This window comes from Moschus berezovskii, chromosome 9 (assembly GCF_049115385.1).
Source record: "Moschus berezovskii isolate FMDL1 chromosome 9, NW_MosBer_1.0, whole genome shotgun sequence".
Classification (NCBI taxonomy): domain Eukaryota; kingdom Metazoa; phylum Chordata; class Mammalia; order Artiodactyla; family Moschidae; genus Moschus; species Moschus berezovskii.
Window position 1 is genome coordinate 38,097,438 of NC_142468.1, and position 144,179 is coordinate 38,241,616.

General features: G+C 39.0%; 1 protein-coding gene and 1 pseudogene across 4 annotated transcripts; one reads left to right on the forward strand and one right to left on the reverse strand.

The window, feature by feature from the left end:
* Positions 1-35,016: 35,016 nt before the first annotated feature.
* Positions 35,017-117,566, forward strand: DDHD1 (DDHD domain containing 1). Of its 4 annotated transcripts, XM_055436944.2 has the most exons (14): positions 35,017-36,052; positions 57,848-58,021; positions 66,117-66,218; positions 68,097-68,225; positions 69,268-69,415; positions 84,884-84,990; positions 86,901-87,007; positions 95,555-95,817; positions 97,430-97,505; positions 102,060-102,209; positions 105,337-105,589; positions 106,601-106,792; positions 109,363-109,446; positions 114,934-117,566. In XM_055436944.2, the coding sequence occupies exons 1-14, from the start codon at positions 35,203-35,205 to the stop codon at positions 115,113-115,115; spliced, it is 2,817 nt and encodes a 938-aa protein (XP_055292919.2). In that variant the 5' UTR covers positions 35,017-35,202; the 3' UTR covers positions 115,116-117,566. The 4 variants fall into 4 exon arrangements, with proteins under 4 accessions (XP_055292919.2, XP_055292920.2, XP_055292921.2 ...); XM_055436945.2 differs by lacking the exon at positions 109,363-109,446; XM_055436946.2 differs by lacking the exon at positions 66,117-66,218.
* On the reverse strand, positions 56,105-56,670 carry LOC129563197 (COMM domain-containing protein 8 pseudogene; annotated as a pseudogene).
* Positions 117,567-144,179: the final 26,613 nt, after the last annotated feature.

Consider the following 144,179-nt stretch of genomic DNA (forward strand, 5'->3'; position numbering starts at 1 on the left):
AAAAGAGACTGTGATAAATACTGTTAGTTCTTTTTTTTTTTCCCCAGCCATGCCTGCAGCTGGTGGGATCTTTGTTCCTAGATTAGGGTTTGAACCCAGGTCCCAGAAGTGGAAGCGCCAAGTCCTAACGACTGGACTGTCAGAGAATTCTCTATTTTATTTTTTAAACCAAGTGAGTGATCTTTCAGTTTCCTTTTATTTCTAAATCCTGAGAGACTGCACCAATGTACCCCTAACCTTTTATCTAAATGACTTTTTGAGGCATTTATGATCTTACCTCCTAACGGCTGCTGTTGATTAGGCATACTGTTCCATTCGGAGCTTCCCTTTTACAAGATCTAAGAAAAAATATTTTGAAATTATTTATAGAGCTGTGTCACTGGATTTGAGGCTATAGTAACATTAGCTAAAATATGGAAATCTGTGTGATATAATAGAAAGCACAATAGTAAGTTCTGGCATTAACTAGCTGTAAGACTTTGAATAGCTAGCTTACTTCAGATCTCTGGGTCTTAGTCTCTTCATCTATGAAATAGAGTGACTGGACTTGATAAGTAGCTCTGAACTAGAATCACCTGGGAGCTTCTCAAAAGCATCCATGCCCAACCTCCACGCCTAAGCTCTTATACTCCAGACCACCCCAGCCAAACCCCAGCAGGAATGTTCTAAAAAAGCTTTCAAGGTCATTCGGGATGGTCTTCTGTATCCTCCCTCTTCTAAAATTCTCCAAGGCTATGAAATATATCTTTATTTTTATCACTTTATCTCTAAGTAAAGTCAAATAAGAGAAACACTTAAAGCCCCTCAATAAAACTTTGGATATTTATTAATATTTTTACAAGATGACTTCTTGTCTTATTTTTGATTGAAACCTTAGAATTTCAAAATCCCAGAAGCCAGTATAAATAGCCATTTGTAGCTACCCCAACGGAGAAGGCAATGGCAGCCCACTCCAGTATTCTTGCCTGGAAAATCCCATGGATGGAGGAGCCAGGTAGGCTGCAGTCCATGGGGTTGTGAAGAGTCGGACACAACTGAGTGACTTTCACTTTTCGCTTTCATGCATTGGAGAAGGAAATGGCAACCTACTCCAGTGTTCTTGCCTGGAGAATCCCAGGAACGGCGGAGCCTGGTGGCTGTCGTCTATGGGGTCACACAGAGTTGGACAGGACTGAAGCGACTCAGTAGCAGCAGCAGCAGCAGCTACCCCAAAGCTTTAAAAATGAGACTGGATTCTATATTGTTTTAAAACTGCCCAAACTTTATTGCTGATTGCAGCCATGAAATTAAAAGATGCTTACTCCTTGGAAGGAAAGTTATGACCAATCTAGACAGCACATTAAAAAGCAGAGACATTACTTTGCCAACCAAGGTCCATCTAGTCAAGGCTATGGTTTTTCCAGTGGTCATGTATAGATGTGAGAGTTGGACTGTGAAGAAAGCTGATCGCCGAAGAATTGATGCTTTTGAACTGTGGTGCTGGAGAAGACTCTTTGAGAGTCCCTTGGACTGCAAGGAGATCCAACCAGTCCATTCTAAAGGAGATCAGTCCTGGGTGTTCATTGGAAGGACTGATGCTAAAGCTGAAACTCCACTACTTCGGCCACCTCATGTGAATAGTTAACTCACTGGAAAAGACTCTGATGCTGGGAGGGATTGGGGGCAGGAGGACAAGGGGACGACAGAGAATGAGATGGCTGGATGGCATCACCTACTCAATGGACATGAGTTTGAGTGAACTCCGGAAGTTGGTGATGGACAGGGAGGCCTGACGTGCTGTGATTCATGGGGTCGCAAAGAGTTGGACATGACTGAGCGACTGAACTGAACTGAACTGAAACTTTATTAACCTCAACATTTGGCTTATTTTCATACTGGAATGTCCACTCTCTCTCTTTTTTTTCTTAACTTTGTTAGGAAAAAGGGGGAAAAAAGTATCCTTTCTAACTTAGAGTCATTTAATTATAATCAAAACATTTGTTAAGTACCTTTTGTGTCTGATACAATGCTGCTGCTGCTGCTAAGTCGCTTCAGTAGTGTCCGACTCTGTGCGACCCCAAAGACGGCAGCCCACCAGGCTCCGCCGTCCATGGGATTCTCCAGGCAAGAACACTGGAGTGGGTTGCCATTTCCTTCTCCAATGCATGAAAGTGAAAAGTGAAAGTGAAGTCACTCAGTCGTTTCCGACTCTTAGCGACCCCATGGACTGCTAGAAGATCCATAAAGCAAGTTAAAAAGAAATCATTGCTGCTCTCTGAAAATACATTCCAAAATCAGTAGCATTAAAAGCAAACTGTTAAGGTTTATGGTTTCAATACCCAAGATATAGAATATTTTCTTGATCCATCATATACTCCTTATTTTCTAAAACACTTGTGTCTTTTTTCCCACATACTCAGAATGCATTTTCATTCTGATTCAATAAATAAACTAAAAAAAACAGACTGGATCCCTTATCTACTGAAGCACCTTGAGTTCAGGAAATGTGGATAATCATTGTAGCTTCAATGCCTAGCACCCTGCCAAGCACAAAGTAGGTGCCCAATAAATGCTGGACTACATGAATAAATGGATGTGTAACCTCCTTCCTCTGGCCAATTCTCCAAGGCAAAAGTAGAAAAAGCAACTGAGGTGGCAGGTTGCCTCAACTACTCTGAATCTTCACACAGGGCACAGGGAGAGTGAGCAGCCATCTTTCCTGGATCTAAGTTTCTCATTTCTGAAGATTCCTTGCTAGGAGTGATGCGGTGAGAAGACCCTGTGAGACACTGTGGCTACACAACCACATGATTGATTATTTTCGTTGACTTTGTCTTTTAATTCTTTAATTAATTGCCTCCTGATTTCTGAGGCTGCCTCAGCCTTGCTTGTTTTTTTAAATATTGATGTTTATTTATCATTATGGGAATTTTTTTTAAATTTATTTTATTGGAAGCAAATTACCTTACATTAATATATTGGTTGGTTTTGCCATACATTGACATGAATCCACCCCGGGTGTACATGTGTTCTCTTTCTTGAACCCCCCTCCCACCTCCCTCTTCCCCATATCCTCCCTCCATGTCATCCCCGTGCACCAGCCCCAAGCATCCTGTATCATGCGTCGAACCTGGACTGGTCACTTATGATAATATACATGCTACAATGCTGTTCTCCCCAATCATCCCACCTTCACCCTCTCCCACAGAGTCCCAAAGACTGTTCTATATGCCTATATCTCTTTTGCAGTCTCATATACAGGGTTCAGGTTACCATCTTTCTAAATTCCATATATATGCGTTAGTATACTGTATTGATGTTTTTCTTTCTGGCTTACTTCACTCTGTATAATTGGCTCCAATTTCATCCACCTCATTAAAACTGATTCAAATGCATTCTTTTTGATGGCCGAAAAATACTCTATTGTGTATATGTACCAAAGCTTTCTTATCCATTCGTCTGCAGATGGACATCTAGGTTGCTTCCCATGTCCTGGCTATTATAAACAGTGCTGCAATGAACATTGGAGTACATGTGTCTCTTTCATTTCTGGTTTCCTCGGTGTGTATGCCCAGGAGTGCGATTGCTGGATCATATGGCAGTTCTATTTCCAGTTTTTTGAGGAATCTCCACACTGTTCTCCATAGTGGCTGTACTAGTTTGCATTCCCACCAACAGTGTAAGAGGGTTCCCTTCTCTCCACATCCTCTCCAGCATTTATTGCATGTAGACTTTTGGATAGCAGCCATTCTGACTGGTGTGAAATGGTACCTCATTGTGGTTTTGATTTCCATTTCTCTGATTATGAGGGATGTTGAGCATTTTTTCATATGTTTGTTAGCCATCTTTATGTCTTCTTTGGAGAAATGTCTGTTTAGTTCTTTGGCCCATTTTTTGATTGGGTCACTTAGTTTTCTGGAATTGAGCTGCAGGAGCTGCTTGTATATTTTAGAGATTAATCCTTTATCCGTTGCTTCATTTGCTATTATTTTTTCCCATTCTGCAGGCTGTCTTTTCACCTTGCTTATAGTTTCCTTTGCTGTGCAGAAGCTTTTGATTTTAATTAGGTCCCATTTGTTTATTTTTGCTTTTATTTCCAATATTCTGGGATGTGGGTCTTGGAGGATCCTGCTGTGATTTATGTCGGAGAGTGTTTTGCCTACGTTCTCCTCTAGGAGTTTTATAGTATCTGGTCTTACATTTAGCTCTCTAATCCATTTTGAGTTTATTTTGGTGTATGGTGTTAGGAAGTGTTCTAGTTTCATTCTTTTACAAGTGGCTGGCCAGTTTTCCCAGCACCACTTGTTAAAGAGACTGTCTTTTCTCCATTGTATATTCTTGCCTCCTTTGTCAAAGATAAGGTGTCCATAGGTGCGTGGATTTATCTCTGGGCTTTCTATTTTGTTCCATTGATCTATATTTCTGTCTTTATGCCAGTGCCATACTGTCTTGATGACTGTGGCTTTGTAGTAGAGCCTGAAGTCTGGCAGGTTAATTCCTCCAGTTCCATTTTTCTTCTTCAAGATTGCTTTGGCTATTTGAGGTTTTTTGTATTTCCATACAAATTGTGAGATTATTTGTTCTAGTTCTGTGAAAAATATCATTGGTAGCTTGATAGGGATTGCATTGAATGTATAAATTACTTTGGGTAGTATACTCATTTTTACAATATTTATTCTTCCAATCTACGAACATGGTATATTTCTCCATCTATTAGTGTCCTCTTTGATTACTTTCACTAGTGTTTTATAGTTTTCTATGTACAAGTCTTTTGTTTCCTTAGGTAGATATATTCCTAAGTATTTAATTCTTTTCGTTGCAACAGTGAATGGAATAGTTTCCTTAATTTCTCTTTCTATTTTCTCATTATTAGTGTATAGGAATGCAAGGGATTTCTGTGTGTTGATTTTATATCCTGCAACTTTACTGTATTCATTGATTAGCTCTAGTAGTTTTCTGGTAGAGTCTTTAGGGTTTTCTGTGTAGAGGATCATGTCATCAGCGAACAGTGAAAGTTTTACTTCTTCTTTTCCAATTTGTATTCCTTTTATGTCTTCTTCTGCTCTGATTGCTGTAGCCAAAACTTCCAGAACTATGTTGAATAGTAGTGGTGAGAGTGGGCACCCTTGTCTTGTTCCTGACTTTAGGGGAAATGCTTTCAGTTTTTCACCATTGAGGATAATGTTTGCTGTGGGTTTGTCGTATATAGCTTTTATTATGTTGAGATATGTCCCTTCTATTCCCACTTTCTGGAGAGTTTTTATCATAAATGGATGTTGTATTTTGTCAAAGGCTTTCTCTGCATCTATTGAGATAATCATATGATTTTTATTTTTCAGTTTATTAATGTGGTGTATTACGTTGATTGATTTGAGGATATTGAAGAATCCTTGCATTCCTGGGATAAAGCCCACTTGGTCATGATGTATGATCTTCTTAATGTGTTGTTGGATTCTGATTGCTAGAATTTTGTTAAGGATTTTTGCATCTATGTTCATCAGTGATATTGGCCTGTAGTTTTCTTTTTTGTGGGATCTTTACCAGGTTTTGGGATTAGGGTGATAGTGGCCTCATAGAATGAGTTTGGAAGTTTTCCTTCCTCAGCAATTTTCTGAAAGAGTTTGAGTAGAATAGGTGTTAGCTCTTCACTAAATTTTTGGTAGAATTCAGCTGTGAAGCCGTCTGGACCTGGGCTTTTGTTTGCTGGAAGCTTTCCGATTACTTCCTCTATTTCCGTGCTTGTGATGGGTCTGTTCAGATTTCTATTTCTTCCTGGTTCAGTTTTGGCAAGGTGTACTTTTCTAGGAATTTGTCCATTTCTTCCAAGTTATTCATTTTATTGTCATATAATTGCTGATAGTATTCTCTAATAATCCTTTGTATTTCTGTGTTGTCAGTTGTGATCTCTCCATTTTCATTTCTAATTTTATTGATTTGGTTCTTCTCCCTTTCTTTCTTGATGAGTCTGGACAGTGGTTTGTCAATTTTATTTACCTTCTCAAAGAACCAGCTTTTGGCTTTGTTGATTTTTGCTATGGTCTCTTTTGTTTCTTTTGCATTTATCTCTGCCTTAATTTTTATGATTTCTTTCCTTCTGCTAACCCTGGGGTTCTTCATTTCTTCCTTTTCTAGTTTCTTTAGATGTAGAGTTAGGTTATTTAGTTGGCTTTTTTCTTGTTTCTTGAGGTGTGCCTGTATTGCTATGAACTTCCCCCTTAGCACTGCTTTTACAGTGTCCCAGAGGTTTTGGGTTGTTGTGTTTTCATTTTCATTCATTTCTATGCATATTTTAATTTCTCTTTTGATTTCTTCTATGATTTGTTCATTATTCAGCAGTGTGTTGTTCAGCCTCCATATGTTGGCATTTTTAATAGTTTTTCTCCCGTAATTGAAATCTAATCTTACTGCATTGTGGTCAGAAAAGATGCTTGGAATGATTTCAATTTTTTTGAATTTACCAAGGCTAGATTTATGGCCCCGGAGAAGGCAATGGCAAGCCACTCCAGTACTCTTGCCTAGAAAATCCCATGGATGGAGGAGCCTGGTAGGCTGCAATCCGTGGGGTTGCTAAGGGTCGGACTCGACTGAGAGACTTCACTTTCACTTTTCACACATTGGAGAAGGAAATGGCAACCCACTCCAGTGTTCTTGCCTGGAGAATCCCAGGGACGGGGGAGCCTGGTGGGCTTCCGTCTGTGGGGTCACACAGAGTCGGACACGACTGAAGTGACTTAGCAGCAGCAGCAGCAGCAGCAAATTTATGGCCCAGGATGTGATCTATCCTGGAAAAGGTTCCGTGTGCGCTTGAGAAAAAGGTGAAATTCATTGTTTTGGGGTGAAATGTCCTATAGATATCTATTAGGTCTAACTGGTCTATTGTATCATTTAAAATTTGTGTTTCCTTGTTAATTTTCTGTTTAGTTGATCTATCCATAGATGTAAGTGGGGTATTAAAGTCTCCCACTATTATTGTGTTATTGTTAATTTCCCCTTTCATAATTGTTAGTAATTGTCTCACATATTGCGGTGCTCCTATGTTGGGTGCATAAATATTTATAATTATTATATCTTCTTCTTGGATTGATCCTTTGATCATTATGTAGTTTCCTTCTTTGTCTCTTTTCACAGCCTTTGTTTTAAAATCTATTTTATCTGATATGAGTATTGCTACTCCTGCTTTCTTTTGGTCTCTATTTGCATGGAATATCTTTTTCCAGCCCTTCACTTTCAGTCTGTATGTGTCCCTCGATTTGAGGTGGGTCTCTTGTAGACAACATATATGGGGGTCTTGTTTTTGTATCCATTCAGCCGGCCTTTGTCTTTTGGTTGGGGCATTCAACCCATTTACATTTAAGGTGATTATTGATAAGTATGATCCTGTTGCCATTTTCTTTATTGTTTTGGGTTTGAGTTTATATACCCTTTCTGTGTTTCCAGTCTAGAGAAGATCGTTTAGTATTTGTTGGAGAGCTGATTTGGTGATGCTGAATTCTCTCAGCTTTTGCTTGTCTGTAAAGCTTTTGATTTCTCCTTCATATTTGAATGAGATCCTTGCTGGGTACAGTAATCTGGGCTGTAGGTTATTTTCTTTCATCACTTTAAGTATGTCTTGCCATTCCCTCCTGGCCTGTAGAGTTTCTGCTGAAAGATCAGCTGTTATCCTTATGGGGATCCCCTTGTGTGTTATTTGTTGTTTTTCCCTTGCTGCTTTTAATATTTTTTCTTTGTGTTTGATCTTTGTTAATTTGATTAATATGTGCCTTGGGGTATTTCGCCTTGGGTTTATCCTATTAGGGACTCTCTGTGTTTCTTGGACTTGAGTGATTATTTCCTTCCCCATTTTAGGGATATTTTCAACTATTATCTCCTCAAGTATTCTCTCATGGTCTTTCTTTTTGTCTTCTTCTTCTGGGACTCCTATGATTCAAATGTTGGGGCGTTTAATATTGTCCCATATGTCTCTAATATTGTCCTCATTTTTTTTATTCTTTTTTCTTTTTCTGTCTCTGTTTCATTTATTTCTACAATTCTATCTTCTAGCTCGCTTATCCTGTCTTCTGCCTCCATTATTCTACTGTTTGTGCCCTCGAGAGTGTTTCTGATCTCATCTATTGCATTATTCATTGTATATTGACTCTTTTTTATTTCCTCTAATTCCTTATTGAACATTTCTTCCATCTTCTCAATCCTTTTCTCCAGTTTATTTATCTGTAACTCCATTTTGCTTTCCAGATTTTGAATCATTTTCACAATTAAAATTCGAAATTCTTTATCAGGTAGGTTCCCTATATCTTTCTCTTTTGTTTGTGTTGGTGGGCATTTATCCTGTTCCTTTACTTGTTGGGTATTTCTCTGCCTCTTCATCTTGCTTATATTGCTGTGTTCAGGGTGGCCTTTCCGTCTTCTGACAGTTTGTGGAGTTCTCTTTATTATGTAGTTACCTCGTTGTGTATGGGGTTGGATGGGTGACTTGTCAAGGTTCCCTGTAGGGAAGCTTGAGTAGATGTTCTGGTGGGTGGAGCTGGATTTCTTCTCTCCGGAGTGCAATGAATTGTCAAGTAATGAGTTTGAGATGTCAGTGGGTTTGGGGTGGCTTTGGGCAGCCTGTATATTGAAGCTCAGTGCTATTCTCCTGTGTTGCTGGATAGCTTGCGTAGTATGTCTTTCACTGAAACTTGTTGACCCTTGGGTGGTGCCTGGTTTCAGTGTATGTATGGAGGCATTTGATGAGTACCTATCAATTAATGTTCTCTGGAACCGGAGATCTCTGGTGTTCTTAGGATTTGGCCTTAAGCCTCTGCCTCTGGTTTTCAGTCTTATTCTTGCAGTAGGCTCAAGGCTTCTCCCTCTCTTACTTCCAAGGCAGTTCCTTCTGTTGAAAAAGCTCTTCTGTTTTCTGGTCTCCTCAGTGTCTAATTCCCGTCCTGACACCAGGATGCGGTGGTGGACACTTTTTTTTCCCCCGGCTCTCCTATTCAGTCCTGCTATGGGGAGGGAGGAACAGTTAACAAATATCCCTGGCATCTGTGGGGAGTGCTCGCAGTGTCTCGGCTACACTGGGAATGCTCCCGCTCGAGGCGTGTCTGCTTTCCCTGTTTATGCTGCTTAGGCTTTAGTTTGCTCTGCTGTGAGCTGTCCGCGGCTGGCACTGGGTTGCATGCACTTCCCAGGTCTGAGCGGCTCAGGTTCAGGTCCTCGGGTACTCGACAAAGGCGCAGACTTGGCTGGGCCTGCGTTTTGTGCCTTCCCCGGTCCTAGAAGCTCAGGTGACCAGGCGTTTGGCGAGCGCGGTCACTGCGACTTATCGCCTTCCCGGTCCCTGCCACTCAGTTTTCTGGGAGTACAACCGGTGCACTTTCTCAGGCGGATATCGACCGGCCCGAACCCAAGCAAGAAGTCCTGGCCAGCAAGGAAGCCTGCCTGCAGCTTGGCACGGGAAGCCTCTCTGGGGCGGCGGCTGCCCCCGCCCCAGCGCTGGCTCCCCTCCCCGCCCGCGTCGGCTGGGGCTGGGGGATGGGCCGCCCGCTGACTGCTCGCTCCACTCAGTGCCCAGTTCTGTGGGCGGGGCTGGCTTGGGGCTTTTCGCAGGCTTTTTCCAGCCCTCTCGCCCTTCAGCTGCAGCCTCTGCTCTGGTATCTTAAATTCGAGCCCTCAATTTGCCCTGGGGCGTTCAAGCCCGGTTCTCCCTCTAAGTGCCGCCGCCAGTTCTCCCTCTAAGCGCACAGCCGTTCTCCCTCTAACGCCGCCACCGATTCTCCCTCTAAGTGCCGCTGCCGGTACCTCCCTGCCCAGCCCCCGCCTGCTAGTGAGGGGCACGGGCGTCTGCGCTGCTTCTCCCGCTGAGAGTCTCCTCTGGGCACTTAGTCTGTGAGTTTTAATTATTTATGTCTTTTGTCTCCCAGTTATGCGGCCCTCTGAGGTTCCACTCACCAGTGTTTCCAGGTGTTTGGAAACTTCTCTTTTTTTTTTTTTTTAAGCCTCCCTTCCCGGGACGGAGCTCCGTCCCTCCCTCTTTTGTCTCTCTTTTTATCTTTTTATCTATTTCCTACCTCCTTTCGTTGACTATGGGCTGCTTTTCTGAGTGCCTGATGTCCTCTGCTAGTATTCAGAAGTTTTTTTGTGGGATTTACTCAGCGTTCAAATGTTCTTTTGTTGATTTTGTGGGGGAGAAAGTGGCCGCCCCGTCCTATTCTTCCGCCATCTTCCCGTGCTCCTATTTATCATTATGGGAATTTTTAAAAAATAATTCTTGGGGTTACTTTACAATGTTGTGTTAGTTTCTGCTTTGCTGCTCCTGCTAAGTCACTTCAGTCGTGTCCGACTCTGTGTGACCCCATAGACGGAAGCCCACCAGGCTCCCCTGTCCCTGGGATTCTCCAGGCAAGAACACTGGAGTGGGTTGCCATTGCCTTCTCCGAGTTTCTGCTATACTCAGCCATAAAAAGAATGAACACTCCATCATTTGTAGAGACATGGATGGACCTAGAATCTGTCATACAGAATGAAGTAAGTCAGAAAAACAATTAATCATATATTAACGCCTATGTGCTATATATACAAAATCTAGAAAAATGGTGTTGATGAACCAATTTGCAAGGCAGGAATAGAAACATGGACGTAGAGACCAGAGTGTGGACACAGGGGCGGGGAAAGGGGAATGAATGGGGAGATTGGGATTGACATATATACACTACCATGGTAAGATAGCTAGCTAGTGGGAACCTGCTATATAGCACAGGGACCTCAGCCTGGTGCTTTGTGGTAAACGTGCTTAGTTTTACAGCAACTGCAGTGGTGACAGCTTCCAAAGAGTTCACCGCTGCTAACTGCTGTTCACACTTACTCAGCTTTGTATACCTGGCATCTCACAGAGCACCTGGGATTGAGGATCAGTAGCATTCATTGCAGAGGCTGCTATATCTAAAAAATACACATGCTTGGGTCCCAACTAATTCAGGTTCTGATTTAATTGGTCTTGAGAGCCACCTTACATCAGAATGTCTAAAATTTTGACAGTTGAGCAGAAGGTGCAGCCAAGCACCTATGGGACAGACTTCACACACTTATTCACTGCCCCTTATTAAGAGGGAGGTGAGTTGTTCATCAGAAGCCATGAGGTGGCTAGAGTTTTTCCTAGCCTCCTACTAGGATCTTTCCCTTTGATGGAGTCAGAATTCAAAGTGTAGAAATAGGGGTTGATACAGAAAGAAATGGGCTTTTCTTGTGGCCCAGATGGTGAAGAATCTGCCGGCAATGCGGGAAACCTGGGTTCAAACCTTGGGTCAGGAAGATCCCCTGGAGAAGGGAATGGCAACCCACTCCAATATTCTTGCCTGGAGAATTTCATGGACAGAGGAGCCTGGCGGGCTACAGTCCATGGGGTCGCAAAGCGTCAGACATGACTGAGTGACTAACACAAAGAGAAATCGGCACCGTTGTCACCCCTTTATGCACATCTCTCAATGGCTCACGTTGATCCTGAAGTAAGATTCAAAATTCTTATACTGTCTTGCAGATCCCCTACCAGGAGCCCGCCCTGGCTTTCCCACCTCATCTGATGCTCCCTCACCTTCTCTAGAGCAGCCTTCTTTCGGCTCTCACTGCCATGCCTCTCCTCACTTCAGACCGTCCCAGCTGTTGTACCCTCTTCCTGGAATACTGCCCACTCCTCATCCTGACTCCCAGCCAACCCATTCACTCATCCATTTGCCTCAATAACTCATAGGCAGTGTTGAGGCTCACAATTAAATGTTCCTTGGTCAGGGGAGAATGTTTTCTTTGACCTTTAGACTAGGGGTTATGTTCTCAGCACATAGGATTACACTCTTAAGGCTATCATCAATTATTTATTTGTTAATTGTTCAATTTCTGTCTTCTCTCTGCAGGGCTGGGATGGAATCTGGCTGGCTCACCCTTCAGGGGGGCTCTGTGGTCAAATCATTCTGTAACCCTTGGCATATTATTTAACCTCGCCAAGCTTCAAGTTTCTAATTAGTGAAGTGTTCATGTCAATAGTGCCCATGTCATAGGACTGTGTAGGAATTAAATGAGGTCATTCATGCAGAGGCTAGTGATCTGATGCCAATCACATAATAAATGATAAGAAAAATGTTAAGTATGTTTATTTTGTGGGGAAGATGTGGGGCTTCCCTGGTGGCTCAGATGGTATAGAATCTTCCTGCAATGAGGGAGACCCAGGTTTGATCCCTGGGTCGGGAAGCTCCCCTGGAAAGGGAATGGCTACCCACTTCAGTATTCTTGCCTGGAGAATTCCATGGAGAGAGGAGCCTGGCAGTCTACAGTCCATGGGGTCGCAAAGAGTCAGACACAACTGAGCAACTTTCACATTTTTTAGCTTAGATATGGTTCCACATGACCTCTTAGGGTTCCTTCCAAATCTCCTCTTACAATTGTGTGATACCATACAGTTTTGGAGTTTGTGCTGTGCTGTGCTAAGTTGATTCAGTCATGTCCAACTCTGTGCGACTCTTTAGACTGTAGCCCGCCAGGCTCCTCTATCTATGAGATTCTCCAGGTAAAAATACTGGAGTAGGTTTCCATTCCCTACTCCAGGGGATCTTCCTGACCCAGGAATAGAACCCATGTCTCTTATGTCTCCTGCATTGGTAGGCGGGTTCTTTACCACTAGCACCACCTGGGAAGCCCCGTTGGCATTTAGGGACTAAACAAACAAGAGCTCTTTTCCTCCTTTCCAAAACCTGCAACCAAATAAGAAAGAAAACATGAGATAGAAAAATAAACATCTGTTAACTTTACAACAGGCAAAGCAGGTGGGACAAGGTGATTTTAGCTGTGAAGCCAAAGGGGTTTATAAGACCCGTCCCAAAATCCATTCATGCCAACTCTGAAATAGCAGACCTCATCTTAGGTACAGAGCTGCCTCAGTGAACAGACCACAGAGAAGAGCAGAAGATATGGGCGTCTCAGAGACAGACTGGCCCAGAAAGATAAAACCCCAAAGGGCCAGAGCCAAGCCCAGTCACCAATCAGGTTAAGTTATCCCATCTCCCTGGGAGAGGGGAGGATGGGGGGGACAAAGATAAAAGGAGTCCTGACGTGCCTATTCCTCCTGACAAGGAAATGGACCAACCATCCCCGCGTGGAAACATGAGGAATAGGAAATAAGTACTGTCTCTTTCACAACATAGAATTTTTTAAAGCTCATTTTTAAAAATAAATATTTATTTTTATTTGCTATTTATTTGGCTTTTCTAGGTCTTAGCTGTGGTGTGCAGAATCTTTTTTTTTTTTTTTTTGGTAACTTTAAATGTTTTATTTTGTATTGGGTTATAGCCAATCAAAAATGTTGTGGTAGTTTTAGGTGAGCAGTGAAGGGACTCAGTCATACATGTACATGTATCCATTCCCCCAAACCCCCTCCCAAGGAATTTTTTTTTTCACTTGTGGTGTGAAAACTCTTAGTTGCAGCATGAAGGCTATAGTTCCTTGACCAAGGATCGAACCTAGGCCTCCTGCATTAGCAGCACAAAGTCTTAAACCACTGACCCACCAGGGAGGTCCTTAGTGCTAGTCGAATGACATTTTCCACAAAATAATTGGAAACTTTATTTTGAAAAAAGACAGTTCCTAGTGCACTACAGGAGGCATGTAAAATAAAGTTTGGTGAATAACTGGTTTTGGTTGTCTTTTAACTAAGTGGGTGTTTCTTTGTATCTATAGATATAACAATATTTGAAGACAGCATCAAAAGTCTAAAGTTGAGGCCTTTCATGAAGTTCAGGCCCAAGCAGATGCTGAGCCCTTACTCTTGCCCCTTCTTTGAGAGAGAACATGATTTTCAGATGAATGCAGGTCTGTGACCAGGTTTTCACCTGTTAATATCAAAATAAGAAAAATAAGTTATATAACTATTCTTTCACTAAAATTAAATGCTTGTGAGACCTTATCAAGACTTATCACATAGTTTTGAAAATCATGGACTCTGAAGAAATGAATTCAAACTCTACCCTTACTGTGTTACTTTGGATACATTACCTCATTGTACCTCAATATCCTCATCCATAAAATGGGAATATAATAGTATCTATCTCACAAGGTTGTATGAACAAAATAGTACATTCAAATGGCTTAAAACAGTACCTTGCATATAGTGTGTTTAATAGTTTCATTGACTGTTATTCACTTAGAAAGATTAGTCTTTATTCTGAAATTATATCCACTCTTTTATTTTGGTATTCAAATGTCTTTATTCATGAAATGATAGCAATAGTTTGTAGTCAGTCTCTTTTTCAATTTCCTTACTTGACAAATTTGCAAAAAAGTTGGCAATCTTATATTAGTCCTTCCAATCTTGTTTTCAAATTTAACTGACTCATGAAAAAAAAATCTAGAAATCACTAAACTATAAGACCCTGAGTCCACTTTCCTTTTTTGAAGACCTTTAAGGTAAAAGGATAGAGAAATACATTTTAAAATTAAATAACAGAATATTACCAACTCTCCTGCCCCTTTACATAACTTATCTTGGTTGCAAATTACCACAGACCCATTTGGGTATGACCCAAAGGTCTGTGAAATTGTCTGTGTGTTTAACAGGCTTAACTCATGGACGATTATTTTGCCTACCTGTCTCGCCTGGCAACACGCAGAGGTGAATTTATGATGAATACTACTCAGCGGTGATGACGTCTGTGGAAACAGTGATTCTCAAGTTTTCCGTCACCCAATCTGAGTGGAGGCAATGAATGAACAAGCTGCCGCCGCTGCTGCTACTGCTGCTGAGCCGCTTCAGTCGTGTCCGACTCTGTGCGACCCCACGGACGGCAGCCACCAGGCTCCCCGTCCCCGGGACTCTCCAGGCGAGAACGCTGGAGTGGGCTGCCATTTCCTGCTCCAGTGCATGAAAGTGAAAAGGGAAAGTGAAGTCGCTCAGTCGCGTCCGACTCCTGTGCGACCCCATAGACTGCAGCCCACCAGGCTCCCCCGTCCCTGGGACTCTCCAGGCAAGAACACTGGAGTGGGTTTCACTTCCTTCTCCAGTGCATGAAAGTGAAAAGGGAAAGTGAAGTCGCTCAGCCGTGCCCGACTCTTAGCGACCCCATGGACTGCAGCCCACCAGGCTCCTCCGTCCATGGGATTCTCCAGGCAAGAGTGCTGGAGTGGGGTGCCATCGCCTTCTCCGCATGAACAAACAACTCGTACACAAATTGACTGAAAGGCAGCAGAAGATACCAAGTGAAAACAAACCTCATTTCTCTCCAGGCCTGACTTTATGAAATTGCCATCACCATAATGCTCACTGCTGCTGCTGCTAAGTCACTTCAGTCGTGTCCGACTCTGTGTGACCCCATAGACGGAAGCCCAACAGGCTCCCCCGTCCCTGGGATTCTCCAGGCAAGAACACTGGAGTGGGTTGCCATTTCCTTCTCCAATGTGTGAAAGTGAAGTCGCTCAGTCATGTCCGACCCTTAGCAACCTCCTCCATCCATGGGATTTTCTAGGCAAGAGAACTGGAGTGGCTTGCCATTGCCTTCTCAGATAATGCTCACTAGTGAGAGGTAAACTCTTTTTTTGTTTGTTTTTCCTCCAGTATTATTGAGATATAATTGACATACAACACTGTGTAAGTTTAAGAGGTACAGCATAATGATTTGATTTACATACATCCTGAAGTGATTATCCCAGTAAGGTTAATGAACATCTATGATCTCATACAGGTATAAAATTAAAGAAATAGAAAAAAGGTTTTTTCTCTTGGGATGAGAACTCTTAGGGTTCACACTCTTAACAATGGTCATATGTCACACACAGTTGTGTTTATATTTATCACAGATATTACAGAATTTCTTATTGGGAGTCAGTAAAATTACTGAATCTATAAATTAGTATCTCTCAATAACTGAAATATCTTAGCCATTATCTCTTAAATTTTGCCTCTGATGCATTCTTTTTCTCTTCTAAGGGATTTTTGTTGTTCAGTGACTAAGTTGTGTCTGATTACTTGCAACCCCATAGACTACAGCATGCCAGGCTTCTCTGTCCTTCACTATCTCTTGCAGTTTGCTCAAACTCATGTCCACTGAGTTGGTGATGCCATCCAACCATCTCACCCTCTGTCCCCCTTGTCCTCCTGCCCTCAATCCTTCCCAGCATCAAGGTCTTTTCCAGTGAACTGGCTCTTCACATTAGGTGGCCAAAGTATTAGAGCTTCAGCATCAGTACATTCAATGAGTATTCAGCGTTGATTTCCTTTAGACTTGGCTGGCTTGATCTCCTTGCTGTCCATATGACTCTCAAGAGTCTTCTCCAGCACCACAATTCAAACGCATCAATTCTTTGGGACTCAGTCTTCTTTATGGTCCAACTCTCGCATGATACATGACTACTGGAAAAACCACAGCTTTAGGGAAAACCCCATCAAAAATTTAGATCTTCTCACACAAAAAGACAAATATTGTATGATTCCACAATGTGCGTGCATGCATGCTAAGTTGCTTCAGTTGTGCCCAACTCTTTGCGACCCTATAGACTGTAGCCTGCCAGGCTCATCTGTCCATGGGATTCTCTGGGCAAGAATACTGGAGTGGGTTAACATGCATGTCCTCCTCCAGGGGATCTTTCCAACCCAAGGATCGAACCCGTGTCTCTTACGTCTCCTGCATTGGCAGGTGTGTTCCTTATCACTGCTGCCACCTGGAAGCCCATGATTCCACAATAGAGGCAGTCATAAAGACTAAACTCTTATTTTGAAATAAGTTGGTAATTAAATAAGGGAATGAGAACCTATTTAGTATGGAAGTGAGAATCCATGCCAGCAATAACACCCAGAAGTTCTATAAATTCTCTTGAGATAAATTTCCAAAGTTCAGGACACTTTCCCAAGACCCCCTATTTGCTTACACTGCAGCACTGCAGATTAAAACTGTGATTGATCCTAGCCATAGCCACACTTAAGCGGTAATGTTTATTACAAACATAGAAGCCTTTCCTCAAAACCAATGTGTTAAAGTTTCCATTTGTATGAAAATAATCTGGTTTCCTCCAGCAAACTCTGGGCAGCTGGCACATCTTCACCACTGGGCAGAGGATGATGCCAAAGTAGCAGCCTCTTATCAGAACTCTTGATCTGCCTCCCCAGACAGCCTTCTTGGAGAGGAACAGAGAGATAAGGGAGATGCCTGACTTCTGAGAATGTGACAAGTGACAGTTTCTATGAGTATTTATTGCTACTTGGCAAAATAAGGGAAGTCTAAATGCAGGCTTCTGTGAAACATGCTGGCAATCATAGACCATCCTGAGCTGTGCTGTGCCTTTGAATCAGGAATGTAAGCATTTCATCTCTCACAGCCAGATAACAAGCCTTATGAGCTACTGGAATTTGAACCTTCCTTCCCTGAAATAAGGGCTTCCCTGCTGGCTCAGTCAGTAAAGAATTTGCCTGCAATGTGGGAGACCCAGGTTCAATCCCTGGGTGGGGAAGATCCCCTAGAGAGGGGAAAGGCTACCCACTCCAGTATTCTGGACTGGAGAATCCCATGGACAGAGGAGCCTGGTAGGCTACAGTCCATGGGGTCGCAAAGAGCTGGACATGACTGAGTGACTAACACTTCACTGAAATAAAAGCTATCATTTATTGACCAAAAGATTTATATGCATTGTCTTTAACTGTTACAATTACCTCTCAGATGAGTATTGCTACCCCTGTTTTCTGTCTGAAGGAAACCAAAGCTGAGGAAGATTTGGTCATCTTGCATAAGAGCACACATCTGGTAAACAAAGAGCTCAAAACTTCAACTCAGGGGTGTCTGGCTCCAAGGCTCAGGCTCTGGCCGCTGAGCTAATGGACTGCTTGCTCTCTTAGCAAGCCTGGGTAAAGTAACGTTGCTCTTTGCAAGACTGGACCCGGACCATGTTTGTGAACCTTTCCAATTAACCTCTCTTCTGAAATGTTTCTCAGAACGGACGACACCATTTGGCCAACTTGTTTCTTCCTGTCATTTTCCCAAAATCTAAAGCTTGGAATGATGTGTTTTTATTTCCGTTTCCTCTTTGATCTGAAGTTGATTCATCTTAACTCTCACTAAAGTGAGTGATAGAGTGACTTACTTGGGAGAGACTTCCAAGCAAGTTTTGTCAGTTTTCAGTCAATAATTGTTTTTGCTAATAATTCTTAAGAAGCACCTGATTCTAAATGTGTGTTCTTCTGACAGTCACCTATAAAAATGGAGGTGAAAAAAATTGTTTTATTTCAATGAACTAACCATCGGTGACATTTGTGTGCTCGGTCATGTCCTAATTTTTACGACTCCATGGACTGGAGCCTGCCAGGCTCCTCTGTCCATGAGACTTCCCAGGCAAGAATAATGGAGTGGGTTGCCATTTTCTACTCCAAGGGATCTTCCTGGCCCAGGGATTGAATGTGTGTCTCCTGCATTTCCTGCATTGGCAGGCAGATTCTTTACCACAGCACCACTTGGGAAGCCCAACCATCAGCGATGACAGGACTACAAATAAACTATTAAAAAGAGGTTTTTATAGAATTACAATTAGTACCCCAAATATAGCATCTTTTTCAATAAATAGAGACAAATAGAGGAAATTCAATTAGCTTAAATGTCTTTATTTGGTTTCTACTCTCAATCCTGACCTCCATCACTCTAACAAACTCAATCAAGGTCCTTGTGTCTGGACAACAATATATCAAAGGGAGGTCCTAGGGCTCAGCACATGCATCCAGAATCTGACCGAGGGTAAAGACCTGAGATCAGGAAAGCTAGAGATTGGTGCCAAAGTTCAGAATAATAGACAGCCAATCAGCTGAGGGTTGACTAAGCCAATGCAGAAGCATTGGGACAAGCTAAGTCTCTTAAGGAGACGCTAATCAGGTGTAGGCAGATCAGGCAAGACAGTGGAAGCCTGAGAACATTCTAGGTGTGTAATGAGAACATTCCCTGTGTACTGACCCTGACCCAAGAAACTGGGCCAAAGGTTAAACAGAAGGATCCAACTATGATGGAAGATCTTAGAGGTAAGACTGTGTTCTGGACTGAATGTTTATGTCCCCCTAAAATTCATATGTTGAGATCCTAACCCCTAACATGATCACAGTCCATTCTAAAGGAGATCAGTCCTGGGTGTTCATTGCAGGACTGATGCTAAAGCTGAAACTCCAATACTTTGGCCACCTCATGCGACGAGTCGACTCACTGGAAAAGACTCTGATGCTGGGAGGGATTGGGGGCAGGAGGAGAAGGGGACAACAGAGAATGAGATGGCTGGATGGCATCACTGACTCAATGGACATGAGTTTGAGTGAACTCCGGGAGTTGGTGATGGACAGGGAGGCCTGACGTGCTGTGATTCATGGGGTCGCAAAGAGTCGAACACGACTGAGCAACTGAACTGAACTGAACTGAACTGAACATGATCATATTAGGAGATGGTGGTGACTGATTAGGTCATGAAGGTACAGCCCTCATGAATGGGATTAGTGCCCTTATAAAAGAGGCCCAAGAGGGCATTCCCTGGTGATCCAATGCAATGCACAAAATGCAGGTTCAATCTTTTATCAGGGAACTAAGACTCCACAGGCCTCAGAGCAACTAAGCCCGTGAGCTGCAACTAGAGAGTCTGTGAGCCGCAATGAAAGATCCCACATGATGCAACAGAGTTCCCTTATGTCTCAACTAAGACTTGACACAGCCAAATTAATTAATTACTTTTTAAAAAAGAAACAAGAAAATAGGGCACAGGTTTCAGAAGGATAGAAGCAAAAATTGAGAGTCTCTGCCTTATGACACATAAGTCACATGGGCTTGGATGCCATGTAGAAGAACCGTCTTTCAGGACCCCAGTACCAGGAACTCCTACTGGGGCAGCGCCCCCTACCCTTATCCTCCAGAGGCTTTGCCAGTGTGAACTGATGCATGAAGTTGGCCAGGATTGTATTTCATTTAGCAAGAGCTACAATATGACATTTCTTCAGACTCTTAAATTCTGAAAATTCCTTTTCAAGAACACTAAAGCCTGAATACTGGAAGGAAAGAAAAGAAGCAGAGCAGCTGGAAGGGGAATATAAAACACAGTAAGATAAGAGAAGAATGAAAAAATGAGAGAAGCATAGAGATAATATTTAAGATCGTGTAAGCAGTCACTAAGCCATATCCAATGTCTCCCTAACCCTCAGGACACTCTCACTGTTTCAATAGCTTTAGTTCCCTCTGGCTTAATGTAGCAGATCAGTTTAATTGCTTACATCGTGGTTAGTGCTAACAATGGCATGACAGATGCCTTCCATTTGGCAAAAGAGTAAAAAATCTTACACAGTCACAGATATCAAATTTGGGAGTAGGTAAATTAATCACAGAGGATCATAGCTAGACACAACCTTAGCTCATTTTCTTCCTATTGCAGATGAGAAAAGTCAGACCCTGTGAGGCTGAAAGGGTTGCCAGAGGTCATGGATCTAGTTAGTGGCAGATCTGAGTCTAAAATCCCAGTTTTCTAATTTCTTGTCCCATACTTATTCCACTCTTTCATTCCCACATGCTACTATTCACTCCACATCTTGGAATACACATGCTTTCCCTGATCTCTGTCAGTAGTACCAACTTTTATCCTTCCATTTCTGTGAAGGACCCTGCTAAGGACTGCTGGGATCCACAAGGCCGACTGCACCCACCTACAAAAAGAAAGAGGAAGTTGTTATAGCCCAAATACTACTTTTGCACACCTAGCGCTCTGCCAGAAAAGTTCTGAAAAATACTTCCATGCAGTAGTAATAAACAATAATAATAAAACAGTCAATTAGCTCTCTAGTCATTTGAGTACAGCTGATGGGCCAGATGACAGCACGGTAAAGGGTAAACCATCATTGCATAACCACGTCCATGGTAAGCTGTGGCGAACATGGTTAAAGCATAGGAAGTAAACAGAAGAAATCTGAGCAGGAAAATGGGGCTTTGCTCAATATTATTGCCAATCAAATTGAATTGCTTTTCAGTTATTTCTGTGAAAGAAGGAACAATATTTATGTTCATTTGGGGAAAGTCATCTAAGAGGTTGCAATATCTTTTAAAATATGTATCTGAAAACTCTTTGTTCTTGGAGTAAAGCCAAACTTCAGGAACTCTCATTAAGGTAGGCTATCTTTGCAATGAAGCAGGGCCATTAAAAATGGATGGCATTGACATTTTAAGGAGGCTGAGAAAAATTGTTCCTCATGGGTCATAAACATTGAGAAAAAAAAATGCAAAGCACTTTCTGAAAATGGAAATGCCCTAATTCTTGATGCTGGTGCCTCCTAGCTTTTGTGGAAAGACAACATTTCTTTAGAAGGACACCTCTGCTCAATTTGAGAAATGTGTTCGGGGCTGGTCTTGTGTGATATCCACTTACACAGAGCCTCATAATACATTAGTATCACTTATCAAGCAGCGAGGTCTGCTGAGAGACAGTATAATGGTTGGAAGGAGTCGGTACATAATTCAGTCCTTCCTCATGGGTTTTTCCAAAGTTAGATTTCCAACAACATGCCTGCACAGACCATTTTTGGAACTGTTCCCTCGTCTTCACAATTATTGTAGACAATCTCATCTTCTTTAATCCATCCTTTTCCCCATTGACTAATTAATTTCCCTTTTAAAAAGAGGGAGAGGGCTGAGATGATGTTACTCTTCTGCTGAAAAAAATATTCTATCAGTGTGTTCCTAGTATTACAGAATAAATTCCAGCCGCACGAGGACAGTACTTGAGAGCCTCTATGATCTAGCACAAACAAACTGTTCTTGGCACAAAGTGGAATGTAGTTATCGTTTTACCTTATATTTGGTTTTGTTAATGTGCCAAATGAAACTTTTATCCAATTCTTTTTAACCATTTTTAAACTTTCAGTCCCCCTTCAGCTCATTTTCTGTTCGTAAATTTTGCCCAGTTTTTTTGATGGGGGCTTATGAGCTTTTCCAATCTACAAATAGGAACTCTTTATAAGATTTATAATATCATGTCAGTCATCTTTATGACAACTTTTGCAGTTTGTTGAGCTCTGGGAGTTGGTGATGGACAGGGAGGCCTGGCGTGCTGTGATTCATGGGGTCGCGGAGAGTCGGACACGACTGAGCGACTGATCTGATCTGATCTGATCTGATGATATTAACTTACGGGTGAACTTAGAGAGTCAAAGCATTTACTGCTTAATTGATAGGGCCAGAGTTTGTCTTTCACAAAACTCACATCTAGAATCTCTTTTTGGAATCTTCCTCTCTCACCTTCTGTCCTTCCTGTTTTCTACCAGATTCATATGGAACTACTATGGAGCATTTTCTGGCTCCAGATCTTTCATACGCTGACATTGATTGGTCTGATGAGTTTCAACTATTTGTACCTTTACCAATTTGATAAACTATTATAAATTTATAGAGTTAATGGGGGAAAAGTTATCTTTTTTCCTTCTGGATGGTAGAGCTTCCTCTATGCCCACAATGCCCTAGCTGGGCCTGGGTCCTACTATTTTTCAACCCTGGATTAGTATGATATAGTAGAAAATATGTATTGGTCTCTACCCACTCTCCCCCTTGCCCCCCGCCTCAGTTCCTGGCACTGAGCTCCTGAAACCCTTGTAATCTCCTGGCTGATAGGAGTGCCTTTTGCTTTAATAAAGAGATTCTGATTCAGCTCCTGGGTGTCTTCTGGATAAGGGCTGGCTACCCTAAAAACCAGTCCATTCTAAAGGAGATCAATCCTGGATGTTCATTGGAGGGACTGATGCTAAAGCTGAAACTCCAATACTTTGGCCACCTCATGAGACGAGCTGACTCACTGGAAAAGACTCTGATGCTGGGAAAGGTTGGGGGCGGAAGGAGAAGGGGACGACGGAGAATGAGATGGCTGGATGGCATCACCGACTCTGTGGACATGAGTTTGAGTGTACTCCGGGAGTTGGTGATGGACAGGGAGGCCTGGCGTGCTGTGATTCATGGGGTCGCGGAGAGTCGGACACGACTGAGCGACTGAACTGAACTGAACTGAACCCTAAAAACTGAGCCTTAATTAGAAGCTTAGTGTTTTCAGACCTGCCCCTACTCCTTCATTCTCTTGAGAAGGGAGAAGGACTGAAAATGGAGTTAGTGATTGATCTTGCCTCTGTGATGATGTCTCCATAAAATCCCAAATGTACAGGATTAAGAGAGCTTCCCAGTTGATGAACACATGGAAATTACGGGAGAGGGTGTGGGAGCTCCAGGCCCCTTGCCACATCCCTTGCCCTTTGTATCTCTTCATCTGACTGTTTGCTTATATCCTTTGTCATATCCTGTAATAAACTGGTAAATGTTTCCTTGAGTTCTATGAGCCACTCGAGCAAATCAGTCAAAACCAAGGGGGAACTTCCCTGGTGGTCCAGTAGTTAAGAATTCACCTTGCAGTGCAGAAGACTCAGGTTCATTCCTTGGTCAGGGAACTAAGATCTCACATGTTGCAGAGCAACTAAGCCCACGCACTGTGACTACTGAGTCTGCAAGCTCCAGATCCCATGCCACAACTAGAGAGTCTGTGCACCGCAAGGAAAAATCCTGCATAATGCAAGGAAGATCCCGTGTGCTGCAACAAGACCCAACAAGGCCAAAATAAAATAAATAAATCTTAAAAAAAAAAAAAAACAAGGAGCAATTGTAAGAATTTCAGATTTGAAGCCAAATTAGACAGAAGTGGTGAATGCCCTGGAGACCTGCTTCTTGCAGTCCGCATCTGAAGTGTGAGGGGTGGGACAGCTTGTGGGATGGAGCTCTTAATTTGCAAGATCTGACACCATCTCCAGGTTGAGAGTGTCAGAACTGAGTTAAAGTGTCACCCAACTGGTGTCATGGAGAATTTCTTAGTGTGGGGGAAAACTTCCATACATTCAGGGGCCAGAAGAGCCTGAAGTGAAGTTTCTGTGTGAAGATAAAGGGAACACAGTGGGGAGAAAGGCAGTAGGGAAGAACTGGGTTTTTCCCTACATAAGAGGAAGGGGAAAGCTGAGGGCTTTCCTTTGTGGTGAGAAAATTGTCATTTAAGAGTTGCAGTTTCTTTTGTACCCAGAAGTGAGACTTCTTTCTTTGCCTTATTGTAGGAGACTAGTCCTTTGTTCTTGGGAGAAACCATTAAGGTACTTGACTTTTTAGTATATTAACTTGACCACACATGCTAGATGTTCTGATCACATACTGTTCTATGCTAGTGAATTCCAAGCTTTATCTTCCTCTTTTATGTTGGGAAGGGGAAAGACAGGGAGAAGAGGGGAGCTGACAGTTGTCCTTGGGGACTGGAAATTGAAGGGAGAGGATGAAGGGGAAGCTTTGTGACTCTAGGCAGAGCCTTTAAGTTGCAGGTGGAAGGTGTGGCTCAGAGCCCAGAAGAGGGCTGATATCTCCTCCCCCTAATTCAGCCTGGCACCGTTCTTGGACCTGAATGGTGGAGGCTCTGGAAGAGTCCAAAGACAGTGACTTGGTAAAGCTACCACCAATAATCAGGAAGGGACAGAACATTAGCAAGGGGACAATAAGGTCCCTTCAAGATTCTTGGAGGTCAGTAAGAGCATGTGGGTAGACACAGTGTTACCAGAGCAGTAGAAATGGAACGTGGTGGGTGAGGATGATTATTGCAATGGACAGAACAGACTGTAAGCAGATGTAAGCCATCCTTCTGGGGGTAACAGGAAACACTGGAGAAATAACTGACTAGCAGTTAAGTCAGTAGGAGCTCAAGTTATAATTTTGGCATTAAAAACTTAATATGACCTCATTTATGCTTAGTCAAAAGCCTGACCATACCAGTTGTATACATTTTAAGGATACATATACAAGAATAATACTCCTACCTTTATTATATAACTCAAGAAAGTGCTTCACATTATGGGCATATATCAGACAAGACAGGAAAGGAGAACCAACCATGGCAGCCTATTGAAGAAATATTTTGAATCAGTTTGAGGTTTGCAATGTCCTTCCCATCAAAATTGAACAAAGAGGATAAGCCCCTGATGGGACATTATGAGAAAGGTTTTTAAATTATGCAGGTAACATACAAATGTATGCTTATATAAAGTTCAATTAATATAGAACTTAAGGTCCAACTTCATTTTCTCTCCACCACACAGAAGTAACAATATGGGTAATTTACAGCTTATCCTTTTAAACGTTACCAATTATTTACACATATGTACGTGAATATATGGTTTCCCAGGTGGCCCAGTGGTAAAGAATCTGCCTGCCAATGCAGGAAGCAAGAGTTTGATCCCTGGGTTGGGAAGATCCCCGGGAGGAGGAAATGGCAACCCACTCTGATATTCTTGCCTGGGAAATCCTATGGACAGAGAAGCCTTGTGGGCTACAGTGCATGGGGTCGCAAAAGTGTCGGACACAACTTAGCAATAAAACAACAACAAAGGTGAATATATACAAACATGTATCTATATACACATACATAGAATATGGGTTTATTTGTGTTTTTAATGTAAAAATGCAATCAAACCATAGGTCATTCTTCTGTAACTCATTATTTTCACTTAGTGATATGACTTAGAGATCTTTCTGTGCCAGTACCTTCTTTTTAATTGCTCTTTGCATAATATTCTATAGTTTCACAGGTGTACAATAGATTATTTAACCATTCTTCTACTTTTATTTCAATACCAAAATACTTCCTATTCTGGGTTGCTTTTTTGTTTGTTCTGTGTTGTTTTCAAAACAGAGATAATATACTATGTCTCTGTTTGTAAGGGTTTAGAAAAGATAATCTCTCTCCCATCTCTCCCACCCCACACCCCCCACAAAAGTTCTGTAGAAAACCTGTGACTTCTTTGAGAAATTTCAGAAAAGACTATCCAAGTAAAGTATTACAAAATACATTTATAATCTAAAATTCTAAAGATGAAAATAAGTAATTCCCTTTGCTAAATAATGTTCTATTTCCTTGTTTACCTATAAAGAAACATATCAATAATGGTTTCATTTTACCAAAACGATGGATCATGTAACTAATCTACTGGAAAGTTCAGAGCCAAATTGTGGTCCATCTCTGTTTCAAAAATATATCAGACTTAATCTAGTTTTAGTTCCTGACTTCTTATTTTTCTAAACTCACTTTTCCCCTTTATCCAATTTTTTCACTTATACTCATTGTTTTGAACACATTTTTAGAAATCACTTTAAATTCTTTTTGAATAGGTGAGAGGATGAACAGATAATTGGAAGGGTGGAGAATGGAAAGTTGAATGAGACAAAAGCCACTTTTTTGAGCTACCTCTGCAGATATCATTTTTGTTTTCTAACAAATAACTGCCCTTACTGTAGTAAACATTTTGCAAAGTCTCCTTTGTACCATATGCTTTTCAGTATTTGGAATGTTGAACTCCTGAATCTGTATTTATGATTTTACATTTACCATTTTCATTTACATATACAAGAGTTCTCCAAGTAAAAATTAATCTAGACATTGTTTATATATATATGTTCAACAAAGTTGTTTAAACACTTGATTGCATACTCACTGTCTGTAGTGGGTTGAATAGTGTCTCCCCTAAAATTCTTGTCCACCTGGAACATTAGAATGTGACCTTTTTTTGGAAATAGAGTCTTTGCAGATATAATTATTTGAGATGAGGTCATACTAGATTAGAGTGGGACCTAAATCCAAAGACTAGTGTCCTTATAAGAAGAGGAGATGACACACAGCAACAGAGACACACAAGAGAGAAGCCCACATGAAGATGGAGTGATTGGATTGACGCAGCTTTAAATCCAAAGACTGCCAGCAACCGGTGGGAGCTAGGAGAGGCATGGAACAGATTCTCCCTTAGAGCTTCCAGAAGGACGCTGCCCTGACAAGACCTTAACTTTGAACTTCTAGCATTTAAAACTAGGAGAGAATAAGTTTCTATTGTTTTAAGCCACACAGTTTGTGAAATTAATTACAGCAGCCCTAGGAAATGAATTGGAGATGGGAATGGCAACCCACTCCAGCATTCTTGCCTGGAGAATTCCATTGACGGAGGAGCCTGGCAGGCTACAGTCCATGGGGTTGCAAAGAGTCGGACACGACTAAGCAACTAACACAACACTTTAAGAAATGAATACACAATCCTTCTATACCTTCATTAAAATTATCTCAAGAGCACCTGTTGATTATAGTTTCTAACCTGGAAATACAGTAATATGAGTGCCAAGGTTTATAATTTCCAATTTGAGAAGTGTGGTGACATGAATAACCTGATGAAGAACTCTGTGTTCACCATCACTGCTAATCAAGTATTAGGTTGAATCCAAAGTGGCAAACATAAGAAGTGAAGAAAAAATGACAAGGCCATTGTCACGCATTTCTTTCTTTTTTTTTTATCTTCTGGTTGCACTGTCTTTGTTGCTGTGCATGGGCTTTCTCTAGCTGCCTCAAGCGGGGGCTCCTCTTCCTTGTGGCATGTGGGCTTCTCTTGCTGCGGAGCACAGGCTCTAGGGTGCAGGCTTCTGTAGTTGCAGCACACAGGCTCAGTAGATGTAGTTCCTGGGCTCTAGGACCCACAGGCTTCAGTAACTTCAGCATACAGGCTCTGTAGTCGTGGCTTGCAGGCTCTACAGCACAGGGCTCAGACGCTATGGCACAAGAGCTTAGTTGCTCCACAGCATATGGGATCTTCCTAGACCAGGGATCGAACCCGTGTCCCCTGCATTGGCAAACAGATTCTTATCCACTGCACCATGAGAGAATTCTTATACTCATTTGTTGCATTTAAAATAGAGGTTGTTGAATCTTGAAGTTTATATTTCTGAAGAAATTTGCTTTCCTGCTGCTAAGTCACTTCAGTCGTGTCCGACTCTGCGTGACCCCATAGACGGAAGCCCACCAGGCTCCCCCGTCCCTGGGATTCTCCAGGCAAGAACACTGGAGTGGGTTGCTATTTCCTTCTCCATTGCTTTCCTACCATCCTATTTTATTAATGACCTCACACTAGCAACTGTTTAGCGTGTTTCAAAAAGCCAATAGGAAAGCTGTGAAAGAGCTTTGTAGGATTGTGAGTCTAGAATTATATATTGTTCATACTGAAACCTTATATGTTAAATGCTGATTTGTGATATAAGGATAAATATACTTTCTTAAGCAGCAGTTGCAAAAACAGTGAATTGATTCTGCCATTCAGTCCTTTAAAAACTCAGGAAATCACCCAGAGTTACTCTAATGGAAATCTCCATTGAAACATAGCTTCTTTCTTCTCTCCTTTTTCTCTTGTCCTATGAAAACCAAAATAAACTACACACATACAAGATTCTGCTTTAAGATTAGGCTGATTCTTTCTCAACCTAATATTATGCCTATTAATTATTTTGCATTGAAGACCCATATGAGTTATATACTATATACTTTGTGAATAAATAAATAAGTACTTTCAGTTTAGCCTCAGGGTGAGCTAGGAAGGAATCCTAAAGCACCAAAGTCATCAAATGCATCTATAATGGATACATAATGTGGACCTCACAGCAGCCTATGGTTGTAGTCCAACTCACTTTTACATAATGAAAGATCAGGAAGATAGCCAATCTCCTCTTTCTGACATAAATAAGTTGATGATGATTTTGTGGCTACCACCATTAAGTATGCAATACTGTATTGATTTACCTTTTCTTTCATTTGGATACATACCTTCAATATAAACTTTTTCATTTTAATATGTACCTTCAATACCATTGACCTTTATGTCCAGAAAAAACGTTTTAAAAATTTATGAGGTTTTGATAAGTATAATTTTGCAGGCAGACCTCTTACAAATCTTTAAGTAAATGGATTTAGTAATTCTACATCTTAAGTGTGGCTTCAATTAAACATAAAAACAACAAACCATCAGTAAAATAGCTCTAGATAATAAATATTTGTTGAATGAATAAACAAAAGGATGAATGACTTTATTCATTACGTATTTTTGTTATTTCTGCTTGCCTATCAACTCAGCTTCCTGTATTGATTTGCCTTCAAGGAAATAGTGACTCTTGTGGTCATTCTGGAATTACAGTTATTTTCCTCACAGGAACTAAAGAGTTGGCATTCTGGGTTTATCTAAAGATACCTCTAGATGTTGCAATATGGCTGCAATCTGAATCTGCCTGCAATGTGGGAGACCCAGGTTCAATCCCTGGGTTGGGAAGATCTCCTGGAGAAGGGAATAGCAACCCACTCCAGTATCCTTGCCTGGAGAATCCCATGGACAGAGAAACCTGGCAGGCTGAAGTCCATGGGGTCGTAAAGAGTTGGACATGACTGAGCGACTAACACTTTCTAGATGTTGACTTCTCCACTGTAGGGTCTAGCATAGTGCCTGAAACTCTATAGACATCTTATACAGGTTCAGTGAATATTTCCTGCTTCAGGCTAGTTATGGTTGCATTTAGTCTGTGACCAAAGACACTCTCTGCTATGGTCTGAATGTTTGTGTCTCTCCAAAATTCATGTGTTGAAATCCTAATCCCCAAGGTGATGATGTTAGGACGTGGGATCTTTAAAAGGTGACTAGGTCGTGAAAACCCTTATAAAGAAGCCTCACAGAGCTCCTCAGCCTCTTCCAAAAGTGAAGACCCAGTGAAAAGATAACCATCTATGAACCAGGAAACTCTCACCAGACACAGTATCTGTCAGCATCACGATCTTGAACTTACCAGCCTTCTGATCTATAAGAAATAAATGTTATTTATAAGCCACTAGTTTATTATATTTTGTCTTAGCACCCTGACTGGACCAGGACACTTGCATTTTAAGAAATTAAATAAATTCTAATCCTAAAAATAAAAAATAAAATACAAATTTTAATGTAGCCGATGGCTTATCAAATAGGAAATACAGAAGTAAAAGGGTATGGTTATATGACTTTCTTCACTTCAATTTCAAGTGAAAGTGTGGGTTGTTGACTCAATAAATTATATGTCATAAGTCTAACTCTAATAACTTTACACAGATGAAAATGAACTAAAATGGACAATAGGGACAACCTTTAAGAGAAAATAAAAGGGAATATGGGCACGAAACTGCACCATGTAACTTTCGAGTGGTGGCAAGGGGCAGATGGCTGTTATTGTGAGATAGCCCCTGCCCTGTGCCCAGTGGAGGGAGGATGGCAGGATGTGCAGAGGAGATGCTTCAGTCTCTTATACAACAAACCAGCTGGCTCTTCCTCTTTTTCTTTCCCCTACCAACAAGAACTTTCCAGACTTGGCTCCACATCTGCCTGGTTACTGTGGCACCATGGGTCGACAAATGCCAAAAGTCTAAATCGATCGTACTTATTTGGCTTATGTGAAGAAGCTTTGGTCTTGGGTAATTATTAAAATAAAGTAGAATGCCTTACATACAAGCATGGAAGTTCAGATACTGCTGTGTGAATCGTAAACACTAAGGTAGAATGGTAAGGAGTCACCTGACACCTGTTTCAACAGGTAAGGACTGGAATAGAGGAACATTTCCCCCTCAAGATTATATGATCTGAAAAGATGCTCTAGAAAGCAAAGGTAGAATAGTGGTAGCAGGTAGAATCAGATAAAAGATGACTTCTTAAAGCAGAAAACGTTGAATAGAGCAGCTTTGTGGCTTTGGCCTCAATATGGCTAAGGAATAACAATGAACTAAACACATTCAGTTATGTGAAATTAGATATTACACTTTCAAATATCTTTTACTCACTGTCAGTCTGAAGTTGACTACATGGTTCTTTCCTAGAACCAGCTGATTTCTAGAGGGCAGAGGCAATCTCAGCTCCCACAAATACTGGTTGACGTGTGCCTTCACCAAAGTCTAAATCAAAACAGTGAGGTCAGGAAATAACCTGAAGTTCCCTGTTGCCAACTGGATTGTGGTTTTTTTCATCATCTCTGATGATCAACATCTTTAAGAAATATCATGCAGCCTAAAAGAGTGTGGCCTTATGCAATGATCCCCAACAGGATAGTCTTCTCAATATAACCTAAAAAGCACAACACTGAAATAATAGAAACATTCATTCAATACAGAGGAGGGAACAATTTTCTTTCTTTTTTTCCCCAGAGGATAATACTCACTAGTGGGAACTGTGCTGTCCTCAAGAGTTAGACTTTGATACTCTGATCAGAGAGCTGTACAGGTAGTCTATAAGGAAACTTAAAGATGGGGGTGAGCTTCTGGTGGTTCATTGGTTAAGAATTCACCTGCCAATGCAGGGAACATAGGTTTGATCCCTGCTCTGGGAAGATCCCAATGCTGCATGTCAACTAAACCTGTGTGCCATAGCTACTGAAGCCCAAATGCCTAGAGTCCATGCTCCACAAAAGAATCCAAGAGAAACCTGTGCACAGTAGCTCTCACTCACTGCAACTAGAGAAAGTCCACGCACAGCAACAAAGAACCAGAGCGACCAACATTAAATAAGTAAAAACATAAATAAGTCCTTTATTAAAAAAGAAAAGAAGCCTAAGGGGATAGGCATATTTTAAATGTTGTGATATGCCTTATATTAAACGACCTTTATAGTACTTTGCTCAAACAAACCTTGTCCACACCAGGACTCAGAGATGCCACAGAGACTGAGACAGAATTGTGTTTGAATGTCTCCTGCAAAGGTACAGGTCAGCAGTGGACTGCTTCAGGGGCAGGGGCTCTGGATGCAGTAGACCTAGGTCGGGCATAAGAAGTCATGGAGGAGGTCGCCATTAACCCCATCATAGAACCACCAGAACTTAAACAGGACTGGGGAAACAGACTCTTGGAGGGCACAAACAAAACCTTGTGTGCACCAGGACCCAGGAGAAAGGAGCAGTGACCCCACAAGAGACTGACCCAGATTTGCTTGTGAATGTCCAGGAGTCTCCAGCAGAGGCATGGGTCGGCTGTGGCCTGCTGCAGGGTTGGGGGCACTGAGAACAGAGCCCTGCCCAACAACAGAAAACTGGACTAAAGATTTACTGAGCATGCCCCTGCCCATCAGAACAAGACCCAGTTTCCCCCTCAGTCTCTCTGATCAGGAAGCTTCCCATAAGCCTCTTATCCTTCTCCATCAGAGGGCAGACAGAATGAAAACCACAATCACAGAAAACTAACCAATCTGATCACATGGACCATAGCCTTGTCTAACTCAATAAAACCATTAAAGCCATGAAGCCATGCCATGTAGAGCCACCCAAGACTGACAGGTCATGGTGAAAAGTTCTAACAAAACGTGGTCCACTGGAGAAGGGAATGGCAAACCACTTCAGTATCCTTGCCTTGAGAGCCCCATGAACAGTATGAAAGGCAAAAAGATATGACACTGAAAGATGAACTTCCTAGCCATAAAGAACCCACCTGCCAGAGCAAGAGATGTAACAGACTTGGATTCAATCCCTGAATCAGGAAAATCCCCTGGAGGAGGGCATGGCAATGCACTCCAGTATTCTTGCCTGGAGAATCCCTTGGACAGAGGAACTTGGCAGGCTGCAGTCCACTGGGTGGCAAAAAGTCAGACACAACTGAAGCGACTTAGCACACACACACACACATAGTACTTTGCACCCAATACTATACCATATATGTTTACATGTATGTATCCCCCACCAGGCAGTAAGATCCTTGAAGGAAGTGAGTCTCCCAGTCTCCTTGAATTAGAATCTAGCACATCTAGATTCTGGTGCATAGGTGACATCAAAACACTGTAGAATTAATGCTATCAGTTCAGTTCAGTTCAGTTCAGTCGCTCAGTCATGTCCGACTCTCCGCGACCCCATGAATCACAGCACACCAGGCCTCCCTGTCCATCACCAACTTCCGGAGTTCACTCAAACTCATGTCTACAGAGTCGGTGATGCCATCCAGCCATCTCATTCTCGGTCGACCCCTTCTCCTCCCGCCCCCAGCCCTTCCCAGCATCAGAGTCTTTTCCAGTGAGTCAACTCATCGCATGAGGTGGCCAAAATATTGGAGTTTCAGCTTTAGCATCAGTGCTTCCAATGAACACCCAGGATCGATCTCCCTTAGAATGGACTGGTTGGATCTTCTTGCGGTACAAGGGACTCTCAAGAGTCTTCTCCAACACCACAGTTCAAAAGCATAATGAATAACAAATAGATCAAAGTTCAGACTTTATTTCTGATTCTGAAAATTGTCCATAGAAAAGACTGGGGAAGAAATTGACACACAGGGGTACTCAGAAAGCAACATAAACAAACAAGTGCTCTGATCTTACATGCTCTGAGTCAGGGCTGCAATGTTCAGCTGGTTTTTCATTGTGCAAGATCATCCAGCCAAGGGCACAAAGTGGAGCAGATACCGTACCTATGTTCTACTTACCACGTCATGAACCCCATCAGTACTTTGTATCTGCCCATGGGAAACAATGCCATGTTTAAAGAGAATTTAAATTATCTTTTAAATAATTAAAATGTCCTTTAAATAATGACAGGTTAGATCCCAAGAGCAAGAAAGAAACTGAATATTGGGACTTCCCTGGCAATCCAACGGTTAGGACCTCACCTTCCAATGCAGGGAGTGCAGGTTCAATTCCTGGTTAGGGAACTAAGATCCCACATGCCTCAAGGCCAAAAAAACCAAAACATAAAATAGGAGCCATGAATAACAAATCCAATAAATGGTGCACATCAAAAATCTTAAAACAAAAAGCTGAATATTGTCTGATCTTGAGAATACTAATGTTGGAGATTGTTTTTCTCTGGATTCTCAACATAGGGTGATTGGCTTTATAAACATTTTTTTTTTGGTAGTATCAAAGAATCACATAGAGGAGCTTCAGCATTTGGCCTGTTCCAGAAAACGAGCCACAGAATCAGAGATGCATAGCGAACAGGAAGAAAACTTGAGACTGAGACTTTTGCTATGAGACTTTTTTCAAGAGATCACCTAGTCCAATAATTAATGTTACAGATGAGGAAACCAGAAAGATGGGGGTTAAGTAGCCATAGCTAGTTATCAAAACTAATTCTAGAACCTGGTTTTCGATTTAGTAATCTATCATAACTGGCTAGACTTGACGTCATTAAATCAACATTGACTGTGCATCCACTGTGGGAAAGATTGAGACATACAGACTCGGTCTCAACAGGGGCCTCACAACGAGGTTGAGAAAACAGGAAATAAGTATTGAAAGACAAGCAATAATACCAGATGGCATATGAAAGCAGATCTAGACCTGGGTTTGAGTGGGAGTGGAGACGCCACATTAGGAATCAGTGGGCAAGGGGTGGAGTGTCCTCGCGTGGGCTGACAATTCTGAAGGGACCAGAGCCAGGTGGCTGATAAGGTCCACCCAGGGCTGCAGGCAGGCCTAAGGTCACAGAAGCAGTGTCAGTTCAATTCAGTCCTCAGTCATATCCGACTCTTTGCAATCCCATGAATCACAGCACGCCAGGCCTCCCTGTCCATCACCAACTCCCGGAGTTCACTCAAACTCATGTCCGTCGAGTCAGTGATGCCATCCAGCCATCTCATTCTCTGTCGTCCCTTTGTCCTCCCGCCCCCAATCCCTCCTAGCATCAGACTCTTTTCCAGTGAGTCAACTCAACGCATGAGGTGGCCAAAGTATTGGAGTTTCAGCTTTAGCATCAGTCCTTCCAATGAACACGCAGGATTGATCTCCTCTAGAATGGACTGGTTGGATCTCCTTGCAGTCCAAGGGACTCTCAAGAGTCTTCTCCAACACCAGTTCAAAAGCATCAATTCTTCGGCGATCAGCTTTCTTCACAGTCAGGAGAATCCAATTTCCCGGAGCCCTCGCGAAGGGTAGCTTAAGCCTTTGGGCTCATGACCCAGATTGCAAGGATGAGTCCGGTAAAGCTTCACACCTGGCCTCTGACCCTTAGAAGGGCGGGGGCCGAAGCAGCAGCGCCGCAGGGAAATGGGAGCGGAGGCGAGGGGAATTGAAAATTCCTGAGCAGACCGGGATCCCGCCGCAGGAGAGGCGACGGGCGCCGCGCCAGCGCCGCGCGGGTTGGGTAGGGGTTTCCGGGACGGCGCGCGCGGCCGGCGGGGCGGGGCCCAGGGGCAAGCGCCGCCTACGTCGGGCTGCGTGACAATGGGGCGGGCGGCGGCACGCGGCTGCGGCGGCTGGGGGCCTCGCGGGGGCGGAGCCGCCGCTTCTACCGCCGCAGCCCCTTTCAGGATTTGAAAGATTAAAAACTCCGGGCGGAGAGGGCCCAGGCGTTGAATGTGTGGCGGAAGCGCTGGGGGCCGCGGCTCGGCGCCGAGCTGGGCGGTCGGCGGCGTCTCCACAGCATGAATTACCCGGGCCACGGGTCTCCGCGGAGCTCGGAGCGTAACGGCGGCCGGGGCGGCGACGGCGCCGCCTGGGAGCTGGGCTCGGACGCGGAACCGGCGTTCGGCGGCAGCGTGTGCCGCTTCGACCACCTGCCCGCCGGGGACCCTGGCGATGACGAGGTGCCGCTGGCCCTGCTGCGCGGGGAGCCAGGGCTGCACTTGGCGCCGGGCGCGGAGGACCACAGCCACCACCTGGCGCTGGACCCCTGCCTCAGTGACGATAACTATGACTTCAGCTCGGCCGAGTCGGGCTCCTCGCTGCGCTACTACAGCGAGGGCGAGAGTGGAGGCGGCGGCAGCTCCTCGTCGCTGCACCCGCCTCAGCAGCCGCCGCTGGTCCCGTCGAACTCGGGGGGCGGCGGGGCGGCTGGAGGGGGCCCCGGGGAGAGGAAGCGCACCCGGCCCGGCGGCACCGCCGCCCGGCACAGATACGAGGTGGTGACGGAGCTGGGCCCGGAGGAGGTGCGCTGGTTCTACAAGGAGGACAAGAAGACCTGGAAGCCCTTCATCGGCTACGACTCGCTCCGCATCGAGCTCGCCTTCCGAACGCTGCTGCAGGCCGCGGGGGCCCGAGCCCGGGCCCAAGACCCGGACGGCGACCATGTGTGCGGCCCGGCCTCCCCCGCGGGTCCGGTCTCCAGCTCCGTGGAGGACGAAGACGAGGACCGCGTCTGCGGCTTCTGCCCGCGCATTGCGGGGCACGGGCGCGAGATGGAGGAGCTGGTGAACATCGAGCGGGTGTGTGTGCGGGGCGGCCTCTACGAGGTGGATGTGACCCAAGGAGAATGCTACCCGGTGTACTGGAACCGTGAGTAGCCGGCCGGGGGAGGGAGTGGGACGGGCTGCCTCTGCAGGGGCCGACACGCACCCTGGTGGGTTTGGAACTTAACTGCGGGGAGAGCGAGGCGCCTGAGGCCTGGCGATGGGTTCGAACAGGATGGAGACGGTGCAGGCAACCGCCGGCAGGTGAAGGGTAAAGCGAGCAGATGGCAAAAACCCAGCCGCCTGGGGTCAGGAGGGGAGGATACTGCCGAGGTAGCGCTTCATGGGTAAGCCGGGTGCTGCAGCCATCCCCTGGAGGTGATCCAGGAATGGATGGCCAACCCGAAAGGTTTAATTTCGTGATCCTACCTGTGCTTTGTCCACCCAGGGATCTGATTCGGACTCTTACTTATGATTTAAATACCGGTTTGGCTTCTGGACTGGAAATGTTTGCGAGAATCTGAATAACGGTTCCGTTATGTATTTGGGAAAAGAAAATTAATCCCTGGCGGGAAGGGAAGGGATAGAGGTGGTTCTCACCGGTGCGTTCAGGAGAGGTGGAAAAGCACTGCTCAAATTAGTTGTGACAAGTGGGTCCGCTCACTCTCTATATGGAATACTCATATTTCTCAGGTCTTGTTTACATATTTTCATTTTTACCTCTTAACCTTGAAAAGTTCCAAGGCTTGGGCCTTAGTTTTCTCATCTGTAAAATAGGGATAACTGTATCTATGCCATAGGGTTGTTACGGAAATTAAATGAGGTAATATGCTTAAGGGCCCGGGAACTGTGGCACACATTTGAGTAGTAAGTCCTTATTCCTTAGATAACAATGCAGTTAGGTTTGTAATTAGATTAAGGAGGAAGGCGGTCAGAAATACCCGCCATTGCATGTAACAGATGTTTTATATGTAAAATAAATATTCGATGGTAGGAAAGCTGTTGGCGCCCAGTAATTTGTAATGTATAGCTGTAATTTTTATGGGCCCAGTGCCCTAGCTCAGATGTCTTCCTTTACCGTCACTAGCCTTCGGTCTAACATACACCTTATAACATTCTGCCTTGTATTAATTACATGTATTGATGACTTAGCTTGCTTTCTGTATGTTTAGCATCTAATGGGAAAAAATCCATCATCTTTATCTTCATAGTCTCATTGGACCTAGTGCAGAAAAATTTTTTAAAAGAGGTATTGAATTGCATATGTGATTCTAATAATGTTAAAACATTCACATGAGTCACTAAGACAGCAATTACAACACGTACCAAATTACCAAATAAAAACAAGCATAGCAGGAAATTCAGTTTCTTACTTCCCTTTAAGATGACATTGAAGGGATTTGTTACCACTTTCATAAAGCCAGATTCGTCTACGACCCACCATGTCACTCACTCCTTTTGATTATAAGCTCACGCAGGATATGCTTGTATTCACTCATTCATTCGTCTTTTTCCTTTTTACCAGTATGTGTGCATCACACAGTACTCTTGTGAAGGCAGTAGGAAAGGTGGAAGAAAGGACAGTCCTTACCTTTGAGGAGCTTCCCACTAAGTCTTTTTCCTCAAATGACCTAGACATCATGATACATTTTTATCTTTTGAAGACAAAAGGACAAGAACTTACTGGAGTCAGAAAGTGGGATAAAATGCAGGGCATTCTTGGAGAGGGCTGGAATCCAAGAGATGAATCTTACCCTTTTAGGTCAACTGAAGTATATTTACCAAGAATACTGTGTGCTCTTTTGATTTATGATAAGATTGTTAATGCTTGCATAGTGCTTGACTGTCTACAAAGCAACTTTTCACATTCATTATTTTATAGTGATAGCAAGTGAGTGCTAATGTTCTTTATATGAAGAAGCAGGGTTCAGCGAAGTTAATGAACTTGTCCAAGGTCACCCAGCTGGAAAGTGGTAAAGCAGAAAGGCATTCCAGCCAGATGGGATAACATATGCAATGATACAGAAGCGTAAAACTGCATGGCATTTTGAGGAAACTAGGGCTGTACCTGCAGGGGTCAAAACACAGAGTCTAGCTTTGGAGTTTGACCACCACAGAAATAGAGGTGTTTGATCAGAGACGAGAGATTGTGAAGGAAGCCCCTGCCTTGTGAGCGCTACGTTTAGGAGAGTAGCTAGAAAAGGAGGAGGGCGGGTATGCAGTGCTAGGGAATTTGGACTTTACCCTGTTGAGTTTCAGGGAACCAAACACTTGAAGGCTGTCTATTACTTAAGTGACTAGTGACAACGCAAAGGCTGAATTGGACAGGTAGAGAAGATCATTAGAATGCTAGTGTCATAAATCGAGTAACAGTAAGGGCCTCCAAAAATTAACCTGAAAGGAAAAGTGGTCTTAGTCCTCTCAAATCATCCTTCCTAAATCAGATCACCAGTAGACTGATTATAGCTTATAAATTAATTTTGGTCTGGCGTAACAGCAACACCTGCTTTGACTCCATTTTTGCATTTTCTGGTTAGCTTTCTGCAAGATACAATCCAGTATGTGTCCCAAGGCTTAATATTAGTTACGATGAAAATGCAATAGTGCTTTTTTGTCCATGATTTACTACTTCTCTCAAAATCCCATATAACTTCCTTCTAATTGGTTTTTCAGGTCTCGGTGTATTGTTGTATAAGTTTTCACACTGTCTCAGGAGAGTTCAATCCCAGTATGGTTTCTTCAGCCTTTTCAAATGGAAAAATTTATAAACTTTGCAGCTTTTGACCTTTCTCTTATTTTACTTTTTAAACCTTTCTGGAAATTTTCTGACTACTGATAATGAAAAGTTTTTAAAAAGTCCAGTAAGTTCCTACATACCATGGTAATAGGATTCCAGTGACTTTTATGACCTAATTGAGTCCACTTTATCTGGGTATTGAAGCCAATAAGTTAGCTATGCCTATTCTAAAAGAAAGCTGTTAATTTATTTTTACTCTTCCTTTCTAACAGATAAAATCTGAACCAATTTGGAGTACATGAATTGGAAGGGGAACAGAATTTTTGTCTACCATAGCTTAGAAGTCAATATTATTACATATGAGAAGAAGTATTAATTATAGGAAGCTTATTTTTGTTTTATTGACTGTTTAGATGTTTTTCTGACTGCATGTGGACCTTTTAGATAAAAATTGATCATTGCTGAGTAATGGCTGAGAAAACTCCCTCACTCCCCATGTTTAAACTAAGCTCTTTGTAGCCTCTTTATAGGCTTGTTTTGAGAATTATTAGCATTATAACATGCTTAGAACAATGGTGGCACAAGCACTACATGTTAACTATATCTGTGTGGATCTCAGAAAGCAATATACCTTACTTGTAGAAACTCACGTGAAGGTTAGTAAGACTGGGTATTCAAATTGTTAAGTTTTGTTTTCAATGGTCTTTACCTCATCACAGGTGAAAACATTTTTTAATTTAAAAATCATTTATTGTTAATCAGCTGCCGCAATACAAAATAAAAAGTTTAAAGATTAAAAAAAAGGAAAAAAATCATTTATTGAATGCTAATCTTCAGATTATCTGGAAAAAGAAAGATATAAGTTGCTGTGAACCTGGCATCCCAATTAAATTCTGATTATTTTTAAATTTTTATTGTCATATAATTGCTTTAGCATGTTGTGTTATATTCTACTGCACAACAACGTGAGTCAGCTGTACATATATGTATATGTACATCCTATAAATATCGGGAATAATAGCAAGAAAGTGGCCAAAGCATTTAGTAGTAGTTATGGGAAGGCATTTAGAACATCATAGAGATTTTTAATGAGTGAAGAATAGTTTTAAAGCAGTTCTGGTAGCAGTGATGTGTGCGGCATGCACTACGGAATATATATTAATAATTTCCATTCACTGACTAAATAATTTTAATTGACCAAATGTTTATATGAACGTGTAGTTTTCAGAAGCAGTTATTAATTATAAGCCACAGCTTCCTTTACCCCACACTCCCCACTTTTGGTGTACTTATAAGACCTACATGCATTATTATCCTAAACCATTTGCAGTTTCAAACACTTCAGAAATTAATTGGTCTTTATGATACATTGAAGAGAAAATATTATTATCCCAATCAAAAAGTAGAAAAATTGGGGCTTTTTCTGCAAGTACCCAAATTATATGGTGTTTTTTAATTTGGCACAGCTGTAAGCATCTCTTAGGTCTTTTTTATTTAAGGGTTAATAACCTTGACAATGAGCAACTGAACTGAACCTTGACAGGTAATAATCGTTTATGAAGCACAGGGCATCATGGGAAAGTAATAAGAGTCCAACCTGTTAGAAGGTAATCTTTCTTGATCAGTTTCTGCCTCCAGTAAAGCAGAGCTATAGGGACTAGAGATGCCTGACTCTGAATTGCATTATCTCCCACTCGCTCAGCCTGGAAAGCAGCCTTGGGTGTCATTGGAATTCTGTTTGTTCAGATTTTTAGAACCCTGGCAGAAGTCTTCTGATAGCTCCATTCCAGATTAAGCCTGCTTTAGTCTATTTTTCAGTGACCTACTGAAAGAGCACAAAGATAATGAATGAATAGTGGGTGACTTGTACGGAGGACAGGACTTGGCACTACCCGATGGAGGCATTCAGGACTTTTCTTTCCCTTTGCATTGTGCCATTTGTTTAAAAACTGATATCAGTTATTGATCCACCTTGTTTGTGTACAGTTCAAATGTGATATTGCATGTTGTGCAAGTTACTTTATATAAATGTTCAGAGTGATTAGTATGTTTTCCTTTCTTCATCTGTCATCACTGTCTTCTCTTCTTTCTTCCTTTACTCTTTTGCCTTTAAAAAGACTTTTGTACTCTTCGTTCTCCCAAATTATATCTTCGCTAGTGGCTCAAACAGTGAAGACTCTGCCTGTGATGCAGGAGATGCAGGTTCAATCCCTGGGTCAGGAAGATCCCCTGGAGAGAAGGACATGGCAGCCCTCTCAAGTATTCTTGCCTGGAGAGAATCCCATGGACAGAAGAGCCTGGTGGGCTACAATCCATGGGGTCACAAATCTCTTCCAAATTGTATTTCCTGGGTCTTTTATCCTCACATCACACCCTCTAATTTCTGCTTTGCTAAGGTCTTTGATGTCTGAAACCCTAGGGCTGATTCTTTTCTGTAGGGAACAAGGAAAAGCTGGATATGCTGTGGTGATCGTGAAATCCTCCGAGAGTTACGGTCAGTGGGTGAGAAGGGTAGGGGGATTAAAAAGAGAGAGGGAAATGTAGCATATGTTCACAGGAAGCCTAAGATGAAGATTACTGGCAGAAGAGATGTGGAGGGTAGGCAGTTCTAGAATCCCTGATTGTTGGGGAATCTGATCCAAGACCTTTATCTTTTCATGAGTCTGATGAAATTTTAACTGTGCACGTTATCAAGAACTTCAACACTGATGAAGGGTGTAGATACGGTCTCTTTTTTTTTTTTGGCCACAATATATTCCTAAAAGCTCAGTTAAAAAGTAAAACAAGGAAAAACATTTTTATAGCCACTGTATATAACCTACAATTCTACTTTTTTGAGTTTGCCTTGGTAAAGGGAGATTGTGCTTAAAAAAGATGTTGAATAACTGACAGAAGAGTGGATTAATGGGATGAAAAGCATAATGCAGATACTTTTTGATAGCCCTGATTTAGGGGACAGGTGAAATTCAAAGTTGTGAAAAGTAGAAATTGCTTGTGCCAGAGCATTAAGGGAAATTGGTAGAAATATTGATATAGGCATATAAAATTCTATATTATGTATTGCTTTCTAATTTTGCCAGGTTACCATACATAATAATAAACTATACAATCATTAATATTTGTTCTAAGCTCTTGTTACATTTAGCTATATCTAGGTAATCTTTTCTAAAACCTGCTTGAACATCTGGGAGTTCACGGTTTACATATTGCTGAAGCCTGGCTTGGAGAATTTTGAGCATGACTTTGCTAGCGTGTGAGATGAGGGCAATTGTCCGGTAGTTTGAGCATTCTTTGGCATTGCCTTTCTTTGGAATTGGAATGAAGACTGACCTCTTCCAGTCCTGTGGCCACTGCTGAGTTTTCCAAATCTGCTGGCATATTGAGTGCAGCACTTTCACAGCATCATCTTTCAGACTTGTAATAGCTCAACTGGAATTCCATCACCTCCACTAGCTTTGTTAGTAGTGATGCTTTCTAAGGCCCACCTGACTTCACATTCCAAGATGTCTGGCTCTAGGTCAGTGATCACGTTATCATGACTATCTTGGTCGGGAAGATCTTTTTTGTACAGTTCTTCTGTGTATTCTTGCCACCTCTTCTTAATATCTTCTGCTTCTGTTAGGTCCATACCATTTCTGTCCTTTATCGAGCCCATCTTTGCATGAAATGTTGAGGAACGCTGGGCTGGAAGAAGCACAAGCTGGAATCAAGATTGCTGGGAGAAATATCAATAACCTCAGATATGCAGATGACACTACCCTTATGGCAGAAAGTGAAGAGGAACTCAAAAGCCTCTTGATGAAAGTGAAAGAGGAGAGTGAAAAGGTTGGTTTGAAGCTCAACATTCAGAAAACAAAGATCATGGCATCTGGTCCCATCACTTCATGGGAAATAGATGGAAAAACAGTGGAAACAGTGTCAGACTTTGTTTTTTTGGGCTCCAAAATCACTGCAGATGCTGATTGCAGCCATGAAATTAAAAGACGCTTGCTCCTTGGAAGGAAAGTTATGACCAACCTTGATAGTATATTAAAAAGCAGAGACATTACTTTGCCAACCAAGGTCCGTCTAGTCAAGGCAATGGTTTTTCCCATGGTCATGTATGGATGTGAGAGTTGGACTGTGAAGAAGGCTGATCGCCAAAGAATCGATGCTTTTGAACTGTGGTGTTGGAGAAGACTCTTGAGAGTCCCTTATACTGCAAGGAGATCCAACCAGTCCATTCTAAAGGAGATCAATCCTGGATGTTCATTGGAGGGACTGATGCTAAAGCTGAAACTGCAATACTTTGGCCACCTCATGCGACGAGTTGACTCACTGGAAAAGACTCTGATGCTGGAAAAGGTTGGGGGCAGGAGGAGAAGGGGACGACGGAGAATGAGATGGCTGGATGGCATCACCGACTCTGTGGACATGAGTTTGAGTGTACTCCGGGAGTTGGTGATGGACAGGGAGGCCTGGTGTGCTGTGATTCATGGGGTCGCGGAGAGTCGGACACGACTGAGCGACTGAACTGAACTGAACTGAGGTAATCTTTTGGAGAAGGAAATGGCAACCCACTCCAGTGTTCTTGCCTGGAGAATCCCAGGGACGGTGGAGCCTGGAGAGCTGCCGTCTATGGGGTCGCACAGAGTCGGACACGACTGAAGCAACTTAGCAGCAGCAGCAGGTAATCTTTATATTCATTACACTTGTATAGTCAGATAAACTCTCTTGACTGACTATTAGAGGCAAGGCCAGACTTTGGAAATTAATATTTCTGTACCCCAGGACCTCAGATATCTGGACTCTTTAAGAAATATAAATTCCACATGAATAGATGGCTTTTCCAAATAGCCATCTATTGAGAGTTAAGCCTTTATTTGCAAAAGTATAATTTTAAATGTATGAATGGAAAACTCTAATATTACTTTCCCTCTTTGGCTACTTCTTAGAGAACCGTCATTCTGAACATCGATGCAGATAGTCCTTGGGAAACATGATATAGGACAAAGAACTGGATGAACTGTGCTAAAATATAAGATTCTAAATCACATGTCATAGAAGGAACTACAAAAATAACTTTAGGTGAAGTACAAGGAACAGAGTTGAAATTACTTCTGAGCCTTGATATACATAGATAAATGCAATCCCGCCTTGTATTTTACTACTCAACTACAGATGATCAACTTTCAGTTAATATTTTAGAAACGAGTACATTATTTTCTTCTTATTCTATAGAATTGCTAATAGGCAGGCCCCCCGGATGTATCTCATTTCTACCTGATTCACCTAGGATAGATTGTCAGGAAAGTTTGCATGTTAACAACCAACACATTTTAATATTATGTACCCCCGGTGGCTCAGATGGTAAAGAATCTGCCTACAGTGTGGGAGATCCCTGGTTCGATCCCTATGTTGGGAAGATCCCCTGGAGAAGGGAATGGCAACCCACTCCAGTATTCTTAACTGGAGAATCCCATGGACAGAGGAGCCTGGTGGGCCACAGTCCATAGGGTTGAAAAGAGTTGGACAGGACTGAGCAGCTAACACACACAAACCATTTATTCAACTGAACTCCGGGAGTTGGGATGGACCAGGAGGCCTGGCCTGCTGTGGTCCATGGGGTCGCAGAGTCAGACACGACTGAGCAACTGAACTGAACTATTCAATTCTACAGTTATAAAACCCCTATGACCTTGTTTCTTAAAAGAAGCAAATAGTATTTAAGGTATAATTGTATTGTCCAGAGTTTCTTACCCCTATGAAATGGATTTAAACTCAGTGAGTCATAAATATTAACAGTAGCTTTTGCCTAAATTAAGTTAGTATGTTTAATGTAATTGTTACTTTCAGATGGGATCCCCAATGTGTTTGGAGGTATAGGTATTTCTTTCATAAGGTAGAATTTTTTATGATTGCTAGCAACTAATGAAATTTTGGAGTTATAACATTTGTAACCAAACTAAATGATGATTAGGACGGTGACTGTTTAGTTACCTTTGTCCTACAGTATTCCTCTAGAACATAGTTGCTGCTGCTACTGCTGCTAAGTCACTTCAGTCGTGTCCGACTCTGTGTGACCCCATAGACGGAAGCCCACCAGGCTCCCCCATCCCTGGGATTCTCCAGGCAAGAACACTGGAGTGGGTTGCCATTTCCTTCTCCAATGTGTGAAAGTGAAAAGTGAAAGTGAAGTCGCTTAGTTGTGTCCAACCCTTAGCGACCCCATGGACTGCAGCCTACCAGGCTCCTCCATCCATGGGATTTTCTAGGCAGGAGTACTGGAGTGCAGCCTACCAGGCTCCTCCATCCATGGGATTTTCTAGGCAGGAGTACTGGAGTGATTGCCATTGCCTTCTCCGGAGAACATAGTTACTGTCTAGTTAATGAGCAAGTGTTCAGGTATTAGAATGGAAGGCAGCGTTTTGTTATCTAGTTCTTAATTTACTGCTTTTCATTTTATTTACCAATTAAGCATTATTAGTTTCATATATAATGTTTTAACTCTGTCACCCATGTTTTGAGAAAGTTTGTTAACTTTAATATTGATTTTAATGTGAATTATCTCATATATATACAAAAGTCTAGATTACATAACCAACAATCAATATTCTCCCTTGCTTAGCTTATTAAACATTACAGATATAATCAAAATCTCCTCTGTGACGTCTCCCATTCCCTTTTCTTCAGTCCAAAAATAATCCCTCTCCCAAATTTGTGGCTTATTCTCTATGAAACATCAGAAATAGCAGATGCAGGTAGCAGCCACCATCCCTAGGACTGAGATAGAGCACCCAAGGAAAAGGCCATTACCTCTCGGTGCTGAGATTCTGACCCAGAGAGTGTGGCAGTGGTCTCAGGTGCTGCCCCTGTGGGACTGCTGGAAATCACCAGTGGTTGGGGAAGGCTTCCTTTGGAACTCACCACAGGCTGCCTGTAGGGGTATAGGAGAAGTAGTTCAAGGGGAGGTGCCTGGCAGGTGATATTCCACTGTGAAACTATCTGGAGAGTTGTGGTCCTGGCTGAAGCTGACCATGGGAAGGTGCTACTGCTGTTAGCACCTGGGCACTGCTAAAAAATAAAATTCACACACTGTAAGAATTCAAAAGATGAGCACACTGGAACCAGAGAGAAATCCCTTCCTCTTCTGTTATAAAGGACAGTTTGGTAGCAGTAGTTCATCAGTATATTAGCCACATAATGGTTTTAAGTGTGCCTCTGTGGGGTTGATCTGGGACCCTAACCATCACTGACAGCATTAATTCTATGAAAAATATATTCAGAGTGTATAGTATGGTTACAACAAGCCGTACTAAATGACAATGTATTTTTCTTAATCGTCCACCCCTTCGTTTTCTAGTCTTGTCTCTCATATCCCTTCACTTTTCCTTGTGTCTTCTACTTTTCTTATATCTCTCATCCTTGTTTATCTCTCCTTCCGCTCTGCCATTCCTGTTTTCCCTTACTCTGTGACCTCCTTCCTCTTTAAGTTCTGTGTGGTCAAATTTTCCCTGGAAGTTTCTAGAGTCGTGAATTATAGGCATGCTTTGGACCCTAAGTGGATAAAGCTGTAAGGATATAGCTAAACTGGAGGAAAAATGCCAAGACTTTCTCTCTGTGCATATCGTACATTGCAGAGTACAATACGGGTTGAAATAGTCCTTTAGGAATCTCATAATTGTTCCCTCTGCCTTCTGGTGGAAGTGTAGCTTTTTAATACATAAAATGTTTATTGCCAGAATTCCTCTACCCACACATAAGAGAGCCACTCAGGCTTGCTTAATGAAGGAAGTGTTCATAGTGGAAAATTACCTCGCAGTTGTTTTCTTGACAAGGAAGACCCACATTTTTTTCTTTTGGGTCCAGTAAAGGCCCACCTTTTGTCATGATTTACCTAAGAATTATAATTACCTGGTTGTTTTCTTCCAGGCAAGTGGTCATGATAAGTACTAGTCTTTATAAGTGTTGTTATAAATGAAACATAATAACTTTGTTAATCTAGTTATAGCATATTAATCCATTAGCCCTTTGAAAAATTTGTCTCTGATCCCTGGCTGTGTATCTAGGTCTTTCTGTTCCATTAACTACAAAGTGAAGTGACACTTGAAGTTTGTATCTATGCAAGTCCCTATCAGCATAAGATTCTACTGCTAACGATTTTTAAAAGCCAGAATAACAGTGGCTTTAAACACAAAAGGGTCCGTTTCTCTGAAACAGAGGCTATATCTAAAAGAAGTATAGATATCTAGAGTTTGGAGCTATGTGGCAGCTCCACTGTAATCGGGAATGGAGGTCCCTTCTGCTATTCAGCTTTTCATTCTTTGTGACTTGATCTAAGAGAGCTTCAGGAGCTCAAGACATAGGAAGCAGAAAAGGTAAGAGGGGAAGGTCAAAGAGCTGTACCACCAGTAAACTCTGCTGTATCCTATCACCCAGATTCAATCACATGACCAAACCCAGTTGCCCAAAAAGACTAGAAATGGTCTTTTTACTGAGCATACTACTACCCTGAATAAATTGGTGTTCTGCTATAAGGAAGAGAGAGAATAGATAAAGGATAGGCATCTAGCAGTTTCTTCCAAAATACGTGATCTTTTTTTTTTTTTTTTTTTGCTGACTATATAAGGATTCTCCTGAGAATAACAGAGATTATAAGGAATCAGTTCATGTAATTAGGGAAGTTGGCAAGTCTAGAATCTGCAGAGATGTCCCAATTCAAATCCATAGGCCAACCGGCCACTGTTAAAACCAGGAAGAGCCAGTATCCCTGTTCAAAGATCACCAAAAAGAAGAACTTAATATTCCAGCTTGGTGGCTGTCAGATAGAGTTCCTTCTTATTTGAGGGAGGGTCAGCCTTTTGTTCTAGTCAGACCTTCAACTGACTGGATGAGGCCACCTACCCACATTATGAAGGTCAGTCTCCTTTCCTCAAGTCTATGGATTTAAACGTTAATCTCACCCAAACACATTGTCACATTGACGTGTACACACTGCTGTATTTAAGATAGATAACTAGCAAGGACCTACTGTATAGCACAGGGAAATCTCCTCAATATTCTGTGATAACCTAAATGGGAAAGGAATTTATAAAAGGATAGATGTGTATGTATAACTGATTCACTTTGTTGTGCACCTGAAACTATCACAACATTGCTAGCAAACTGTACTCAAATATGAAATATAAATAAATAAAAACTAAAACACCTTCACGGAAACACCCAGAACATTTGACCAAATATCTGGGTACCTTTTGGCCCAGTCAAGTTGATACATAAGATTAACCACACCAGGACTTCCCTAGTGGTCCAGTGGTTAAGAATTCTCCTGTCAATGCGGAGGACATAGGTTCAGTCCCTTGTCCGGGAAGATTCCACATGCCATGGGGCAACTATGCCCATATGCCACAACTGCTGAACTCAAATTGTAGGGCTTGCATGTTGCAACTACTGAGCCCACGTGCCCTAAAGCCTATGCTCTGCAATAAGAAAAGCCACTGCAATGAGAATCCTGAACACCACAACTAGAGTAGCCCCTGCTTGCTGCAACTAGAGAAAGCCCATACACAACAACAAAGACCCAGCACAGCCAAAAATAAATATAAATAAGTAAATGTTTTAAAAAATTAAAAATTATTAATCACACTGAATATAAAATTGTGCATGCTCAATTGTGTCCAATTCTGCAGCCCCAAGGACTGTAGCCCGCCAGGCTCCTCTGTCCATGGAATTCCCAGGCAAGAATACTGAAGTGGGATTCCTACTCCAGGGGATCTTCCCAACCCAGGGATCAAACCCACATCTTTGCGTCTGCTGCATTGACAAGTATATTCTTTACCAGTAGCACCATCTGGGAAGGCCCGATATAAAACTAAAACCATGTATATTTAGACATGCCAAACAGTATCAGTTCATTTCAGTCTCTCAGTTGTGTCTGACTCTTTGCAGCCCCATGGACTGCAGCACACCAGGCTTCCCTGTCCATCACCAGCTCCTGGAGCTTGCTCGAACTCATGTCTGTCGAGTTGATGAAGCCATCCAGCCATCTCATCCTCTGTTGTCCCCTTCTCCTGTCTTCAATTTTTCCCAGCATCAGGGTCTTTTCCAGTGAATCAGTTCTTCGCATCAGGTAGCCAAAGTGTTGGAGTTTCAGCTTCAGCATCAGTCCTTCCAATGAATATTCAGGACTGATTTCCTTCAGGATGGACTGGTTTGATCTCCTTGCAGTCCAAGGGACTCTCAGGAGTCTTCTCCAACACCACAGTTCAAAAGCATCAATTCTTCGGCACTCAGCTCTCTTTATAGTCCAACTCTCACATCCATTACATGACTACTGGAAAAACCATAGCTTTGACTATACAGACCTTTGTTGGCAAAGTATTGCCGCCTCTTTATAAATGCTGTCTAGGTTGGTCATAGCTTTTCTTCCAAGGAGCAAGCATCTTTTAATTTCATGGCTGCAGTCAACATCTGCAGTGATTTTGGAGCCCAAAAAAATAAAGTCTGTCACTGTTTCCACTGTTTTTCCATCTATTTCCCATGAAGTGATGGGACCAGATGCCATGATCTTCGTTTTTTGAATGTTGAGTTCAAAGCCAGCTTTTTCACTCTCCTCTTTCACTTTCATCAAGAGGCTCTTTAGTTCTTCTTTTGTGTTCTGCCATAAGGGTGGTGTCATCTGCGTATCTGACGCCAAACATTATAGACATTTATAATGTAGAAGGAGAAAGTTCCTTATAGTCCCACCTCCCCAAGATACTTGTTAATAATAGCTTAGGGTATTTTTCTCCACTTATTTTCAGTACATATATCAATGTATACTTTTATAAAACAGGATTATACTATTTATAACTATATGTGCACATGCACAAATATATATACATGTAGTATTATGATTTAATTTTTCATTTTAATTTTAGACATTATTCCATGCCTTCTGAATATTATTTCACTATAGATTATTATCCATTCATATTTTGAAGTATTTAATGAATATCTTTAATACCTACTGTGCCAAGCATCATTTATATATTCAGTCATCTCTTGGTAGAAATTATAGGTCATTTTGTTTGATTTTGTTTTCAATTATAAAATGAGATAAATGCCTTTGTAGTATATCTTTAGGCATTTTTTTAAGAGTTTCTATAAAGTGTATTTCTAGAATTGATCTATAAAAGATACATGTGTTTTTAGGTTTTAAAAAGTTTCTCAATCTCAGCATTATTGACGTTTTGGGCCAGATAGTTCATTGTTGCAGCTTGGGGTGGGGGTAGCTGTTCTGTTTAGCAGCATCCCCTGGCCTAGATACAAGCAGTACCACACCCCAAAACCTGATGAGTAAGGGGTGTATTTGAGGGTGACTTAGAAGATAAATAGTACTCACTGTGTGTCCAGTCATAGTTTTAATATGACACATATAAAGAGGAGACATCTTGGATGATCCCAGATTTCTGTCTTGGGTGACCTGCTAAGTACAGTCAGTACACCACTTGTCATGATACAGAATACAGATGGAATAACAGATTTGTATTCTGTTTTGTTTTTTCCAGGAACTTCGTCTATCCCATGGCTTTTTGTGATTCTGGTAGCTATTAATTGTTCTACTAGGAGTCATTTAACTGGCGTTTGAATGTTTGGGTTTGGAGTTTGAGACAGAGGCCTGAACCAAAAAGATGTAGTACTTGACCACATATTGGGGGAATTTAAAGCTTAGGTGTAAAGCTCCCGAAATATCCATCCAAAAGAATAAATGCTTAGATTTATTAGGCTTAAGAGGAGAAAAGTTTTGGGAGTGTTCAGTTCAGTTCAGTCGCTCAGTTGTATCCGACTCCCTGCGACCCCATGAATCACAGCACGCGAGGCCTCCCTGTCCATCACCAACCCCCGGAGTTCACGCAAACTCATGTCCATCGAGTCGGAGATGCCATCCGGCCATCTCATTCTCTGTCGTCCCCTTCTCCTCCTGCCCCCAGTCCCTCCCAGCATCAGAGTCTTTTCCAGTGAGTCAACTCGTCGCATGAGGTGGCCAAAGAATTGGAGTTTCAGCCTCAGCATCAGTCCTTCCAATGAACACCCAGGACTGATCTCCTTTAGAATGGACTGGTTGGATCTCCTTGCAGTCCAAGGGACTCTCAAGAGTCTTCTCCAGCACCACAGTTCAAAAGCATCAATTCTTCGGCAATCAGCTTTCTTCACAGTCCAACTATCACATCCATACATGACCACTGGAAAAACCATAGCCTTGACTAGACGGACCTTTGTTGGCAAAGTAATGTCTCTGCTTTTTAATATGCTATCTAGGTTGGTCATAACTTTCCTTCCAAAGAGTAAGCGTCTTTTAATTTCATGGCTGCAATCAGCATCTGCAGTGATTTTGGAGCCCAAAAAAATAAAGTCTGACACTGTTTCCACTGTTTCTCCATCTATTTCCCGTGAAGTGATGGGACCAGATGCCATGATCTTTGTTTTCTGAATGTTGAGCTTCAAGCCAACTTTTTCACTCTCTTTTACTTTCATCAAGAGGCTTTTGAGTTCCTCTTCACTTTCTGCCATAAGGGTGGTCTCATCTGCATATCTGAGGTTATTGATATTTCTCCCGGCAATCTTGATTCCAGCTTGTGCTTCTTCCAGCCCAGCATTCCTCATGGAGTACTCTGCATAGAAGTTAAATAAGCAGGGAATGTACATGTGTGCTAAAATTTGTTTTACTTTTTGACTCTGCTTTTTTAACGTCCATGGTTTTCATGGAGAAGCATGCTTGGCTCTGGTTTATAAGTCTCATTGTAGCCTGGCAGTGTAAAATTTCCCAAGTTATTTCTTTTAAAATTACAGCTGAATAGCCTGTATTTCTTAGGGAGAGAGCTAAAAAGGCACTTTTACTGTTTAAGAATATAGGTTGCATTGTGTGGTAGAGAGTTTGAATGAACTTTGGAGTCAAACTTTGGTTGGAATCTTGGTTCTCATAATACTTAACAGTGTGCCTCTAAGCAAATTATTTAGGTTCACTAAGACTCATTTTACTCATTTGTAAAACTGGGGAAGTCATTGCTATCTTTAAGATTAAATGAGATGAGCTTTTGGATCTGGAGGATAATGGAAGCTATCCAAATGTTAATCTCCACACATTTTCTCCAAAATTCACATACATTTAAACCATACATAGGTGACACATCCTACAGGATGGACGATACCATAAATTTTAAGTTAGCTGAAAGTAAAGAAACAGCAAGTTACAACAGCTCTTGTTACTGCTATAAACCTCTGAATCTGGAGAGTGGGGCAAGGAGAGGCTTGGTTCAGTTCAATCTCTCTGTCATGTGCATCTTTTGCGTTTGCTGCATTGGCAAGTAGATTCTTTACCACTAGCGCCATCTGGGAAGCCCCAATATAAAATTAAAATCATGTATATATAGGCATACCAAACATTATCAGTTTAATTCAGTGGCTCAGTTGTGTCTGACTCTTTGTGGCCCCATGGACTGCAGCATGCCAGGCTTCCCTGCCTATCATCAACTCCCGGAGCTTGCTCAAACTTGTGTCCATTGAGTCAGTGATGCCATCCAACCATATCATCCTTTGTAATCCGCTTTTCCTGTCTTCAGTCTTTCCCAGCATCAGGGTCTTTTCCAGTGTGAGTCAGTTCTTTGCATCAGGTAGCCAAAGTGTTGGAGTTTCAGCTTCAGCATCAGTCCTTCCAGTGAATATTCAGAACTGACTTCCTTCAGGATGGATTGGTTGGATCTCCTTGCAATCCAAGGGACTCTCAAGAGTCTTCTCCAATACCACAGTTCAAAAGCATCAATTCTTCAGCATTCAGCTTTCTTTACAGTCCAACTCTCACTTCCATACATGACTACTGGAAAAATCATAGCTTTGACTATACAGACCTTTGTTGGCATAGTCTCTGCTTTTTAAGAGACAGTGAAAGAAGAAAGATCAGAGGTTAAAATGAAGCAGAAAACCACTCACAGAAAGAAAATGTCCCCCACACAACAAGCAAAATATGACCACAGACTTGAGGCTTGGTAATTAATAACACTAACTATAGGGAGGGTGTGTGAAAGTGAGAGGGACAGAAATAGCAGCATCAGAGAAACATTGCTGGTGGGAGAGGAGAAAAGGATACTGCTCTTTGGAGCCATGACAATAAGAGGAAAGAAGTAAGGAGAACATGAAGGGTCCTGGAGAAATGAAAGAAAAACAAGAAACACCAGTCCAGTCTTCACTTAACCACTACCACCCCTACCACCACTATAGGAGGTGCTTTTAATAATATGCAGCAGCAAACACTCTGAAACTAAGAAGTCTGTCCCTAAAATACTCATGAACAGAAATAAATGCCATGCAAAGCTATTGCAAAAGGAATGCAGAAAATGTGAATCAGTACATTTCTACTGATGATAGTTCTTCCCCAAAAAGCAAACACAAAACAAGAGAAACTGTATGTGTAACACTCCAACCAAATATTCTGAAATTTATGGGCATACTAATAGGGACATTCATGAAAGTAACATTGATGTAACAACCAAAAGAATGAAAATGAGATGAAAGAAGTGAAAAGCTTCAGAGAGAAAGTGGTTAAAATATAGTATAGGCAAAGGAAGCCCCAGTGTATTTATAACTGGATTGACTGCAGAAGAAATCAGTGGAACAGAACTAAATGTTAAACCATAGTCCAAGGAAACTTTTAAGAAATAAGAGGAAAACTGAAATCTACAAGTTAAAAGGACCTACCTTGGCAGATAGATCCAGAACAGTGAACTCTGAGACATAGACTGTTAGACTTTAGAGACTAGAAAAACTTTTAGATTTTGAAGGTAAATTTTTTTCTGGACCCTTGGTGGGAGGAAAAAAAATCACATTACTAATTAAAAAATTAAATTTGCATCTGACTTCTCTAGAAATGATATACAAAGGAAGGCTGCAGTAAAACAGCATTTTTTAAAACTCAAGGAAGCATAGTTCAAGCTTGCCAACCTGTCCTTCAAGTATCAAGGCTATAGAAAAACAATGAGAATTTAATAGATTATATATCCAAGACTAAAACAGTGGTGGGGATATGGGTACAATTGTTATATGTAAGTGAGTCAGGGGACAAAGGAAAAATAGAATAAGATCATTCCCTATTGTAAATAGTAAGTGGGAATTTTGGATACCATTTAAAATGGAGAGACCACATAGTAAAAGTTTAAGTAAACAAAGAAGGGATTTGGGACGCTCTAAAAAACATAAATACACACATGAATGTGTGAAAGTCACCACTGGAATAAAAAATGCAGATATTCCTAAATACCAAAGAAAGACTTTTTTGAAAAGCAAAATCAACTGGAGAAAGAGTAGTAATAATAAAAACGGTGATTATAGAAGAATATTTCAAACATACCAGTTATATCAATAAGCATCAGTTCAGTTCAGTTGCTCAGTCGTGTCCGACTCTTTGCGACCCCATGAATCACAGCACGCCAGGCCTCCCTGTCCATCACCAAGTGGGTTTAACTCCCTGTCAAAAGAAGAATACATCTAAAACAGTGGAAAAGGTTAAAAATAAAGAGATGTGCAAAAACATCTCAGGAATATGGAAACAATAAGAAAGCAGTTGTTGTAATCTTGATAGACAAAGTAGAATCTAGTAAAAAAAAAAAAAAACCATCAAACACAGCTTTATGTTCAGTTCAGTTCAGTCGCTCAGTCATGTCCGACTCTTTGCAACCCCATGAATCACAGCACGCCAGACCTCCTTGTCCATCACCAACTCCCGGAGTTGACTCAAACTCATGTCCATCGAGTCGGTGATGCCATCCAACCATCTCGTTCTTTGTCGTCCCTGTCTCCTCCCACCCCCAATCCCTCCCAGCATCAGAGTCTTTTCCAGTGAGTCAACTTGTCGCATGAGGTGGCCAAAGTATTGTAGTTTCAGCTTTAGCATCAGTCCTTCCAATGAACACCCAGGATTGATCTCCTTTAGAATGGACTGGTTGGATCTCCTTGCAGTCCAAGGGACTCTCAAGAGTCTTCTCCAGCACCACAGTTCTAAAGCATCAATTCTTCAGCAATCAGCTTTCTTCACAGTCCAACTCTCACATCCATACATGACCACGGGAAAAACCATAGCCTTGACTAGACGGACCTTTGTTGGCAAAGTAATGTCTCTGCTTTTTAATATGCTATCTAGGCTGGTCATAACTTACCTTCCAAGGAGTAAGCGTCTTTTAATTTCATGGCTGCAATCAGCATCTGCAGTGATTTTGGAGCCCCAAAAAATAAAGTCTGACACTGTTTCCACTGTTTCCCCATCTATTTCCCATGAAGTGATGGGACCAGATGCCAATTAAAACCCCATAATTCTCAATGCATTTATATTTTTGAATATCCACCAAATACAGCAAACACCTAACTATTGCAGAATTGCTACAGCAGAATAAAGGATAATGCAAGAAAAAATAGAAACACATAATAGATTTTAAATACATCAGTACAAGTGTGGTATAAGTGATTCAGGATCATCTAGTAAATTTTCTGTTTCAAAGTAGGAATTGGCCATTGGTTTCTTTTTTTTTTTTTTTAAAGATAATATATTTTTATTTGCTCAGAATGCTTGTTTCTAAAGGTCATTGAAATTAAAAATGGTTTGCTTTCCAGTGAAGTTGTTAACATCCAGAACTTCATTAAGTTTACAACAAATTAAGAATTTACAATAAACAGGGACCTATATAGTCTTAGCAGATATTGGAGTAATAAGGTATACACTATACAGTGACACATATTCTTTTTATCAGAGCATAGTTTCCTGAACAGACAGAAATGCAAAAGTAAGTAACAGTGTTGTTTCTATCTATGCTCAAATATAATATTTTAGTTCCTAGAATTCACAATACAAAATTGTTCACCCAGATTTAGTTGTTTTTTTTTTTCTTTCCAGTTCAAGTCTGGAGAGCTTCTCTATAAAATTTTACATTTTATAACTTTTCCTTTGAAATATGAGAAAAGCATGGAATCTCCTGAGTTAGATGCAGCTTATACATTCTTTAAAAATTATTTTAAAAAAATATCACAAGTGAACCACCAAATATATCCATAATAAACATTGCTATTCATATGGTTCTTTAAGCAATATTCAAGTATTTTGTGCTTGTATGTTTACATTACTTTAGAGTCTATTTTTAGCTTACCATAAAACTGTATCTATAAAGCCTTTTCAAATATTTAATAAATGAAGCAAAACAGTCATTATGAAAATATAAACTATGTTTACAGCCTTTTCATCTTTCGTGTTTTTATGCATTTCCTGTCAACCATGTAATTTCCTTTTCTTTAGGGATGCTGATAAACTGTTGTCTTTGTAATCTCAACACTGCTGCTTTCTCAGCTGGCCACTCAGATTTTCTGAACACATGTTATTCTCTCTGTGCATCAGTTGTACCAGTGGAATCTGATAATGTTGGTATTCATCACTTCCAGTTATTTCAACTGCAGAACGACCTTATTAGCTGCTTCCAAGGAATCTATTAGATTCTGCAGCTCTTCTTTACTCATTTCAACAGAATATGGCTTGACTTCACCATTTTCTTTTACATCTTGATGAAGGTTTAAAAGTGGCATTTGTAATGAAACAATCTTGTCACTAGAAAGTGCAAGCTTTATCTGCCAATCAAAATCCTGTAGTTGTGCAGAGGAAATATCAACTATTTCTTCCAACAGAGTCTTCTTGATTTCATATTTCCTACTTTTTAAGCATTTCTGATAGCTTCTTGAGGAGATGAATTCAACTGATTCAACTGTTGAGATATCTCTTCGTCAGATAAATTTTTACCAACTACAGCTTTGAAAAAGGTGGTAATGTTTTCTAGAACATGCATCCATTCTGTTGAATCCCAAACACTGTGATAATCCTGGTAGAGAGGATAAGTTCGGCCACAAATGCCATCAATTATTTTGTGAAGAAGCTGCAAGCCCCGCTCTGCGGGAAGCTTCTGCAGCCGCCACAAGGGTGTCCCCTCTTCCGGCTCCATCCCTGCAAGACCATTGGTTTCGTTTAATGGGAATGGGAAATGATATTTAGAGATCACAATCTTTATATCAGGATTGCTCACTTACACAGGGTTGGTCTTTCTAGGTCTTTTCAGTACACAAAGCTTGAATATCTTTTTTTTTTTAAAGAGAGAATATATATACATCGTTATTTCATGCTGACTTTTTAGTTGAAATTTAAAATACAGGTTTATTTCTTTCACTTTTATATTTGTATCTCTTTTTACTTGTGCTAAAAAATCTTAGTTTCTAATGATATTAACAAAATTAATTATTCATCTTGATACCTGCACTTTGAAATTAACAATACCAATATTATTACAATCATTAGTAATTAGTATAGCTACTGCAAAAGGTTTAAGATGTATTTGCAATTCCTTCTGTCCATAGGATATATCCTAGTATATATATATATATATATATATACAAATTACTGTGTTTTGAATCCACTTGAAGTAATTTCTCTATGTGTAGTTAAGCCACCAACTCTTTTTATTTTTAGGCTTTTGTTGTTTTGCTTTGCTTTATGGGGTTTCTTTTTATTTTAAAGAATTCAAGATAACTTAGATGACAGTCGTGGTTTATAAATAGCAACTAAAAGTATTAAGTTTTGGAGATAGTGTTTAATCAATAAAGCATTCAGTTTTTCAAAAAAATTTTTTTTCTCAATATTTTCCTGAAATGGGTGAGGAATTTACTGTAATTAATCACTTGTTTCTGTATACTCACTGGGAGCCCTTGATCTCTAAAGCAGCCCTAAAGAATGTACCACACTACTACAATATACTATTTCTAAGCTATTTGTTGGAATTTATCTCAGTATTTTCTAAGACATTCAAATTAGCACTAGAGTCTTGCATGAAGTTTGTCAACCACTTAGCCTACTGATTTGGTTACTTGGGGCCTCAGTTAAACTGCTCCTCTCCCTTTCTAACGTCAGGTAACTTTTATGTGTAATATTTAATACAAGTAAAATTATATGTTGTAAAAAAATTATATACTATGGCTTGAAATCTGAAATTTAAAACTTTAAATGATTCTATTAGGTCACAAAAGTCTGTTTTTCCCATAGCAGTAGCAAAATATAAACTTGTAGTTAGTATGTCACTTCTTGGGAGGTTGGATCATAAAACAAAATTCTGTGGTTTCTCTTTTCAGAGTCTGATAAAATACCAGTAATGCGTGGACAGTGGTTTATTGATGGTACCTGGCAGCCACTAGAAGAAGAAGAAAGTAATTTAATTGAGCAAGAACATCTTAGCCGTTTTAGAGGTCAGCAGATGCAGGAAAGTTTTGATATTGAAGTGTCAAAACCCATAGATGGAAAAGATGGTAAGACCAGTTAATACATTTAATATGTTTTATAAACAAGTAAGTTATTGATAAAACTTAGAGTGGCTCCTAAGTTTGAAATAGTAATTCAGAAGTGTTAAAATTTATACAATTTCTGATTATTTCAAACATTTGATTGTTATTTTAGAACTTAAAAACTGCTATAAATTTCTGAACTATTTCCCTTTTTATTTTACTTAACATGTACTTTCACTGATATGACACTACCATCATTTACCATAAATGCATAAATTATTGTAATATGCTTTATGAATTAGTCCTTTTGAGTAGCTTTTTAGTTATCAAAGAAAATTGAACTTATAAAAAAAATCCCTTGTTATTCTATTGAAAGAGTAGTTTTGCTAATATTTTAATGTTGGTTCTCCTGAAGTTTAAAAAGGCTTTAATTTCCTTTGTGTAAGTCCTGTCTAGCTGTCTTGATAACCATATCAGTTTTTAATTTGAAACAATCTACTCCTTATATTTCCTTATTCAGCATTTGGGTTTTGTTTTGTTTTGTTTTTTGGCAATAGTTTAAAATACTTACCTACTAGCCAAGATTATCATGTTTCATTATGTGTCTGATCTTGAGTAAAATTCAAAATGTGTGGTCAAGTTAAAAATACTTCTATTGTTCATTTACTGCAGGCAGTGGGATCAACTATTCTGGTGAGTATAACAGTATAGGTAGACTAGAATTTGTAGATTTCTCTTTTTTTTTTTTCTAAAAGTGTTTCTTCATCCATGTTTGTCTTTGTTTGGCAAGTTTCTTGGCAAGCCCTATTTAAGCGAGTGAATTAGACTGTGAATTAGTGATTTTTCTCCCTCCCCTTGTAAAACATCTATAAAGCAGAAAAATTCATTTATTGATCAAGTAATTAACAGGATGCAGCTTGGAAGAAATGAATTATGTAGTTGGAAGTAATTATTTATCTAACATCAGTTCAGTCACTCAGTCATGTCCAACTCTTTGCAACCCCGTGGACTGCAGCACGCCAGGCTTCCTTGTCTTTCACCATCTCCCAGAGCTTGCTCAAACTCATGTCCATTAACAATAAGCTTAAAATTGGGTGTTTTTTATATCTTTAAAACTCTACATAACTGAGGAAAATGGTGGCTTCCTAAGTAAATCGGTAATTAAATCTAAGAAATGTCTATTATATGCCAGATACCATACTCTAGGAATTTTAAATATTTCATTTTCCTAATCCCTAGAGTCAAATATGTTCTTATTTCACTGTAAAATTCAAGCTCAAGGTTCTTAAATATCAATATATAAGAACAGCTCAATGTCTATAAGGCAGAGCTGTATCTACATTCCTGAAGACTGCCATAAAGACAATACTTTGATTAAAGCACAAATAGCAAATTTTGTATATGTCTGATCTTTTATTGGTGACTGACATGTTTTGGAACTTCTCATCACCACTCTAAATAATCACAAAAACCTACTTCATAGTATTTGAAAGGCTGAACTTTTTTCATAATTTCATATCTATTGGAAAAGACTGAATTCTAGATTTTTTCCTTTCTATTAATTCTCCTTAAGTCTTTTTCCAAAAATGGCAATTCACCTTAACAAACACAGTTTATACACCCAGATTTTTTACTATTAATGCATGGAAAAAACCCAAGAGCTTCAAGGGGGAAAAGGATGAGTATGAAAAATAAAAATGAGTATATTGTCCCCCTTTCTCATACTACATTCAAAGCATTTCTTTTCCACTTGCTAATTCGCCCTGTGGAAGTTAGTCAATAGCTCTGTTTCATCTCCAGATCCCATCTACTTGGAATCTGAAATGTTAAATGGAGCAGCATACTCAAATTTTCTTCAAAGTGCTCTAATTTTATGAGCCAGTCATTTAAATAAGTCTGATAAAAGAACATGGCTTTGAGTTTGTCAATCTAGGATATTACTGTATTTTTAGATATCTTTAAAGATACAGACTGGGTGATAAAATTCTAATTAGTAATAATAGAAAATTGTTAAAGTATAGAACACTTTTGTATTGTAATCTTTCAAATTGATGATCTTTTGAGGTTCATTAGAAGAAAAATTGATTTTTTAAATATATTGTAACATAAAACATCAGGATGTTTTATTATCAACAAAGTTCAATTCATTGTATGTACTGTTGTCATAAATTTCCAGCCATTTTGTTATTCAGTATTATGCAGAACATACGTTTATGTATTAAAATGTGACTTTTGACTTTGAAGATTATGGGAAATTCTGTAGTACATTTGAAAATTATCACTGGTCTTGAGGAAAGAACATTTGCTGTCCAAAAAGCTAGGCTGTTGGGAAAAATAACTCATTTGCAATACAAAGATTGAAAAGTATTATCTTTTGATTATTTTGCTTCTTACTTTTAAGCTTCTGAAATTTCTTATTTAATTAATTTTAGGGGGAAAATAGTTTTTCCTCTTAAATTTTCTCATTGTACCTAAGTAAAGCTTTGACTCTTCATATTGCTGGAAGATTTTGAATATTCTTTGTGCAAATAGTGCTATGCTCGTTACTTTTGTGAAAGAAACACAGGGTTTTGTCCTTCAAGGAGTTTTAAACCACGGAGGATGACAAAGCCTGCAGATGAGGAGTTACAGAGAATGAATACAAGATAACAAAGTAGACAGTGCATATTATACATTCTTGAAAAAGAGATACAGAATTGGCAATCACAATGCAATGGAGTTACTCAAATGAGGCTTTCTGAGAAAGTGTCATATTTAATAATTTAAAAATTTAAAAAAAAAACTTATTCAGGAACTCTTTTTAAGTTCTCTGGGGAATTCCTAAGAAACTTTGAACAGAGTTCTTGCCTTGAAGTGAAAGTCACTCAGTTGTGTCCAGCTCTTTGGGACCCCACGGACTATACAGTCAATGGAATTCTCCAGGCCAGAATACTGGAGTGGGTAGCCTTTCCCTTCTCCAGGGGTTCTTTCCAACCCAGGGATCAAACCCAGATCTTTCGGCATAAAGCAGATTCTTTACCAGCTGAGCCACAAGGAAAATCCCTCTTGCCTTGAAGGACATTCAAACAAAATCCTAATTCCTTTTCCTTCTGACCTTATCTGTATCTTGGTTAGTGTAGTTATTGACACAAATACACTGAATATATTTATTATTTTCTTATTAATTATCCTACTAATCTCAGAGTAAACTCTGAATTAAATTGCTAGAAGTTTGCTGCTGCTGCTGCTAAGTCACTTCAGTCGTGTCCGACTCTGTGTGACCCCATAGACAGAAGACCACCAGGCTCCCCCGTCCCTGGGATTCTCCAGGCAAGAACACTGGAGTGGATTGCCATTTCCTTCTCCAATGTGTTAAAGTGAAAAGTGAAAGTGAAGTCGCTCAGTCGTGTCCGACCCTTAGTGACCCCACGGACTGCAGCCTACCAGGCTCCTCCATCCATGGGATTTTCTAGGCAAGAGTACTGGAGTGGCTTGCCATTGCTGTTTAGCCTAACTTATTTATCTTTCAAAGAAAGATAAACCCCCCAGTATAATCGTATTTTGTGATTTAAATTTCATTTTCTCTGAGTTAAAAAATGATTCTCTTCCAACCCCACATCCTAGGCTAGGATACATTTATCTGGCAGCCTAACAAATGAAGGCTGGAAGTTCACTGGGGATTAAAGTTATTGTAGAGTTAGTGTTAGTCGCTCAGTTGTGTCCAACTCTTTGCCACCCCATGGACTGTAGCCCACCAAGCTCCTCTGTCTGTGGAATTTTCCAGGCAAGAATACTGGAGTGGGTTACCATTTCCTTCTGGGGATCTTCCCAACCCAGGGATTGAACCCAGGTCTCCTGCCTTGCAGGCAGATTCTTTACCATCTGAGCCACCAGGGAAGCACTTGAGTCATAAAATTAAAGCAGGGATTCAAATAATACTTTGTAAATACTTAAAAGTCCTAGAGTAGTATCACACTCACTTTATAATTTATCTATCCAAGCAGTAATCAGTAAAAAATGGTTGAACTGAATGAATTAGTCCTACAACTGCTGTGGTCAAAAACTGTATAACCTCAATCCAATTACAGGAACATCAGACAAACTCAAATTGAGGGACATTTTACAAAATAACTCACCAGTATTCTTTGGAAATGTCAAGGTCATAATTAACCAGATGGAGTCAGGATCCTTTTAATAGTGTTTATCAAATCACCATAATATAAACTAAATTTCTTATCATTTTGTCAGTTGTACCTCAGTAAAGCTGGAAAAAAAAATTTTAAGTGTCAAAGCCATTGACGACAAAGAAAGATTAAAGAATTTATCACTATTTAGAGGAAACTAAGGAAACATAGCATCAAAATGCAACATGGTACCTTGGATTGGATCTGAAGACAGAAAAGGACTTTAGTAGAAAAGCTAGAAAATTCTGAATAAAGTCAGTATTTTAGCTGATAGTATTATACCAACCTTAATTTCTTAGTTTTGATAATTGTACTCTATAGTTATGCTAACATTAGGAGAAGCTGGGTGAAGGATATATATGACAGTGATAACTCTCTGTACTATTTTTGCAGGTTTTCTATAGGTTGAAAATTATTCCGCAATAAAAAGATGTTATTTTTTTTCTTAAGGCAGTAGAGAAATTAAAATAATAATATATATATATATATAAAGAAACAACAAAAGGAGAAACAGGAAATACAGATAAAACAAAGAAAATGAATGGAAAATGGTGGACATAAATTCACCCATATCAAAAACTATAGTAAATGTAAGTGAAGTAACACTCCAATTAAAAGGCAGAGATTGACAGGTTTGTTAGGAATGCACAGTCCAACTATATGTGTCTACAAGAGTCATGAAGTGAAAGAAAGTGAAAGTCCTACTTTTCGTGTCCTACTCTTTGGGACCCCCTGGACTATAGAGTCCATGGGATTCTCCAGGCCAGAGTACTGGAGTGGGTAGCCGTTCCCTCCTCCAGGGAATCTTCCCAACCCAGGGGTCGAACCCAGGTGTCCTCTTTGCAGGCAGATTCTTTACAGCTGAGCCACAAGGGAAGCCCAAGAATACTGGAGTGGGTAACCTATTCTTTTCCAGTAGATCTTCCCAACCCAGGAATGGAAAATGGAACCAAGGTCTTCTGCATTGCAGGCAGATTCTTTACCAACTGAGCTATCAGGGACTCTATAAAATCACAGATAGGCTAAAAGTGTGAAAAAAAAAAAAAAAAGGACTTTTTACTGTTCAAGCTAAGTTGGGATGCTATGATAGCACAAGTGTTGGTGGATCCCTAAGGATTTATAGCATTTAACAATTTGGCATTTAGTCTATATACCTATCCTATTGGGGGGTAAGGATATCCCAAACTGAATGTATCATTTCAAAAGTCTAAGGCCAGGAAGGGGAGAGAGGAGGGGAGAATGCAGAAAGGGAAGGAAGGAGTAATAACCCTTTCTCACCAGCTTTTCTTTTCCTCTTTGGTGGCTAACAGGATTCCTATCTTCTAGCTTTTAATTACCAATCAGTTTTTATAAATGTATGTATTTAGTTCTGTGAGATCCAAGAGGATTGACAGGAGTTTTCTCATTCTAGTTGGCAGATTTGAGATGTACAAACCTCCTTTCCCTGAAGTTGAGATTATCCAGGTTGCCAGCTTTTGCAAAGGGAAAAGTTATAAAGTTATTCTATTCTAGGGACTAGTATATCTTTAGCAACCTCCTTTTTGATACTCTGCTTTCAGAATTATATAATGAAGGACATTCTGTAAGACATGAATTATAGTAAGGAAATTTATTGAAAACACTATCTTCGTACTTAAAATCTTTTTGTTGCTGTGTAAGACTTTTAATACATAAAGGAAAAGTTTTATTAAATGTTAGCATTTAATTAGAATTTTCAGTTGTATTTTGAGTTTTTACATACACTTTTGCTAACACAATGTAAGAATTCTTAACTAAACCTTTATTTTAGTGATCCTTGTTGGAATGAAAGTAAACCCTTTTTGTCTCTACTTGCGGTGGTACTTAATTCTTTGCTTTGGGTTGAAAAAAAATTAAATTCTCCATGCTACAGGATGTTGTAACAAAGCAAATGCTTTTCAAGTGAAAATAAGAATTAAATTTGAGCAGGTTAATAAGCATGTCTTAAATTTTGTGAAAATGTTTTGGAATATGTTTCTCTGATTTTAGTATATTGGGATATTTGTCTTGTTGTTAATCCTTACATTAGTATTCCTTTAGGTAAAAGCTTTCATTTTTATATATTGACTAGCTTTTAGAAAGTGTTTACATAATTTGAAAGTGTGATCGGGTGGTCCATATGCTTCGCTCTAGTTATTTCCTAGTAAATAGGGCATTGTTAGTTTTGCTAGTAGACTCGTAAGTCTAGGTTTTGTTTGAGCAGTAAAGTTTCAAGTATATGTGAGATTTGATCTACTTGAATATGTTAGCTTTTTCCTAATGATTTTTTTTTGCTGCGAGTGGTATATCTACCCCTTAGTAACTGACCAGAAAGCACATGAAAGAAGAAATGTGTTCAGTGAAGAAAATTGTTTTGGTTGTCATTTTCCACCCCTCTGTGACAGCGAAATATTTTTATAATCCTGGTGTTACAACTCAGCTTGTAGTTATTGTCTATACTTTTTTATAATCACCTAATTGCATATAAAGTTATGAAATGTCTTGTAAGCATTTCTCAATTACCTTTATCACATGTATCTTTAAATTTACTTTATAAATAAGGTTTTTTAAAATTTCTAGTACTATACAGTTGGAATTAAGTATTTTTGTATTTGAGCAGTGTTTAATCTTTGAATGTCACATTATTGTAGAAGAGAGTGAGGATGAAAATCGAATGTGTGAAGTATGTAAGTCACTCAGTTGTGTCTGACTCTTTGCGACCCCATAGTCCATGCAATTCTCCAGGCCAGAATATTGGAGTGGGTAGCCGTTCCCTTCTCCGGGGGATCTTCCCAACCCAGGGAACGAACCCAGGTCTCCTGCATTGCAGGCGGATTCTTAACCAGCTGAACCACCAGGGAAACCCAAGAATACTGGAGTGGGTAACCTGTCCCTTCTCCAGCAGATCTTCCCGACCCAGGAATCGAACCAGAGTCGCCTGCATTGCAGGTGGATTCTTTACCAGCTAAGCTACCAGGGAATCAAATGTATTAGAATGGAAATTTGAACTAAATCATAAAGATTCTGTGATTCACTAACTGGACTGTAGAGAAACTGATTGTAAGATTTAATTCTTAGTGGATTTTTTTAAAAATAATTGCTTATTTAAAAATGTGAAGAAATTTGTTGATATACAACTAGCAATATTTGACAGGGAAAATGTTGACTTTAAGGTTATGTACTGATTTGCCAAATATCAAGTCTATGTCTGGCTTTACTTGGTTGTCTGTTTTATACTTACAAGATGTCACAGCATACATTTTTAATTACTTTTTCTTGTCATTCTGTCACTAATCTTTCATTATTTTATCACTAAAAATCAGTTCAAAGTAGAGCTTTCAATTTAATTTATTTGAAAAGTTTCATGTTTTCATTTTTCGTTTTTGAAGATATTTTAACAACTTTGTTGAATAGAGTTGTGAAAAGAATATTTCTACAGGAAGGCTCTATTATGCTTCAGTGAGGGAAAGCATCTAGTAGAATGTGTACTATGGTATCTTCTCAGGAAAACTGCATTAGATGTTTAATATTGTTTATTGCATTTTTAATTTGCACATAAGATGTTGGCTGTGTCATAATCACAAATTTGGTGAGAGTAAATAACCTTAGTATTGTAAAGATGGGGTTTTATTAATCTCTTATGCATACAAAAATGCCATATTTTGTTTTTTATTCTGTCTATACAAAGATGTTAAAAATGGTGATCATGTAGGTGCCTTTAACTGATATATTTAGATATCATTTGCCTTTTTACTTTCAGTAAAAGTAGAAGCATATATTTGATAAACATTATTAAACTAATATTTTGCTGCGCTGATTTTTAATTGGAATTTATATAAAGCATTTAGAATAATGTTTGTCAAATACAACTAATTTTTTTAAAGTTAATACAACAAAAAGGCAAAATGGTAAACCTCATTTAAAATTTACTTTGAAGCTCAGTGTTTTTGCTTTCTTAGTTGTCTACCACCTCCCTCCCTTCTCCCTCCCTTCTCTGTTCAAATGGAGAGGATATAAGGAGAGTACAGATGCAGCAGGTCTTAAACGAAAGCGTTCCCAAGGTACAGTAATTGTAGTTTTATTTCTCCTTGTAGATATATTCCTGGCTTGTAGCTTTCAGTTGCATCTATAGCACTCAGTTGTACTTAGAGCATAGAAATTGTCAGTTTTATAGAAATGTATCTAGTGTGTTATTTTGGTTAGTATTAATTATGTGGTATAAACATTTGCACACCATGTGTATAGTTCAGCAATAGGATATTTGCCAATATTAACATGCTTTAAGACAATGTGAATGGTTTAGAAAGAAACAAAGTTTTGTTGACTTAACACTGTTAATATCTTGGTCTTATAGTTTTAATGTTTTAAGAATATGTTGCTCAGAACTGTTTTAACAAAAATGCACTTTTGAAACATTGGATTAAAAGGCTTAAAGTACTGACTTAAGGATCAGACATAGATTTAGGAAAGTAAATAACTTAAAATCTTGCAAAAGATTTTTTAATTTATGGAAAGTTCTTTTAGTTAAAAGACTGAGTTTTTACACTGGGTTTGTGTTTTGTTTGCAAGAGAAGGTATTATTCAGGTTTGTTATGTTAATTGCATCTTGGTCTTGTGTTTAATGTTCGTAGTAATGTGTCCTGGTAGGTCAGGAAGGTATAAATTGGTTTTTCATAAATTTTTGAAATGGCATTTTTAACCATAGCTCCGAAGTGCATTTTCTTGGCAAGGACTTGCTTTTCTTTGTATTCTAGTAAGAAATACCTTTTCACAAAAAAGTGTCTTATGGTCTTAGATCTTGACCAGGACTCTATCCTTCAATAGAAGAGTCAGACTCTGTCACTAGCTAGTTTTGTGGCAAGTCACTTAATCCCTTTCTTTATACCTCTATGTGTTTATATATAATGGGAGATAATATTTTGCTTTAAGAGTATTTTAAGGAAATAAATTAGGCACAGTGATTTGAAGGTGACTGGTTTTATAAAGGTATGTGAATTTTTCTTACCTCTATATAAGAGATAAAGAGAAAAGTTTAAGTCCTTCAGACATAAGAATTACCAAAAGATGAATTGGTGGACGTGTTTTGAGAATTACCTTAATCTGTTGCTTCCACAAACATTACTAAATTTGTGATACATGTCAAACAGTATGCTTGGACTGTGTTTGGTGGTAGTGATACAAAGTGATTAAGGTATAGTCCCTGCCTCACAGAGTTTGTTATTCCCAGAGAATATAGGTTTGGCTTTTTTTTTTTTTTTTCCTTTAGAGCTCATTTTCACCAAGTATACCTCATTACAGAAATGAAATAACCATACTAATTTGAACATAATAGTAGGAAAAAACTGATTTCTTTTTAAAAGCTCTTTCAACTTTGGAGTTCTATTATGGTGAGCAGTATCCAGTGATAAGTGGCTTTAATATCCATTCCCAAAATAGCTTATATTCTAATAAATTAGGTTATTCTCTTCCCAGTTTAAAGATAATTTTTTTTTCACCTGAGTCTTGTTTTATCTTATACTGAGTAGTTTCCACAGAACAGAAAGTAAAGTCAACAGAAGAAATGGAACTAAAGTTTCTATGTCAAAGGTACTGAGGACTTTCATAAAGGTGTATATCCCTTAGACCTAAGGAATGATCATATAAACCTGGGAAAGCAGTTCGTTAATAATCAAAGCATATTTCCTAAAGAGGTTAAAATTATGGTAGTTAAGCCAGTTTTATTCCAAGTTGTTCTAACAATTTGCCTTTTCCTATAGCATGTTTAATAATTTATAAAATAAAGTCCCTATCTGTGACTTGTTTCACATCGATGTATGTTTCAATAAAAGTTTTTTGTTGAACTGAGTTAAAATATTCATTCAAAAAAAGTCTGTGTATTATAATTTTCGCTTAAATGAATTTTGTCTTGGAGACCTTCAAATTTTTCCTTTTTGCAACAGCTATTCATAGTTTCAAATTGAGTCGAAACCATGTGGACTGGCACAGTGTGGATGAAGTGTATCTTTATAGTGATGCAACAACATCTAAAATTGCAAGAACAGTTACTCAAAAACTGGGATTTTCTAAAGGTATTTGTTAAACATTACTAGAGTTTGTCAAAATGTTGGGACTCTGCCTTTTTCTCTTATATTTAAAATAGACAATTCAGATTTTATTTTCAGTATATTTTAAGTATGTATTAAGTTTAATGACAGTTTCTACCCTGTTAAACTAACTTTTATTAAAGTGACTGAGTTGACATGTATTCATTAATAAATAATTATATATTAGGAATGATCTGGTAAGATTATTAAATATGTTTTTTTACTTCTCAAAGCACAAAAGCAGTCAGACCTGAGGCAGTGATGTGAAATAAAACATAGCAATTGAAATTGTGTCAGTTGAAACGACAATTGACAAGCATTTGAAACAGTATGTCAGGAAAAGTGAAGACTGGAAGTTTTTCTTTGGATTTAGTGAAATGTAGATCATTGATGACTTAGATGAATTTCTGGGACAGAGACAGATGGGCATGAGTTGAAGTTTAAGTAGAACTTGAAGAAATGGAGGCATTGAGAATAGACAAAATTTATTTAAACAAAATTGACTAAAAGAAAAGAGGGACTGATACCTGGAAAAGATATTAGTGCATTATCAAAAAATATCTTTTCAAAAATTTTTTCTGTCTGATAATTTTTTACTTTTTTAATTCTTTGATAATAGATGTGCTTACCCATTTGTTTGTTCATTAGTTGTATTTGTTTTGTGGATTATCACACCTTTAGCCCATTTTGCTATTTGGATAATTCATTTTACTTTTTGATTAATAAGTTCTTTAATTAACTTACGTGTGTCATGTTTTGCAAGATGTTTTCCCACTTGTCATTCATCTTTTATCTTTGTTTCATAATATTTTTCTTACAGAGATGTTTTTAATTTTTATGTGTTCAGTTCATCTTTTTTTCTTTTTGCCTTATTGTTTCTGGCTTCACTGTCATGTCTAGTTCAGTACTTTTTATTACAGCTGATCATTCTGTATCTTACAAATTTTATCCCCCCTATTTTTTTCAATATAGTGAAAATGCTATCTCTGTAATAAGTAATAAGCTTAGAACCATGATTTTCCCACAGCATCAAGTAGTGGGACCAGACTTCATAGAGGTTATGTAGAAGAAGCGACATTAGAAGACAAGCCATCTCAGACTACCCATATCGTATTTGTTGTGCATGGCATTGGACAGAAAATGGACCAAGGAAGAATTATCAAAAATACAGCCATGTGAGTGTTTTGATGACTACATTCTCCTTCTAGTCAGAGTCCAAATTTTTGTCCAGGGTATAATATAGTTTAATCATTTTGCCACATGTTTCTCCAGTGCCAGCTACTCTGTTTCAGTTGCAGATGAAGCTTTTGGACCAAATTTTGAGAATGATCATATCTAGGTGTTGATGGTGATATTTATTTGATTTTATTTCCCTCTTAACATGGAGAAGTGAAAGGATAAGAAAGCCTTTTTACTTAATGTATTATTAGTTTACATTAAAGTGAAGTTGAAAGCAAGAAAAAAGTCTAGGTTTAAGTTTCTATGTTAATCTCTGAATTGCAGAAACTGAGAATACTGTATAATTCTGAAAAAGCTAAGAATTGTGTAAGTTGCCAGTTAGCAGCTTAACTTGTCCAATTAATTATAACCAGAGGAAACTAAACCCTAAGTTTTACAGAGAACAAACAGTGGGTGTGTTGCCAACATGCTAGGCAGGTTATTTACCTCAGTTATTTATATTCAGCTTTATTCTAAAAGCTTGTTAATATGTTGTTGAGAGAAGGAATGTTCATATATGAGTTTCAAAAATGTTTAGAACGGTGTGAAAAGGAAATTTTAGAGTTATGGGTTCCGCCACAAACTTGGCTATCAATTTGCAGCCAGTATAAAGAAAAATCTGATCAGATCTATAATGTGATGAGAACAAATTAATTGTTGAGAACACAGTTTATCAGGTTCTGAAATTTCAAGTAAATGTGTTTCTTGAGTCCTGATAAAGCAAATCCTGTATGATACCAGGAACTATGTCCTCAGCAATATCTCTATAATCATACAATGTTGAGTTCTACTTTAGTTTTTATTGTAACACCTTTTAATGCCAGCTGATGGGTTAAAATAAAAGTACAGTTCAATCTGAAAAAAACAAAAATTCTTTGTCAGACACTGCCAGGTCATTCTGATCCTTGTCATTCTCTGTAGCTTGTATTATAGAGATCTCTTCCCTCTGATTCTGATTTTCTTTTCTGATGATTTGTACTTTCCACAATATTTACATTCTTGTGGCAAGATGCTAATCTTCTCCTTGGTTACGTAAGGAATCTGAGAAGTAGGTTTAATAACATGTTCTCTCTGGAGCTGTTCATATTTAGAAAGGTACCAGCTTGATTTCTTTGAGTACAAGTGAGGAAAAACTTAACTCAGAAGGAGGATTTAGTAGTCCATAAATCTGAGAAGTCTAAGATTTGCCAAACAAGTCATCAGAATCCAGTTTCTATCCGCTCTACACGCCTTCATTTTTTAGCTATTTTCAGACATCTCCTGTGGTTCTAGATGTGGTTTATATCATCTTGTATTCGAGTTCAGGAAGAAAAAAGTCTTTTTTGTCCATAAGTCCCTGCTAGTCTATGCATTTTAATGACTGGTAGTATCACCTGCAACTGCCTGAATCTGTACACGGCCATGATCTGATCTGCCAGACTTGTCATCTTTCCATGACATCACCCTTATGGCAGAAAGTGAAGAAGAACTAAAGAGCCTCTTGATGAAGGTGAAAGAGGAGAGTGAAAAAGTCGGCTTAAAGCTCAACATTCAGAAAACTAAGATCATGGCATCCGGTCCCATCACTTCATGACAAGTAGATGGGGAAACAGTGGAAACAGTGGCTGACTTTATTTTTCTGGGCTCCAAAATCACTGCAGATGGTGATTGCAGCCATGAAATTAAAAGATGCTTACTCCTTGGAAGGAAAGTTATGACCAACCTAGACAGCATATTAAAAAGCAGAGACATTACTTTGCCAACAAAGGTCCGTCTAGTCAAGGCTATAGTTTTACCAGTGGTCGTGTATGGATGTGAGAGTTGGACTGTGAAGAAAACTGGGTGCTGAAGAATTGATGCTTTTGAACTGTGGTCTTGGAGAAGACTCTTGAGAGTCCCTTGGACTGCAAGGAGATCCAACCAGTCCATCCTAAAGGAAGTCAGTCCTGAATATTCATTGGAAGGACTGATGCTCAAGCTGAAACTCCAATACTTTGGCCACCTGATGCGAAGAGCTGACTCATTTATAAAGACCCTGATGCTGGGAAAGATTTTTTTTGTTTGTTTGTTTTTGTTTGTTTTGTTTTAACATTTTTTTTTATTTATTTTATTTTTTTTTGTCAGTTTTTTTTTTTTATTTCTAAAAAAGAATTTTATTAAAAAAGCACAAATGCAAAGAAATGAACAGAGGAAAATTTATGCGTCGAACCTGGACTGGTCACTTATGATAATATACATGCTACAATTCCATTTTCTCCAATCATTCCACCTTCACCCTCTCCCGCAGAGTCCCAAAGACTGTTCTAAATGCCTATGTCTCTTTTGCAGTCTCTTATACGGGGTTCAGGTTACCATTTTTCTAAATTCCATATATATGCGTTAATATATGGTATTGATGTTCTTCTTTCTGGCTTACTTCACTCTGTATAATTGGCTCCAATTACATCCACCTCATTAAAACTGATTCAAATGCATTCTTTTTGATGGCTGAGAAATACTCCATTGTGTATATGTGCCAAAGCTTTCTTATCCATTCATCTGCAGATGGACATCTAGGTTGCTTCCATGTCCTGGCTATTATAAACAGTGCTGCAATGAACATTGGAGTACATGTGTCTCTTTCAATTCTGGTTTCCTCGGTGTGTATGCCCAGGAGTGCAATCGCTGGATCATATGGCAGTTCTATTTCCAGTTTTCTGAGGAATCTCCACACTGTTCTCCATAGTGGCTGTACTAGTTTGCATTCCCACCAACAGTGTAAGAGGGTTCCCTTCTCTCCACACCCTCTCCAGCACTTATTACATGTAGACTTTTGGATAGCAGCCATTCTGACTGGTGTGAAATGGTATCTCATTGTGGTTTTGATTTGCATTTCTCTGTTGATGAGGGATGTTGAGCATTTTTTCATGTGTTTATTAGCCATCTTTGTGTCTTCTTTGGAGAAATGTCTGTTTAGTTCTTTGGCCCATTTTTTGATTGGGTCACTTAGTTTTCTGGAATTAAGCTGCAGGAGCTGCTTGTATAATTTGGAGATTAATCCTTTATCAGTTGCTTCATTTGCTATTATTTTCTCCCATTCTGAAGGCTGTCTTCTCACCTTGCTTAGAGTTTCCTTTGCTGTGCAGAAGCTTTTGATTTTAATTAGGTCCCATTTGTTTATTTTTGCTTTTATTTCCACTATTCTGGGAGGTGGGTCTTGGAGGATCCTGCTGTGATTTATGTCGGAGAGTGTTTTGCCTACGTTCTCCTCTAGGAGTTTTATAGTTTCTGGTCTTACATTTAGATCTTTAATCCATTTTGAGTTTATTTTGGTGTATGGTGTTAGGAAGTGTTCTAGTTTCATTCTTTTACAAGTGGCTGACCAGTTTTCCCAGCACCACTTGTTAAAGAGACTGTCTTTTCTCCATTTTATATTCTTGCCTCCTTTGTCGAAGATAAGGTGTCCATAGGAGTGTGGGTTTATCTCTGGGCTTTCTATTTTGTTCCATTGATCTATATTTCTGTCTTTATGCCAGTACCATACTGTCTTGATGACTGTGGCTTTGTAATAGAGCCTGAAGTCCGGCAGGTTAATTCCCCCAGTTCCATTCTTCTTCCTCAAGATTGCTTTGGCTATTCGAGGTTTTTTGTATTTCCATACAAATTGTGAGATTATTTGTTCTAGTTCTGTGAAAAATGTTGTTGGTAGCTTGATAGGGATTGCATTGAATGTATAAATTACTTTGGGTAGTATACTCATTTTTACAATATTTATTCTTCCAATCCACGAACACGGTATATTTCTCCATCTATTCGTGTCCTCTTTGATTACTTTCACTAGTGTTTTATAGTTTTCTATGTACAAGTCTTTTGTTTCCTTAGGTAGATATATTCCTAAGTATTTAATTGTTTTCATTGCAACAGTGAATGGAATAGTTTCCTTAATTTCTCTTTCTATTTTCTCATTATTAGTGTATAGGAATGCAAGGGATTTCTGTGTGTTGATTTTATATCCTGCAACTTTGCTGTAATCATTGATTAGCTCTAGTAGTTTTCTGGTAGAGTCTTTAGGGTTTTCTGTGTAGAGGGTCATGTCATCAGCGAACAGTGAAAGCTTTACTTCTTCTTTTCCAATTTGTATTCCTTTTATGTCTTTTTCTGCTCTGATTGCTGTGGCCAAAACTTCCAGAACTATGTTGAATAGTAGTGGTGAGAGTGGGCACCCTTGTCTTGTTCCTGACTTTAGGGGAAATGCTTTCAGTTTTTCACCATTGAGGATAATGTTTGCTGTGGGTTTGTCATATATAGCTTTTATTATGTTGAGGTATGTCCCTTCAATTCCCACTTTCTGGAGAGTTTTTATCAAAAATGGATGTTGAATTTTGTCGAAGGCTTTCTCTGCATCTATTGAGATAATCATATGATTTTTATTTTTCAGTTTGTTAATGTGGTGTATTACGTTGATTGATTTGCGTATATTGAAGAATCCTTGCATTCCTGGGATAAAGCCCACTTGGTCATGATGTATGATCTTCTTAATGTGTTGTTGGATTTTGATTGCTAGAATTTTGTTAAGGATTTTTGCATCTATGTTCATCAGTGATATTGGCCTATAGTTTTCTTTTTTTGTGGGGTCTTTACCAGGTTTTGGGATTAGGGTGATGGTGGCCTCATAGAATGAGTTTGGAAGTTTCCCTTCCTCAGCTATTTTCTGGAAGAGTTTGAGTAGAATAGGTGTTAGCTCTTCTCTAAATTTTTGGTAGAATTCAGCTGTGAAGCCGTCTGGACCTGGGCTTTTGTTTGCTGGGAGATTTTTGATTACAGTTTCAATTTCCGTGCTTGTGATGGGTTTGTTCAGATTTTCTATTTCTTCCTGGTTCAGTTTTGGAAAGTTGTACTTTTCTAGGAATTTGTCCATTTCTTCCAGGTTATTCATTTTATTGCCATATAATTGCTGATAGTATTCTCTAATAATCCTTTGTATTTCTGTGTTGTCAGTTGTGATCTGTCCATTTTCATTTCTAATTTTATTGATTTGGTTCTTCTCCCTTTGTTTCTTGATGAGTCTGGCTAGTGGTTTGTCAATTTTATTCACCTTCTCAAAGAACCAGCTTTTGGCTTTGTTGATTTTTGCTATGGTCTCTTTTGTTTCTTTTGCATTTATCTCTGCCCTAATTTTTATGATTTCTTTCCTTCTACTGACCCTGGGGTTCTTCATTTCTTCCTTTTCTAGTTGCTTTAGATGTAGAGTTAGGTTATTTAGTTGACTTTTTTCTTGTTTCTTGAGGTATGCCTGTATTGCTATGAACTTCCCCCTTAGCACTGCTTTTACAGTGTCCCAGAGGTTTTGGGTTGTTGTGTTTTCATTTTCATTCATTTCTATGCCTATTTTGATGTCTCTTTTGATTTCTTCTATGATTAGTTCATTATTCAGCAGCGTGTTGTTCAGTCTCCATATGTTGGCACTTTTAACAGTTATTCTCCTGTAATTGAGATCTAATCTTACTGCATTGTGGTCAGAAAAGATGCTTGGAATGATTTCAATTTTTTTGAATTTACCAAGGCTAGATTTATGTCCCAGGATGTGATCTATCCTGGAAAAGTTTCCATGTGCGCTTGAGAAAAAGGTGAAATTCATTGTTTTGGGGTGAAATGTCCTATAGATATCTATTAGGTCTAACTGTTCTATTATATCATTTAAAGATTGTGTTTCCTTGTTAATTTTCTGTTTAGTTGATCTATCCATAGATGTAAGTGGGGTGTTAAAATCTCCCACTATTATTGTGTTATTGTTAATTTCCCCTTTCATACTTGTTAGTAATTGTCTTACATATTGCGGTGCTCCTATGTTAGGTGCATAAATATTTATAATTGTTATATCTTCTTCTTGGATTGATCCTTTGATCATTATGTAGTTTCCTTCTTTGTCTTGTTTCACAGCCTTTGTTTTAAAGTCTATTTTATCTGATATGAGTATTGCTACTCCTGCTTTCTTTTGGTCTCTATTTGCATGGACTATCTTTTTCCAGCCCTTCACTTTCAGTCTGTATGCGTCCCTCGTTTTGAGGTGGGTCTCTTGTAGACAACATATATGGGGGTTTTGTTTTTGTATCCATTCAGCCAGCCTTTGTCTTTTGGTTGGGGCATTCAACCCATTTACATTTAAGGTAATTATTGAAAAGTAGGATCCCGTAGCCATTTTCTTTATTGCTTTGGGTTCAAGTTTATACACTCTTTCTGTGATTCCTGTCTATAGAAGATCCTTTAGCATTTGTTGGAGAGCTGGTTTGGTGATGCTGAATTCCCTCAGCTTTTGCTTGTCTGTAAAGCTTTTGATTTCTCCTTCATATTTGAATGAGATCCTTGCTGGGTATAGTAATCTGGGCTGTAGGTTATTTTCTTTCATCACTTTAAGTATATCTTGCCACTCCCTTCTGGCCTGAAGAGTTTCTGTTGAAAGATCAGCTGTTATCCTTATGGGAATCCCCTTGAGTGTTATTTGCTGCTTTTCCCTTGCTGCTTTTAATATTTGTTCTTTGTGTTTGATCTTTGTTAATTTGATTAATATGTGTCTTGGAGTATTTCGCCTTGGGTTTATCCTGTTGGGGACTCTCTGGATTTCTTGGACTTGGGTGATTATTTCTTTCCCTATTTTAGGGAAGTTTTCAACTATTATCTCCTCAAGTATTCTCTCATGGTCTTTCTTTTTGTCTTCTTCTTCTGGGACTCCTATGATTCGAATGTTGGAGCGTTTAACATTGTCCCAGAGGTCTCTAATATTGTCCTCATTTCTTTTAATTCGTTTTTCTTTTTTCCTCTCTGTTTCATTTATTTCTACAATTCTATCTTCTAGTTCGCTTATCCTGTCTTCTGCCTCTGTTATTCTACTGTTTGTTCCCTCCAGAGTGTTTCTGATCTCATCTATTGCATTATTCATTGTATATTGACTCTTTTTTATTTCTTCTAAGTCCTTATTAAATCTTTCTTCCATCTTCTCAATCCTTTTCTCCAGGTTATTTATCTGTAACTCCATTTTACTTTCAAGATTTTGAATCATTTTCACCATCAAAATTCGAAATTCTTTATCAGGTAGATTCCCTATATCTTCTTCTTTTGTTTGTGTTGGTGGGCAATTATCTTGTTCCTTTACTTGCTGGGTATTTCTCTGCCTCTTCATCTTGCTTGCTTGGGGTGTCCTTTCCCTCTTCTTGCAGTTTGTGGAGTTCTCTTTATTATGTAGTTTCTTCGCTGTGTGTGGGGTTGGACAGGTGACTTGTCCGGGTTCCCTGGTTAGGGAAGCATGTGTCAGTGTTCTGGTGGGTGGAGCTGGATTTCTTCTCTTTCCTTTAGAAGACAATGGGCTACTTTTCTGGGAGCCTGATATCCTCTGCCAGTATTCAGAAGTTGTTTTGTGGACTTTACTCCACGTTCAAATGTTCTTCTGATGAATTTGTGGGGAAGAACGTGGTCTCGCCGTCTTGTTCCTTCCTCCCCAGAACACTGGATTCTTATATTCCACTTGGTCGTGGAGTATCTCTTCCCAGCTGCTCCAGCAAGACGCAGCCGCTGCAGCTTACCTTGGACGAGGGGTATCTCCTCAAGGCCGCCCCTCCTGCTTTGAATGTGGATCAGCTCCTCCCGGCCCTCCGGTGCCCAAGCAGCCACCGCCTCCTGGACGTGGTACAGCTCCTCTCGGCCACCGCCCTAACCCTGGGCGCGGGGCAGCTCCTCTCAGCCACGATTCTGCACGTGGTCGGTTGCTCCGGGAGCCGGGCGTCTCTCGCGTCTGCGCCGCCGGGAGCCGGGCGTCTCTCGCGTCTGCGCCGCCGGGAGCCGGGCGTCTCTCGCGTCTGCGCCGCCGGGAGCCGGGCGTCTCTCACGTCTGATGCTGGGAAAGATTGAAGGCAGGAGGAGAAGGGAATGACAGAGGATGAGATGATTGGATGGCATCACCGACTCAATGGACATGAGTTTGGGTAAACTCCGGGAGTTGGTGATGGACAGGGAGGCCTGGCGTGAACTGACTGAACTGACACCCTAGGATCAGATAACCATAGGGAGAGGTAGAGCCATATTATAAAGAATAAAATATCTAGGAATAAGTTTAATAAAGAAGTGTAAGATTTGTACACTAAAAACTATAATATACCATTGAAAGAAATTAAAGAAGACTTAAATAAATGGAAAAGAGAACCCACATTTGTGGATTAGAAGATTAATGTTATTAAGATGGCAATACTTCCTAAATAGATCTAAGGATTCATCACAATTCCTATTAAAATTTCACCTGTCATTTTTTGCAGAAATTGGCAGGCTGATTCTAAATTTTGCATGGAAATGCAAGTGACTCAGAATAGCCAATACAGTCTGGAGAAAGAATAAAGATGAAGGACTTTGCAATAATTTGCTATAAAGCTACAGTAGTCAAGACACTGTGGTACACATTGGTGTCAAAATAGACCTAGATCAATGGAAAAGAATTAAGAGTTTGATTGACTGATTTTTCAACGAGTGCCAAAATAATGCAATGAGTAAGAAATAGCCTTTTAACAAGTGGTGCTAGGACACCTGGATATCTGCCTGCAAAAGAATGAAGTTAAAAGGAAGAAATGAAGAACCCCAGGGTTAGTAAAAGGAAAGAAATCTTAAAAATTAGGGCAGAAATAAATGCAAAAGAAACAAAAGAGACCATAGCAAAAATCAACAAAGCCAAGAGCTGGTTCTTTGAGAAAGTAAATAAAATTGACAAACCACTAGCCAGACTCATCAAGAAACAAAGGGAGAAAAACCATATCAGTAAAATTAGAAGTGAAAATGGAGAGATAACAACAGACAACACAGAAATACAAAGGATCATTAGAGGCTACTATCAGCAATTATATGCCAATAAAATGGACAACTTGGAAGAAATGGACAAATTCTTAGAAAAGTGCAACTTTCCAAAACTGAACCAGGAAGAAATAGAAAATCTTAACAGACCCATCACAAGCACGGAAATTGAAACTGTAATCAGAATCTTCCGGCAAAAAAAAGCCCAGGTCCAGACGGCTTCACAGCTGAATTCTACCAAAAATTTAGAGAAGAGCTAACACCTATCCTACTCAAACTCTTCCAGAAAATTGCAGAGGAAGGTAGACTTCCAAACTCATTCTGTGAGGCCACCATCACCCTAATACCAAAACCTGACAAAGATACCACCAAAAAGAACTACAGGCCAATATCACTGATGAACATAGATGCAAAAATCTTTAACAAGATTCTAGCAATCAGAATCCAGCAGCACATTAAAAAGATCATACATCATGACCAAGTGGGCCTTATCCCAGGAATGCAAGGATTCTTCAATATCCGCAAATCAGTCAATACACCACCTTAACAAAATGAAAAATAAAAACCATATGATTATCTCAATAGATGCAGAGAAAGCCTTTGACAAAATTCAGCATCCATTTATGATAAAAACCCTCCAGAAGGCGGGAATAGAAGGAACATTCCTCAACATAATAAAAGCTATATATGACAAACCCACAGCAAACATTATCCTCAATGGTGAAAAATTGAAAGCGTTTCCCCTAAAGTCAGGAACAAGAGAAGGGTGCCCACTCTCACCACTACTATTCAACATAGTTTTGGAAGTTTTGGCCACAGCAATCAGAGCAGAAAAAGACATAAAAGGAATTCAAACTGGAAAAGAAGAAGTAAAACTCTCACTCTTTGCAGATGACATGATCCTCTACACAGAAAACCCTAAAGACTCTACCAGAAAATTGCTAGAGCTAATCAATGAATATAGTAGAGTTGCAGGATATAAAATCAACACACAGAAATCCCTTGCATTCCTATACACTAATAATGTGAAAATAGAGAAATTAAGGAAACAATACCATTCACCGTTGCAATGAAAAGAATAAAATACTTAAGAATATATCTACCTAAAGAAACAAAATACCTATATATAGAAAACTATAAAACACTGGTGAAAGAAATCGAGAGGACACTAATAGATGGAGACATATACCGTGTTCATGGATTGGAAGAATAAATACTGTGAAAATGAATATATTACCAAAGTAATTTATAAGTTCAATGCAATCCCTATCAAGCTACCAATGGTGTTTTTCACAGAGCTAGAACAAATAATTTCACAATTTGTATGGAAATACAAAAAACCTCGAATAGCCAAAGCAATCTTGAGAAAGAAGAATGGAACTGGGGGATCAACCTGCCGGACTTCAGGCTCTACTACAAAGCCACAGTCATCAAGACAGTATGGTACTGGCATAAAGACAGAAATATAGATCAATGGAACAAAATAGAAAGCCCAGAGATAAATCCATGCACCTGTGGACACCTTGGAGAAGGAAATGGCAACCCACTCCAGTGTTCTTGCCTGGAGAATCCCAGGGATGGGGGAGCCTGGTGGGCTTCCGTCCGTGGGGTCACACAGAGTCGGACATGACTGAAGTGACTTAGCAGCAATAGTAGCAGCATGGACACCTTATCTATCAAAGGAGGCAAGAATATTCAATAGACAAAAGACAATCTCTTTAACAAGAGGTGCTGGGAAAACTGGTCAACCACTTGTAAAAGAATGAAACTAGAACACTCCGTAACACCATACACAAAAATAAACTCAAAATGGATTAAAGATCTAAATGTAAGACCAGAAACTATAAAACTCCTAGAGGAGAACATAGGCAAAACACTTTCCAACATACATCACAGCAGGATCCTCCATGACCCACCTCCCAGAACATTGGAAATAAAAGCAAAAATACACAAATGGGACCTAATTAAAATTAAAAGCTTCTGTACAGCAAAGGAAACTATAAGCAAGGTAAAAAGACAGCCTTCAGAATGGGAGAAAATAATAGCAAATGAAGCAACTGACGAAGAATTAATCTCAAAAATATACAGGCAACTCCTGCAACTCAATTCCAGAAAAATAAACGACCCAATCAAAAAATGGGCCAAAGAACTTAACAGACACATGAAAAGATGCTCAACATCACTCATAATCAGAGAAATGCAAATCAAAACCACAATGAGGTACCATTTCACGCCAGTCAGAATGGCTGCTATCCAAAAGCCTACAAGCAATAAATGCTGGAGAGGGTGTGGAGAAAAGGGAACCCTCTTACACTGTTGGTGGGAATGCAAACTAGTACAACCACTATGGAGAACAGTGTGGAGATTCCTCAAAAAACTGGAAATAGAACTGCCATACGACCCAGCAATCCCACTCCTGGGCATACACACCAAGGAAACAAGAATTGAAAGAAACACATGTACTCCAGTGTTCATTGCAGCACTGTTTATAATAGCCAGGACATGGAAACAACCTAGACGTCCATCTGCAGACGAATGGATAAGAAAGCTGTGGTACATATACACAATGGAGTATTACTCAGCCATTAAAAAGAATACATTTGAATCAGTTCTAATGAGATGGATGAAACTGGAGCCTATTATACAGAGTGACATAAGCCAGAAAGAAAAACACCAATACAGTATACTAACTCATATATATGGAATTTAGAAAGATGATAACCCTGTATACGAGACAGCAAAAGAGACACAGATGTATAGTACAGTCTTTTGGACTCTATGGGAGAGGGCAAGGGTGGGATGATTTGGGAGAATGGCATTGAAACATGTATATTATCAAATGTGAAACGAATTGCCAGTCCAGGTTCGATGCGTGATACAGGATGCTCGGGGCTGGTGTACTGGGATGAACCAGAGGGATGGGATGGGGAGGGAGGTGGGAGTGGGGTTCAAGATGGGGAACACATGTACACCCAGGGCAGATTCATGTCAATGTATGGCAAAACCAATACAATAATGTAATTAGCCTCCAATTAAAATAAGTTAATTAATTTAAAAAAAAAGAATGAAGTTAAAACCCTGCCTTATACCACATATAAAAGTTAATTCAAAGTGAATCAAATACCTAAATATAGAGGTTAAAACTGTTAGAAGAAAATATAGGAGTAAATCTTTGTGATCTTGAATTGGGCAGTGGTATCTGAGATATAACATTAAAGGTAAAAGCCACTGAAGGGACTTCCCTGGTGGTCCAGTGGTTAAAATCTACCTTGCAATGCAGGGAACATGGTTGGTGAACTAAGATGCCACATGCTGCAGGACAGCTAAGCCCATGTGCCTCAAGTAGAGAATCTTGCCCTTCAACAAAAGACCCTACTTGTCCCAACAAAGATCCCACGTGCTTCAACTAAGACCCAATGCAGCCAAATAAATATTAATAAATAAAAAAAAAAATAACAGAACTGGACATGGAACAACAGACTGGTTCCAAATAGAAAAAGGAGTACGTCAAGGCTGTATATTGTCACCCTCCTTATTTAACTTATATGCACAGTACATCATGTGAAATGCTGGGCTGGAAGAAGCACAAGCTGGAATCAAAGTTGCCAGGAGAAATATCAATAACCTCAGATATGCAGATGACACTACCCTTATGGCAGAAAGTGAAGAGGAACTCAAAAGCCTCTTGATGAAAGTGAAAGAGGAGAGTGAAAAAGTTGACTTAAAGCTAAGCATTCAGAAAACTAAGATCATGGCATCCTGTCCCATCACTTCATGGGAAATAGATGGGGAAACAGTGTCAGACTTTATTTTTCTGGGCTCCAAAATCATTGCAGATGCTGATTGCAGCCATGAAATTAAAAGACGCTTACTCCTTGGAAGGAAGGTTATGACAACCTAGACAGCATATTAAAAAGCAGAGACATTACTTTGTCAACAAAGGTTCGTCTAGTCAAGGCTATGGTTTTTCCAGTGGTCATGTATGGATGTGAGAGTTGGACTATAAAGAGAGCTGAGCGCCGAAGAATTGATGCTTTTGAACTGTGGTGTTGGAGAAGACTCTTGAGAGTCCCTTGGACTGCAAGGAGATCCAACCAGTCCATTCTAAAGATCAGTCCTGGGTGTTCATTGGAAGAACTGATGCTAAAGCTGAAACTCCCATACTTTGGCCACCTCATGTGAAGAGTTGACTCTTTGAAAAAGACCCTGTTGCTGGGAGGGATTGAAGGCGGGAGGAGAAGGGGATGACAGAGGATGAGATGGCTGGATGGCATCACTGACTTGATGGACATGGGTTTGGGTAAACTCCGGGAGTTGGTGACGGACAGGGAGGCCTGGTGTTCTGCGATTCATGGGGTCGCAAAGAGTTGGACACGACTGAGCAACTGAACTGAACTGAAAAAAAAATAAGGAACAAAAATTGGGCTTTGTCAAAAATTTAAAATTCTAGTTTTTCAAATAACATTATCAAGGAAGTTAACGACAACCCACAAAATGGTAGAAACACAAATCATATCTGATAAGGGTCTAGCATTTAGCATATATAAAGAATATCTACAATTCAATAATTAACTAAATAAATACCCCAATTTTTTAAGTGGGTGAATAATTTGAATGAACGTTTGTCCAAATAAAATATATAGATGGTCCATAAACACATGAAAAGATACTCAGTATTGTTAGTCATTAAGGAATTGCAATTCAAAACCACAGAGAGATATCACTTCCTGTTGACTACAATGACTCTTATCAAAAATATAGAAAATAACAAATATTAGCAAGGATGTTAAAAAAAAAAAAAAAAGAACCCTCATATGTTGTTGATGGGATTGTAAAATAGTACAGCTGCTTTGGAAAACAGTTTGGCACTTTCCTCAGAAAAGTTAAAGGTGGAGTTAACATGTGAGCCAGCAATTCTACTTCTTGGTGTATACCCAAGAGAATTGAAAACATGTATTTGCAGAAAAACTTCTTAATATTCACTGCAGCGTTATTTATAATAGCCCTCCCCATAAAAACTAAATGTCCATCTACTGGTGAATGGATAAACAGAAGTGATATATTTATACAGTAGAATGTCATTCAGCCTTAAAAAGCAACGAAAAACTGATTCATGATACAACATGGATGAACCTTGAAACATTATGCTAAGTGAAAGAAGCCAGACACAAAAGACCATATATTAAAGATGTTATTTATCTGAAAAATCCAGAATAGGCAAGTTCATGGAGACAAAGTACATTTATGGTGTCAGGGCCTAGAGGGAAGAATTATGGGATTTGACTACTCTGGGTAGAATGTTTCTTATGGGAATAATTAAAGTGTTCTGAACTTAGTGGTGTTGGTTGTACAACTCAATGATACTAAAAGTCACTGAATTGTTTAAAAAAAAAAAAAAAAAGTAAGTAAAAGCTACCAAGGTCATGTCTAAAAGGCACAGAAGTAAATTTTAAGAGACTCACTGACCAGAAAGGAAATGATTTAAGCATCAGTAAGGATAATAACTACAATGGGTTAGAATAGTTCAAATATGTTTTAAAGCTATGAGTTAGTAATAATGTCAAAAAATATAAAACCTCTTAACAACTCAGTATTTAATTGTTAATAATAGAGAAGAATTAACCATTTATCCTGCCTTTTCTCAGTTTATACAGAAACTATTTGATTGTATCACAAGGCAGCAAGTATTTGATGTGGGGAAATTTCTCTTTCCTGAGGTGTAAGGAGTGGTGAGATTTAAAAAGCACTTTTTTGCAACCATAGTAAATTAGTGGAGCTAAGCAGTGATCACAGCATTTGCTAGTATCACCAGAAAAAGAGAAAACAAGGTATATACATATATCTATGGAGTAGTAGTCTAACCATAACAATAGAACTTGAATCTAATCAGGCCCCTGTATCTCACCACCAAATAGGCAACAAGAAGCACATTAAGGAACTCTATGGGGATGCAGTCATTAAAAATTAGACTGAGAAACTCTGCAGGACATAAAAAGAATTACAAAGCCAAAAAAGAGAGAGAGGGATGTATAGATTAAAAGACACTTAAGAGACATCTACCAGTTGCAATGCATGGGCTGTATTTGGAGTTCAGTTCAAAAGTTTAAAAAAAGATTTTGATGTACCTTAATTTTCAAAGTAGAATTTAAAAACCTATATTGTGTGGAGAACAAGTAGAGAAATAGATGAAAGAAGACAGGCCACAATGTGCTAATTATTTAGAGGTAGGGTATTTTATTAGGAGGGCATAGCAGTGCACTCCAGTATTCTTGCCAGGAGAATACCATGGACAGAGGAGCCTGGCCAGCTACAGTCCATAGGGTCACAGAATCGGACATGACTGAAGTGACTTAACACACACACACACAGGGTACTTTATTATATATTATTCCCTCCACTAAAGACTTATAATTTAGAATAGAGTATCAAATCTTAAAATAATTGCAATCAGAAATGACAAATTTAAGAAAACAGTTTTGAAATGAAGGTGTCCTGGTATTAATGTAGCAGTAATTTAAACATAATTGGACAGAGTTATAAGCAATTTGGAAGTGTTATGATTGAAGGCATTTTATACCATGTAAACGCGTATGTGAAGTTGCTCTGATAGAATTTTGTTTTGGTTTGGTTTTTTTAAGGATGAGAGAGGCTGCAAGAAAAATAGAAGAAAGGCATTTTTCCAACCACGCAACACATGTTGAATTTCTGCCTGTTGAGTGGCGGTCAAAACTTACTCTGGATGGAGGTACATTTTGTTTAAAAATTAAATGATTTAGTCAGTGGGGATGAAGTGTTTTTATTTGTCTTGAGGTATACTCACTCTTTGTTCTAGATTATTTAGGAAAATAAAATCTATTTTTTAAAAAAATAAATAATTATATTGACTTAACGTCATTCTGGACCACCATATAGATTTCTCTAATAGTACAGTTTTCATGAATGTCTTTTGACAGAAAAATGACTTGTCAATACTTCTAAAGCATTTGTCTACAATTTCATGTGAGCTTACAGTTTCTTCCTGATAATTTTCCTCCCTTGTATTTGGAAGATAAAATCTTAGGTTTTTTGTTTTATTGTCATTCCTGCATTCTTTGGGCTAATGAATTTTACTCTAACACAGAGAAATTACATAAAATATGCATCTTTCTTTCACAATAAGTTTTGCCCTTTGAATATTAAAACCATTAAAATAGAATGTTTAGGTGGATGCTTTTGAACTGTGGTGCTGGAGAAGACTTTTGAGAATCCCTTGGACAGCAAGGAGATCAAACCAGTCAATCCTAAAGGAAGTCAGTCCTGAATATTCATTGAAAGGACTGATGCTAAAGCTGAAGCTCCAATACTTTGGCCACCTGATGTGAGGAGCGAACTCATTGGAAAAGACCCTGATGCTGGGAAAAATTGAGGGCCCAAGGAGAAGGGGATGACTGAGGATGAGATAGTTGGATGGCATGACACGAGTTTATGCAAACTCTGGGAGATAGTGAAGGATAAGGAAGCCTGGCATGCTGCAGTCCAGGGAGTTGCAAATAGTTGGACATGACTGAGCAACTGAACAACGACAAAACAGAATAAGAGAAGATATTTACAAATGATATGACCAATAAGGGATTAATATCCCACAGCTTATATAACTTGACATCAAGAAAAACAGCCCAGTTAAAAAATGAGCAGACCTGAAGAATATATACAAATGGCCAAAAGACATTTGCAAAGATGTTAACGTCGTTAATCATTAGAGAAATTCACACCTGTCAGAATGACTATCATCAATAAGAACACAACAATGGAGGCTTCTCAATGTACTAAAAATAGAGCTACCAAATGATCGGGCATCTCCACTCCTGAGTATATATCGGGAAAAAAGAAAAATGAAAATACTAATTAAAAAAGTTACGTGCACCCCAATGTTGATAGCAGCATTATTTATAATAGCAAAGGTATGGAAGTAACCTCACTGTCCATCAACAGATAAATGGATAAAGATGTATATATACATCATAAAAAACAATGAAATTTTTCCATTTGCACTGACATGAATGGACTTGCAGGATATTATGCTAAATGAAATAAGACAAAGACAAATGCTGTATGATATCACTTATACATGGAATCTTTAAAAAAAAAAAAAAAGCAAACTTGTGAATATAACAGAAACAGAACAAACAGATGGTTACCAGGAAGAGAGGGACAAGAAAGGGGATTGAGAAGTACAAACAACTGCATATAAAATAAATAAGCTGCAGGGCATATTGTATAAAACAAGGATGATAGCCAATATTTTACAATAACTAAATGGGGTATAACCATTTAAAAATTTTGAATTACTGTGTTCATCTGAAGCTTATTGTACGTCAGCTGAACATCAGTAAATTTTTTTTAATCAAAAAAGAAAGATCCTTTGCTTGTTCCTGTTTTAAAGGAAATATTTTCAATCTTTCAGCACCAATAAGTACATTGATGTTTGTGGTAGTTAAATACCCTTCATCATTTTTCAGTTAACAAATAGTAAAATTTCAAGACAGTAAGTTTCATCAGATTCAAAGACAGTCTTGAATATTTAAATTTTAATATAAAACACTTTGGGAATGTATTTTTTTCACTGTTCTTTCCCTAAAATTATCTTCTCTTAGTTCATTTTTTTTTAACTTGTAGACACTGTTGATTCCATTACTCCAGACAAAGTGCGAGGTTTAAGGGATATGTTAAACAGCAGTGCAATGGACATAATGTATTATACTAGCCCACTATATAGAGATGAAGTAAGTATCATGATTATCTTGTTGCTATTGCGTATTTTTTAGAGTGATAGCTTGTGTGCTAAATTTTAACATTTTATGTTCTCTTTTGTTTTATAAGCAAATGAGAAATTATAGCCTCTATTTCATAGTTCATTTGATAGTCTTAAACTGCCCATTGGGATCCTTAATGTTGTAACATGATAACAATATTGTAACATGATAATCTTAGAAGTGAGAGTTTGGTTAGAAAATAGCTCTGTGAAAATATGTCAGTTTTCATAAATCTGATTAATATCTTTGAGTATTGTCCTCACAAAAGTTTTAGACACTTAAGAGTTTTGTATATAATAGGCCTACTTTTATTGTGTCATTTCTATAGTGGATTTGTATAGATCTCAAATGGTAATGGTGCTCATACATCACAAAAGTAACCCTAAAGGGGGTGAGGGAGTGAAAGTTTAATCAGAGGGATGAGAGAATTTCTGTGAATGTAATTTGTCACTTCATTGGTAAGAGAAAAAGAATTCTGTTTCATGGAAAAAGCAGTGTTAAGTACCTAACATGTATTAACTTGTTTAATTCTTACCTATGAAGTCAGTATGATTAGTATCTTCATCTGAAGGATGAAGAAACTAGTGTAAGGAGTAATTGCCAGTAGAGCAGCTGTGCTGCTCCAAGCCAATCCATTGTGGATTTTGTTCATTCACATTCATTCCCTAACTTAATCAAAGATATCTTTTATATATCTATAGAAACATGTTTGCTTAGTTGCCATAGTTCCTTCTCTTCCAACTACCATTCCCTTAGGATTTTTCTTTATTTCTCTTTCTATATCCCCCATTGCCATATGCCAGTATTGGGCAAAGTTTGCCTTGATCTATTTCAAAACTGTAAAAGCAGCTACGGCTTCTCAGGTGGTGCAGTGACAAAGAAACCTCCTGCCAATGCAGGAGATGCAGGTTTGATCCCTGAATCAGGAAAATCCCCTGGAATAGGAAATGGCAACCAGCTCCAGTATTCTTGCCTGGAAAATCCCATGGTCAGAGGAGCCTGGCAGGCTACAGTCCATGGGATTGCAAAGAGTTGGACATTACTGAGCGACTGAGCAGACACACACAAGAGCTGTAAGCAGAACTGCTCTTCTGGACTTTGTTGTTCAGTCACTCAGTCATGTCTGACTCTTTTCAACCTCATGGACTGCAACACTCCGGGCTTCTCTGTCCTTCACTGTCTCCCTGAGCTTGTTCAAACTCATGTCCTTTGAGTCAACAATGCCATCCAACCATCTCATCCTCTGGACTTAATTCTGATCAAAAAGGTAGGCCAGTCAGTGAAATAGAATTCTAATAATTTCCATGTTTATAGGCCTTTATAGTGTACAGTGGGTATTGAACTATAGTATTGCAAGTAAACCAGTGAGTGAAGGAAAAGGGAAAGAGAAGGGCTGAAAGCATATTACTGTACACACACACAGTTGGTAGTATCCCTAACAAGGTATCCTGAGTCTTCAAGACTAACATGTTCTGAGTCATGTCCTCCAAAAGTAGTGTGTGCTTTTTAAAAGTTGGCATTAATATCCAGGAAAACTAGAAAGGGAAAACTCACATTCAGACTTCTGGCCATTAGCGAATGATGACTGAGAAAGTGATCACTTTTTATTTTGCTTTTGTATCTTCAAAGATATTCTCCTCAGAATGGAATTGAGTAAAACAGATATTCTATAGGAGAAGGGAACTGATAGCTAATGGAAGTGAAATGGAAGGAGAACACCCAGGGCTTTAAATTAGTTGGTTTTTTGATCCAGTTGAATTTAATGGAAAAGCACTGAGAACTTGTGTCTGAGATTCATCAGCAATCTTCAGCTGTGTTTCCGAAACATACCTAGTTAGAACAATCACTTGTGGTGCCTGTTAAAAATACCCCCATGGGGGGCATTGGAGTTGATGATATTAATGTGAATTTATGTTTTGAAAACAAGTGGGTGTATGTAGATAACATCTATATATTTAAGCATACATATTTAAACATATGTATATGTTTATGCATGTATTTCCTACCTCTGTCCACTGAAAGGACCAAGAAGCAGACACCCCAACTTAATGAACACACCTAGCACCCAGATCTTTGCCTAGTACTGTTACTCCCCACTAAGAAAAAGTAGAGTTCATGGCTTCCAGGACTAGGGCAGGAGAGGTTCAAGTCAAAACTGGAAGAACTTGTTTTGACAGAAGGTGGAAAACTACTCAAAAGAATGATGTGGCAAGACGCGTGGACACAGAATGACTTAAAGAAGCAGATCCCACTGACCAAATCTGGAAGAATTTGAACACCAAAATAATTAAGTAAATATTATTACTTATTGTAGGCTTCCCAGGTGGTTCAGTGGTAAAGAATCCACCCGCAATGCAGGAGACTTGGAGTCAATCCCTGGATTGGGAAGATTCCCTGGAGAAGGAAATGGCAACCCCTCCAGTTTTCTTGCCTGGAGAACCCCATGGACAGAGGAGCCTGGTAGGCTATACAGTCCATGGGGTCACGAAGTGTTAGACACGACTTAGCAACTAAACAGCTATTACTTATTGTAAGGAATTATTAGTATATTTTATAGAATTATAATAAGGTTAATGTACTTAAGAATTTTAAATCATTGAAAAATTTGTAAGTTCTTATCGCTTATAAGTAGATAAACAAATTGGGGAGAAGAGAGGTCCTTTGCTTACAGTAGAATGCCCAGGGGTTACTAGTAAGTGTGGAAGGAAAGCTGGAGTTGGAAAGGTCTTATTTTGCAGCCATCATGATAGGATCAGGCAGAGTCATCAGTGAATGCTAAAATGAGGGTAGTTGTTTGATGCGGAACAGAATATTTGCATAGTCTTAAAGTGTATCCTCTCGACTGCTTTTAGTTTAAAAATAATGAAGGACTTCCCTGGCAGTTTTGTGGTTAAGACTCCATGTTTCCACTGCAAGGGACGTGGGTTTAATCCCTGGTTGGGGAACTTAAGATCTCGCATGCTGCACAACCAAGGGAAAACAAAAGATCTTTAAACAACACGAACTTAATCATGTCACTCCCTGGGTTAAAATCTTGGTTGACTCTCATTAGAATAAAACCATAATTAAAGAAAAAAACAGAATGGCTTTTAAAAAAAATGAAGGTATACAGTGGAAAAATCACAACACCTTTATAGGTTGTTTCTAAGGGACATCCAGAGGCGAACACAGCTTAATTTATGCAGCATTCCAATTAGGAGGAAACGTCACATGAATGTAAAATGAGGATGTTGTAATTTAAAAGTAGGAATTGAGGCTGTATTATTTTTAAATGTTAATATAATAAGGAAAAGAATGGCTGTGGAAAATGTTTCAGAGAGAGAAGATTAGAGAGATATGATAGTTAATTTTAACTTCTCATACTAAACTATATACTGTACTGGATCAGAGAAAACGCTACAAAGGATATTATTAGATCAACTGACAAAATCTGAATGGGACTAGATTAGATGAAATATATGAATGTGAATTATGAACTTGATAACAGCACTGTGCTTGTTATGACATATACACTGGAGTATTTAGGAGTAAAAGACCATGAAATACGTAACATATCCTTTAATAGGTCACAAAAAAGTTCTGTGTGTGTTAATAGAAACAGAACAAATGATAAGGCAAATAGAAAAATGTTCATATTAGGTGAATCTTGGATAAAGCCTGTGAAAGATCTTTGTACAGTTTTTTATTTTGCAACGTTTTATAAATTTGAAATTACTCCCAAATGAAAAGTTACAAAAAAGAAACTAAAAAAATACTTCCGCAGGTTCCTTCTCTGGAGATCCTGACTCAGTGGGTCTGAGATAGAGCCTGGGAATTTGTGTTGTTGACAGTTCCGCCAGTGATACCATCAGAAAAGTTTGGCAAACATCGCTTAAGTCATTGTGAAGAATGAAAGAAGATAAAAAAGACTTAGTGAGAAGTGGGCAAAAATTGTTCTTATTCTTTAAAAAGGAAAGCTGATTCTGCAAATCAAAGTTCATCTAACACAAGGCTGGTGTTAGGCAGGGCTTCCCTGATAGCTCAGTTGGTAAAAAATCCGCCTGCAATGCGGGAGACCTGGGTTCAATCCCTGGTTCGGGAAGCTCCCCTGGAGAAGGGAAAGGCTACCCACTCCAGTATTCTGGCCTGGAGAATTACATGAACTGTTTGGTCCATGGGATCTCAAAGAGACACAACTGAGCGACTTTCACTCCTTGGTGTTAGGCAATATCTAGGCTGAATTATTTTTCAATAGTGTATATTTCCTAAGGGAAGTAATGACAAATAACAGCCAGCAGCGATTCTGTAGGATTAAGGCCCGTCTGATGAATAAACGGTTTATTTGATAGGCATAAGAGCCTTTTTCCTCTTCCTCTCAGCCTTTGTAGTCAAATAGATGCAGTTTTTAAATCTGCCACTTAACTAGCTTAAATAAAATTTCTCAATTTCTCAGCTTCCTCACTTAAAATAGACATAAACTACACAATTGATAAAAATTATCATGGGGCTTCCCCCATGGCTCAGCAGTAAAGAATTCGCCTGCAATGCAGGAGACACGGTTTTGATCCCTGGATCAGGAAGATACCCTGGAGGAGGGCATGACAACCCACTCCAGTATTCTTGCCTGGAGCATCCCATGGACAGAGGAGCCTGGTGGGCTACAGTCCATAGGGTCAGAAAGAGTCAGACACAACTGAAGCAACTTAGTACACAAAGATTGTCGTGAGGATCAAAGATATTATAATATAGTCTCTAGTACAATTCTTTGTACTTAGATTTTCAAGTTGTAATTAAGTATATATCTGTCTTTATGTATTTCAAGGGCTACCATTTTAAAAAAGGAATAGATTTACTCTGTTAATTCTAGAAAGTAAAATAAGGATCGTGAATTGAAAATACGGAAAGGAACATGTTTGATTATTCAGTGAAGAACTGTATAATAACTAAAGCTGCCTTAAAATACAGAAGTGTTACAAGGAAAAAAAATTGTAGATAATGTAAGCTGATGGATTTTAACTAAACTTACTGTGTAATCATTTCACAGTATATATCTATATCAAATCATTACATTGTACACCTGAAACTTACACAATGTATATCTCAATTATATCTTGATAAAACTGGGGGAAAAAAATTTTTTTTAAATAGAAGTGACCATTTCTGGATAAAGGTACTCACTGAGGTAGATGCTAAGCTTTACACGGGTGTTACTGAAGGGACTTTTATCTTCACAGGAGTTAGAATTAAATCATCTCTGAGGCCACTTTTCACTCAGATTTCTTCAATGCTCATGCTGCTGCTGCTGCTGCTAAGTCACTTCAGTCGTGTCCGACTCTGTGTGACCCCATAGACGGAAGCCCACCAGGCTCCCCTGTCCCTGGGATTCTCCAGGCAAGAACACTGGAGTGGGTTGCCATTTCCTTCTCCAATGTGTGAAAGTGAAGTCGCTCAGTCATGTCCAACCCTTAGCAACCCCACGGACTGCAGCCTATCAGGCTCCTCCACTCATGGGATTTTCTAGGCAAGAGTACTGGAGTGGCTTGCCATTGCCTTCTCTGTCAATGCTCATGGGAGGACCCTAATTAGTGATTGTGCACTAAAAAGTTGTGCTTCAGGGAAAATTTTATATACTGAACAGTACTTCTCAGGTCATACTTTCTGAGGACCAGTTTTTGTTTTTAAAGGAACTACAATCTATCAAGACATAATTAGAGAGCCTTTGGCTCTTTTCTTCAACCCTAAATAAAGTAACATGAAAACTCCAGAGAAAACTGTTACCTCTCATGTGCAACAGAACTGTCTTTTCAATGGCTTTTTAAAAATGAAGAACTAAAAGAATTGTCATGGTCCTATCATGCCATTGCTATTTGAAAATTGTTTAATTGATGTATATGACTAAAACTCTAAATTATTTTTTCTCATTAAAATTTCCTGAAGGAGAGAGAAGGACAAATGACTAATTATGTTCTTCAGCTATATTTTAGGTGTAAAGAATCTCTCTTGAAACTGCTGGATTTTTTTCCTTTTTGGTTGACTTGATAAATTTTAATTTTTGAGCAATGGTTATGAAAATTAGAAACTTTTAAACTTTTGAGGAGCCATCTAATGCTTTCTCTGTGTGAGAGGCTAGCTGAATTGATTAGATAATATTGTAGAGTTAATAAAATTAAGATAATAGGGTATATCATTAATCTTGGTTCAGATATCCCAAATGAATATAGTTGGTCACAAAAGGATCCTTGCTGGAGGAATATAAATGGATCAGAAAGGAGAAGGGGAAAAACAAACCCTAATTAGAGTAGACTTTTTGGATATAACATCAAGGTGAATTTCTTCTTTTGCTGCTGAGTGGATGATTTATAAAGACCTTAAGAGGTAGTGCAGACTGTTTTGCACTGAAAGTTGTCTTTCAAAATTGTAATGTATTGACCACAAATGTTTCTGTATGTGTAAGCCGCAGACAGAGATTTGAAGTTCTACTATATCTGGGTATGTTCTAATAAGGAAACACAGAGATTATTTCTAGTCACATAGAAGATTATTAAAACAGATGAAAACGTCAGCTCTTCAGAAACTATACATTCTCTGTTTCAGTCCATGGTGAAATACTTTAGTGTTGAATAAGACTTTCTCTTTGTTGGATATTTACTTTTTATGATTACTAGATTAAGGAAGTTATTGGTATGAAGAGTGATGCTTTAAATTTTTTAAATATGAAATAGCTTAATCACTGGTAGAGGAACTGGTAGATCTTTTCCATTTTTTACTGTTTAATTTTAATGGGGGTGGTATTTTAAAAATACAAAGATTGGGTTATCTTTTGCCAAAGTACCTAGGTATTCATCTTTTAGTGTTTCTAGACTTCATGGTAGGAGTTTTAAAATTGAGCCCTTCAAAAGTAAACACTATTATGTTGCTTTTGAAGAAGCGTATTTTATTGAAAAATTAGCTTTTTCAATACCTCCCTTCATGTAGATTATAAATTAGGAACATTACAAAGTTTTAAGGGTTGGTTCATATTCTTATCAAAGCCAAGTCCAAAGCATTACATTATAGCTCCCTTTGAACAAAGCATGTAATTTCACATCATACTGCTTACTTTTTAAATTCTATTGACTAGAATTACCTACAGCCCATATCTTGGGATATTTTTATATGCATTTACCACTAATGTGTGGACCCCAGAACTGCTGAATCTGAAACTCTAGGAAACTCTAGGATGGAGCCTAGCAGTCTATATTTAACAAGCCCTCCAGACCATGTACATAGTTTCAGTAGCTTTAACAAGGACCTCAGTATTGTACAGTAGAGGTCTGTGAGGTTAGCAACGAGAATATTGCACCTTCATTCATGTCACTGCCAACCCAGCCAAGCATGAATGTTCAAATAATTTCCAGTTTGATTCTGCTAAATGTTCAGTGAACCAAATGGAGGCAACTTGTCTCTTGAAACAAAATAACAAGATATGGAAGAAATTAATAATTAATGTTTGTATGTCTGATGTATTAAAAAGAACTGAAATGGGAAATTGAGTATCAGGAAGTTTATAACCAAATAGTAGTAAGCAGTGATAGGAAGAGGAGAGGACTACCTTAAAAATCTGGTCAGGGCCCTGTATGAATGAATTTGAGTAACAAAAGAACCTTGTTCTTCTCACTTCATAAGAATACTTCAGTAATGTTTATTAAAGCTAAATTTCCAAAGAAATCAGTTTTATAAAGAAAAATGGCTAAGATACTTCCCACATTATTAACTTCTAAACCTTAAAAAATTCCTACTTTTTTCAAATAGAACTTTTTAAAAGTATTTAAAAATACTTTGTATTACCACATAATGGGAATTTTGGAATATCAAGTACATCAACATAACCATTTTCCTTAGTCATACAGTGACCTTTCATTACATTACTCTTATCTAAATGCAGAAAGTAATAATGTATATAATATGTTGCATATACAATATGTTAGTAACCCTGTTATCATAAACTCAGATATTCTTTTCCTAAACTTACTGTGGCTTAAAAAGTACAAGGTACAAGACTTTAGAATAGCATATGAGTCCATTACAATGAAGAAAAAATATCCAGAGGCTTTTTGGAAATCTTACTAGAATCTGCATGGAACTTTTTTTTTTAATGCATGAAACTGTTGGTTTAAGTAGTTGATTTGAGGACTGTGAAAGGATCTGTGTGGATAACATCTGTCTTTATTCTTCAGTGTTGCTATGGATTATAATATTATGTATGCCTTTACATTGGGAAGATCCCCTGGAGAAGGGAAAGGCTACGCACTCCAGTATTCTGGCCTGGAGAATTCCATGGACTGTATAGTCCATGGGGTCGCAAAGAGTCGGACATGACTGAGCTACTCACTTTGACTTTATGTCATTTCCTGTAGGTTTCTGAAGCAGCTGAGTTAATTTTAATAACCTCGATATATCTGGCTAGTAATATATTTTTCTTTCTTAGCGTATTTGAGTTTAAGAGATAACCTTTATAGAAGTGATTATTCTAATTTGATGTTTTCTTATTTCAAACAGCTAGTTAAAGGCCTTCAGCAAGAGCTCAATCGATTATATTCCCTTTTCTGTTCCCGGAATCCAAACTTTGAGGAAAAAGGGGGTAAAGTCTCAATAGTGTCACATTCCTTGGGATGTGTGATCACTTATGACATAATGACTGGCTGGAATCCAGTTCGACTCTATGAACAGTTACTGCAGAAGGAAGAAGAGTTGCCTGATGAACGATGGATGAGCTACGAAGAACGTCATCTTCTTGATGAACTCTATATAACAAAACGACGGTAAAATAGCCTAATCTCTTAAAAGATATTAAAATGTCTTCATGGAATCACTGGACTTCTTAGTAGAAAACTTCAGATTTTTCATAATAAAGAAAAAATACATTGTTTAGGGTACAGAATAGAATATTCAAAGATTATTGAATAATATGCCTAATCAAGCAAGAGACTATTAATTTTGATACTAATTACATGTGTTTTCCTATAGCATAAAATTACCATCTTCCTCTTTTGGCTTCTCTTTTTTTCTTCACAGTTAATTAGAAATGAAATCTAAAACCTATTCCATGCTGAGTCACTGTAGAATCATATGGACCTCCACCTTTGTTAGTGTTCTGAAAATAATTTTAAAGCCCTTTTTTCTTGGCAAATATGTTTTAGACAGATTTTATAATTATGTAATCATTTACAACCTTTCTGATACTATCTTTTTTAGTTGGATATATTATCTATTTTTTTTCTTCTGATACAACTGGTAGATAGGTTAATTGAACAAAATATAAAATGTAAATCAAGTAGAGAGAAGAGTGTAAAAATCATGCATAATCTCATGTGAGAACTGTTAATGTGTTAGAATGTTTTCTTAAAAAAATAGTAAATATATATACTATTGTATCAGACGCACTCGAGATTATAAGTATCCATTAAGAAGCGCCTGATTCTGTTAATCCCGGATATGCCTGATGCTGTCTTTTAATTCTTTGCTACATTCCTGTCTTCATCTCTAATTACATGCTCTTGTTCTCTTGATGGTCATTCAACTGACTTTAATAGATCTGTGAAAAGTCACTCATTCTGATAGCATTATATAAAACGGCCAATTTAGTTAACTTAACGTTTACTCAGGAAGCATTGAATTTTTTTTAGTCGTACAGAAATTGTCTAAGGATTTCATTAGAATTTTATTAATAAGTACCATAGGGAAAATACATAAGTTTTATAGTATCAAAATAGTTAATAGTTTTGAAAGAAAATGTCATGTTGCAAACTTTAGCACTGTGTTTTTTGTTTTTGTAACGCTGTATTTTAGACAAATTCAAGTAAAATGTTTTTAAAAGGTTTAGAAAATGAACTGAACCTTTTTAAGTTTGTTCCGTTGTTTATTAAATGTAAGTACATACAGAACATTGTATTAGGCAAAAGTTGAAATAACCCAAGTGTTCATCAACAGAGAAAGGCTAAACTGGGTTTATCTATATGATGGGCAATTAAACAGTTGTTATAAAGACTGAAGTAGGTTAGGAGGCAGTGAAGTGAAAAGATTGCTAAGATTCATTATTAATTGTAGAAAAAGGAAAGACATAGAAAAGGGTATTGGTATGAACATTCGGTGTGGTTTTTTTAAAGTGTATATATGCTTGTATATGCCTCACATTTTACTAAAGATCCCCCACAAATACCTATTAACAGCATGTATTGGAAGAATAGGGTACTTTTACTGATTATTTCATAAACTTTATAGACTTTCTGTACTACAGCAAGTTCATTTATTAAATACTGTCAAGGATTAATTTGAGGGATTGGATGATTTCTTTATGCTTAGTAAACTAGCGAGCATCTAATGCTTCTGAAATTATGAATATGAATGTGTACGTAATCTCATACTCGTCCCTAGGCTGCGAGAAATTGAAGAGCGGCTACATGGATTGAAAGCATCATCTATGACACAAACACCTGCCTTAAAATTTAAGGTAAGGAAAGACAGATGCAATTTTCATTGTTTATCTCCATTTTTTTTCAAGCATCGTTTGAAGCATGACGTTAGGGATCAAATGAAATCCTAATTAATCTTTGCAGTGAGTCTTTGTTTGAACCCTTGCAGTGTGTTGGACCCTGCTGGTTTCTAGATTCTACTAAGAAAGGAATGGACAAGACTCAAAATACATAACACAGCATTACTGGGGCTATTATATGGAATAATATATAGGCACAAGAAGGAGGTTTAATTTTGCCTATAAAGGTTTATAAATGAATGACATTTGTACTTAATCTCTGTAAATTGGATATTGCCAAGTAGAGGAAGGAAGAAATGCTCTGTTGTTAAAAGAAACAGCATAAACAAAGGTGTGAAGGGATATAACCCATAGTACATCCAAAAATAGAGACAGATCTGGGAAATATCTAGTATTTAAAATTAAACATTTGTGACCAACTAGTTGTATAAGAAAAATAGCTGAAAGTATATCAGTGATGATTCCATGGACGGAAAGCTGGGGTGTCAGCTGAAGTGGATGACAGAAGCACAAGGTGTGCATGTAATGCAGTTAGTTTGGAGCAAGGTAAGCAAACCAGTTCAGCTGGAATATACAAGATGCAGGGCATGGGGGCTATGGGAAAGTAGGAAGAGAACTTAGATTTGATGGGATAGTGGAAAGCTTTTCAGGGTTTTTGAGCATCAGAATAGATCTGTCTTAGCAGTAGTTTAAAGAATAAAAAGTAGCAGAGAGACATTGACATTGGCCTATTGGAAAGGACACAGCTTATAGCTGAATAACAGCTTATTTGCAGTGTTAAATGGAGCATGATACAAGTCTCCGAATACTCATTTCCAGTTGAATATATGTCCATGTCTAGTGTTCTGTGTTATCTCTTCTTGATACTGTTTCTTTTATCATAGGAACTTAACATACGGGTTACAAGCTGGAATGATGCAGACATACTTATTCAATCTATTTCTCTGACTTCTGAAGTTTTTCTTTTTTAACTTAAACATTTACAAACTGTATAATAAAATTATAAGATACACTCAAAACCCATAAGAACATGGTCTTTGGAGTCACCCCCACCTGGAATTTGAGTTCCATATCTACCACCATTATTATGTATAATCAATGTTAAATATGTAGAGTTGCTGTGATAGGAAAAATAAACTCTTCTATTTCATGTCCTGGGTTTTGTTGAGTATGATCCACTAAGTATATTAGAATCTCAAAATTCAATTATCACCTAACTAGAATTTATGCCCTTGTCAACCACACATTGGCACTTGCCATCTACCTCCATGAAGATTAAATCATGTGCTGCTGCAGCTGCTAACCTTCAGCAGCCCCCTGAAAGGAGTTCAGGGTGAAGAGCAGAAATGAGGCATTCTGTGCTCGGGGAGTCGGGGCGGGAGGGTGGCGGGAGGGTTGTTGGGAAGACTGGCAGGGCAGGTCTTCAGATAGCTAGGTATTTTCCAGTGCCAATTTTATGAGCACAATTCTTGTATCTCCTCATGTCTTTAAAAGCACTAAAATCATTCATAGTGTTGACTGTTTCTCGTGACTAGCAGAAACCTTCTGGAAGAATATGTGTTTGATTGCATATATTCCTCCTTTACCAAAATCACATATATACTGACCTTCCCCCCTGCATTTTTGGAACAGTTTCTCAGAGCTACCTGAGGTGCTGTCTCCCATAAAACTTAACTCACAACTTTCCTATTGCATGTTTTTTTAAGTCAACACCCTATAGTTGGTATATCTTTCTAATACATGGTCATGCAGTCTAATAATATGAATTTTTAATTATATAATTACTTATAGAGAAAAATATGTAGATAACTGAAATTTAAAATTCCCAGGTGGCACTAGTGGTAAAGAACCCGCCTGCCAGTGCAGGAGATGTAAGAGATGCTGGTTTGATCTCTGGGTCGGGAAAATCCCCTGGAGAACGAAATGGTCACCCACTCCAGTATTCATGCCTGGAGAATCCCATGGACAGGAGAGCCTAGCAGGCTACAGTCCATGGGGTTGCAAAGAGTCAGACACAAATGACTTAGCATGCACGCACAAAAAGGAATATATAATTCATTTATATATTTAGAACAAATTCATTTATATATTTAGGCAAATTTATTTAGAACTCCAGAGTTCTAAAAGAAACAGAAGTCTTTTATGCCTGTTAACTGACAGATGGCTTTACTTTCAGAATAAAATATTAGATTTGTCACATGTGACCACTGAACTTTAAAAAGAGCAAAAAAAGGATCAACAAACATTGGTCTGGAGAGTAGAAAACTTCAGTTGTGATCATGAGGCTTTGCCACTAACTGGTTATGTAATGTTAGCCAGATTACTTAACATCTCTGAATTCCTCTGTTCATTGATCTCTAGACAGAATACTTAGACTAAATGTCTAAAGCGTTTCTTCACCCGTAAAATTCTTTGACAGCTGTAAATAACACTAAAGCAGTCATTACTCTTACTGGAGAGTGAAGTAATTCCTTTGTGTTTTTCAACCAAACTGCAGATCAATCATAAATGAAGAAAAGTTGTTTAATCCCTGGGTTTAGCAATTTAACAAACATTTATGAAGTGCCTAACCAATGTATAAACCATTTTGCTGGGGTGAACATATGTGTGTGCACACATGCATGTGTACATCAAGCAGAAAGGATTTACAGTGCTTTCTCTTCTATCTTAACTATTTTTGTATCTTTATCTTTTATTCTTTTATCACTTTACAGAAGACGTAATGAGAGTAATCCTTTCAGAACTGATGATTTCATCCCTGTCACTATTATTCCAGATGCTTTTTCTTATATTTTTAATTTTTTTAATACTGTTCTTCAGCCTTCAAACATCTTTAAGTTACTCCATTCTTTGAAAACAAAAATTTCTTAAACTTTATTTAGCTTAAAGCTACCATTTCAAAATATATATTCATTCATATATATTTTTTCACTTGGAAAAAAAATCTTCCAAGGGCATGGGAAGAGATTAAAGGTGTGTAAGATTGGAGGCAGGGACACTGTTACAGTATAGTCCAGAGGAGAAGTGATGAAGTGAAATGTTAGAAACTGTTGTAGTGACTTCTTAGATGTTGGAGATAAGAGGGAGGAATGAATTTGTGATATCTTGAATCAAGATATGGAACATATGAGAGAGGTAAAGTGGGTTTAGGAGGGAAAGCTATCGTGTTCCGTATGTAATCCAGTACTAATGACTACCCTGTTTTTCTTGAAGCCCTCTCCTCCCTTGACTTCCATGCTGCTGCATTATCCTGGTTCTCTTTCTCCTTTAAGCCTCTCTTCTGTAGTTTTATCTGCACCTACTCATCAGATGCAGATGTTCCTTATAGTTCTGTCTAAAGCCACTTTATTCTGTGTGATTCCTAAGCAGTTTTATCCATTCTCTCAGTGTTATACATCACTTTTCTGATGGTGACACGTAGACTTGGATGATGACATATTCAATTCTGTATCTCCTGTCCCAAATTCTCAGGTACCTGTTACAGATACCTCAAACTAATTATGAACAAAAACATGGTTTATTTAGAGTTTCCTGTTACAGTTAATAGGTTAATTAATATCTTCCCGGTCAATCAGACCCAGATCTTACAAATTGCCTCTGACTCCTTCTTTATCCCTCTCTCCATTCGAATATTCATGTTGATTCTATCTTAATATCTCAATTTCCATTTTTGAATGGAACAACTTGTCCTCCTAGGTTCAGATTATTTTTTGCCTAACCTCTTTCAGTAGTTTCCTAACTTGTCTCCAAAGTCTACTAGCCTCTTAATTTTCCAGTTCATTCACAAGCTACAACCAGATTTACTAACCTCCTAAAACGTGGGCCAAATCCTGTTCTCTTTCACTACCTGTAAAATAAATTATGCCCTGTTTTCTTAGTCAAAGAGTCAAGGTTCTGTACATTTCTCATTCCAGTTACATTTTCCCCATAACCAGTCTTCAACCTTATCAGATTGTTTCTCTCCTCTAAATTAAGCCAGGTTCTTTCCGCCTCTGCTTTTAGTTCATGTGGTTCTATCAGTATGGAATATCTTTCCAGCCCCAGTGTTATCCAAGCCCCAACTTTAATATGAAATCCTCTTCATCTCTTATGGCCAGTGCACATCCTTTATCTACTCACCTGTAGCACACTGTCCCTCTGTTATGCGCTATTTTACTCTGTCTCCTCCGCAGGATTATAAACTCTTGGGTGTAGAAGCTCAGCCTTATTGGTCTATATATGTTTCAGAATACCTAATATTACTTTACACAAAATAGTAGCTTAATAAGTCTTCCTTCTCATTCTTCATTTCTATTAGATTTAAAGATACTGAAGCTGCTCCTGGATAGTTTAAAATAATTAATGGTTGTTATTTAACAAGTAATGCAAATGCAATCGAGACACAACTCATTTAAAATGATATATATTTGGAGATAATTTTATTATTTATGTTTTACCAATATTACATTATGTCCAAATTCTTTGAAAAACAGTTCACCATTTTTTAAATTTAGGGTGACTTTATCATTGTAGGTTGAAAATTTCTTCTGTATGGGATCCCCACTAGCAGTTTTTTTGGCATTGCGTGGCATCCGCCCAGGAAACACTGGAAGTCAAGACCATATTTTGCCCAGAGAGATTTGTAACCGATTACTAAACATTTTTCATCCAACAGATCCAGTGGTGAGTTATAAATATGGATATCTGTGTCTCAATATAAAATTTTTCCTAAGAGAATCTGTAAGAAATCTTGCAAGGTACTGCTGAATTGATGAGAAAGTATTCATTTACAGACATCTCTTATTTTATTGCACTTCACAGATAATGCAGGGTTTTTTTTATTTTTTACAAACAAGTTTTGTGTCAACCCTGCATTGAGTAAGTCTATTGATGCCATTTATCCAACAGCATTATTTTTTAATTAAGATATATATTTTGCTATTTAGACATAGTGCTGTGGCATATTTAATAGACTTTTAAGTGTAATGGAAACTTAACTTTTATATGCATTGGGAAACCAAAAAAATTGTGTGATTCACTTTATTGTGGTGACTTGGAAGCAAACGTGCAGTATCTCCAAGGTATGCTTTATCTATTACACTTGATAAGTTCATATTTTTTAAATATTTTTCTTTGGTTAATTTAGGGATTAGGAAGTAAAATACCTTAAAGATGTTCTGTTTATGTTGTATTTGTAGAATGAAAGCATAATGTAAAAATGCTATCCAGTTAATGGATCCAGTTAATCCAAAGGACAGGAGTCTTCTGAACTTTCAAACCTTAACCAGTTGTAATTCCAATAATGTAGTAGCCATAAAATTTAAAAATCCCACTTTAAATACTTTGTTCTCTAAAGCATGTTGCAACATTGAAATGTGTTTGGTAGATCCTCTTAAAAATGAGAATATTTAAATACTGTGTATTAAGTGGAAGAATTTATTTTAGACTGGTAGAATTACAACATTTTGGATTTTTGCAGAACTGAACTGTTATGTTTGTAAATTAATTTTTCTAATGTAAATAAGTTTAAATTTTTGTAAATAAATGTTTCTAATGTAAATAAGGATCTTGCATCCAGGTGAACAGTTTAATGCGAAGTAAGATTTTTGGATGAGAAAAATTTTTCATTAAATTGTATTGGGGACAAGTATTAAATATAACTAAATTTAAGACAAACTATTTTAAATAGCATTTATTTTCTGAAAAACAGCTTTATATGACTCTGTAAAGTCTTTTAAAAGATCTTTGGCTAGTACCAAATAAATATAACATTGACTAAACACTAGAATTTTAGAAAATTTCCCATATGTTAAAAAAATCAGAACTGCTATATTTAAAAATTAAATTTCACTGAAATGGAATCTAGTATTAAATTCAAATACTGACTATACAGTCTTGGCCAGGTCACTTCTGAGACTATCTATTTTTTATCTACATGGTACAGATGATAATATTTACCTCAAGGTTGTTAGGATTAAGTAAAACATGCAAAACACCTAGTTAGACCTTGATTATATTGTTATATCCATTCATTTTACTGATTGTCCTATAACTTGAAAGTGAACTTAAGATTGTAGGTGAACTGTGAGCTATATTTTGTATAATGAAGCTAAAGCTGAAACTCCAATACTTTGGCCACCTCATGCGAAGAGTTGACTGACTGGAAAAGACTCTGATGCTGGGAGGGATTGGGGGCAGGAGGAGAAGGGGACGACAGAGAATGAGATGGCTGGATGGCATCACCGACCACTCTGTGGACATGAGTTTGAGTGAACTCCGGGAGTTGGTGATGGACAGGGAGGCGTGGCGTGCTGTGATTCATAGGGTCACAAAGAGTCGGTCATGACTGAACAACTGAACTGAACTAAAATTTGTTATACAGTTGACCCTTGAACAGTTCTGGGGTTTGGGTACCAACCTTGTGCTCATTCAAGAATCGGGGTGTAATTTTATAGTCAGCTCTCCATATCTACAGTTTCGTATCCACAGATTCAACCAGTTGCAGACCATATAGTGCTTTAATATCTGTTTATGGAAAAGAACACACATGTGTAAGTGGAGCCATGCAGTTCACTCCTGTGTTGTTTAAGGGTCAGCTGTATTATGGAGGATTACAAATTCATTATTACAAATAATATTTTATTATTCATTTTACAGTTTTTCGGTGATTTTTTTTTTAATAGTTATGTCAGAACTGTGCTAGGTAGTTTTTCTAAACTTATCTATTCTTCCCAACATCCTTCTGAGGTGGTAGAAATTCAGTTCAGTTCAGTCGCTCAGTCGTGTCCGACTCTCCACGACCCCATGAATCACAGCACGCCAGGCCTCCCTGTCCATCACCAACTCCCGGAGTCCACTCAAACTCATGTCCACAGAGTCGGTGATGCCATCCAGCCATCTCATTCTCGGTCGTCCCCTTCTCCTCCCACCCCCAACCTTTCCCAGCATCAGAGTAGTAGAAATTAGGAAGTATTATTTCTTTTCTACAGCTTAGGAAACTGAGGCTCTGAGACTTTGTGACTTGGTGAGTGTCGTATAGTTAAGAAGTGACAGAGGCCAGAATATGAATGCAGGGAATTGTATGCCAAGTCCATTGCCTTTTCTGCTATATCGTCCCCATTTCACCTTAAACAAATGGTCTTATGTCATCATCTCATGTACTACATTAATCTGCTTGAAAATAGGGTCAACTGAGAGCTTAGATGGTAAAAACTGACCTTATTTACTGTGTTCCAAGTTACTATTTACTGCTTCAGTTTTGTTCATGAGACTTAATATTAATCTAATTGCTAGATGTTATCAGAACATAACAGAAATGAATATTCCTCTGAAAAACAAGGTCTTCCCTGTAGTTCAAACTTCCCTGTAGCTACAAAGGTCTTCCCTTGTAGCTCCTGCCCACAGGCAGGAGACCGGGGTTCATTCCCTGGGAAGATCCTCCAGAGAAGGGAATGGCAACCCACTCCTAGTATTCTTGCTTGGAGAATCCCATGGACAGAGGATACTTGCAGGCTACAGCCCATGGGGTCGCAAAGAGTCGGACACGACTGAGCAACTAACATTACTGAAAACTAATTAAAGGGCACTATTAGCCTAGACTAACTCTAATTTTTTTGTAGTCTCATCATTAAGGATATATAATTAGACAAACTGCATATTATTAACAGTGAAGAAATAGGAATACATGTTAGGAATGTCAGGTTTTTAATCATTTCCTAAGGTCCTCTGAGCAGAATAAGAATGAACAGTTTACTAAAACCTAAGCATTGTGCCTTAATGTTTTGTTTCTTTGAATTTTTTTTACATCAAGGCTTATAGATTAGAACCGTTAATACTGAAACACTACAGCAACATTTCACCTGTGCAGATCCACTGGTATAATACATCCAATCCTCTACCTTATGAGTATATGAAGCCAAGCTTTCTTCACCCAGCAAAAGATCCTACCTCAATTTCAGAGAATGAAGGCATCTCAACAATACCAAGCCCTGTGACTTCGCCAGTCTTGTCTCGCCGCCACTATGGGGAATCTATAACAAATATAGGCAAAGCAAGCATATTAGGTAATTCTCTTCGGTATTCCTCATCAATGAACTTAAGCACTTTTATATAGTCATTAAATTTTAGGTACCTGGGAATACTCTATATATTTCTAAACATCTGAGAATTAATGTTTAGAGTTAACTACTCTCACTTCTTATATTTGAAGGCAAAAGCCCTAAATTCTCTAGTTGGATCAAATCCTGTAGTTAGAGAATATAAGATACCTTGATGCACCAAAAAAAAAAAAAAATGGGGGAGGCATCAAGTCCCTCATTTTAACCTTGGCCCCATCACTTGCTGTGAAATCTGGAGAAGTCATGTAGTTTTTAATGCTCATCTCCCTCATCTTGAAATGAGGGGGTGCTTGAGTACTAAGGGTGCCCTTGACAACCCGTTCTCTGATCCGTGTCCTAAAAGTCTCTCAAATCGTGTCCTCCTTGAGAGCAACAAGGATATTGAATTTCTCTTTGCGTGGTCTCCAATTCCAGCCACAGTGTTTGTTGTGGCGCTGGAGCTCAATTGTGTGCCAGTTAATTAATTTGTCCTTTGCTTTTGGTTACAAGTTGCCTTAATATAAAATGCCACCAGATGGCACTGTAAACAGGCTGTCTGCTGGATTCATTGATATTCATTATAGAGATTGTTTGTTCACAGCTTTTTATAACAGATCCACTTCACTTCAGGAGTAGGCATACCAATAGTAAATATATGCCCGTGTGAATGGCATGGTTCTTTTTATTAACATTTTTAATCTTATTAAATACTTTAAAAAACGAAGATCACTTGAATAAAATAGAATCTTTTTTCTTTGTAAGCTATATTCCTGCAGTTTGTACAACTCTCATTCTGTTCAACACCATTTTTATTTAGAAACCTACAATACAAATTGCAATTTTTTGTGTGTTCCCACCCTGGAAAAACATGACTAGGGCTTAGTCTCTCTGCCAACTGACTGTAATTACGGGTGGTGCTCTTTAGCCTGGTATGTGGTGTAATTCAGCAGAATGACTGGCCTGTTTTGTGAAATGCAGGGGCTGCAAGCATTGGAAAGGGACTTGGAGGAATGTTGTTCTCAAGATTTGGACGTTCATCTGCATCACAGACATCTGAGACATCAAGGGACTCCATAGAAGACGAGAAGAAGCCAGCTGCCTCACCGCCCATGACCACCGTGGCAACGCAGACCCTTCCACACAGCAGTTCTGGCTTTCTTGACTCTGCATGTTAGTTCATACTCTTCTTTCCAGGTTTATACTGTGTCCTTTTTAAAACTGGAGGAAGACAAAGAGCACTAAGATATTAACACTAGCAGTCCACTCTGTAATCTAAAGTATGCCCTAGCTTTTAAAGAAAAAAATGCTTTACCTCTGCTTACATTTTCAGGAATAATTGACAGGTAAATGCAGTTTTACTCTCTGCATGGGTGAATTAAGTTAAGAACATTAATAAGTGCCTTGTCTCACAGAGATCTTACACATCAAGCACAAAACAAATCTCTCTGTGGTAAGCACCCCTGATTTTTATAAAATAGTTTTTTTGTTTTTGTTTTTAAACATGGTCTTCTCAGTCTTAAAAATTCATTTAGTTGCTGCAGATCTATGCTGTATCTGCTGTTGATAGCGTTTTAAAAATGCTCTGCCAAAGCCATCCTGGTGCTAATCCCATAGCTCCCTTCATCAGCCTAATTATAAAGCCTTCAAAACTTTAATTGTATTGGATCCATTCTGTGGCTTCCCATCCTGTCCCTACTACCTTGTGTAAAATAAATACTCAAGAAATGAGTGAAAGAATGGATAATTATACTGGATTTAGCAATAGAATGATGCTTTATTTAATTTTTTCCAGTGGATTTATAAGGTCTAAAGTCTTAAATAGTTATGAAACACTGAAACACTTAGTGTATATTTACTTCTGAGGGTCTAAACTCAAAGCTTATTTATAAATGTCCAGTGAAATAAAACTAGTAAGTCAAGTCCTAGTTTCCTTTGACTTACATATGGAAATGTAGATTCTGAAAATAGTTACTTCCTTTCTGTAACTATAGCAAGAAGAAAATTTTATTTTCTTTCTCTAAAAATTTTTAAACAGTTCATTTCAGATGCTTAGCTTTGTTTTCTTACTGTGTCTGCTGCTCTAAATTTTAAAATGACCAGCATTCATTGCCATTCATAAAAAATTAAAAAGTTGAGATGTGACAGTCCTAGAGGCTGGATCTTTCTCCATAGTCAGCCCCACTCCACGATGAATTATCCTAGCCATTGCTGATTTGGACATTCCTATTTGGGCCAGTTCCATTTTTTAAACTTAATCCTATGCCTGACTCTGAGTACTAGAAATTTTATAATTTCAAGCCTTTTGAACACAGCCTAGAAAATTCATTTTAGATTTTTATATTTGTACAAAATTCATATTTTTTATGAGTTACTCTACCATTTATTGCTTAATAACAGAAATGAGATTGTGAAAATATAAAATTTTGTTGAGCATGCAGATGTCGAAAGAAAACTATAAACTTCTGAAGAAAAATAACTTCAAAGAATTTTGTAAGACGTCGGGTAAAAAGCCACAATTCCTTGTAATGTTAATGCACAGCAATGATGCTAGTAAACATTAGGGTGAATAAGGGAACGAGAAGAGCAGGGTAGAACTTGAGCCCCAGAGAAGGGGTCAGGAAGACACAGAGTTCTATAGGATCTGAGGGGAAAAACTGTCTTTTAATGTTTTTGCTATTTAACATAGAAATTTCAAAGTGATAGATAATAAAGAAGAAACTTACTTCTTCCAGGACACATGAAGGTAGAAATGCTTAGTTTGATTGTGTTATAATATTTTAACAAAATATGTTTTCTGTCATTCTTGCATATAAATTCTTTGTTGGTTCTAATGGTAAATTACTTACCAACTCTGGACTCAGCTAACTGAGCTAACATTTCTTAGTTTCATGTTTTCATCTTTAGATATAGATTTTTAAAGTCCAACTTTTAACATTGGACAACTTCTGTAGTAGAATTATGCCTTTTAAATCAAATCCTCTAGATTTACCTTTGACTTGCTTCAGTAATATACTCTTCTCTATAATCCTGATTTAGATAAATTTCTTAAATCATAATTGCTATTTTGGCTGTATCTTGCAAATCATAGAACCTTCTTCCTTAAATCTTCTTTCTGAAATTTGATCACTGTGATTAGGTGATTCTGGCTTCCTTCCTTCTTGCTCACATTGATTGCCTCGGTTCTTCTCGATAACCTTCATTCTAAGCCTACCGACTTTGATTCTCCTGCTTTTTGAGGGTCAGTTGGACACAGACTGAATTTGTGATCAATCAGGGTTTCTCTCTTTGAAGAGTTAGTGTTGTCAGTTGAAACTACTTCGTTGACATCAAGTTGAAGCATCTTATATAGCTGCTCTTCATTTCTTTTGAAAAGTATAGGCTTATTTCTGGTGGTTTTACTGTTTCGTTTCTTGCACTCCCTTGTGTTTGTAACATATCATGAAAAGAATTTGTTTCTTTTAGCACTGTTTTGCCTCTAGGTTAGAACTTAAATGAACTATAAATTTGGGGGGATGTTTGAGTGTTAACAGATTATGACATTGTATTTCGAAGTTAATTATGCTTACACTTTCCATGATAGAGCTCTTCACAGAAACCTAATTGTGTACTTCTTTTTGTTTGCTAGGTTTAATCAGCTTATTTGGGAGTATTGTTCTAACTTTTGGCCACTGCATCACTGAAGGCCATTTGTAATCATCAGCCAACACTTTACAGCATCTTGTGTTTTTTTTTTTTCACAGATTTCAGACTTCAAGAATCGTTCCTTAATCTCCCACAACTTCTTTTTCCGGAAAATGTAATACAGAATAAAGATAATACCCTCGGTATGGTATATGTCAGGAATAGCATTCAGAATGCTGTGAAAACAGTCTACTTAGATTTCTTCTGCTCACTGAAAACTTGATCAGTTTTTCTATGAGAGCAGCTTGAATGTTACCATTAACAGACTATTTTAAATGTATTCTCTTCCTGTATTTCCTAATCTTAAGTGGTAGTGGTCCTGAAACCCGAGTATTCATTAGTTACTTAGTGTGCTAAAATATATCATACTCCTATATGCTTCTCCAAAGAAGGAACTGTTTAGAGAGAAAAGCATTAGGCCATTTTCTTTCTTCTCTGTTGCCCTCCAGCTTTCAGAGAGCTTCACTGTTCTTTTCATGTAATATATTTAAATATAAAAGGATTTCATAGTATAAAGAGTTTAATCATTCCTAGTTATTTCAGATATTAATAACACTACTCCTAGGGCTGTTAGTATGCCACAGATGATACCTAGTTTCAACACAAATATTTAATGGTCTTTAGAGGTATAGGCTTGCTTTGAAAAAAATTATTATTGGCTACAAGAGATATTTTCAGTCTCCTGATTTTCAGCAGATTCAAAATGTATTAGTAAAGATTAATCTTAGCAGTTTAAAATTATTTTTATCATTAACTTCTCATTCCTTTTTTTCTGTATCTCCTTTCTCTTTCCTTTTTTAAAAATAATGGATTTTGTCTTTAACATAAAAAGTAAGTTACAGGTTTCTCCTTGGGCTTTCAAACCGTATCTAATTTTGCAATTTCCATGTTTATAATTGCTAATTTTCGTGCATTTTTTCTTCTTTCAAAAAAAAAATCTTAACTAGATATAGATTCCAAAGCAGTGTGTCAGCATAACAAGCTGATTTGGGTTTTTGGCTCCGTGACAGCAGTTTGTGTTGATCTAATTCAGTGAACGCCTCTCAAGAAATGATTTTTATCAGTGAAGTCTCTAGTCCCTGCTCATGTAATAGTCACTTCTGTAAAGAAATAACTGATGTGTGCTTTTTGAATATTTAGAGAAAGGAAAATTAATCCATTCATCTATTTGTCCTACATTCAAGTAGTCCTTTTATCCACTGCCTGAAAGCCATCCCAGCTACCTAAACAGTTAGACCACTCGTCATAACTACACCACATTGATTCAGATGGTAATATGTATATGGCTTCTATTTTCTCCTCTCCTGTTTTTTTCATTCAACAATTTTGTCATGAGACAAGTAGATGGTCACTAGAAGAGACACCAAGATGAACCAGTTTCAGTGCTGCCCATAAAGATGTTAAATGCTGATGTGGAAACTTAAGTATATTTTAGAGGGCATATATTATTGTAGGAAAGGTGGATAACTACAGAAATAATGTAGTATATGGTAGAATGTGATGAACCTCATGACAGATTCTAAAGAGAGAGAAAATATTTTCACCTGAAGAAATAAAAGGTTTTGTGGAAGTAGGACTTAAATAAGCAGAGATGAAGAGACATTGTAGGGAGAAGAAACAGCACAGCACCAGCAAAAACACAGAGATAGGAAGCACAGGTTATATAGAGATCTAGAATTGCCTAGAAATCCCATGGATGGAGGAGCCTGGTAGGCTGCAGTCCGTGGGGTCGCTAAGGGTCGGACACGACTGAGCGACTTCACTTTCACTTTTCACTTTCCACTTTCACACATTGGAGAAGGAAATGGCAACCCACTCCAGTGTTCTTGCCTGGAGAATCCCAGGGACGGGGGAGCCTGGTGGGCTTCCGTCTGTGGGGTCACACAGAGTCGGACACGACTGAAGTGACTTAGCAGCAGCAGCAGCAGAAGTTAGTTCTGAGAAGAACCAAGGATGAGTAGAAAGGAGTCATTCTGAATATGCTGAGGAACATTTCTCCAGCCAGATGGTAGAGGATCCAGCGGATCTGGCCATCCACAGAAGTTCCTTTGTATTCTTATGAGCCTGTGTTTCCCCAAATAGCCCATCTGTTGTCAAATGTAAGGTGTCTGAATGTCTTTCGGAGTAGATTAGTGTTGGGAAATTTGGGAGTCAGAAAATGGCAACTAATTATAAAGCTCTTTATGGAGTTTTTGCTATTTTTTTTAATAAAGGATGTTTAGAGAATGTTTTTAAATATATTTGGAGCTATGATAAGTCACAAAATGTAAATATTCATTGGATATCAAACATCTAACTACATAAAATATATGGTTGCTCTGAGACAGAGGAAAAATAAGATATAATTTATCAAGAACTCTGAGCATATATTGCAAATGACTCTTTCATCAGTCATTTGGAAACCCAGTTTCCTTTACTAGTACTTTAAGTGGTTTTCTTAGTATCTACCTAAAGCCTAAAATCATGAAATTATGATCATATAATTGCTACTTATAAATAAGATAATTTTTTAAGATTCATTAAGTTTTTGAAAATTTCTCTCCAGGATGTTAAGACACTCCATTTAAATAGAAGAAACCTGTCCAGTTGGTACACATTATAATGCTAAAATGGTTACTTTCTATTCATGTATTTTGCTTTTTAACACCATATCCAGGTTGACAAGCCCTGTACGCGAAAGAACACTCTACTGAAAGCAGAGTGCTGAGGAAACTCTACCTTCACCCTGGGTAGATGGCAGACATTTGCTTGGGGAATAAGGAAGGAAATGTGCCCATATTCATGACTCTCCCAAAAAGAAAATAAAAAGTGAAAGTGAAGTCGCTCAGTCATGTCCAACTCTTTGTGACCCCATGGACTGTAGCCTACCAGGTTCCTCTGTCCATGAGAATTTCCAGGCAAGAATACTGGAGTGGGTTGCCATTTCCTTCAACCCATGTTTTAAAACAGTGAAAGCAAATTATTGATGATTGTTAAAAGCCAGCAAATTTTTTTTTCATTTTTACCTCTCCTCAACTTTCAGGAATCTTAAATTCTCTTTTTGTAGATATAGGAATATTAACTCGTAAGCACTCCAGAGAAAAGGATTAAGTGATTTTATGTTCTCCTTTTTCTTGACCTAATTCAGTGAAAGAAACTAGGAAAATACTAACCTGTCTAGTGCCACCCCTTCTTGATACAATAATAACGAGAAGGCAGGTCCAAGGCAACTCCGTGTAGATTTGTACCGACTTTGGCCAAGAGCACATCTCACAGCACATGTAGAAGAGTACTACCATGTAGTGACCTCACACCGTTGGGAATTCTGTGATCTACATAAAGAAAAAAGATGAGACATTGGCCCACCTACATCCATCCATCACCCACCTGTAAAACCAACATGAATATGGTGTCAGCTGCAAACCAGACTGCCTGGGGTAAACCTTTTAAGGAAGATGAGAGACTGTAAAGTAGGTTCATCAAGTACAAGCTGGTTACCTAATTTCCATTTTGATGGGGACAACCTACAGATAAATAGAAAGGGAGGGGATAGGGTAGGCCAGTCTGGTTAATGAGACTTATTAAAGATCCTCTAGGTGATAAGAAGGACAGGGACACATAATGGGGCAATAAATTCATCATTTGAGTTTGTAGTATATGAAAGGCAGTGTTGCACAGTGATAGCACATTAAGAACACATTTCAGGGACATAAAGTAGAGCCGAGTAACACTGATTGTAGCAGGAAGAATCTCCCTTTAACTTTAGAATAACAGTTGTTTAAGACTGTTGGACTAGGAAGGCATTCGACAGTGGCCTTTAAAAGGAATTCTTAGAAATAACATGGTATGGGCTTCACCAATTTTAATATGTGTTTCCCATTTCTTCGGTTTTCCTCGTTTCTCCTTTTTTTCTTCATAACTGACTTCACCTTGAGTCCTCTTCATCGTGTTTGAGAATTCATTTCTTCTTTTCATCTTCTTGTCTGTTGTGTCAAAATGTACCTATGAATTTTAACACAGATGTCCCATGGAATAAGAAAGATAAAAGATTAAGACATTCCTATCCCGCAGTTCAACATGTGGATTTCAACTATTTCTGACTTCTTATGGACTAGCTTATAATTTAAATGAGAAAAATAGCAGTTTTGTAAAAGGTCTATGTCAATATATTTCATAGTGCTTTATAACCTAATTGGGTATTTATACTGTTTGCTGCTGCTGCTGCTAATTCACTTCAGTCATGTCCAACTCTGTGTGACCCCATAGACGACAGCCCACCAGGCTCCCCCGTCCCTGGGATTCTCCAGGCAAGAACACTGGAGTGGGTTGCCATTTCCTTCTCCAATGCATGAAAAGTGAAAGTGAAGTCACTCAGTCGTGTCTGACTCTTAGCGACCCCATGGACCGCAGCCTACCAGAGTGTAAATAAATCTTATCTAAAAATTTTTAGATAAGATCCATGGACATTCTTTGTCAGAAAAGCACAGTTGAATGGAAAAATAACTATAAATGCATTTTTAAATCACCAAGTGGTATTGTTTAAAATAAACATTAGCTAAACATTTATATGAAATCATGCTCTAAAATGATGTGATTTCCTTTATGCAATTTCCAAACTTCCCAGGTAAAGCAAAACCCAACTTTTTCTCCAACCTCCTTAATTTTTGCCAGTTTTTACTTTTTATACCTGCTCGCACACTAAACAAAAGAGCAGATTTTGAGTCTGAATGGTAGTGATTTGGGTACTTTTTATTTTTAAGACAGACCCTTCAAAATACTGTATGGCTTATTGACAGCTTTTGAGGAATTCCTGAAGATGAAATTATCATTTTTCTAAATGTTTTATCTCTTAAGGATTTGTTAGATGAACCAATTGTGGTCTTATTTTCTCACGTGTTACAAGGACTTTCTGTATTTTAGAAAAAACTTAATTGAATTTACTGAATTGTTTGAGGACAGCACTGTTGTAAATGAAGTCCTTCCTCTCAAGGGTTACCACTGTTCCTCCCAATTTCACTTTCCCAGCCAGTGGATTCTTGAGCACGGGTATGTCCCAGGTGCATGTTTGGCCCTGCTGACAGGATAGAGACTAGAGTATGTTGTGGCCCTTTGAGGAATTCAGCATAGTGGGGAGGAAAACATTGTAGGACTGTAGTCGATGTTATCTTCCAACATGTTCCCCTGAGCCAGTTGATGTAAAGAGCCTAACCTGTGAAGGAGCCTTTGAGTGCCCTGTTGCACTCTTGCTGACATTATTGCTTGTAAGGCTGACCCATCATTCTGCAAGAAGACAGTTTGCTGTATCTTTCAGGTTAGGCACAAATTATAAATAGGAAAGCCAGGATTTGAGGCCAGTTCCTTTATTCCAAATATACTGTATGGTACCAAGTGAGATTTTTGTTTTCTTACTTTATTATTCCATACTGACCTGAACATACAAAGGAGAGGGTTCACCAGACAGAATCCTGAACTACTGAGGCTCTTGAGTGTTTTCTTCCCATAAGATGAGAGTGGAAAGTCACTTTTTAAAAAATAGTAATAATAATTAGGAGAGTCACTTCTGTTCGGTAAATTTTTATTCTCCAATATAGTATGTCTGTGTAGAAACAATCTTACTGTGATACTTACTCATTTGTTTGACTTCTTTTTAGTGGAACTGGATCACAGAATTGACTTTGAACTCAGAGAAGGCCTTGTGGAGAGCCGCTATTGGTCAGCTGTCACGTCGCATACTGCCTATTGGTCATCCTTGGATGTTGCCCTCTTCCTGTTAACCTTCATGTACAAACACGAGCACGATAATAATGTGAAACCCAGTTTAGATCCAGTCTGAACCCTTGAAGGACATTAATGGCCCAAAACTGATTTTTTTCTTGTTAAATATGTGTGTCAAGATATGAAAGTTTCAGGTTTAAGTATGTTTCAGTTTTGTTTAGGGCAAGAAATGTTCGAATTTGAAAGCACTTTATTTTATTTAAAAAAGCAAAACAAATGTTCAGTTCTAAAGAAGTTATTTATAATTTTCATCATTTTAATTATGAGTCTGACAGAACCCCCTGCAGAGAATCAAGGAAGACCTGGAATTGAGGAAGATTTGGGTAACCTGCAAGTTTATAAATCACAATCTAAAATATAAAGTCATATTAATGGGTTGAACCTAATGTATTAACCAAAGTATGTTATAAATCTAAAATGATCAAGGTCCAGGATATTCGATGTAAAGATCACAAAGTGGTATCACTGTTTTAGATTTCTATGAAAACTTCCATTTCCACAGTTTCTTTGAAACATGAGTATAACAAGTTTAAATGTTTTGAATTTAACTTGTTTAGAAAACCTAATGCTGAGAGAAACATTTGAACTACTGTATTTAATATATAGTTTATTACCTCTGACTAATTGCTTTATGTCAATGTATGAAACATTACATTTTTTAAAAAATTTCTTTGAACAGTTTAAGAACCACATTTATTTTCTTTAGTGTTAAGACCCTTTTTTTCTCAGAACTCCATATTTGTACTCTTCAGATGAATATATAGACACTGTGGCATAATTTCAGTATTTTCTCCATTAAAAACTTGTAGTTTCACACAAATAACATTAGTTCAATTATTTTGAAAAAGAAGGTGAACTTTTTATTACGTCACATGCACCTCAAAGAAAACTCAAGTTTTCTACTTGACACACAATACTCCAGAATTAGGTACATTTAGTAAACTTTATTGGAAAATTAGTCAACTTCTTTGGAGTAGGGAGTATAACTATTTTAATTAAGTATATAAGCATCTGTGTGCCAAACAACATATAAAAGGGGATAATAAATTTTTTAAGTGTTTTGAGGAATTGTGGTTGCAACATAGACACAATAGTTTAGGATTCTGAGGCATTGAAAGAGTTTCTCAGCTGTCATGTTTTCCACAGTGCTTTTCATCTGAGGAGCTCAAAGTGCTTTGCAATTTAATAATCTATGTAGTAGCTCCTTGAGGTAAGTGAATGAGTGTTATTCTCATGTTACATGTTAACACACTAAGGCACCAAAATATATAAAGTGCCTTGAATTAGATGACAAAGCAAACCAGGAGAGCTCAGATTCAATACAGGCCATATTGTTTTATGTGCTGTTCATTGACTAATAATTCACACATGACCTCTTATTTTGCAAAGAATAATAATAATAACAGAAGTTGCAATTCATAATTTGGAGAAATGACTGAAACCAGTCCTTCACCCTACTGGTCGTATACATTCTTGGATTCTCACAGGCAAAGGAGGAGTTACTTAGAAGGGATCAGTTTCTGCCACAGCCAACCCTCACTTCTGAGAGGCTTCCACTGGGTTCTACTTAAGGTGCTGTCTTTGCTTATCTTAGCTTCACAGAAATCATTGTCAAACTAGGAGCAAAGTTGATCAGTTATACATCTCACCTTCTTTCTTTATAAGATATAGAATCTTTGGCTTACTTGTAGGCTTTACTTGGTTGGCCTTTCATTGAATTTGCACAACATAAAACACTTCTTAGTGCTTAAAAAGATCCTAAGGCTCCATGCCCAAATATGTGACTCACTAAGAAACTCTTGCTATAAAAGGCTTTTGATGCTATCTTAGCAAAGCTGAAGCAATGTCTTCAAATTTAGAGATTCCTGTGAACTCAGGTCATTCTCATACCCTGTTTATTTCATAGTTCTGTTTAGTTTTCAGGAGAATTAAACTTCCATCTCTTATACTGTTTCATTAAAGGTACATGAGCCTTTGGGTCTTAAGACATTCAAATGCCTCAGAGCTTTAAGGGATCCATTCTTAACCACTAGAATGTTAAGAGCCCCTTTCACCTGAGGGGAGTGAAAAGCTATCAAACCTTTTAATTTGATATTCGGTAAAAGGAATAGTATACTCCCATAGCTATAGGAATATATCAGCTTCCATTTTTTCATGTTAGGGAAAAAATCCAATTTAGCCACATGGAAGTTATCTGAATTCTTGAAAAGAGCAATATTCAAAACCACGTTTTCAAAATGAGATATTCTGGATTATTGGACAGGTGTTTTGTTTTAAATTATTTCATAAACATGGCGATTTTTATTTCACAGTACTCTTCTTGTTTCCATGTCTGCATGTTATCATGGAATGTACTTGTATATACTCAAGTAATATACAGAGTATGTGTAATTCTAGCTTGATTTAGAAGCTAAATCAGTTACTGAGTAACATTTTGCAACTTTATTCCTGCAAGTACTAAACTGGCCAAAAAGTTCTGTTTTTGATACCATTAAAATTTTATTCTCTACTTTGTGTACCTGCTATGGTGATTCTTCTGAGTACTGGTCAGACTATTCAAACAATTTTAATCCAGTTAGACTCCCAAGAATTATTTACACTTAGAATAAGGAGAATGTTTTGTTGGTTCATAACTTTATTTTTGACAGTAATTATACTTGTGTTATAATCCAGTGTTACAGTGTATTAGCACTTACTACAAAATGTTCTCGGTTTCCTGGTAACTAATTTATATTGAAGTGAGCCTTAGGAATCTTTTATTTTACTTCTGTTAGATAGCATCTGTCAGCCTTTGAGAATTCTCACACTGAACATGTTCGGAAGGTCTCAGATGGTGACATGTAAACATTCATCTCATTTTCAGTGTTTCCTCATTGGGGCTGAAGTATTCTGGTCTTATTCTTGCTTTGCTTTCCCCTAAAGAGTAAACAGGAAAAGAAACCATCAGTGGAGTGTCACAGCCAATTTCACAACTCCTTCCTGTGATGACACTTTGAGCCCCTTAAGGTAGAACTAGACCAAACCTAGAGAGTTCACTGTAAGGCCTACAGTAAAGGGAAAATAATTGAGTTGCTTTCTGATTGATTAGGTGATTAATATTTCTGTCTTAGCCACAATGAGTAGGGCATTTAGACAATTGAGAAAACTAATTTGAGTGCGTGTCTTAGAACTGTTTAATCTTTTGTTAGCTTGGAAATGAGGCTAAAGAAGATACGTGATATTAAAGAAGGCTCAAGGCAGAGCTAAAAAGAGGATGGAGCAGTCCTTCACTGGAGAAAATTAGAATTTGACCAGACAAGTCTGAGTGTTGGTTAGTTGACTTCTGTGATTATTCTCAGGTTTCTCTTATCCGGATTCTGCTTGTCATCCTTCTGCTTGAATACTTCTGCCTCAGGCCTCTGCCAGCAATCTGCTGGTCCTCTGACTGAATTTGAAACACATGCAGAGACTTCCCTGGCAGTCCAGTGGTTAAGGCTCCATGCTTCCAATGCAGGGGTGCGGGTTTGATTAAGATTGCCACCAAAAAGAAAAATGCATTAAGTATTTTTATGGCTAGGTATGGGCAATACATTCTGTTTCCTGGCATTTTATAATAACTTACCTACATAGAAAAACTTTTGCCGTATCTACAGCAGATTTGGCAGGAAGCACCCCCACTGATGTTAATTCTAGGATGGGTCTAAGAACCTTGCAACCCACACTGTCTCCATTTGCATTAGTCAAGGGGAAAGAAAGTTGCCAAGGAAATATTTGTAGTATTGAGCTTGGAACAGTGTACAGAAGGGCAGGATATAAAATTTCGTCTCGAAGCACTCATTTAGTAAATGTTAGTACTGGCATGATAACAGCCTGTATTTATTATATGCATCCTGTTTTAGTCTTCATTGGATATTTGCAGTAATTTTCAGAGAATCTTAAAATTTCAGTGTTTATACAGATTTTAGAGGTCATCTCATCCAACCATGTTTTAGTTTGATGTGAGCATTTAAATGCATTTTAAATGCATTTAAAGGAAAAATGAAGTGAGGGACAGCATGTTAGGTTCAGCCCAAAGACATTGAAAGACTAAATACTTGGCAGTAGAAGAGGGAGGTTATGGTCTCTCTACAGAAAAATGTCATTGACCATAGTGGAATTCTGAAGTCAGAAGGGCTGTAGAGACCATGATTTTCCAAAACATGTTATGCAGACTTTAATAGATGTTGGTTCAGAAAATAAGTTTGGGAAATGCCAGATTTAGAAGACTTTTACGGCAGGGCTTCAAGAGCCTTCAGTGTATTAAATGCAATGTGAATCTGGTGCTGAGGGGTGGAGAAGGGAAGTTTTTCCAAACTTACTTAACCATAGTTAATGGCAACCCATTCCAGTATTCTTGCCTGGAGAATCCCATGGACAGAGGAGCCTGGCAGGCTACAGTCCCATAGGGTCGTACAGAGTCAGACATGACTGAAGCGACTTAATATTCAGCACAGCATGTATATGAAGATACTTAGGAAAATGCTGTCACACTTAATTCCTACAGAGATGTATCCTTTTGTTTGACAAGTGACACTAAGATCAGATGGCCAGCCAGTGATAAGAGTCAATGCCTGTTTCCTTCCGTAACACATCAGGAGCTCCTAAAGGGCAGAATCCTCCCACCCACCCACCCCCTGGGCTGGGGCGGGGTGTGCCTCTTCCTCATCCTCATCCGCTCCCCCAGCGCCAGCTGTAACCTGAAGCTGATGCTTTAGGAGCTGCAAGCTCTCCTTGGAGGACTATAGGCTTGACTTCGCCAATTGGTCTCCCTTGTCCCCACGCTCTTGTGAATGAGTGCCTTACCTGGGCTGGATATATTTCCTTTCATGTGTCAGATTCAAAAATACCCAGGGAAAAAAAAAAGCAAAAGAATGAAAAAATTAAGGAGAAAAAAAAATGTCCAGGAAACATAGTTTTTCATTCTGGTGATAAATGCAAACTTGGTAGGGAAACAAGTTGCACACTGTTAAGTAATATTTAATATTGCTTTTGTGTCCTTTTTAAACTGCATATATTGACCTTTTATCAATTCATGTCAAGTAGAGCCCTTCTAAAACTGTCCCATCATAGGTTAACTAATAGAAATTTTTAAATTCAAGTATTATATTTTTGGGAGACTAGGAGATGAGTTTCTGGTATGTGTGTCTTTTGCCCCAAAATAGTCTTCTTGGCAGGTAGTTAGCATGTACTTTTCCTTGGCCTTTGTGTTGGATTACAAGTGGAAGTGCACTTAGTATTGTCCATTGCCTTATGGTTTTTCATTTATATGTCACAGGGGGCAACTTGCTTCCTTCCCATTCTACCGTTGTCAGGCTATGTTGGGAAGCTATTCTTTAGGGAGATTACATCTGGTCTGCTGGAGTAAGATTAAAAAACAAGTATGTTAATACCTGACTTTTAATCCTTTCTCCTAGAAGACATCAAATATCTATGTGCATCATTCATATCTTCCCTTGACAACACCCACACTCACTACTGTCTCTGCTTGATCTCCAAAAATATTTGATTCCCTGTGAGCTTTGTGATAAACAAAAGTATAACCATTTTAGGGGTCTAAGGCTGTCATAATCAATCCAAACTCTGCCAACAAGAGTCTGGTTTTGTTTTTTTTTTTTTAACTTTTGCCACTAGGCATTCCCTGGTGGCTCAGCTGGTAAAGAATCTGCCTGCAATGTGGGAGACCTGGGTTTGATCCCTGGATTGGAAAGATCCCCTCAAGAAGGGAATGGCTACCCACTCCCTTATCCTGGCCTGGAGAATTCAATGGACTGTATGGTTCATGGGGTTACAAAGAGTCGTCATGACTGAGCGACTTTCACGTTTCTCAGAGAGAGCTAACACTGTGACTCTTGCGACTCTTAGGTTGCTGCCTTTCAGCTTCTGTGACGCTTGTGTTCACCTTCCCTAAGGGCTGTCAGTGACTGCAGTAGCATCTCACAGAAGGTGGGCTTTTTCATTTTCTTTTCTTCATTGCCTCTCATTTTCAGTAGCCAAGGCAGGTTGGTTTTCTCAGTGTTCCGTTTTACTGAAGCATTTTTCTTGTTTGATCTGAGCAGTGGCCAGTTCGGATGGCAAAAATTACATAACTTTCATTTTAGAATTTTTCCAGTCTTGATTTTTCTCATTTGGAACTTGTGCGTTCACCTTTGATAATTTCAAGGAAGTGAGAGGTAAGTAGTAGATCTCTCTCCTGGATTACACTTTTTCTCTAGATGAATTGATGCATTTGTTGTCTCATTCACCAAGCACCGGTCACTATGCCCTCTATTAAACAACCTCAGAGTAGGCTGTTCTAAGCATTCTTGGGAACATGGTCCTCCTTATCTTTGTTTATGGTAATCCAGAAAGTTCATGAAGAGTGCAAATGTTAAAATCTACCTACTCATGAAATGATTTATGACAAATAGTGTCAGGGAATATATAGTAAAAATACATATATATATATTTATATATATATCTGTTGGTGAACAATGGCCACCACCCCACCTCTTACTAGGAAGGATAATAGCCACTGTGGCACACTGGTTTCCTCAAACATGAGAGGGAAAAGTTGGTTTGTTTTGATCCTGTAAAATCTGTTCACAGCTTCTCAATCCAGGGTCAAAAGATGACTATAGTTCTCAAACTTTGGGGCTAACCTGAATATGTGACAACTGATAGAAGTTGTTAATGCCAAGGAGCCATGCAGATTGGGATCAACCACTACAACATTCCCAGTTCACTTCCCATTTCCTCACACTTTAGTTCATGCTAGACTGATTGAAAAATAGTGCTTGAGGTATAAGAATCCAGGAATTTCTGTGCTAGACAGAAGTAATTCCCTCAAGTGGTATTAACTTTAGATTGGGAAATAAAAGGGCCGAGATGAATGGACTACATATATTAATAGAATTGAGATGGGACAGTGTTCGAACTGAAGGAAAAGCAATTGGGAAAGAAAGCTACTTGATGCCTGGTCAAAATAGTCTTGACAGCTTAGACACTTCATTTTCTGAGAAAGGTGGATGATAGAGTGGCATGGATCTGATCATAACATTTCTTGAACTGAAGCCCTTTGCTGGCTCCATTTATCTTTGGAGGCTCCCTGTGACCTAGCCCAAGCTGCACCTCCTTCCTGAGTTCTATCTTTAGCAGCATTTCTGTCACAGCAGACTATATAGCATTAACCTAAGAATGCATATGTTTTAGTTTTTGTAGTGGTTACTTGGTGCTTTGATCTACCCAACATCCTATTTCTTCTCCTTTGGGGTGGGCACTTGCCATCTATCTCTACAAGGATTAAATCACGTGCTGCTACAGCTACTGGTTTTCAGCACCCCTTGAAAGAGTTCAGGGTGGCGAGCAGAAACAAAGCATTCTGTGCTCCAGGAAAAACTGGCAGGACAGATCTTTAGATAGATATTTTCAGGAGCTGATTTTATGAGCCCAATTCTTGTATCTTCTTAGATCTAGAAAAGCACTAAAATCCTTCATGGTGATAACTATTCCTTGTGACTAGCAAATATTTCACAAAACTAGCAGAAACCTTCTGGAAAAATAGTGTGTTTGAGCGCATGTATTCTCCCTTCACCAAAATCACATATATACTGGCCTTCTCCCCTTCCCTCTTTGAAGCAGTTTCTTAGAGCTATCTCCTGGACTGCAGTCCTCATTTTACCCCAAATAAAACAACTTGCAACTCTCACATTATTTTTTTAAGTCGACAAGGTCCTCTCTCCCCCATCTCTCTAATGAGTTACTACCCTAGGCCAGCCCACTCTGTGTGGTTCTAAGTAGCTAATCCTAGTCAAGTGTTGCAACCTTTCCCACCCTTGGTTAAAATTATTTTGTTTCACCTGCTGCTGCTGCTAAGTCGCTTCAGTCATGTCCGACTCTCTGCGACCCCATAGACGGCAGCCCACCAGGTTCCGCCGTCCCTGGGATTCTCCAGGCAAGAACACTGGAGTGGGTTGCCATTTCCTTCTCCAATGCATGCAAGTGAAAAGTGAAAGTGAAGTCGTTCAGTCGTGTCCGACTCTTAGCGACCCCATGGACTGCAGCCCACCAGCCTCCTCCGTCCATGGAATTTTCCAGGCAAGAACACTGGAGTGGGGTGCCATTGCCTTGTTTCGTCTAAATTCCTATCATTAAAACAGCTCGATCAAAGCACTCACCGTAGCCATGCCAGGTGATGGCTGTATGTCTCAGGTAAGACTGTACTTCCCATCTCATAAGCCACACTGATTATCCCAGAGTTAGGCACATACCCCAAAGGAGACTGAGAAGAGGCTTTCTATCATATTGAATTGCTGGCCTGTGTATGCAGGCCTTCTGTGGCAATTCAGTGTCTGGTGGGCTTGGCACGATGTGAACATGGAGCCACCTGTAGTCAGACTTCACGCCTTCCTCCTGCAACATGGGTTATGTCCGTCTGCCCTGGGAGAGAAGCAAGTGGAGAACTGGAGCAAGTGCTACCCCTAGTTTTCCTGATTCCACTTGAATTTACTTAAGCTATTTTTATTGGGTCTAGAAGAGTTCAAATTAATAATAATTTAACCAAAAATAAGCTGTACCTCCCTAATGGAAATTCTGTCTTTTGAAGACCTCCCTCAATCCTCTGAAATTAATGACTCCTTGTGAGTCCCTGTCATAGTCTATTGGGCTACCTAGAAAAAATACCGTAAACTGGGTGGCTTGTAAACAATAAACCCTCCTCTCAGCTCTGGAGACTGGGCAATCCAAGATTATGGCACTGGCAGACTCAGTGTCTGGTGAGGGACCACTCCCTCATTGACTGCCATCTTACTGCAATCTTGCATGACAGAGGGACAAAGGATCTCTCTGGACTCCCTTATAAAAAAGAGCACTAATCCCATTCATAAAGTCTCAACCCACATGACCTAATCACCTCTCAAAGACCCACCTCTAAACACTGTGACACTGGGGACCAGGTCTCAACACATGACTCTAGGGGAGACATTCAGTCCTTAGCGTCCCCTATTAACAATATGTATGTTGCACTGGTTTCATTTGGCCTTGATTTGGGGTTTGATCACCTATCTCTTTTTCACTTGTTGTCAGGCTTTTTAAAGGTAGGGAGGGACTTCCCTGGTGTCCAGCTGTTAAGACTTCACCTTCCAATGCCATGGATGTAGATATGATCCTTGATCAGGGAGCTAAGACCCCCACAAACCTCATAGTCAAAAAACCAAGATACAAAGCAGAAGCATTATTGTAACAAATTCAATAAAGACTTTTAAAATGGTCCACATTTTAGGGAGCATCATTGGACTCTGCATAAGGCACTACATTGTAGGGTCTTAAATTTATTGAATTATATCTAGACTGGTAGTGTGTAAGTACTAGGAATAACCATGAATTAAAAAATATGAAAATCCATGCTCTCATGGAGTATATATTCTAGTAGGAAAATTATTTGACCAAAATTCATGGGAATTGCTAAACTGGAAGAAGCCTTGAGAAGAGGCAAACCCTACCTGGAAACAAGAGGCTTGGGAAGAAGGGATCTTGCTTTTTCCACAACCACAGAAAGCAAAATTAGTAGCTTCTGGGGTGTAGCAAAAAAGGAGTAGGAAGTACATGTCAGGGTGAACTTGAAAATAGAACTTGGATTCTATTTTCTATTCTATTAAAAGACTGACCATTGTATTTACCTGTGCAGAACAAAAATGTCTAACTAGATGTTCACAGTTACTCCCCAACTTGTGCTCCATAGTAACTCAATGGTGTTTCCTACAGAGACCAAAGAGATTTCTTTCTTGCCGTATGCTGTTCCCTGAATGCAACAGTGCATGTTCACTTCTCTCTACCTTTGCACTCACTGTCCCCTCACCCTAGAGTGAGTTCTGCTTCTTTCCCATTTACTGAAAACCTTTACTTATTTTGAAGTTGGTAATCACTGCATTCATGATTAGAAAAAAAAAAAAAATTCCCAGTGCTTTCCCAATTCCCTCCAGATGCAGACTAGTTTCTATCAGTTCAGTTCAGTTCAGTCGCTCAGTCGTGTCCGACTCTCCGTGACCCCATGAATCACAGCACGCCAGGTCCCCCTGTCCATCACCAACTCCCGGAGTACACTCAAATACCAGACAGTAATTTATGATTTACCCTCTCTGCAACTGAAACATAAAGAAAGAGAAAACAAGCAAAGGACGAAAATGTGGGGTTCGTGGGAAATGGTAGTTAGTCAATTAATTTGCATTTGTGGAAGACATTATAATGTTCTGTTGTGTTTTGTTTATAAAGAAGGGAATGTATTCCAAGTTTCATGTGAACAGCTGTCAGCTTTAGGATCATGATATTTTTGGAGGGTAAGGACCCCGGTTTGTACATGGACATAGACACACAAAGTTGCGACAAGTTGACTCACTGGAAAAGACTCTGATGCTAGGAAGGATTGGGGGTGGGAGGAGACAGAGACGACAGAGAATGAGATGGCTGGATGGCATCACTGACTCGATCGACATGAGTTTGAGTGAACTCCGGGAGTTGGTGATGGACAGGGAGGCCTGGCGTGCTGTGATTCATGGGGTCGCAAAGAGTCGGACACGACTGAGCGACTGAACTGAACTGAACTGAACTTACACAAAACTTTTGCCTCTGGTGGTTGACTGACCATGTGCTGTGCTAAAGATACCCTCTGTGGGGAAAGGATCCCGCAGCGTGAAGCAGGGGAAGGACTGCTCCCACAATCAGTGACATTGGAAAGTGACCCAGCCAGTGGCAATAGCTGGGTCATCTTGTTTGAGGCTGTCTGACTGGCTCCTTGTCGTAACCCCAAGTTGAAGGACACTCCAGGTTGACTCATCAAAGCCTGGGAAATTTCTCTCAACTAGATCTGTGGTTGTGAAGATTTGCTGCCACCACCTGTCTGAAAGATTCTCTCCTCGTTTTTCATATTCAAGGATATGTCTATGCATGGATGGGGAGGGGGAGCTTACTAGCTTGCCAGATAAATTAAATCCTCAATCATGTGACTTATAAAAATCACTATTAACATTTACTGGCACTGTTCTAGATGCTTTAGATGAATTCCCTTGTGAATACCCTCCTGAGGTAAACACTGTTGTCAGGCCTTATTTTTCTACAAGGAAACCAGGACATAGAAAGACTGAGGTAACCAGACCATGGCCGCACAGCTACAACATGACAGTGGAGCTGCGGCGCGTGATGCTCAAGCCTGTGCCATGCTGCCTCTCCCAGTGCAAGTGTAGGGAAATAGTCCATGTGGGGCTTCAGACCAGACTCCACCTCACTAACTGCAGGCAAAAGTCTGAGGATGGTAACTCAGTCAAGACTCTTAGCTTACTCCCCTGCTTGCATTCTCGATTGCTGGTAAAAGTAACCATGGTGCTAGCAAGCAGGATAGAAATAAGGCTATTTCATGAAAAGCACAAACCTAGGTGATCACATCCTGCCTTGTCTCTTTCAGGGTTAGGAGCAGAATGGCTGATGCCTTGACCAACGGATATAATCTTAACCTATACTCCTCTGAGTACATAAAGCACCTAAATATTATCACCCAGGAATAAAATAATCTCGAGAATGTGTTAATTCACATTCCCCTAGGTTTTGAAAGGCTGAAAAATATTCCATTTTGTCATCTGTCGTGATTATCCTGGAACCACATTTTTAATGGTGTGAAGTCTATTGCAGAATTCACACTCTGAAATCTTTCAGACAGTTCTCTAGCAGGACACATCTATATAAAGGCAATCGGTTTCTCAGCTGTACAGAGGTCCCTCAGGAGTCCATAAATCCTACATGAAAAATTGTCATCAAAAGAAACTAGAATTCCCTTTAGTTTAAATCACATTTTATATTTCTCTAAAAGGTTTGTCAAACCCAAATTAACACTTATATGAGATTTCTTTAGTCCTATAACCACAGAATTTAGGAATACTTAAGGGAAATTTCAAGACTTGGAAGCACAGTCATGTTTGTAAAACGTTTCCTCATATGACTCAAGCTCTATTAGTACAAGGAGAATCACGAAATTTGCGTTATGCTGTTTTCTTAGATTTGAAAATGCTCTCCTAACTTTATATAGCCTTTACCTAATTTACTGTAACAATTTACTTTTGAAGCCCATTTTGCCTCACCTTTCATTAATTTCTCATGGATAAATAGTTGATATTTATAATCTAAGGAGTTGCCATTACAGTGGGAATAAAAGACAAGTGATATAAGGCACCATCTCACCATCACCATTCTCTGTTCAGAGTGGTCTAATTCCATAATTCTGGCAACACTCTTACTGGTCAGCAAACCATGAGATCACTGAGTCAAGCAGCTATCCCATTCACAGCCCATCTTTATACTTTTATTTTAGCTAGATTTTACAACCTGGTCTCTGCCTTGATAATTAAACATTTCACCATCTATACGCTTTTAACGTCATAGCTGAAAACTCGCCCCACATTTTTGCTTTAAGCCTTTGTCCTACTTTTTGGTATGTCACTAAACAGGCTGAGCATTCAGTAAACTGTATGCTATTCAGATTCTCGCATAACATTCTAGTTTAGAACACAGCAGCTTTTTGTTGCAGAAGGACCAGCTAAAGAATGTTCTTATTTATGCAGATGGTGGTAAAAAGCCTCAGAGGTTACCTAGGTATGTGTATTACACTGCTGTACTTTTTAAAAATATTTTACCTGAGTTAGCTCTTAATTATACCTAACATTGAGGAGAAAAGTGTTGACTAAAACAAAATTATGAAAACCGTACTTATTTTGGAAATGTAATCTGGAAATATACTCAGCTATATGTCAACACATATTTGTGACCTAAGTATTTCAGTAACTAATGTAGGTATTTTCTCAGCTCTTTCCATGTTACCTGAACTAGGGTGATGGTAGGCAGTGCCCAGGTTACTGCAGATAAGCATCTCTTTATCAAGTCTTGGCTGACCTTTAGTGAGTGGCATTTGTCAAGGATAGCATTAAAGAGAGCTTTGAAATACATTAGATATTTATTTAAAAACTTGACGACCCTCCAGCTGGAACACCAGTGTGCCCAGTATGCAACTTAATACTCTTCACAGTACAATACTTTCTCACAAGATCTTTGCCTTCTATTAACAATTCACAAGCTGCCCTTCCTGTTCACACCCTCGTGCCAGGGTTTTCTGAGAACAAGTTCAGTAGAGAACTTACTTAACAACAGCGGTTTATCTAAAAATTTTACTCCAAACCCCCTTGGGCAAACACATGTCACTGATCCCAAGGTAGCATTCAGGAAGTCCCTGATCCAAGCACCAGATTCAGCAAATTCCCAGGCATGACCAAACTTGCTAGAAAACCAAAAAGGGAAAATCTGGGAAGTAAGCCAAGATCCTGGGTGTCATTTGTATAGCATTCAAGCCAACTCTGGTTTCAAAATTCTTTTGAGATTGTTACTCCATGATGGGAATGCATTCCACAGTGCTTGGCCACAGATCACCACACAAGAGGCACCCTGCAGAATTGTGCTTTCATACTGCTCAGTTTTTGCAGTAGGAAAATTTAATTGTGGGTAGAACAGTTTGTTTGGTTTTCGAATTTTCTTAAAATCTACTGGGAGGCATTACCAAAGAGTAGATATAAAACTGGGCTAAGATTTCCTATCAAATATCTTAGACTAATCCCATATCTTCTATCTTCCTGGCCTGTTTCCAAAGATGCTGTGAAGAATGAACAAGAAAATATTGTATTTAAAACATTGTTATAAGCACAAGGAAGACATTACTCAAAAGATATGGACAAGAAATAGTAAGCCTTCAATGTAAGATTTAACAAGTGAGTAGTGATATCCCTAAGTAATCTATTGATTTGATTGCCACCTCAGTAAAAATGCAGCAGGATTTTATTTGACAAACTATTTTTCAAACTTATATTGGAAAGATAAACAAGAATAGCCAGTAATTTCTTAGAGAAAAGAAGGATAATTAGACCTACTGTAGAATAAAACATAGTATAAAACTACTATGATGAGAACTCTATAGTGTATGAAAAGACAAGGGAGACCAACAGAATAAACTAAAAAGCCCAGAAAGGCATCAAATAGATAAATTTAGTCTGTGATAAAGTTGACATTTTAAATCACCCAGTGAGAAGAGTCTAAATTAAAAGTGTGAGATCCTACTTTTCACCTGTAAGGTTGACAAAGTTCAAAAAGCTTGATAGCGTGCTCTCTTGCTTAGGTCTAGGAAACAGATATTCTCAAATGTTTGCCAATGTTAACATGAATAAGGACAACCTCTTTGGTGGGCGATTTGGTGATGACTGCTTCCCAGGTGGCACAGTGGTAAAGAATCCATCTGCCAAGCAAGAGATGTGGGTTTAATCCCTGTGTTGGGAAGATCCCCTGGAGTAGGAAATGGCAACCCACGCCAGTATCATACATGACTGAGGATGCACACACATCAAAATTAAAGTGCCCATCCCCTTTTACTCAGCAATTCTGCTCTACAAATGCCTCCTTCAAATGTCCTCATACATGCAAAATGAGCTACATAGGAAGTAATTCACTGCAGAAATGCTAGTGACAGCAAAAGATTAGCATCAATGTAAATGTTCATTGATGGGGATTGGTTAAATAAATGATGGTACCTCCATAAAGTGGAATGGTGTGTAGCTTAAAGATTTTAAAAATGATAAGATAAGGCAGTCCTGGATGTACAGGTATAAAACAGTCCTCAACCTACATGGTTAAGTGAAACCAAAATGCAGAACTGTGTATATAGAGTGTAAACTATTGTGAAGGGGGTTTGGGAGCATGAAATACTCAGAAAGATAAAGTAGTTCTAGTGGTTTCCTCTGCAAAAGAGTCTAAGAGTTTTTCATTGAATAATCAATCCTTTCCCTATTTAATTAAAATATTACCCTTATAATGCCAAAAGTCTTCACATATAAGTCTACTTCTGTATTCTGGATTCTATTCCGTTGACTTCATTCACAAAGCACACACTGTTCAGATTACTGCAGTTTTATAATGTTATACTATCTTGTTAGGCTGTGGTCTTCTTTCATTATTCTCCTTTTTTTAATGTAAGATCCTTGGCTTTGTTTTTTTTTTTTCCAGTGAGAACTTTAAAATCAGTTTTTTTACTTAAAATTTTTTCTTTGGGTTTTTTCATTGAGATTGTGTTAATATTCTAAATTAATCTGGATGAAGCAGACATCTTAGTGACATTGAAGCCTCCTATCTTAGAAAAGGACGTGTTTTTTCCCACTCAAGTTTGATTTTGTGTTCTTTAAAGAAATTTTTAAGTTTTCTTTGTTTGGATTGTGAACGTTATTTTATGCTGTACCAAAGTATTTTGTCTTTTTTGTGATCATTGTAAATGGCCTCTTATCCATTATGCTTTCTCATTGGTTGCTATTTGTGTGTGCTAGGTAAAATCATGAGGTATTGTCATATCTGTGAGTCTAAAAAGGTTAAATATTGGCAACTTCATATAGCTTTCCAAATAGGAAGACTAATGATATTGTGTTTATTCACTATGACATGTCTGATTTTGCAACCTCGTGGACTTCAGCATCCCTGTCCATCTCTATCTCCTGGAGATTGCTCAAATTCACGTCCATTCAGTTCAGTTCAGTTCAGTTCAGTGGCCCAGTCGTGTCCGACTCCTTGCGACCCCATGAATCACAGCACGCCAGGCCTCCCTGTCCATCACCAACTCCCGGAGTTCACTCAAACTCATGTCCATCAAGTTGGTGATGCCATCCAGCCATCTCATTCTCTGTCGTCCCCGTCTCCTCCCACCCTCAATCCCTCCTAGCATCAGAGTCTTTTCCAGTGAGTCAACTTGTCGCATGAGGTGGCCAGAGTTTCAGCTTTAGCATCAGTCCTTCCAATGATACTTTGTTCCTAATTTCAGGTGATTTTCTTTCTTGAGTTTTTCAGACATGTAATCATATTATATATTAATAAGGATTAATCTTAATTCTATCTTTGTGATCCAATTTTTGCTCCTCTTATTTATTTCTATTGTCTAATTATGTAAGCTATTACCTCCAGATTGATGATAGTTATAATGGTGAGGGTAGACATCCTAGTATTTCCCTATAGAGCATAGTCTTTCTGGTTGGGATATATATATATATATAAATGATATAACATGATTATTCCTATTTTACTAAGTATTTTAATCAAGAATTGTTGAAATTTTAAAAATGCTTTCTAAAATAATTTATGAAGATGGTCATATGATTTTTTTCTTTTTAACACTAATAGGGTGAATTATGTAGATACATATTTTTTCAGATGGAACCATCTTTTCATGTCTTATATAAATCATACTTTACTAAGGTATACTATTCTTTTCATGTGTTGTTGAGTCCCTTTGCTAATACTCTCTTTGGAGTCTTAGAATTGATACTCATATGTGCTTTTAGTCTGTGATTTTTATTTTATGTTACCTTTGTCAGGTTTTGGTTTCAGTTTGGCTTCATCATGAGAAACTGGAAGATTTTTGTCTTTTCTACATTCTCAAGAACATTTGATGTCATCTGTTATTTAAAACTTGGTAGAATTTACTAGTAAAATCACTTGTGAGCAGGGTATTATTTATTTATTTTGAGTAGGAAATTTGACAACTTTTCACATTTCTCTCATAGTAATTGCTATGTTTTGATTGTTATCTCTTCTGAGGACAACTTGGCAATTAATATTTTACTAGGAAATCATCTATTTTCTGCATTTAAAAAATGTATTTTCATACGGCTGAGCAAAATCAGCTTTTAGAAGGCTTTTCATCTCTTATGTCTGTGGTTTTTAATTTGAAATTTCTATTTTTAGTATGTGTACTTTCTCCATTTAAAGAATATAGTTAAAAAGGGACTTCCCTAGTGGTCCAGTGACTAAGACTCAGGGCAGGGTTCGATCCCTGGTCAGGGAATTAGATCCCTCATGCCCCAACTAAGACCCAGCAACCCAGCACAGCCAAATAAATAATTTTTTAATGTAGTTAATTATCAATTTTGTTGGGTTTTGATTTATTTATTAGTACTGCCATTTTTCTGTTTTCTAATTCTTTAATATCTACTTTTATCTTTATGCATTCTTTTCTTTTGCTATCAGTTCAGTTCAGTCGCTCAGTCGTGTCAGACTCTTTGCGACCCCGTGAATCACAGCACACCAGGCCTCCCTGTCCATCACCAACTCCCAGAGTTCACCCAAACTCATGTGCATCAAGTCGGTGATGCCATCCAGCCATCTCATCCTCTGTCGTCCCCTTCTCCTCCTGCCCCCAATCCCTCCCAGCATCAGGGTCTTTTCCAATGAGTCAACTTGTAGCATGAGGTGGCCAAAGTATTGGAGTTTCAGCCTCAGCATCAGTCCTTCCAGTGAACACCCAGGACTGGTCTCCTTTAGGATGGACTGGTTGGATCTCCTTGCAGTCCAAGGGACTCTCAAGAGTCTTCTCCAGCACCACAGTTCAAAAGCATCAATTCTTTGGCTATACTAGATGTAATAATACCAGTTCATGTCTAACAGCATTTTGGAAATTGTTTAAACAAATAAAAAATAGTACTTCATTTCTATTGCCCTCCATATGAGAATTTTTTTAAAGAGAGAGAATTAAATTTTAGTGAGGGGAAATGGAATAAAGTCCTTAATTTTTTCCTTTGTTTCAGGTAAATATAAATTTAGCTGTCCTGTGATTTTTTTATTTTGGAATTGTTGACAATTTCTCCTAAGCAACAAACCTAATATGACAACAAGAGTAAAAAATATGCTGTTCTTGTTGGCTTTATTTAAAATGGCCTTCCCCTGTTCCCTTGTGTCTTAATAAATTATTATACAATGGGTCAAGCTATAATATGAAGATCAAGAAAAAATATATGCCCAGCTTCTCTCCCTGCCAAAACATTACTTTATCTATTAATTTAATTGTTTGGCTACCAAGTATCCCTTGTTTGTGTGTGGTTTTGATATTATGGGTCAGTTAGTTTCACTTCTTTTAGTTCAATTCAGTCTAATCATCCTTTACCACCTGCTCGCCACTGTCCTTAGGTGCAGAGAGAGAAAACTAAGCCAAGCCACCATCTCTCCACACTTTCCCATCCCCACCCCAAGGAACTCACGGTCTGTTCTGTTGGTACAGATTGTTCTTTAAGCCTCAATCAGACTTTGCCAAAATACCCGTCACAAGATAGGACAAGGAGAAGAGGAGATCGCTTAACCCAGATTGTTTCCATAACTGTAAAAACAAGAAACAAAAGTTAAGCTGGTTAATATGCATGCTCAGTAGTCAAAAGGATCCTCACAGCAAATTGCTTGTAGCAGCCCTCACAAGCCTGAATGAAGCTCTTGTTAGACTCTCTAAATTCTGTGGGTATTGAATCCCTAGACTGTATTTTCCCTGGAAAAGCCTTGGTCCTCCATACTCTGCCAAGGAGAGTGAAGGTGAGGAGGCCTTCGTTTCCCCACAGCCTTTCTCCATTCTTGATCTCCTCAGGATCCTGAGAGTGGTAGAACCAGTTCATATACGAGCTAGCCAAAGAGTTTAATTACCTTCAGAGATTTTTATTTCTGGCAAATGCAAAATAACTTCAATTAACTCAGTTCTTACATTTCACATAAAAGAAGAAATATGCAAGTAATACATGTATATCTAAGGTACATCTATCATTTCTTACTTGAAATAGTTAGTTCAAAATAATCAACATTAGCCCTTCTCTGGCAGTCCAGTCTTTAAGACTCCGTGCTTCCATTGCAGGGGGCATGGTTCAGTTTCTGGTCATGGAACTAAGATCCCACATGCCTCGCAGTGGGGGAAAAAATATTAAAACAAATTTAGTGGCTTAGAGCAACACAAGTTTAAAAATAATTACAATAATCAACATTATCCTCAGGGACACTCTGATGATGGAAGTGGCCTTAGATTTATTATGAAGTTACAAGGAAAGAACAAGATTTGGGGCTTATTACTCACTTGAACATGCTAGAAACCAGAAGGCAATGTGAGAATATGATAGTACACAATCATATACCTTTTTCAGTATAATTTCAGGAATTTTTCAGTAAATTTAGATCTTGTATTTCTTTTATGATGGTAAAGGTGAATTATCCTGAGCCTCTGGACTCCAGCTATTTAGTTATTTAGGAACATTTCCTGGGAGGAAGATATTTGCATCCCATGAACAAGGGCCCCAAAAGAAAAGTGTTTGGAACCCAGGTAATGGTCCCTCCAGGATCACTCTACTAGTGATAGAAGTTAGTTGTTCAAACAACATTCGTTTCTCATGTTGTCTCATCTCATAGTCTCATCTGAAATTTTTCATCTCCCATTTTCTCTCACATTTTGTAATATCTCCACAGATCCAATATCTCTGTGGAGGGGATGTTGCTTTATTTTTAAAGACATATTTCATCTGTCTTTGTACCATTATATTTTTATACAGTTATCTCAGTGACAACATAATTTAACAGAATCATAGACTGTCTTCCTTGTGGCTTTTCTAAGTTAAATTTCTCCATTTCTTCATATAGTCTCATCACCTTCCTAATCACTCTCCTACTGGACATATTTTAATTTGTCCCCATCTGCATTAAAATAAAATGCTTTAAACAGGAAAATACACTCCAGTTGTAGCTAATAAGAGCAGAAGGATGAGGAAGCAGGCCTCTGACCTTCTATGTCCTGCCCACTGTAGCCTCTGGCAGGCACACCACTCTATTATTAAAACTCATTATATCATGGTGCACGAAAATTCCTAAGTTTTGGACATCCCAGGTGTTCCAGTTGTTAAGAATCTACCTGCCAATGCAGAGGACACGGGTTCAATGCATGGTCCAGGAAGATTCCACATGCTGCAGAGCAACAAATCCTGTGTGCCACAACTACTGAGCCCGCGCCTAGAGCCCAAGAGCCGCAGATCCCGAAGCCTGTTTGCGTACAGCCTGTGCTCTGCAACAAGAGAAGCCACCTCAATAAGCAACCTGCAAATTGCAACAAAGAGTAGACCTCGTTCACTGTAGAAAGCCGGTGTGCAGAAATAAAGACCCAGGTCAGCCAAAAAGCAAATAAAATTAAATATTTTTTAAAGTGTTTTAAAAAAATTCCTAGGTCTTTTTCACATGGATTGCCAAGTACCCAGTTCTTCTCACTTGATTTTTGAATCCTGAACCCAAAATATATTATACTTGTCAAGGTTCTGATTATAAATAACAGAAATGGACTACAGTTCCTTAAGTGGAAATGGAATTGACTGGGTATCTGGTAGCTCGTAGAAACAAACAAACAAACAAACAAAGCAGAAATAGACCAAATACTCCCTATAGCAACAGGCTGCTCAGGACGTGCCACTTACTGACAGGGAATTTGGTGCCCCAAGACTGGCACCTGCACCACCGGATGCTTACCATCCTTGTGCTGGGTTCCATTGTCATTGGTCATGTACTTTGCCCTTCCAGACTCTCCTCCCTGCACAGCCACCAGGAGGCATTCCTAACTGACTGGAGCTGTGTTGTCACCCCCTCAAGATACACAGTCCAGGTGGCAGCATTTGATTGACTGTGCATAGATCTTATCCTTGTTGGTGCTCCCGCAGGGTGGGGGAGATAATTGCCCTTTGGGCCTCCAGAGTGGAGGGGGCGTTTTCCCTATTATGATCTTAGTGTGTATATGTGTGTGTGTACTCAGTTGTGTCTGACTCCGCAACCCCATGGACTGTAGCCCTCTAGGCTCCTTTCTCCATGGGATTCTCCAGGCAAGAATCTTCCCGACCCAGAGATTGAACTCATGTCTCCTGTATTGCAGGCAAATTCTTTACCACTGCACCATGGGAAGTAATCTTAGGGCTCCTCCCAAATAGGAAAAGCTTTTCAACACTGGGCAACCCAGATTATAAATACTATATGTAATTTTTCATTTTGTCAATTTGGGTTCAAAACTTGGGACTAGTATCTTTCAAGTAATGATCCTGTCATTCAGTTAGCTTTCACTCCCAGGTTTATGCTGCTACACACTTTCTACATAATTTCTTTGTGTTTCTCCTGACTCAGTCAAAGGATTGCACAGGAAAGCCTCAAAAGTAAGCATTATGATCAGGCTTCCCTCTGGCTTGAAGACCACATGTTAATCTTTAGGAAATGGATTCCTCCTGCCACCCCCAAGAAGAGAATACAACCTCCAACTGGGTGAAAGAAAGCTGGTATAGGATATCTAACAACATTTCAGAAAAGCAGAACTCAAGTATTCTAAAGCTGAGAATTGCTTCGGTTGATGTCTATCTTCTCTACCCACTACCATCAACTCAAGTCACAGACAGAAAAGTGTGAAGACACAAAAATTCCAGCCCTCAAACCATGATATAGAGAGGAAAACCAAGTAGAACTAACTGGGTTCTGAAGTTTATAGAGGAAAAAGAATCTTGATTCAAAGCAAATAGAATGTAGACAATCTAGATAAAATGTGAGCAGGATGAAAAAGAATTGTAAAGTGATTTAACAAACACTTGCTTTTCCAACATTCAAAGAAAGGAAAATAGCATAAACATGATAAAGGGCCTAATTTAGAAGAACCCTAGAAACAAGGGACGGAGAAGGCAATGGCAAACCACTCCAGTACTCTTGCCTAGAAAATCCCATGGATGGAAGAGCCTGGTAGGCTGCAGTCCGTGGGGTCGCTAAGGGTCGGACACGACTGAGCGACTTCACTTTCACTTTTCACTTTCACACATTAGAGAAGGAAATGGCAACCCACTCCGGTGTTCTTGCCTGGAGAATCCCAGGAATGGGGGAGCCTGGTGGGCTTCCGTCTATGGGGTCACACAGAGTCGGACACGACTGAAGTGACTTAGCAGCAGCAGCAGCAGAAACAAGGGAATTGACTACAAATGCTTTTGACCTCAAGTCATTTTGAGAACATGAATTAAATAAAACAAGAGCTCAAATACACTGTGATAAAAGAAAAAAAGCAGAACGAGCTGAAAGGAGGCCCAAACCACATAATTACAAAATTAATAAAAGTAAAAGCAGCAAGGAACAGAGTAGAGATTGTTAAAAATTTGAATTACTAACAGAGAGCAAAGGTTTGAAGGATAATCATAAATGATGTCCCAGAAATAGTAAACCCATCAAATTAAACAAAAAATATTCAAGAGAATACCCCTGAAACAAAGGAAAGTAAATTTGCAGAATTAAAAAACACAATTTCAGAAAACCTCACCATGTAACATTCAGTACTGAGATATATCATGACTTAAACTTAACCTATTGAAATTCAAAAGTAATACTTCTTCAAGCATTCAGGCAAACACTATCAAATTATCTGCAGAAGACAAACTGACTCAGAATTCAATGGCAGAAAATAGGAACAATGACTAAAGTAATGCAACCAAAGAGTGGCTTATCCAAATAAGTTGTCATTCCTGTACATAGGCAAAATGGACTTTTCTAAACGTACAAAAAAAATCAGGAAACATAATGCCGATGAGCATCTCTCAAAAAAACTACTTGGTGATATCCTGGCATTTAAGGGACAAATTTAAGGGAAAAAAGGAACAAAGAAGCATATAAAGGACTTTCAGTGAACTCAAAATCCATATAAATGCAGACCAGTAAAAACTGCTGGACTGTCACTGAAGAGAAAGTTAATGTTCCTGAAGAGATTGTTGCTGCTGCTGCTGCTAAGTCGCTTGAATCATGTCCGACTCTGTGCGACCCCATAGACGGAAGCCCACCAGGCTCCCCTGCCCCTGGGATTCTCCAGGCAAGAATACTGGAGTGGGTTGCCATTTCCTTCTCCAATGCGTGAAAGTGAAGTCGCTCAGTCGTGTCCGACTCTTAACAACCCCATGGACTGCAGCCTACCAGGCTCCTCCATCCATGGGATTTTCCAAGCAAGAGTACTGGAGTGGGGTGCCATTGCCACAAATATAAAGAGTACTATAAAAGTCAGGAAGAGAGGATATGAGGTGGTAGACCATGTATGCAGTTTATCCCCATCTTACACAGAAGGGGTCAATCCATGTATAAAATTGAAATGACTAAGAGTCGGACACGACTGAAGTGACTTAGCAGCAGCAGCAGCAAACACACTTAGTGACTTCCAAAATCTCTTCTCGATCTTTTTTTGCCTTTAACTTTTATTGGAGTATAGTGGCTTTACAGTGTTACGTTACTTTCTTGCTGTCCAGCAGAGTGAATCAGTCATATGTATACATATAGCCCCTCTTTCTTAGATTTCCTCCCCATTTAGGTCACCACAGAGCACTGAGCAGAGTTCCTTGTGCTACACAGTAGGTTCTCATTAGTTACCTAGTTTATGCATAGTAGTGTATCTATGTCAGTCCCAATTCATCCCACCCGTTCTTCTCGATCTTAAAGATATTGTTTCAGTTCAGTTCAGTCGCTCAGTTGTGTCCAACTCTTTGCGACCCCATGAATCACAGCACGCCAGGCCTCCCTGTCCATCACCAACTCCCAGAGTTCACTCAAACTCATGTCCATCGAGTCAGTGATGCCATCCAGCCATCTCATTCTTTGCCATCCCTGTCTCCTCCCGCCCCCAATCCCTCCCAGCATCAGAGTCTTTTCCAGTGAGTCAACTCATCTCATGAGGTGGCCAAAGTATTGCAGTTTCAGCTTTAGCATCAGTCTTTCCAGTGAACACCCAGGAATGATTTCCCCCAGAATGAACTGGTTGGATCTCCTTGCAGGGACTAGTATTTCTTGAAAGAAGAAAAAGTTTTTGGAGTTTTAGCAATTCTTCCCACTTCAGTTTTGTTTTCTATGAAATCCAAGTTATTTTCTTCTATGAAATTCAAATGAAATTAAATCAAATGCTATTATTTTTGTTGATAGTGAAGGAGCCTTAATATGATGTTATATCCATGGGATTAGGGCAATACAGGAGAATATTAAATACTATTGATTCCCCCCTTTAAAAAATGTACATTTGGGGCTTCCCTGATGGTTCAGTGGTTAAGAGTCCACCTGCCAGTGCAGGAAACATGGGTTTGACCCCTGATCCAGGAGGATACCGCATGCAGAGGGACAATTAAGCCCATGTTTCACAACCACTGAGCCAGCGAGCTACAACTACTGAACCCAAGAGGCACAACTATTAAAGCCTGGGCACCCAGAGCCTGTGCTCCACAAGAGAAGCCCCAGCAATGAGAAGCCCATGTATTGCAACAAAGAGCAGTCCCCCACTCACTGCAACTAGAAAAAGCCCTCACATAGCAATCAAGACCCAGCACAGCCATAAATAAAAAATAAAATTAAAAAATTGTTAAAGATTAATTACTCATAAAAGTGTACATTTATTTCATTGTGTTCATATCAACTAAGTTAGTGATTTCAAATTATACCTTTCATGGGTATATACAATTTGCCAAAACTCTAAATTAAATTGTACACTTAAAATGGGTATATTTCATTGTGTATAAATTTAGTTAAGAAGGTGTATTTAAATGATTTGTTTAGATTATGTCCCATTGGAGCCTATCTAGAGCATCAGGGGTGAAATGTCAGTGGACAGGGCTTTCTTCTCCAATTCCCATCCATATCTGTTTAATTAACCTGGGCAGTTTGGCATTTATTTCTTTTACACAGACTTCAACACAGGATTCCATAGATTTAAGGAAGGGGAAAAAAAAGACACTACTGTTTCAAAAGTATTAATAGATATCAGTTGACCTGAATATTAAAAAATACGTGGTGGGTAAGAGAAATGAGCTAACAAAGTAATTCTAGTTAATTAAAGGTAAACATATTTGAAGCAAACATTTCTGGACGAGACACACATTCCTGCTTTCCAGCGTGGCTTCAACCCAGGTCCTTCTTGGACAGATGGAGATGGTCTCCAGATGGCCTGTGGTGCTTCTGGATACATGACTGGGCCTCACTGGGGCTTGGACAACCCCCTCCACATCCCACCCCCACTCACTCAGCCTCCATCGCATCCCCCAGCCCTGCTCAAATTACCAGCAGGCCCACACCAGGGAGCGGCTGGCTGGGGTCCTGCCCGCACAAAACGTTTTCAGTTTCCCTAACAATTTTTTCCCTCATCTTTGCAATGTTTTGGCAGCTGCAGGGCCTCTTTTTCCCCTCTCTTTCAACTTGCCTTGTGCTTCGAGCCACAGGGGAGACCCAAAACCCTGCAGAACATCCCGGAATGCAAAGCATTTGCAATGAGTCACAGCTGCAGAGGTGCCAGCGAGGGCTGTTCCAGACTGAGAGAGGGAACGAGGGAGGAGGGATCAGGGACGGCAGCTGCAGAGCTTGTGTCAAAGGCTGGACCAGGAAAGAGGCGCGGCAACACTGGCTGAAAGGAGGAAAGAAAACCACCAGGAAAAATCTGTACAGGGACCACTCCTCTGAAACATCCCCACCTGCTCCGCATGGATGGAGCTGCCGGCTCTTCTAGCCTCAGCCTGTAAGCCCCATACATTTTCCCAGGAAAAAACAACCTGGACTGTAGAGGGCTACAAGTTAGCTGGAGGAAATTATCCTGACAGTCCTGTAACCAACAACCAGAAGGAGCTGAGCCCACTGAGCTTTGCAGTCAGTACAGTATTTTAAGACACTCTTTAAAAATGCAGTGGGCGTTCTTTCCTTTTACACCAACAGAGGGGGCATTCACTGGCTCTTCCTGCCTGAAGACATTCCTCCCTTCTAAGTCCTGGAAAGAGCATTTGGTGTCAAAATATTACCCTCTTTTCAATGTTTTTATTCGTCACTATGAATAGAGAAAATGTTCATAATACTCATCCAAAATATTTGAAAAACTATGAAATAAGAAGTAAGAGCCCCTCTCACTTCTGCCCACCCCAGCCTCCTAGTTCCACATCCTGGAAGTTAGCATTGTTATTTGTTCCTTGTGTATTTTTCCTGAAGTGTTTTTTGCATGGACAAGCATGTCTGGTATATGTAAATATTTGTACAAATAGCATACATCACACAATGTTCTGTTCTTTTTTTTTAAACTTATTTATTTTAACTGGAGGCTAATTACTTTACAATATTGTAGTGGTTTTTGCCATACATTGACATGAATCAGCCATGGGTGTACATGTGTTCCCCATCCTGAACCCCCCTCCCACCACCTTCTCCTGTTCTTGTTTTTAATAACGTTAGAAAACTGTTTCATATCAGTTCAGATAGAACTCTCTCATTTATTTGCTGATTTAACTAGATATTTAAACAATAGCCTGTTAATACACATATTGGTTATTTTCAATCTTTCTGTATTTCAAACTCTGCTTCAGCGAATATCTTTGAATATGTATCATGTATGTATAGGTATATACATATGCTAGATTTCTAGTGGTGGGATTTCTTGCAGTGGGATTGCTATGTCATATTTTGACATTTTCATCGATATTTTGTCCAGTTCCCCTCCACAGAGATTATTCAAATATATACTCACATCCCCTATTCCTCAGCACAATTGCCCAACTTTTTTTGCCTTTGCCAATTGATAGGTTAAAAAATAGCATCTCGTAGTTTTAATTTAGTTTCTTCTTATTGCAAATGAGGCTGAGAGCTGCTGGCATTTTCTGTTCTGTGAACTATGTTCTCTGCCCATTCTCTATGGCACTGTTTGTTCTGATTCATTGAACTCGATATATTAAGGAAAATAGCTCTTTGTCGATGTCATACAGGACACTTTTTTCCCACTTGTTTTTTATCTTCTGGTTGTACTTACATTGCTTATTTCATACTGAGCTCTCTTTAGTTTTATGTTGTTGAAGTTCCCTTTTCATTCTTGTCATCCAGAAAGTTTAGCATTTAGATTGTATTTCCCCGAAAATGACAAAACTTCCCCCCATATGTTTTCCTTGAAGATTTGTTATTTTGTGTTGAGTGTTCTAATCTGATCCAGCCAAGATTTATTGCAGTGGCAGGGTAAGTAGTGCTCCTTCTAAATCTTCCTCCAGGGGACTAGCCAGTTGTTCTAACACCATTTATTGAACAACCAAATCCTCACCCGTTTTGCTGGAATCCTCCCTCTATTAGAAAGTAAGTTTTCATAAACATTTGTGTAGTAATTTTTTATTGCTACATTAAAAAAATCACCTGAGATTTCGGAACAAAGTAACACACACTTATTCCCTCTGAGTTTCTGTGGGTCAGGAATCCAGGCACAGCTTGGCTGGGTCCTGTACTTCAGGGTCTCTCACTAGGCTACAAAGCGTCAGCCAGGGCTGGGGTCTCAGCTGAGGCTGACCTGAGGAAGGATTTGCTTCCAAGCTCAGGTGGCTGTTGGCAGGATTCAGTTCCTCCAGGGGATGTCAGATGGAGGCCTCAGCTTCTGTCACCCACGGTATAGCCTATCGGTTAGAAACAAGTCACAGGCACCACCCACACGCAAGGGGAGAGGACTACACAAGGCACAGATTGGGTGCCATCCTAGACTCTTCCTCCAGGCTTCAGCGATTGGTGTTCCTCCCACATGCAAAACGCACCCAAGTTCTCCAGGGGTCTCATCCCATCATAGCATCGATTTGAGGTCCAGAATCTCAACATCTACATCAGCCCCAGGTGTGATTGAGGTGCCTGGGGTGTAGTTCATGAAGTCCAGCCCCTGGAACACAATTCCTCTCTGTCTGTGAACTTGTGAGATTAATGACACAAGTCATCAGCCCACACACCATACATACAAAGGTGGGACAGCAAAGCATGGCAGCTAGAGCCACTCCCAGTCAAAACAGGAGAAAATGTGGGGGGAGGGGTGCGCAATGGAGTCACTGTCCAAGCAGCAACGCACACGTTTGGGTGTGTTCAAAATGTCCAGAACTCAACAGCAACGTTATTCCATTTTGTGCATTTGCTCTTTCCTGCTCTTTTCTTTCGGAGAAGGCAATGGGAAGCCACTCCAGTACTCTTGCCTAGAAGATCGCATGGACAGAGGAGCCTGGTAGGCTGCAGTCCATGGGGTCGCTACTAGTCGGACACGACAGAGCGACTTCACTTTCACTTTTCACTTTCACACATTGGAGAAGGAAATGGCAACCCACTCCAGTGTTCTTGCCTGGAGAATCCCAGGGATGGCGGAGCCTGGTCAGCTGCCGTCTATGGGGTCGCACGACTGAAGCGACTTAGCAGCAGCAGCAGCAGCAGCTCTTTTCTTTATAAATACATAGTTTCCTTTTTTATTCAGTTCAGTTCAGTTCAGTCGCTCAGTCGTGTCCGACTCTCCACGACCCCATGAATCACAGCACGCCAGGCCTCCCTGTCCATCACCAACTCCCGGAGTTATTACTCCTTTTTTAATCACCACCCCCATCATCATCAGGCTTCCCAAGTAGCTCAGTGGAAAAGAATCTGCCTGCCAATGCAGAAGACACAAGAGACAGGGGTTCGATCCTTAGGTCAGGAGGATCCCCTGGAGAAGGAAATAGCAACCCACTCCAGTATTCTTGCCTGGAGAATCCCATGGACAGAGAAACCTGGCAGGCTAGAGTCCATGCAGTTACAGAGCCAGACATGACTGAATGACTGAACCTGCAGCACACCATCATCATCACTTACACTGTGCTTACTAATTCCGAGTACTTTTCTAAGTGCCTTACACAAATTAACTTATTTAACCCTCACAGCAATCTGATGAGGGTAGATACTATCGTTGTCCTTGTTTTACTTGAGAGCAAAATGAAGTGCAGAGAGGTTAAACAACTTCCAATGACCTAGAGTGGTGAGACTGGGGGCAGGGGGGCGGGGAGGACTTGGGAGGGAGGCTCAAGAGGGAGGGGGTATGTGTGTACTTGTGGCTGATTCACATCATTGTATGGCAGAAACAAAACAACACTGCTAAGCAATTATCCTCCAAATGAAAATGTAAAAATAAATAAAATAGTTTTTAATAAAGAAATTAAAAACACAACGTTCCAAGAAGGTACAGGTAGTAAGTGGCAGAGTCAGACATAAAATGGGTGTTCATGGAAGAACAATTTGTAGGGGGTTTGAGGGAAGGAGGGACTAAACAGATGTTGTCGGCTGGCAAAGCTTCTTCTCTGTTCCTTGTAACACAAAGTTGTGTGTGTGTGTGTGTGTGTGTGTGTGTGTGAGTGAGACAGTTTAACCCTTTCTGCTCCCCAGTTAGCAGCAATCAACAACTGTGGGGCTGTTCATGATTCACAAGTATTTTTTTCCGACCCTATTTCAC

Coding starts and splice junctions, on each gene's coding strand:
- DDHD1 (XM_055436944.2), top strand. CDS start 35,203: ATGAATTACCCGGGCCACGGGTCTCCGCGGAGCTCGGAGCGTAACGGC. Junction 87,008..95,554: donor GCCCACTATATAGAGATGAA/GTAAGTATCATG, acceptor TATTTCAAACAG/CTAGTTAAAGGCCTTCAGCA. Junction 106,793..109,362: donor TGGCTTTCTTGACTCTGCAT/GTTAGTTCATAC, acceptor TTTTTTTCACAG/ATTTCAGACTTCAAGAATCG.